This window comes from Diceros bicornis, chromosome 27 (genome assembly GCF_020826845.1).
Source record: "Diceros bicornis minor isolate mBicDic1 chromosome 27, mDicBic1.mat.cur, whole genome shotgun sequence".
NCBI lineage: Eukaryota > Metazoa > Chordata > Mammalia > Perissodactyla > Rhinocerotidae > Diceros > Diceros bicornis.
The window spans coordinates 32388184-32532362 of NC_080766.1; the positions used below are offsets into that span (position 1 = coordinate 32388184).

At 41.2% G+C, this 144179-nt stretch overlaps 2 protein-coding genes across 4 annotated transcripts; one reads left to right on the forward strand and one right to left on the reverse strand.

Moving 5' to 3' along the window:
• Positions 1-265: 265 nt before the first annotated feature.
• On the forward strand, positions 266-8042 carry SOD1 (superoxide dismutase 1). The gene is made up of 5 exons (XM_058523005.1): positions 266-400; positions 3673-3766; positions 5447-5516; positions 6360-6477; positions 7607-8042. The coding sequence occupies exons 1-5, from the start codon at positions 329-331 to the stop codon at positions 7712-7714; spliced, it is 462 nt and encodes a 153-aa protein (XP_058378988.1). The 5' UTR covers positions 266-328; the 3' UTR covers positions 7715-8042.
• A 2251-nt stretch (positions 8043-10293) lies between these two features.
• SCAF4 (SR-related CTD associated factor 4) lies at positions 10294-70382 on the reverse strand. 3 transcript variants are annotated; one of them, XM_058523008.1, is made up of 20 exons: positions 69952-70382; positions 48408-48491; positions 47448-47492; positions 45760-45921; positions 44189-44324; positions 43719-43858; positions 42914-43090; positions 38112-38287; positions 37653-37761; positions 35680-35844; positions 35051-35136; positions 33618-33808; positions 32328-32428; positions 31781-31894; positions 30777-30933; positions 29402-29559; positions 26945-27110; positions 26773-26859; positions 26426-26617; positions 10294-11596 (listed from the first exon to the last, which is right to left on the reverse strand). In XM_058523008.1, exons 1-20 carry the CDS (start codon positions 69979-69981, stop codon positions 10656-10658), a joined length of 3417 nt encoding a protein of 1138 aa, XP_058378991.1. In that variant the 5' UTR covers positions 69982-70382; the 3' UTR covers positions 10294-10655. The 3 variants fall into 3 exon arrangements, with proteins under 3 accessions (XP_058378991.1, XP_058378990.1, XP_058378989.1); XM_058523007.1 differs by having other exon boundaries at positions 26426-26551; positions 69952-70314; XM_058523006.1 differs by lacking the exon at positions 69952-70382 and adding an exon at positions 57484-58024.
• Positions 70383-144179: the final 73797 nt, after the last annotated feature.

Consider the following 144179-nt stretch of genomic DNA (forward strand, 5'->3'; position numbering starts at 1 on the left):
GAAAACGGTTTTTTCCACGGTCGAGCCCTCTGGGCGGCTCACAGCCGCAGGGCGCAGGAAGCCTGCAGCGCCAGGCGCAAGGTTCCCCATGTGGCTCCTCGGCGCCGCCCCCCGCCGTGCCCGGCCACTCGCGTGCCGAGGCCCCCGGGGGGGCGGGGACTGAGTGCGTGGGCGCCGATTGGTTCCGGGCCAGGATGGGCGGGGCGTGGGGCTCGGCCTATAAAGGCGCCGCGGCGCGCTCGCCTCGGTTTGCGTCGGCGTCTTCTGTCGCACCGTCTGTTTCGCTTGTGGTCCTCGGAGCCCGGAGCGGAGCGCGCCCCCGCGAGTCATGTCGCTGAAGGCCGTGTGCGTGCTGAAGGGCGACGGCCCGGTGCACGGCGTCATCTGGTTCAAGCAGGAGGCAAGGGCTGGGCAGAGGCCGGCGGCGAGGCTGCGCCCGCGCACCTGTGGCCGGGAGCGGGCGGCTGGCCGGGCTCCGGCCGCCCTCGCCACGCCCCCGCCGCGCCGGGCCGGCGGGTCCGAGCCGCGCTGGGCCTCTTGCCCGGAGGCCGTGCGGCGTCCCCGGGCCGCCCGCCGCGCGCGGCCGCGGAGTGCTGAGTCACCAGGCGGGCCCGGCGGCGGCGTGCGTGGCGGGGTCTGGGTGGGGGTGCGGGCAGGAAACACCCGGGCGGGTCCTGTGGGTGCCGGGCGGGAGGCGAGAGCGAGCGAGGCCCAGGGCCTCCCTGGCCGCCGCCTCGGCGTCTGTAGGCCAAGGCGGAGAGCTGACGTGTTGGGAGAGGCCGTGGTTCTTCCCTGCGGGGTCGTCTTGTGGGTCCCGAGGATCCTGCGGACTCTGAGTTGCGCAGTCCGGGGCCTGGCCAGTCCTTGAGATCCGGGGGGGGCGGGTGCGGCCGGGCCGCCGGGGTGTTGTCGCATCCGTTATCCTTTTGGGGCTTGCTTTCCGACTTGAGCTCTCTAGTTCAGGGGTCTGCAGACTACGGCCTGCGGGCCTAATCCATCCCGGGGCCGGTGTTTGTGCAGCCCTCGAGCTAAGTGGTTTTTTGTATATTTATGTTTAAAGGGTTGTGAAAAACAAGAATATGCGGCAGAGACCGTATGTGGCCCTTCACAGAAAGATTTGGTGACCTCTGCTCTAGGTCATGTTCAGGCTGTAAGGGCAAAGAAGACGACCCTGGACAAAGCTCCTATTCCTCCTCCAGACCTCAAGAAGCCAGATCTAAACAACTCCCTTGTTGGGGGTTTTCCAGAGCAGTGATTTTTAACCCTGGGGGCGCAGTAGGCTTATTTGGGGAGCTTTTAAGAAATACAGATACCCGGGCCCAACTCTAGATCAGTTATATCAAAATCTGTCGGGGTGCAGTCTGAACATTGCTGTTTTTTAAGTTTCCAAAGTGGTTCCAGTGTGCACCGTGGATTGAGAATTATTGTGGGTAGAGGGTAGTGGGTGCGTTTGGGAGTTGAAAGTTAGGAGACCTGGACTGTTTCCTTTGCATGGAATTGTCACTTCACTCTGTTCTTGGAGTCCTTTAACCCAGTTCTCTGTAAAGTGACTTTGAAATTGCTCTACCAATAGGCCCGTTACTGAGAGGGCCAAAGACAAATTTCTGAACAAATCTTGTAAAATAAAATACGCCGAAATACTCATGATGATATTGCAAAACAGGTGTGTGTAAGGAAGATGCTTATGATCAGACTGTTCCCCCAATCTTAGGTTACCAACCGGTGCAAAATTGTTTATGTTGTACTTGGCTAATTAATCATGAGAGAATATTTAATATATGAATGAGATTTAGTCTTTAAAGAGGTTTACAGAAATGTGAGAGGACAGGAAAAGTAATCTAGATAAGTATCCATCTCTGAAATTTGTATGAGAGAGAACTTAAATTCGAGCTAATTTTGTTTTTTAAGTGGTTTCCAGATTTTCTGGAAAAGCCTCTTTGGCATTTGACTACATTTTGTTGTTTTCATTTGCCAGACTTTGTTTTGTGGGTCCCCTCTCCTCCCCACATAATTCCCGGATACCAGAGAATGGAAGCAACCTCTGAGGGATCCCTTCCCTCTGGCCAGTGAGAAATGGCTCCTGGTGCTTCATTCCGAAGCCAAGCTGTGAGTCCATTCATAACTGAGGTTCCTTTAGTTTTCCCACCTTCCCTGAGTGGCTTGTATGGTTCCTTCTTAAGTTCCAAACTTCATTTTGGTGGTGCTGTTTGTGCCTAATGAAGACCCTTGATAGTTCAGCATTACAGCTCTCCAGATATGCAGATGTATTAAATTGGCAGTAAACTGTTTTTGTTTGGCCTGTTGAGTGTTTAAAATTTTGGATTCATTTCCAGTTTTTTCCCCCCAATTTTTAAAAATCAGAAATTTTCACCTGTAAGTCCAAATTCTTAGCTTCTCTTGAAAAATTGGGAGATGTGTCCATACTGAGCCTTCATTAGCCCAGGGCAACACTGCGGGACCAGTTTACTTTCCTTCTTGCTTCCCTGACCTGTTTTCCTCATTTGAGATAGCCTGGCCCCGGTAGGGCTGTACCCAGGCAGCTTGCTGTTGAACTACTGTATGTGCTCTGTGTATTACCCGTTAAATGGAGGCTTGCCAGAATTTGTCTTGTCTCTTTGTGCTTTGATAACACAGCGTGTTTTGGGGGATATTTCACATTTGAGTTTTTCCAGAATTAAAGGTTGTCCTTAGAAGAATCGTAGTATATCTATTCTCAAAAAGAAAAGCCAAAAAGGCAGCAGTTGCCACGCTACTTCCTTTGAGCAGTAGTATTTATCTAGTGGAAAGTCAAATCTTCCCAGTTAACACCTCTTGTAACTGTTGGCCCTGGCTATTTAAAAACAAAGACACCATCATGTTTATTACTGTGTGGGTGCTGTGTATATTTTGTTTTACTCCTAGGATCTCTTCTCTAGCTGTAATAGTAACTTCCTTGATTTCTGTATGCAGCCATGCAGTATGATTACCCATCACCATTGCCTGGATGGCGGTGCCTCTGTGTTTTTTTCCACCTGCTTTGGTGTTTTTATTATCCTTGCTTTTTGGTCTCAGTAGTGAGAGTGGAAAGGTTATCTAGATTTCAGTGCCTAAAAAGACTTCAGAAAAGAGTACCTCTGGTTAGACTAGACTCAGTCTCCCAGGGGCAGTGAGATAGGATATTTTCTGGCATGAATCAAAAATATCTATGCTGGAAACTGATGGTCACCCCTCTCATGGAGAATGGAGAACAGGGATCCTCAGGTAGCCAGTTGGACATTTCCAGAGTGCCTTTTCTTTCTTTCTGTTTTTTTTAGGGCAAATGTGTATGTTTGCTGTATGGAAGAGTTGTCTGCATGAAGAAAGCACGGTGCTCAAAAGCGTATGATGTGCTAACATTTGGGTTTAAAAGTTTGCTGTGTACGCATATACTCACCGTGTGCAAGTATAACGATCAACAAGTATTTACAAAATAAATAAGAACTTATTTGTATGACATTTGAATAGAGCAGTTAAGCAGCTCGCTGGAGACCCACTGCTAGAAAGTGGTGGGCCGGGCATTTGGACACAGATCATTTTTAACTCCCAAGTCCATGTTCTTTCCCGTTTTCTGTGAGTGGCAGAGATAATTCAGCTGTTTTATTTGTTCAGAAGCACTTGCTCTCTCAAACTTCTTGCACTTTTCTTTGAATAAAGGGAGATGGGCCAGTCGTGGTGTCGGGATCCATTGAAGGGTTGACTAAAGGCGAGCACGGATTCCATGTCCATGAGTTTGGAGATAATACACAAGGTGGGTGTTGGGCTGCTCTAGTGACCCATACTGGTTTAACCTAGTAAGATAAATGGGACTGAGTACAGTTAGCCCTAAACATTAAAAAAAAAAGAAAAGTCAAGTTAGTGACTACTAAAGTCAACCTTAGGGAGATTAGCCACAAAACTGGTTTTTGACTCTAAGTGTGGAAAGGAAGGGGAAGGAGTTGATGTTTTTTATCATGATTATGGCTTGATTATATAAGAGTCTCAGGTGTTTTTTAAGAAAACAAGAGGAAACAAAAAATGCAGCTCCTGGGGCCAGCCAGTGGCGCAGTGGTTAAGTGTGCGTGCTCTGCCTCGGCGGCCCGGGGTTTGCAGGTTCGGATCCCTGGCGTGCGCCGACGCACCGCTTCTCAAGCCGTGCTGTGGCAGCGTCCCGTATAAAGTAGAGGAAGATGGGCAGGGATGTTAGCCCAGGGCCAATCTTCCTCAGCAGAAAAGAGGAGGATTGGCAACAGATGTTAGCTCAGGGCTAATCTTCCTCACCAAAAAAAAAAAAAAAAAAAAAAACTGCTCCTTTCTTATCCTCTGCAGTGATCTCCGGTGTTAGTGAGCTGGGGTTGAGGGTGGCTGCTTCACGCACAAGTCGCGTTTATTTGCATCACCCTGTAGAAATAGCTCCACACCTCCAAACAAGCTCCCTAGTAGGACAGAAGGAAGAGACAAATTGAAGATAGAATGTAAACTCTTGGTGCTTTGGATTGAGTTTCATTTTCTCAGTGTGGGATTAGAAGCAAGTTAACAAAAGTTTACGGGTTAAATTGCAGTTCGTGGTCTTTTGCCATATTTGAGTTATCTGAACTTAATGTTTACACTGTTTATGATGAGAACTTGATTCATTTTGCTGGCACTTTGTTTAATGTTCCATAATTTGGTTCCCATAAATAGTGATCTAATGTCCAGATTTGATCCATTTCAACAACTATAAAATTCCTCCAGTTGTTTCTTCGTTTTATTGCCTGTGCTTTGCGAGGCAGGTGCTCTGTGGCTTTGATATACTGTGCTACTTTGAGTAACCTCCGGGTCTTCTACCTGGGTGGGGTGGATCTGGGGGGACGGGAGCAGCTGTAAACAATGGAAACTTTCCATCAGCCACTGAATGAAGAAAGGACCTCCTGCATTGTGGGGGCTTTGTCCTATGTGAATGGTGTTCCCTGGCACACAGGAGTGCCATTTTTACAGAACACAATCTGAATGCCACCCTCTGGAGTTGTGTGAGGCAACAGCCCTTGGACATAAGGTGCCATTCTATATTCTGCATGCAGCAAGTAAAGGTCACAGACAGGAGAGCTGCTTGGTATAGTGTGTTGCTGGGGAGGTAAGTTTTTTGTAGTTGAGGTATGCTACCTTCTTATGAACTAGGATCATAATCATGGGATTTTAACAGTAGGAGAACCGTTGAAGATCAAGTCTCGGCCATCTTATTTTAGAGGGCAGTGAAGAAAGCAAACCAGAGAAGGTATTAACTTTACCAGCGTCACGCAGGAGTTAGAACTTGTCTCTACTCTCTGCCCATTTTGTTGAAGGTGTTGCATCCTGGTTTTATTAGCCTAGAAGTTACGATGTGGGTCAGTAGTTTCTCCATTTGAGGTTTTTTCAATGACCAGTTTCTTTTAGAATTTTGATTCATAATTTGGCTACTTTTTTTGGTAAATAGGCTGTACCAGTGCAGGTCCTCACTTTAATCCTGAATTAAAAAAACATGGTGGACCAAAGGATGCAGAAAGGTGAGTGACAGAATGCTTAACTCTTATTGAAATAGTGGTGGTGGCTTTTTGGGGTCAGTATGGGTATACTCCTTGCAATTGTGTGCTTAAGATAATTGAGTGGTCTCCCCCCACCTCTGCTGTTGAATTTGTTGCCTCCCATGTAACACCTTGCCCCCAAGTGCTGGAATGGCTTACTCCATGGGCTAAAGAATTGACAAATGGGGACACTTAAAACGATGTGGTTTTGTACATTTATTGAGTATAGAACTAATACAAATGCCAAAGGGAACTAATACAGGAAATGTCATGAATAACAGTACTGTCAACCACTAGCAAAATAAACCATCATGGGGAAACATAGGAAACTTTGTAGATAAAAATTTGATATTGAAAATTTGATGAGACTCCATTTGTATGTGTTTATTTTCTCAGAACCTTTCAGGAAAATGTTAAATTTAAGGACAAGGATTAGTTTATTTTTATAACAGAGGCCTAGGGGCATAGCTTTCTTAGCTGTGCCAAGAGTTAACAGAGTGAGAATCTACCCTTTGGTACTTTCTCTCTGAGATTGAGATGCGCCCTCATCCCACAACTCTTCCCAGAGCATTAGTTTGCAGACTTGAAGCCCTGTTTGAAGAGCTACGTGTCAAGAATGTCTAGTTACTTGTTTTTAAATTTGTATGTTTGCAAAATTTTGTCAGTCTGGAAAAGTGGGTCCTATTTGATATTTACCATATCCACCTCTAAGCCCACCCTTAAAGATCTATCTGACTCCGTCAGTTTTTAATGTAGCTCATGAATGGTCTTGATGTTGTTAAACGGAAATCAGTCCTAATCTCTCTCATGCTTTTTCAATGTTAGGCATGTTGGAGACCTGGGCAATGTGACTGCTGACGAAAATGGTAAGGCCGATGTGAATATTAAAGATTCTGTGATCTCACTCTCAGGAGCACATTCCATCATTGGCCGCACAATGGTGGTAAGTTTTCTTATAATAAGGATATGCATAAAATTCTACCTAACACATAGTCATGTATCTTTTCATGCTTTCATGATTATTAATCCTGGTTTCTAAGGATCCACACAAATTGTACCTTTAGTTCAGATTAGGAAAAACAGTTATTTTATTGGATGATTACAGTGAAGATGTATTAGTGATCTAGGTCAGTTAAGAATGCCGTTCTGCTGAGATGCAGTAATGAAGTAGATTACATTTGATCATAATAGATTTGCATTATGGAAACAGTAGTCTTTAGTTTTAAAATGGCCAGATTTTCTTGCTACAATTGGTTTTCCCCCTTGTAGTTAAACAGAACATTTTGTTGGGTCTAAAATCTGGGGCAGACCTCAACAACATTAATACTCCTTCATGTCTGCACTTTACCACCACTTGTTTAACACGTGTGTTTAACACGTGGGAAGTGGTTGTCCCAAGTTACCCTAGGGAGCTGCATCTGGTTCATGCAAAACAGTGCGTAGCATGGGCTCTCTTTTGGCTACCCCAGAGCACAGTTCACATTCAGTAGCCTTTCAGTTGACCCTTTGTCCTTAGAATTTTCTTCAGTTGGAGTTGTGAAGCAGAAAAATCACTTATCAATGTTTGATGAGCAAAATTTAAAATCCTATTGTTTAAATAGTTTCATAGTTTTAGGATTTACCTCTTCTTTATAGGCCTGTTGTTCCTTAGGCACGATTTTGATAGATTTTTTTTGGTTCACCTTCCCTTTCCTTTTTTTCAAAGCATTTTGTACTAAAAAGAATGACTGTTGTAACTGAGGTTACTAAAATTTCTCATGGAGGATTAAGACCAGCATGTGGTGGCCTCATAACATAGTTGTTTGGGTTTTTAGTATTTCATTTAGAGATAGCAGCACTTACCTAGTGTCAGAACATAACTTATGTGTTTGCATCATCAAGAAAAAGCTTTGAGTAGTAGTTTCTACTTTTTACTACTAGATTAAATATTAGTAGATTTCCCTACTAGTAGGATTATTTAAACATGTTCTTTTCTAATATTAAGTGGTTCTTCAAAGTCTTTTGGGTATTGTGGAGAAGAGGTGGTAATTACTTGATAGCCCTAAGTTATGTGTTTTTAAATTTTTTTAAAGGTCCATGAAAAACAAGATGACTTGGGCAAAGGTGACAATGAAGAAAGCACAAAGACGGGAAACGCTGGAGGTCGTTTGGCTTGTGGTGTGATTGGGATCGCTCAATAAACATTCCCTGCAATGTTGTGGTCTGAGTCCTTGTAACTCATCTGTTATCTTGCTAGTTGTAGAAATTTAACTTGATAAACATTAAACACTGTAACCTTAAAAGTGTAATTGGTGTGACTTTTTTTTTTTTTAATTACTTTAAGTACCTGTAATGAGAACTGATCTATGATCACTTGGAAGATTTGTATAATTTTATGAAACTCATTCAATTAAAATGTGTTTCAATGATTTCTGTATTTTGCCAGACTTAATCCCACATGGGTATTAAACTTAATTGTCTGAACTACTTCAATTCTCACTCAAGCCTACAATAAACAAGTACCCTGTATGGCACTGTATTTTGAGCCTATTAAATTATCTAAACTGAAATTATAAACTAGCTTTGATCCTCATACATAGAACATAAATGGAACAGATTTAGTAGTACGTTCATAGGATTAACTTATTTCATAGAGCGCTTTTGAAAGTGTTTTAAATGAGGTAATCAAAACGTTTAAAATTTTAGCAGCTGGTCTTTTAGCTAAGACTAACCTGAAATTTAGTCTTTGACAAATAGGGTATCCTTTGTTACCTTGAGAGAAATTAAGGTGGTTTCCCTACTTAGCTGTACAGCATTTTGATTCGAAAAGTATGTAAGTTTGTAAAAAGTAGATGTTAACGGTTTGAGAGCCCTTTGATAACTTCTGGTGAAATTGTGAATGGCAAGTTACAGCCTCAGCTAAGAATAAGATTAATTTACCTACCTGCTGCCACTTTTGTAGACCTGTGAACATTTAGTTTATAATAAAAGTAGAGGATGGCACAATCTGCTTTCAGATAAGCCATTTAAAGAAAGAAACTAGCACTGTAAGATGGAACCAAGGAAATGTTTCTGGGTTCTGGCTGTTTAAATATAAGAATTTACACACCCAATTAGTGAATTCAAGTTTGTTTCTCAATGTAAATACTTATGCGCCTGTTAAGAGAATGCTTTAAATGAAATGTTTAACTCAGGTTTGATTGTGGGTTATGGTTGTTTATTAACTAAAAGTTGTAGAATACTCTGATAAATTAGAAATAAGCTACAATTCTGATCATAAATATATGATGTACTTTATCAAATGTAGATTACTTAGGAGAGGAAAAGCTAGTTTGGAAAAAATTTGTAGTGTCTTCGAAGTTTTAAAATTGGTAATAAAGAACAGTATGCTCACAATAAGTGGTTAAAACCACTATCAGGTAGGTAGAGAATCTAAAAACAGTATTTAACAGATTTCACTAATGTACAGTTTGGTACATATGTGGGATAAGACAACTACAGGGACTCGCTTGTGACCTTTAAGGCTTCAAGTGTGATCACTACCACTTTTGGGCTTCTCTTGTGCACACAGGGTGTTCTCAATACTTTCAATTGGAAATACAGGGCTGCAAGTCCTTGGAATCTGAACATATAAATAACCAGATGTGTATTTCCAGAAGCAGTTTCACTAGGACTTTTAATCTTCTCAGTGGCCCAACATAACTAAGGAAAAGTTTCATAATTCAAGTCTGCAGATAAGAAACGGGATTTTCTTATTTCCAAAGGCAGGAACATAAGAACATCATTGCCTTAGAGAAATTCTCCCTGTGCAAGATCTTGCTGCAGCGTACTATTTAAAAACCAAAGTAATACAGCAGCTTCGCCTGGGGATGAGGGCAAAGAAAAAGTTAAGGGCTCAGCACACTGAAACTTGAACAATGTAACTTAGGGAGAACAAAAGCTTCAACAAGGCCGTCAGTACTTGGATTGGGTCAACAAGGCCGTCAGTACTTGGATTGGGTCAGTACTTGGATTGGGTGCCGGCAGGTCTTGGCACTGGGTCAGCAGCTGTGCAGAACTGCTCTCCTGGACAAACTGAGGGACAAGTTTGGTTTGGCTTTGGATGTCTTTATGTCATCATGGATAACCTACAATGATTTTTCCTAGTTAACCCAACAATTTTAGGCAAGAGAGATGATAAAGTACTTTATATGTGGCAAGAAGTTCAGTCTACCTCTGCCCAGCAGGGGAGTTTAAAAAATGGTCAAGAATGGCAACAGGCAAGGAAACAGCAGGTTGCATTTAAGTCCTTAAACATATAAAATAAGACAAAAAGCTTTTAGGTTGCAAATATTAACCTTGACTTCCTTCATCCTTTTGAAAAATTTAATGGGATGGTAAGAAAAACACCCAACCTTCTAAATAAGTAATACCCAGGTAATCAGATAATTTATAGTACAATGTACTGGTAAGGTGGGATCCAAATTTTCCTCCAACAAAATTTCTCTTTACAAATTAATTAGGGCAATATTTACCACAAAGCCAATGGCAAAAAAGAAAACCTTGATTGAACTGCAAAACTAACAAGCTTTTCAATTAACATTAAAACTACTAACCTTTACCTTATGATTGAAATGCTAAAAATCAAAAGTATTACAGATGAAAGTGTTTGAGAATAAGTACATAAAGATGTCTATTTCCATCAAATAAGTCTAATTTAGACTCCAATACAGTATTAACAGGTCAAACTTTGATGGTGAACAATCCTTTTCCAGTGTAGGAAGAATAGCACACATTAAAGTTTGTTACGAAAATAGAGTTTATTAAAAACATCCCTATTGTTTTTGAGGAGCTTTCACCATTACCTTGTCTTAAATTAAAAAAAAAAAAAAAATAGCACTTCTAATTACGATTTGTAAACTTTTTAAAGTCAAAACTTTTAAAAAGTTACAGCAAAAAGGGTAATATTTATTCATATTTTCAGTATTTTTTGTTATTTTGTGGCTATTTTTAAATAGAAGGGAAGCAATCAAATTGCTTACAATTCCCCACCAACTACTGTGGGGCTGTGATATAGCAGGAGCAAATATAATACAGCATCTGTACACCTCAAGCTCTACACTCCAGGAAGTGTCACTGTCACATTTTGACAAATTCCAGTCTCTAACGAGGAGCCTCTGCTGCTGAGCCAGAATCCTTTTCGGGTTCAACGGATGAGGTAGCCTCAGCAGGTAACTCTTCAGAAGGTTTTGCAACTGCAGACTCAGACTCCCCCTTATCAAGTTCTGAAACAGTGTCTACATTTCCCACTTGGCTAATGGGAGGTTCAACGGTTTTGTTACCACCTGCCCTGTCTGTCACCTCAGGCTTTTCCTTTACTCGGTTTTCTTCCTTCTCTCTACGAGACTCTCTATCTCTAGAATCTCTCTCTCTGTCTCGATGCCCACTAGAGCGTCTATTTCTCTCTTCCAAGTCTCTGTGCCTGTCCCGGTCAGGGCTCCTTCTTCCCCACTCTCTCCTTTCACGATTACTATTCTCTCTATCGTCATTACGGTTCCCATACCGTTCCCGGTCATTTTCCACCCTATTTCCGAAAGATCTTCTTCCAAACCTTTCTTGGTCTCTACCTGAATTGAACTGCTGCCTGTTATCATTTCTAAACGGCTGTGGTTGCTGCTGAGTTGGTGGTGGTTGCTGAGCTGGTGGTGGCTGCTGCGGCTGTGGCTGTGGTGGTGGCGGCTGCTGCTGCTGCTGTTGCTGTGGCTGTTGCTGCCTTCCGTCTCTGTCTTCAGGACCCCCTGGGCCTGGCCCTGGGCCCCCAAGCCCTGGCATTCCACCAGGCCTAACAAAGGGACCATGCGGTGGAAAGGGACCTTTCATTCCATGAGGTGGAGGCATTCCAAAGCCCCCTGGTCCTGGTGGTGGGCCTCTATGCATCATGTGTGGTGGCATGGGACGAGGTGGCATCAAAGGAAATCTCTGTAAATGAGGTGGAGGCATTCCTGGCGGGCGCTGGAGTGGAATCAGGCCAGGGCGGGCACCAAGAAGACCAGTGGATGGTGCCTGGAGCCCAATTACAGGACCAGGTGCAACTCCTTGAGTACCTAAAAGGCAATAAAAATACAAATGTAAATAAAACAACAGAGAAGATGGTATTCTATTTTCAACTATTTCCTGTGAAGCTTGAAGCAAAATGAAATTCAATCCAGAATCTTCAAATTTCATATTGTTTGCCTGTCTACCTGTCGGAAACTCATTGTGAGGGCCCAGTAACAACCCAGGGCAAGGAGTCTTAAAGATATTTATATATTATACATATAAAAAGATATATTTTATTAGTACATGTATATTAGTATCTAATATAGGTAAAGGCTGAAATAAGCTGGAAAAGGAAATTGTAACATACCAATTTTTGGGAAAAGTACATCAAAATCTCCTTATATAGTCTTCATTAGTAGCTGTTTTATCACTCAAAAATCTTAAAGAGAAACACATTGGGAAACAATGTGCTCAAGTCCTAAAGAGATAAAGGACTGAACTATTCAAGCCAACTGAAGGTTATTTCAGGTGTACTCTTAGAAAAATTTACACTCCAAGTCTTGATTCCACTTATTACTAGAAAAAAATGGGGTCATTAACCCAGAAAATCCAGTAAAGAGGGAGGTCTCTTTGATTCCATGTCATTAAAATGCCTCATGTAGTTATCATGCAGTAAGCATTACTTAAACACTAATAAAATAAAGATTCATACACAAAAGTACAGTTTATTTTCACCAGTCCCTTTCCAAAGCACAGCATAATGTGTACACTGCTAGGCCAAAATGACTGCTCAATAAGGTGGAATGTTCATTCTTTCACCTTCTATTCATTCTTCTAAAGGTGGCAAGTGCTGTTGAAAGTGACAATGACTTACTGGGTTCATTTCCCATTTACATGAGGGGTTCCTCATGTTTTAGTGTTAAGAGTCATACAAATTCAACAACCCATCATTTACAATGATATGAAAAAGAAGGATTTCTGGTTTGGTTCACCATTTAAGTAACAGAAAGTCATCGTCATATCTCATTTTATTTCTCTGCAAATACAAGCATTACAAGGCAGATACTATAACCAATAGGAGTTACTCTAATAATGGAAAACGTTCCAGATATTGTCAGAATATGCTGTTTACCCATGTACTGCAGAAAGGTCTCTGAGCAAGGGGTTATGACTATCAACTGGCAATGGTAAGAGAAAGGCTTGTGTGACACTGACAGAAAAACAATCTGAGAGCAAACCCAATAATTTAATACTAAGTAGTTTCATCTTTTCCCCCCAATACTGTGTCATTTTATGTTTACAGCTTGAATCACTTCCTCCCACTTACTTCAGCAAACATTTAACAAGTCCTGTTGGCTCCTAGATTTTCTGTATAAACAATTAATACTAATATGATAAATAAGAATTTCTACTTCAGTTTTTACTCCTTACAACATGTGGTCCAATACTATTCTGTCAGATTTAAGCACTAAATAGAGTGAATCTGAAAATGTATGTATACCAGTTTATAACTCTTCTAACATGAAGACTCACCAGCTTTGGTATTTATTTAAACAAAACCTTCTTTCAAATGCTTAAAGAGAAATACATTATGTTGGTGAAATATAATCTTACATAGAAGTGACCCTGGATATGTGCTTCAGAAATGGGGATGATAATAGCTGCCTCTTGTTGAGATTAAATGGGAGAAAATACACAAGAGTGGGCTCCGAGTCTGGCACATAGTTAAGTGCTGAAACTATTATTCCACACATATATTTTGACAAGAGATAATAAATATCCTAACACTAAATATGTGACTTAGCAAAAACACAACGATTTTTCATTTCTGGTCATTAAGATCTTATTAAACCCCTGCTCCCTTAATACCCACCACAGTTTAAAGTCAAGCACTTTGACAGCTGGGAAAAATGTAAATACACTGAGCTTCCATATGTCAGGTCTGAAGTTGACAAATGCTAATTACCACAGTGAAAAGCCAGAAATGATGAAATAAACGAAGGAGGCAAAGACCTCCCGCCTTCAGACTCTTCAGACTCTCCTTAGGAAAATCTCAGACGATGAGCATATACAGAACCACACCTATTCTACCATATCCTAGACTGAAACAAAATTCAGTGGCAAACCGAAACATTCTTCCTACATTTAGTGAACACTTATTGAGTATATACCACACAGCAGGACAACAAAAGTACCTAAGATATCTCTGCTCTTACTTTTTAAAGGAATAGCACAGTCCCAACATTTGTAGACTTTAACTCAAAACAAACAACATAAAATGCATGTGCCCAGGTACAGCCTCTTTTAATACAGATATCATACATGGAAGCACTTAAACAAATCACACTTTACTTTCCCACCAGCTTTCACTGAAGGACTAAAACAACCAATGTTTCCTCTGTTGCAGAGGTCAGTGTGGCACATTGGAGCATTCAAGTACCCATCAATAGGCTCAAGAGGCCATCGGCAAATTTTTAAATCACACTAGGAAAATGGGGAAAGGGTTTAAAGTATCTTATTAAAACAAGAAAACTAAGTTCAGAGGAGTCTTTAGGAGGAAACAGTGACTCCTACAGGGCAAGAGGAAGGTCCTATTCCTGACTTCCCCACGACTGCCTTCCTCAACTACCAATCTGACAGTGGCCAAAGGATGCAAGGCCACCTCCACCTTGTACAGAAGAGAGAAAATGGGCAATGACTCTTTATAAAATATAAACCCGTCTGTAGGAACACATCCCTAAGTCCTTTATCACATGCGTTTGAATGTGCATACAGATTGATTTGGCAGGGTTAACATTTACAGTAATTTACACCTCCTATAAAGCACAATATTTCTTTTTTTTAAATTAAATTTTTTTTGTGAGGAAGATCAGCCCTGAGCTAACATCTGTTGCCAATCCTCCTCTTTTTTGCTGAGGAAGATTGGCCCTGGGCTAACATCCGTGCCCATCTTCCTCTACTTTATATGTGGGATGGCTGCCACAGCATGGCTTGATAAGCAGTGCATGGCTCTGGACCTGGGATCTGGACCTGTGAACCCTGGGCCACCGAAGTGGAGCACACGAACTTAACCACTAGGCTACCAGGCTGGCCACTCACAATATTTCTTATAAAGAAAAAAATATTGCCTAATTCATCTATTCCATACATGTGGATATTTGTATTTGGGATTTGCTTACTATACACTCTAATCCCTTTCCTCCTTTGTAAATAAGTGGACTTCCTTTTAATTCTTTATGGACCAACAAAATTTACAGATTCCCCTGATAGAATATTCCCACAGTCCCAAATGTTGGCCTTCAGGCCACAGAAGTGGTGGAATTATGATTTTTCTTTTTTGCTTTGTAGTTCTTACTTTTTTTGCAGTGAACATGTACTGCTTTTATAATAAAAGTTATATTTAATTAAAAAATATATCAGACAGCATAAGCCCTTGATAGGCATGACAGCTGAATTTCATTTTTATCTTTATAAGGAAAGGTGACATTATGTATATACCAATGGGATATATTGTGTGTTACCTAGGTCTAAAAGGCATTCAAAGCAATTATTCATTTTATCTGGAAATATGGTGTGCAGTACCACTGATAGGTTTCCTAGTTATAATCTTAAAAAAAAATTCATTCACACGTATATCAAACATGTAAGCTTTCCATTATTAACTCATTTAATGTGCTGGGGATATAAAGATAAATAAAAGTCTTTTCCTTCAAACAGGACACAGCCTAGTAGAAACAGACAAACGTCAATTGCTATAGGAGATGGCACAAGCTAGCAGGGTGACAAAGGTGGGACTGATAAGTTGGCGTGTGTGAATCTGCGAGGGAGTCTCGGGAAAGGAAGAACTGGGTCTGAATTGGGTCTCAAAGGAAAGGAAGAACATTCAAGGGAAATATGAGTAAGGAAGGACATTACATTGGTCGAGAGAGCAGCAGCTTTTGAAAAGGCTTAGTGACAAGGTGAAGAAGCAAAGTATGTTGTTATGAGAACTGCAACAGAATATCTTTTGATGAAAACTAAGGTGAGAGAAGATGAGGTTTATTATTAAAGCCGCAAGAAAGAATTTCTGTGAATTATTAAAAAAAAAAACAGATGAGGTTTATGAGACTGAACAGGTGGGGCAATTCAGAGGTCTCATGTGCCATAAGAAGGAACCTGGACTTTGACCTAGAGTGACGCGAAACTACCGAGGAATTTTTAGCAGGGATGATCCTATGTTCATTTTTGAAAGATCCTTCTAGTAAAAAATGTACAGGAAAGCAAGGAAGGGGAGGACACTGGAGAGTAGCTGAGCTCTTATTCCAAGAATCTAGGGGACAGAGGTGAGAGATTGAACTGAGACAGAAGTGCTAGAGATAAGAAACAGATTTAGACATTTAGCGGGCAGGACTGACATTTAAGCGATGGAGGAACGTAGCTCTTTGCTTTGAATGACTGGGTGGATGGAGGCATCAAAGCAATGCAGGAATTCAGGAAGAAAAGCAATTTTTGGAGACAGATGACGAATTTCATGTGGTAATACTCAGAGTTGGAGGGGACGGGGCTACATCTGGTAGAAATGTGAAAAAATTGATTCTATGTATACCTAGAGCTCATAAGAGAAGAGTCATGAGGTTAACTTACCCAGAATGTAGGTGAAACAAAAAAGGGAAGAGTTCAGACCTGAATTCAGAAAGATCACATTAGACAGAAGACTCCAAATTTTCTAATACAGCAAGATTTTAAGGCAGACTATTCAAATTTGAGAAGTATGAGAAATACATTGGAGTTTCACTCAAAATAACCAAGACTTGACTGTAGATATTTCCTACGATGAGCCAAAAAATGGTTATTTCACAATTAAAAAATAAAAGTCAAGATTAAAGGAGAAGTGCCATTACCATCTATACAAAGCTGTTTAAAATTACGTGAAATAAAGGACAGGTGTGTTAAAGGGCTAAGGGGCTGGTGAAGGGGAGGAAAGCGGATACGAGTCCAGTGTGGACCTTGACATCTCAGGAGAACGTAAATAAGGGATACAAAAGGTACAAAAACTAGGAAAGCAGCTTCCTGCCAAGGACCACAGAGTGTGTATAGCCAGGAAGACAGACAAAGTTACTAAGGGTTTGAATTAAATACTGTGGGAGTGATCAACTGCATCAGTTAGTCGGACACTATCACAGAAAATGTAAATTTAGTGGATCTTTCAAGAAGAGCAAGGATTTGCTATCTGAAAAAGGGGAGGGAGAGTAGAAGGAGGAAGGGCAGAGGGAATATCTGAAAAGGCAAGTTAGTAGTAAAGACAATTCTCCCTCTTCGCCAAGTCTTGTCTTCCATTCTACCACAGCCACTGCCTCTAGGAAGTCCTGGACCTTTCATTACAAATAACTATCACTTCCGAATTCTCATTTTCAACTACCCCGCTCTCTGACCCACTCCCCAGAACAATCTTCGATCCCACTAGGGCCATGTCCCCAATGCCTTTCATGTCTTTACTTTCCTCCTTACCTGCCTTGGAGTCCATGGTTCTTCCCTCACCATAATTGCCCTGAAAAACTTCAAGACTGGTTTTAAACAGACTCTACTCAATCTGCACCTGAACATAGCTGGGGGTCGCCCCATCTGCAACATGCTGACTGGTCTCATTTTAAATTTATAACTACAACCAAAAGTGCTTCCTTAATTCTGGCCAGCAATTCTAATTTTCCTAGTCAATTCACATTCTCACGTTCTGAAGATCTTTCTATGTCACATGTTCATGTTTCCCCTTGATCCTCTGTCTACTCTTAGCTGGTTTGTTTTATAACAACTTCAGTGAGATAAAATTCACATAGCCTAGAATTCACCCACATAGTGTACATTTCAATGGTTTTTAGTATATTCAGAGTTGGGCAACCACACAATCAACTTTAGGACATTTTCATCACCTCAAAAAGAAACCCTGTATCCATTAACCATCCCTCCCCATTTCCCTTCCAACCCCCAGGCAACCAAATATTCTGTTTTCTGTCTCTATTGCCTATTCTGGACATTTCATATAAAGGAAATCATACAATATGTGATCTTTTGTCACTGGCTTCTTTCATTTAGCATATCTTCTCAAGGTTCATCCACGTATTCATTTCTTTTTTTTTTTTTTTTGTGAGGAAGATCAGCCCTGAGCTAACATCCATGCTAATTCTCCTCTTTTTGCTGAAGAAGACCGGCTCTGAGCTAACATCTATTGCCAATTCTCCTCCTTTTTTTCCCCAAAGCCCCAGTAGATAGTTGTATGTCATACTTGCACATGCTTCTAGTTGCTGTATGTGGGACGCGGCCTCAGCACGGCTGGAGAAGCGGTGTGTTGGTGCGCGCCCGGGATCCGAACCTGGACTGCCAGTAGCGGAGTGCGCGCACTTAACCACTAAGCCACGGGGCCAGCCCCACGTATTCATTTCTTTTCCTTACCAAGTAATAGTCCATGATATGGATACACATTTTATTTATCCTGGTTGGTCTACCATTAAAAAGTATAAAGACCTTTAGAAGAGTTTTTCATCCACCTACCTACCACCAAATCTACCAATTTACCTGCACCTGTATCCATATCACTCCTTCCGTCTGTGAACATCTGTGTCCCAAAGGCTAAGCCCTTGATTCAAACCCTGAATCCCTGCCCTCTCACCTACATAAGGATATCAGTCCAGCAAATATCTTCTTTCTGGCACCAAAATTTTCCCCACTACTGGGTTTTCCAATAATAAAGATGCTGTAGTTTTGCCCATCTTTTAGAAATAATACCAAAAATAAAAAACTCCCTCACCTTGCATCTCCTTTCAGCTATCACCCCATTTTACTATTCCCCTACACAGCAAATCTTCTCAGAGATGTCCAAAATCATTGTATCCATTTCTTCGTCTCTCAGTCTCTCCTGACCCAATATAATTGGGCTGTTGGACTCATCATTCCGATGTAACCACATTTCTCAAGGTCACCCAGGAGCCTTCATTTTGCTAAATCCAGGTGGCGAGTCTCAGCACTCTTCCTTGACCCATCAATGGCATCTAATAGCTGCTCTCTCCCTCCCTCCTAGGAACTCTCTTTACTTGGCTTCCAGAATACCTCGCTTTACTTTTGCCTCCTTGCCACTGGCCGCACCTTCTCAGTATCCTTTGCTGGATAGTACAGTATAAGATAGTGGTTAAAAGCACACGTGTAAGAGTAAGGCTACCTTGAATTCTAGCTCTGCCACTTGTAGCTGTGACCTTGGGCAGGTCTTTATGCTTTGGTTTCCCCATCTATAAAACAGGGTAACTCTATCTACCTTACAGGGCTGTAAGGCTTAAATGACCAACATATACAAACTCCTTAGAAGAATTCCCAGCATACGGAACTCGTGTGTGTCCTAGTTCTCAGCATCATATTCTCAACTGCTAAATGGCAAAGTATTCCTGGGCTCATCCTCTACTTACACTCCCTCCTCAGGTAATCTCACAGGCTCCAGTGGCTATAGATACTATCTGTAATTGCTGATGACACCAGAATTTACATCTCTAGACTTTATTTACCAGTTGTTTACTTGACATCTGCATCTGAATATCAAAGTTAAAATGCCCAATATTTTAACTTGATATCTGCCCTCTAAACCCACTCATCGAGATTTGCCCATCTCAGGAATGGCAATTACACTCTACCAAAAAACTCAGTCATTTTTAACTCCTTTCTCTCACATATTTAAGTAATAAGTCCATTCCGAAGGCTCTATCTTCAGAATAAATTCAGAACCCAACTACTTATTACCGCCACTGTCCCACCCTAATGCAAGTTGTTACCTCTCATCTCATCTACTCCAGTGGCATCAAACTAGTCTCTTCTTTCCAGTCGTACCAACTCCTACAGTTTTCTATATAATAGCCACAGTAATCCTTTAAAAATTTTAAACTGGATTATAACACTGCTCAAAAGTGTACACCACTTACCACTGCACTGGAAACCTGGCCCTTGACAACCTTCTCTAAACTCATCACGTGCCCTCTCTTCCCGCTGCTCACTCGCCCTGCTCCACCCACACCAGCCCCGCTGCAGTCCTTCAAACAAGCAGGTTCATTTTCAGTTCAGGCCCCCATTTTGTTCTTCCTTCTACCTGCGATGGCTTTCCTCTGCATTTACAGGGCTCTTTCCTCTATTATTTCTCTACACATTACTTCCTTAGTTTCCCCCCCCCGGCCATTCAATTCAAAATAGCACATCTCATGTGACACTCCTTCAGCCCTGTTCTCTGCTTTACTTTCTTCACAGGAGTATCTTCGCATGAAATTGTTAGTTTATCTAAGTCCCTACTAGAATGTAAGCTCCAGGAAAACAGGCCTTGTCTCGTTCATTCAGGTACCTCTAGTACCCAGAAGGGTGCCTGGCACACAGTAGGGACTGAATAAATACATGGTGAATGTATGAATGAATGGTGGTGGCAGAGGTGATGAGCAAACTCATCAAGATACTTCTCAGGGGGCACAGGAGCAGTGGCTACAAGGTCCAGACCTCTGGCCCAGGGCGGTGAGTGTCTTTCCACTGTAAACCTAGGAAGATCTGAGATTTATTCTGAGAAAGGCTGCAATGTTCTTTCACAACCTCCTTTTCTGCCCCTAGTCCCAGTTCCACCTTTTTTGATTTGATCCCAATAGAATGAATGTCCATGTGACATTATGCATGAACCTAAAATAAAATTTTTTCACACAAGAGAGACATATTGACTACTCTTATCTTTCCCACCAAATGCCCTGAGACTCCTAGGCACATATATATATTTTTGATCATCGAAAGTGTTTTTTTTTTTTTTTCACTCCACACCTTCAGAAAATTGAAATAACAGTACAATCCATACATTTATTTCCTTTGCTTAGATTGACCAATTAATAACATTTAGGGAATAATTATTTTGAAAAGACTCCCAAATGATTCTTACAGTAGGCACTGTGTTGGGAGCTGGGGAGAATGGAAGAATATGAAGCTAGTTTTTAAAGAATGAGAGAAAGCACATTTTAGATTGCATTATACATTAAGATTATACAAAAAATCGTGGTTAGAATGTTAGCAAGAGATCTTTAAGAGAAATGTGAGTTTTCAATAATATACAAGTCAGTTGTACTGAGATGTGTATTTATTTTTAGCATGGGGTACATTACGCTCTGATAAAATCTAATACATGAAAATCAGAATTTCAAATGAAGAGAAATCAGAGACTGATTATCTCTTTAAAATGACTCCTTGGTTTTTTGCAAAATAATGTACAATAAGCTTTGGTCAATTTCCCTATACCTATTTATAGTTGCTTTTCAGAATTTCAGTTTGTATACAAATTGCTAATTGTTTTACTATAATTGGCAAAGTTAACAGCTATGATTTAGAGTTGAGTTGCACTATTAGAGTCAAGAAGTTTGGAATATACAGTTAACCTATCACTGAATGAGATTATCTGTAGGGAATTTTATTTTCAATGTTAGCTGGAAAAAATCTTACCTGAAATTCTTCAGAGCAATCTTTGTCTACCAAAACCAATCTAAAGCCCAGAGTTTCTGCACCCAAAAACATGTCTATCAGAGAGATTTGAATTTAAGAGACTCTCTAAGCTAGAGTTCTTTCTGTAGCCTAGGAAGTGCAGGGGGAGATGGAGACAATGTGATAAGCAGCTTTCAAGTTTTTGCACAAGACCTTCCACGTATTTTTTTTGACGTGCTTGAAGTGCTTTGCCTTCTGAGAAAATACAGTGTATTCATGCATAAATTCATAAACAAGGTAAATATTTGTTGTGGATTAATTGCTAGTAATTGTCCACTGAATAATGTTATATAGTAAGTTGAAGGCACTGTGATGAGTATTTGACAACCATTACCACCACATGACACTAGTGTAGTAACGTAAGGCAGTATTTAAAGTTACCAATTCAAATTGGAAGCTTTCAAAGAATACTTTTTTTTTTGTTGGTGAGGAAGATTGGCCCTGAGCTAACATCTGTTGCCCATCCTCCTCTATTTTGTACGTGGGACGCCACCACAGCATGGCTTGATGAGCGGCATGTAGGTCCACTCCAGGATCCGAACCTGAAGACCCCGGGCCGCTGAAGCAGAGCACGTGAACTTAACCACTACACCACTGGGCTGGCCCCCAGAAGAACACTTTCATAGGATATAAAGTCAGCAGTCTTTTTTTGGTACCAAATTAAACACCTGGTAGGTCCCTCTAGCTTATAATTTAATATAACCAAACATTATAGCAAAGTTCACAATAAGAAAGGATATTAAAATGCAAAAATTGTTTAAAAAAATTAGATACCATTAAAAAATGTTCTAGAATTTTCTTCAGGTTTCCTTTGAATGTTATTCACACTAGTAGACTGGCGCTCTAATGTTCTAATTTAAATGTTGTTAAAAATTATTAACTATAAAAAAAATCAAAGTTCTGGGCAGAGAAATCCAAAGCTAAGCGAAATCACCACAAATCACAACAATTTTAAAGTAATTACTGAACTTGATGGTAAAATTATTCATCTACCAGGCAGTTTTAGGGATCCTAACTATTGCATAAAGGCAAACACTCCTATTTAAGTATAATTCACAAACCAATTCTGTCCACATAATTTCTTGAAGTGTCTAAATTTGGGACCATCAACCCACAATGCCTTTTGAGGCCATGCAAGGATGTGTGGAAATCAAGCCTGAAGTACATCATACCACTGCCTAGCAATTCAGCCTGCAGGCCACCAATCTGTGACTTTTGCTTTAAATCTTTGGTAACAATAATTATCAATAAGTAGGAAGCAATCTTACAAATACCCAATTCTTATTTATAAATTTCACCATCATCTACAGCAGTGTGACAAAAATGGGGAGAATCTCTGCATATTAAAAATGAATGAATAAATGTATTTGACAAGAGGCTTTAATTCCACAAAAGGAATGAGTCCAACTTCGTATAATTTTTCCTTGAGAAGGTATTTTGGACGTCCTGATAACACAGTAGAGATATGTAACACAAACAAACTTTTTTTCTGTATTTTTTTTATTGTTTGGAACACCAAAGTAACCCAAATTTCACATTTACAATGAACTTTTTAATAAAAATACGCTGTACATCAGAGACATACATTATACAAAAGTTTTTAAAAAGTAAACACAAACACTTATACAGTAAAGAGAATGAACAGAATTGCTATCATCTTTAATATTCCTTCTCTCCTAAATGATCAACTGTAGACTGTTACCTTTAGCTTTTATGAAACCACCACTGTTCTACTAGCTATTTTGAAGTATGAGGTACTAAGAAGGAGTTTCTTTAAAATCAAGTGATAATGAATTATTATTGTGCATCAAATAATTTTATAATTTCAGATTATAAGTTACTAAAATAATCAGAATCTCTAAAAGATGGAGATTTAGTTCTCTACAAATTTGGTAGTGTGGGCTACCTCAGCCCAACTCCAGAAACAGGTAGTCATCACTCCCAAACTAACAGCCACACTTAAGTCTGATCATTCAGAAAATTCTTTAAACCAAACGATCCTTCAAGCACCCTACTGCCTCCTTCCAGTATAATCACAGGCCTCACTACAGAATTTGGGGAGATCTGTTGAACATTTGTTTGAACCCTGCTACTTTAAGATTGCCACATTATATATTATTGCCACATTTCACAAATTAAGATGCAAGAATTCAGTTGAGTCTCAATGATACATTTATGTTCCACTGTAAGAAAACTATTTGAGTATTATTAAGGGGAAGAATACAGATACCATGTTGTGTTATTTAAATGAAATATCACTATGACTAACACACACGTTTTCTCAGTAGGCCAAGTGATGGAAACTTAATATGTGTGAACCTATGATTTGGTTTAACATATCACAAAAATATCTGAGGCAACTATGTCAAGATACATTTTTTCCTAAAAAGTTTGCTTTCTGTATCTATCAACAAATAAAGTGAATCATAGCTAAAGTAATATAATTTTAGAATTTCAAAATATAAATATTCTTTTCTAGGTATTCTAAATATGGTCTATGACATTCCTTACCTGTAATAAGCACCCATCATTCACTGAGCGCCTACCCTGCAGCAGGCCCCGTGTCAGTTGTTTCATGTACGTTAACACATGGAATCATCACAACATTCTGGTGTGACATTTTTATTCCCCTTTTCACAGATGAAGAAACTGAAGTTTAGTATCACCTTCTAGGCTTAAAGTTTTCTGGTTTGCCTTAACACTTCTTTTTATAATCATAAGAGAAAACATTAGAGCACCAACAGGAAACAAAGTATCTTAGTTCTAGCATTCCATTACTTGGTTAACATCAACAATATCCTAATTACCGACCCTTTAGTGCTGCAATATTGCCTGTGATTACTACGGTCCTTTATCAAAGTGATGGAACTGTGATTAGTCTCTTGTATAAATCCTCCTTTATTTGCATAAATATTAAAAAGTCTCCTTTCTCTAAAAGGTCAAAATTCATTGGATATTCTTTTCAAGATTTCTAATTAAGAGTACATGGAAGTCTTTCTTTCTCATGATTGAAACTAAACTACATTTTAGTTAAAAGTGCTTATTTTAACAAAACAATTTTCACTTTTATGTTATGTCAAATTTTAACCTTTCCAGATTTGGAGCAGCCTTCAATTTCTAAATTTTGTTTTAAAAGTCATATACAAAGATCATAATCAGAGGTCAAGTATAAACAACACTGCATTGAAAACTGTCCATTCATCCACTTACTCATGTAAGAAATGCCCCTCTCTCATGGGCTTCCATTCTAGTGGTGGTGCAGTGGTAGGGGGAGATGACATCCAATCCAAACAGGTATGTCAGGTAATGATAAATACTAAGAAATTCAATTATTTTTCTAGCAGTGCTTAGCTTATTAAGTTTATTTTTCAAGCTCACCAACTTTTCATCTGTGTATTATTTTGTTTCACATGTTGGATGCAGGGTTTAAATGGATACCTTTTAGTAGTGATAAGAAATAAAGGGCAGAGCCTATAAGACCTAAATGTTAAATCAGAGGCAGGATACTTAATTCCTCAAGGTTGTTTGAAATAGTGGTTAATTAAACTCTTGGAGATGATGAAATCTTGTCACCTATTCAATGAATTTACTAAGCCCAGGAAAAAGTACAAGCACACACAATTTTGTAAACAGTCTCAGGTGGCCTAATATCCATGCTAGACTAGGAAATTTCATTTCAAATAGAATTCAAAATCAGGGTTGTGGGTGTAGGAAAGGGTTTGATCAGAAAATTCTACTCAACTCAGTTTCTGTGATTCTTGTGCAATCATCTTATTTCAAATATGGGGGAGGGGGGAGCATAACAAAATTGAGATCCAAAGACTTTAAGGTTTTCTGGCTCCTAGTCCAACGTTCCTTCTACTATACGATTTCCATTAGACCTCTTAAGCGTAGACCTCTTAAGCAACTTGGTCATTAAACAAATCATTTCCCATCATTATGATGACTACTACTGTATTACTTGTGACAAATTTTAATCCCAGTCCTTTTTTACCATTACCCAGCCTGTGTACCAACAGAAATAAAATCAAGTTTATTATCAGCCTAAGCTCAGCCTTGGAGAGGGCAGAAGACAGCATGCCGTTTAAAAACAAATTCATTTTTATTATAAAGGTAGTACATGCACAAAGTAAAAATTTCCAACAGTACTGAAAGGTGTAGGTGAAAAGTACAAGTCCTACATCACAAACCAGTGTCCCACAATCCTATATCTCAGAGGTAATCAATGTGCTCTTTTCCCAAAATATCTAAGATTAGGACAGCAAACACGTGCACAAACATATACCTCTGAAGAATACAATGGGTTCACAGGACTCAAATGTTATAATTCTAAGGTTGAATTAACTACCCATTAGGGGAATCAAGTGTTAATTATACTTGGCAATACCACTTGAAATACAACAATTTATTAATTTAAAAGATGGTCACTATAACAAGTATATGATATATTCATTTATAATTCAAGCAAGCAGGGGAAGGCCTCAAGGATATAAACAATCTAAATCACACTTCCCTTGATCACTGAAGTCAAGTTGTCTGTAAAGAGTACAACAGATAATCTCTAGCAGAAGAAAACTGAGGACTCAGTGGGAAAGCATTATCTCAGGCTGTGTAACTGTCACACAGATAACAAAGCCATTTTACTGCAATGCATCAAAGATAATTTCTTTGCTAGCCCACAGAGAATGCCACCAAAGTCCAGGGGTTTTAGATATTTAATAAAAATTGAATATATAAAAAAAAATCTTTGTTGTCAAAGAAATGCTATCTCTCATAAATCTTGAACACGTGGGGTTATGTCAATCATCGACTTTGTACCAATTCTTTGTTATAGAGAGTAATCACTTTTCTATACCAATTTAAGATGCACAAATTCAAACTCTTATTCAAGACAAACAAACATGATTTCATCTGTGAGGTTGTCTCTTGGGCTACTCCTGGCAAAGACCAAGTACACATATTTGATTTAAGAGGAAGATCTTCCTCAAAGAAAAATATCAGCCTCAGAGAACATTTTACCAAAGTTAGCATTGTTTTTTTGTTTTAGTTTTAAATAATTTTTATTTCTTTTTTATAGTTTGTCATATCTCTTGAAAGTAGGAAACTTGAAAAATACAGGAAAAATTTGCCTCAGGCCTAGGAACCAGCAATAATCCATGAACAGTTTTCATTCTTTGCTATGCACAAAGATTGTTTCAAAACATTGGACTATACTGTGCATCTGTCCATGTCATACTGCCTTTCAGCACTTTTTCACTTAGATACTTATCCTGAGCATTTCTTTCTGTATTAAATACTTTTCTATGTATGTTTAAGCATTGTTTTTACAAAACCTAACTTGGCCAGGAGGAAAAAAACTAATAATAAAAAAATTAACTTACCAAGAAGTGAAACAGGCTGGGTTACAGGAGGGGTGGGCAGATTCGTGGGTGCAGCAGGTGGCACAGCAGAGCCATACATTTTCACACTGTCACCAGACTCGGCATTTCCTCTAGGCCCAGACACCACTGTTGGAATGGGATTTCCAATAGATAAGTCTTTTGTAGTGTCTTCATTTATACCAGCGATAGTAGCTAAGGAATATAATTACATCAACATGTGAAGCTGAATAATTAATTAGCTCCCCGGTCAACATTTTTTTGCCATACTATAGATCCTATTACTGGTCCATTCTCCCTCCTACTCCCAACTCCAAGGACAAGTGAATACAAAGGAAAAACATGCTTACAGTTTGGGATGCTTATTGGTGGAGTGTGAGGAGGAGGAATGGATACTGGTGGAGTTATAGGAGGTGGGGGTCCAGGAGGAAGAAAACCTAGAATAAGAAAAATAATGTCAACTAATGTTGTCATTTATTTCAGGCTCAAAAAAAAAATATCTTCTCAAACAACTTAGTGTACCTGGTGGTAAATGCATTGGGTTGAATCCTGGGCGCAAAAATGGTGGAGGCGGCGGCGGAGGAGGAACACCAGGACCAAAGCCCGGAGGGGGAATTCCCAAAGGAGGCGTGAAAGCAGGTGGCTGGAGAGCACCAACTACAGGAGGACCTGGCTGATGTGGTGGGACCTAGAAAGAAGGAAAGAGCAATGAAGCCACATATCTAGCCACCCTCCCACCCATATAGCAGGTACAGATGAAGAAAATATCTTGTTAAAAAATAGATACTTCTAAATTTGTGCTTATTATGTGAATAAATATACTAGATAACAGATGGTAATCTGTACCTATCTCAAATGATAGAAATCAAATTTTCGCTCTCTACTTTATGACAGCAAATTCACACTGTATTTCACCAGTATCTTCTGGAGTTCTGATAGAACTAATACCTTAAAAAATGTTCCATGGGGGCCGGCCCCGTGGCGTAGCAGTTAAGCACGCACGCTCTGCTGCTAGTGGCCCGGGTTCGGATCCCGGGAGCACCCTGACGCACCACTTGTCAGGCCATGTTGTGGCGGCGTCCCACATAAAGTGGAGGAAGATAGGTACAGATGTTAGCTCAGGGCTGATCTTCCTCACAAAAATGTTCCATGGTCAGGTCAAAAGTTTGAGAAATACAATTCTGATCTACAGTGATTAAGATCACAGGTCTTAAGGTCCAACTGCCTGGCCTCCCTTTTAACTAGCTTTGTACCTTGAGCAAGCTACTTACACTCTCCAGACCTCAGTTTACTCATCAGTAAAATGGAAAAGTGCCAACCTCATATAATTATGGTGATTAAAGAGTTAATATATGTTAAATGCCTGTGCCTGACACTTAATAAACACCCAACAGATGTTAGCTATTATTAAAAAATAAAAAACTCCATGATCAATTTTAACAGATTAGTCAGGTTTCTTTAAGTGAGTGCTAATATTTGGATATGCCCTTCCAGAACCAGCAGTGGAAGGGCATATCCAAAAGGTCAACTAAATAGTTTGCCAACTTGGGAAATCCACTTATAAAATATCACAGCTAAGTATGTATCGAAGCATGTAATTTTCTCTTTACGTTGAGAAAATCAAGAGGCTAGGCAACCCACTTTTGTGATAGCCCAGATATATCTGATTCAGTTTTAATGCGAGAAACTGAGGAAGGAAGGTATTGAAAGGGAAGAAAAACTTATTAGATCACACATAAAACCGTGGGTCAAGTATTTGTAATTTTTACCAAAACGTTTTTCATTAGTTAGCTCTTATGTAACAGGAAACGTGCTGAATACTTAAAATAGATTATCTCACTTAATCATTAAAACAACTGACATAGGAAAAACACCAGAGCAAAGCCAGGAAAGGAAATTTGCACATTTACACATAAGAAATTGAAGCTTAGAGGTTCGGTGACTTGCCCAAAGTCACACTGCTGAGTATAAACAATGGAGTTGGCATTCAAACTCTGTTCTGCCAGAACCCTGATTCTTCTTCTTCTTTTTTTTAAAGGGTGGGTTGGAATTGTATTTCAGTCGATTTTGGTTACATTCAAAGTATGAGTCTTGAAAGGCAAGCAATGGAGAAACAGAAGACTTTTTTTTTTTTTTTTTTGGTGAGGAAGATCAGCCCTGAGCTAACAACCGGGCTAATCCTCCTCTTTTTGCTGAGGAAGACCAGCTCTGAGCTAACATCTATTGCCAATCATCATCCCTTTTTTTTCCCCCAAAGCCCCAGTAGATAGTTGTACGTCATAGCTGCACATCCTTCTAGTTGCTTTATGTGGGACGTGGCCTCAGTGTGGCCGGAGAAGCAGTGCGTCAGTGCGCACCTGGGCCCCGAACCCGGGCCACCAGTAACGGAGCGCGCGCACTTAACTGCTAAGCCACGGGGCCGGCCCCTTGATTCTTCTGAAGTAATATACTGGTTGACCAGACAGCAAAGACTCTATGTAAGAATATACCTTCATGTTAAACGACACTCAATTTACTAAATAGCTCTTAATCATTCATTTAAAAAAACTCATGAGAGCATCACCCAAATTGAAGATTAAGAAACTCGCTTTCCCTTATAACAAGCTGCTTGTTGGGTATAAATCCAAGTTCCCTTAGAACATACAGTCCCTCAAGAATAAACATCCCACAAGAAAACAAGAGTAAGTGGAATATACGACACTAACAGGTTTGCATCTCAAGTCTGAAACATTATAAAGTAAGACACCAAATGATCTACAGATGTTAAGGCAATATGAATTTATTCTGGTTTTATTAACATGTATGAAAAAAATGTGTTAAAGAGTTTATAAACAATAGATCTGACACACCAAAATATGAAAGATATGCACATTTATGTACTAGTCTTTGACTATGAATCTAGACATACCTCTACAATAAGATGTGGAATGGTATCTTTTAGACACTTAAAAATTTAAATAATGCCCCAAATATTCCTACCTGTGGAGGTGGTACTGTTATAGGTGCCGGAACAGGAATAGGAGGGACAGGCACAGGTAACGGTTTAGGTATGGGTGATACGGGTTCTGTGTGGGAGGTTTCTGCCCCTCCATTTTGAGCAACTTCATTTTCAGGCTTCTTGGGAATTCCTTTCCAATCTATGACAGTTAAAGAAATTTAACAAAAGTTTACCATTTTAACTTCAAATCTAGAAATGATTTTTTACATGTTGATTATATTAAAAAATCAGCAGTCTGATTATTAAAGAAATGCCTATGCTAATCTTATAAATATTAATTGTTTAAATTAATGGATAACAACAGCAAACACACAAAAGAATGCTTACTATGCGCCAGGCACAGTTCTAATCATTTTACAAATATCAATTCATTTAACTCTCATAACCATCTATAAGGAGGTCCTATCATTATTTTTCCCATTTTATAAATGAGGAAAACAAAGACAATTTGTCCAATGTCACATACCTAGTAAGTGGCAGAGATGGGACTAAACCCAGACATACCTGGCTCTAGACTCCATGATCTTAACCACAACAGTGTATTGCCTGGATTCAAGATCCTGGGAGGGAGGAGCAGGATTTTTACCCCGCACCAGAGCCTCCCAGAATGCGTGGCACATAGTAGATCCTTCATACCTGTTTGCCTGAACAGAAACCTAGATCTATCCTTAAGTGAAGGCGTCATGCACTGTGGAGGGAGAAGGTGGGTATGGGAACAGTTCAGCATTGTTTCACCTCCTTTTGGCTCTCAAACCATCATTGCTGCTTGAAGCTTCCTTTAAACGTTTTCTCTATTTTGCCACGCCAGCCTGTACTCCTCCTTGTCCTGCTCTCTATCAATCTCCAGACATGCTCATACATGCTGCCATTTTTCCCACTGCAATCCCACTGTCCACCTGGCATTTTTAATATCCAGGCCCACAAAGAACTGCTCCTCCTTGTCTTAAATGTTTATTTCCAATTGCTTCTCTGGACATTTAAACATTTTCAAAGAAATTATTATGAAGTACTAGATTAACACACAATACCAACGATGCTCAGTTTAAGACTCATTTGATCTCTCAGGTTTTCACAGCGAAAAATTCTACTTAAGAACTACTTAATACTGTAGATAATAATTAGCCTCACAATTAGTAATTATTTCATTTATGTCTGCATCTCTCCCACTAAATATAAGCTGCATATGGGCCAAGACCACATTTGTCTTAATTCACCATTGCTTCCCCAGTTTATAATGGAGATATTGGCACACAGTGGGTACTTGAAAAATCACTTCCTCATGCAAAGAATAGACATTTGTCATATGTACTACCAAGAAAATAGATGAATTTTAAAAGAAATTAAATACTGCTTTACCTGGATTAAGTGTATCACTGTCCAACATTCCTCCTTCACAAAAACTCTCCAGTTCTTCAGGCTTGACTTTGTCCCATGGAACATAAGTAACACCAAGTTCTACATCCCAATACTGCTTATAATCTGCCTTTATTCCTTTGTTTAAGGCCCAGGCAATCTATTTCACCATTAGTTAAAATATGAAAAGGAAGGAAGGGAGAAGAACGCCGTAAATTTTGAGAGTTAACTGTTGCACACCATTCTAATCACTCAGACTTGGGCAGCAAGGGAGTAATCTGGCCCAGCTATCCCTGGATCTCACTCAAAGCTTTATTTGGCACTAGGCAACTGGTTACCCTTTTATCCCACTTTGTCCTAGGATGGAAATTTGACCGGCATCACCTCCTTACCCACTCCTCCAACCATCCATGCCCCTCAACCCAGCCACCATAAAACTCAGAGAAAAGGAAAAAGTTTAGCAGGGAAAGGCTGAAGTTCCCCATACAACCCAGAATAAAAAAGTGGGAGCTACTTTCGAAAGTCTTGGGTACCTCAGAATTATTCAACATTAGACAAAATCCTTTTGCAGTGCAATCCAAGGGTAGAACAGAGTGTTATGACACTGAGGAAACACTGACTCTGGCCCCTTACGGGAAGAATGACCATGTACCGATACCTTTTCCTCTCTTTTTGCTGAATATTTTTCATAGTTAAGATGAGATGGCAAACTTTAAAAATGAAATGCAGAAAATCCACAATTTTTGAATGACAAATATTTTACTAAATAACATATTTAAAGGAATAATTAATTAAATACCTTGATGGACCTATCCTACTTTTTTCTATAAACAAAATTCTACCAAGCACCTAACATTTAAAATTTTATGTTAACTTTTAAGGAGACAATCTCTTTAAAAAAAGATGCATATGAAAAGCCCCAGCGTCCAAAATTACAGTTTGTAAAAAGCCATGTAATATTATGTATTAAATTTTTAAAAAATGAATTATAACGTATAAAACCATACCTTTATGGATTTCTGGTTCACTTTATAGTTTCCTCGGCTCAGTTTCTGCAGAGCACGATAAGCATCTTGCCGATGAACCATAACAATATAGGCACAACCTCTGGGAGGAATCATCTGTTCCGAAACATTTTAATATTATAAAATATGATAACAACAAAATCAGAGATAATACTGAGGAACCAGTTTTAACAATACCAACCACAACTCCCCTGCCCCAAGCTAGTGTTCTATAATCTGAGACTAAATTAACTTCTTGTAAATTGGCAATTCAAGTTTGGTCTCATCTGCCAATTATTAATGAACCTACAGTTCCCCAAGCTTTGTTATATAAAGACTTTTCTAGTAAAAGGTTTTAAGTGAAACAAGGTTATCCAAGAAATGTGGTTAAATGGCAGAGAATGTTAAACATGGACTCAGAAAACCTAAACTCTAGCCACATCTTCTACAAATCTGGGCAAATTTTAACTTAGGTCTTGAGTCCTTAATTTTATAACATGACATTAATCACATCTGTCCACTGTCATTAAATAATTTAATAAACACTCACGTTAATTGATTCGATTGGACCAAACTCTTCTAAGAGACTGGCAACATCCTGCTGAGTAGTCCTTTTGTCCAGCTGTCCCACCCAGAGTGTAGTACTACAAACTTAAAATAAAATTATAATCATAAAAATATACACGTTTGATAATGAGCAGCACTGTACCTTAAATGAAAACAATCACAGAAAATATGCATGAGTTATATTATGATACCACAAGTTTTAGTAGTAAATCCCATATACATGTAAATATATTTTAAAAATTCTATAAAAATGTGGTAGTACTTCTAGAAATGGAACCAGGATAGTGAACAGCACACATACGAGTTGGAAAACACTGGGTTTTTTGTAGATAGATCCAAAGACCCTACGGAAAGTGGGGCCAGAGAGGCAGTAACTTGCCCAACGTCACCCTTGACAATTAAACAGCAGAGCTAAGACTTGATCCCAACTCTCTTGATCACCAACCAATTCAGTGCTTTTGTTCACTATACGTAGCTGTGCCTTTCCAACTATCAAGGGTAAATGGTTTTTCTCTTATGTTGTGTCCTATGAAATAAGCCTTATAGAGCCAGAAGTTCTACATATGCCCTAGTCATATCATAAATTAAAATTTCAGTAACAGCTAGACTTCTATCAAGAATGTGTCTAGCACACCTTATTAAATATATTCTAGACATATGATGAGATTCAGGAGATAATGCAAGCTAATAAGTTGTTTTTTTTTTTTTTTTGGATATGCTTTATTATTATTTTTTTTAAATTTTATCTATTTATTTTTTCCCCCAAAGCCCCAGTAGATAGTTGTATGTCATAGTTGCACATCCTTCTAGTTGCTGTATGTGGGACACGGCCTCAGCATGGGCGGAGAAGCAGTGCGTCGGTGCGCCCGGGATCCGAACTCGCGCTGCCAGCAGCCGAGCGCGTGCACTTAACCGCTAAACCACGGGGCCGGCCCCTAATAAGTTCTATACATTATAAATTTTTATAAAAGTAAGACGGTATTAGTTATATGGGAAGAAAAATAAAACCTTTCCATTGTGTATAGGAGAGATAGTTAATGACTTTATATTTCATACATTAGATCCAAGACACACTATTATTCATCATTATTAGTTTGGTTCATTCCTTATTGCTGGGTTATAGCTGGCTTAACAAAAGCAAATCCAAGGGCATACACCAAAGCACAACAAAAAAGACATGATAAATTGGTACTTTGCTAACAGTTATAAAACATTTTAAACCCAAGACATGAAAAAAATAACGCAGGAAGTGTAAATGTAAAGGTTAATTTACCACTCGCAGTTTCTGGTTTGATCTGAGGAAGGCCTTTTTGTCGGCGTTCTCTTTCTTTTTCTCGATCTCGTCTTTCCTGGGATCGAGATCTAGGAGAATGTCGACGTCTATCTCTGGACCGGGATCGAGAACGTCGATGACGAGACCTTCGAGATCTAGAACCAGATCGAGATCGTCTCCTTTTTGGTGACCTAATATTTTCATGAGGAGGGAGAACGGATAGCACATGGAGGAAAAAATAGAAAATGTAAGCATGTGTTAATTTGAAAATGAAAAAAGTACAACTAGCTAATTTAATGTTTGGATATGTAAGAATCTGATAGCAGGGAATTCATTTCAAAGATTTTTAATATGTTCAAAGTTAGAAAGTATGCATATGTTTTAAGCAAGATAAGTAAGGCTGGTAACATATACAAGTATCTCTCATCTTTGATACCTCTGGTACTATGCTAAATTACATCCTTGTAGTGTAAGAAGCTAATTATCATCACGGAGATATACTGCTACTGACGTTATCTATGTTCTGTAATTTATTTATTTATAATTTATTAATTATAACATTATTTGTCTATGTTCTGTAATTTCTGTAATTTAATAAATTTAATGGTAATTAGTCTTTGGGTGGTGAACATGATATAGTCTACACAGAAACTTAAATATAATGATGTACACCTGAAATTTTTATGTTATAAACCAATGTTACCTCAATTAAAAAAAAAGAGTTTAAGGGGATAGGTGAGAGGTAAGTAGGTGTGACTGGAAAAGGCAATAGGAGCAGCCCTTGTGGGGATGGAAATGCTCTGTCTGCTGACTATCGATGTTAATCTCCTGATACTGTACTATAGTTTTGCAAGATGTTACCAATGGGAGAAACTAGGTAAAGTGTAATTGGGACCTCTCTGCCTTTTTCTTAAAATTGCATGTGAATCTACAATTATCTCAAAAGTTTAATTTTAAAAAAGACCCTATTAATCAATTTTAACTAGAGAAAACACCTACTATGTTGAACCAATCGTTGCCTTAAGGAAATCTGTTAAATAGTAACAAAATATATGTATAAAGTGAAAAACATTGCTTTAAGAAATAAAAAACATTCATTACATATCAAAAAAAAGTATAACCTGATTATAGTATTACTTATTATCTTTCCACTTTTGTTGCTGATAAACTTGTAGAGGAAGTTTGAATATATAATTCATATAATTGCATGTGTATCTGTATGTAGGCATTAGAGCAACTCAAAAGGAAAATGTGGTTAAGATGACTGACCTCAGATTTTTTTAATTAATACTTCTGCCCCCACTCCACACACAGAAACATACAAATATATGAATTGTTATTTTATTAACACCACATATCTGAAAACAATCCAACTTGATTTTAATCTGTCTCCTAAGACATATAGAATTGGAAAAACATTTTCTGTAAATTACCTGGATGCTGACCTAGATCTTGACTTTCTGTTATCAGACATATGCCGCTTAACCTCTTGAATACAAGGTTGTTCTACTTCCATTTCCTTAAAAACAAACAAACAAAACTCATCATTAAATGAGAGAAGTGGAAATTATTATAAATAGAGGCAAAAGGACAAAATCTAAAAAACGCTGAATTACACATCTCTTGTCCTGAAACAGGTCTCTTCTGGTTACTTGAGACCAAATTACTAATTTAATAATGACTGTCCATCAGCAGGAAAAACATTTTTTTATATCATTTACAAGATTAGAAGAAATACTTTTCTACTTCTGGAAATTACTTCATATAAGTTACATACCATTTCAATAAACCGTTTTAATAAACCATCACCTAAAGCAGTGAACTAGGCACTGGTTAAACATTTTATACTCTATCTCAATCCTCACAGAACCCTATGGAACTTGGTGGTTTTATTAGGTCCACTTTCCAGATGAAAAACTTACAGCACAGAGAGGGTTAGTATGTGCCCAATGTAATAGTCTTTCTTCATATTAAAAAATGACGGCAAGCAAATAGGCAGGAATCTGCATGTAAGTCAAGGTAGCCAAAAAGATAACCTAACAACCTAAGAATGAAGTTTTACCTGATGTGCCTTCTGGGTAAGTGGTTCATTTTGTGCCTGAAAAGAAGCTTGGAAAGCCTGCTGCACAGGTGGAGTTGGAGGAATCACAGACTGGGCCATGGGAGGAAAAGGAGGTGTAGGAAGTAGGCCAAATCCTGGCATCTGTCCATTAGGAGGAAGTGGAACCTTTCGTATTAAAAAAAAAAAAAAAAAAGTGTATGAGTAGATTTTAAGTAATAGCTACCAAAAATAATTAGGAAAACTCTTATTACTTTATATAACACTAAATCACCTACAATAAATTTTGATCAAGGAAAAACACGACATGCACAATAATTAATAATTTCCATAGGTACAATCTTTATCCAAAGAATTTTTATATATCCAAGTATCTAGGTTAAAAATCCAGCTCACATTAAAATTATGAATACACAGGTTTGGTTTTATTTATTTAGTAAGACATAACTTTATATGAGGAAGCAATGTGACAGACTGAGCTTCAAGTCAGAGGTACTCTATTGCAAGTTGTCTCCCTTTAACTTTAAAGGCAATTAAGCCTTTTGGGAAGAAGAGTGGCTAGAAGCAAGCATTCTCTTTTTTTTTTTTTTTTTTAAAGCCTTTGGTTCACTTTCAGGAAACTTTTTTATTTTCATTTATTTATTTTTTTGTGAGGAAGATCAGCCCTGAGCTACAGAGGAGGAGGAACCTCCTCCTCTTCAAAAGGAAGGATTTTGTTCCTCCTCAAAAGAGGAGGAACAATCCTCCTCTTTTTGCTGAGGAAGACTGGCCCTGGGCTAACAACGGTGCCCATCTTCCTCCACTTTATATGGGATGCCGCCACAGCATGGCCTGACAAGCAGTGTGTCAGTGCGCACTCGGGATACGAACCCGGGCTGCCAGCAGCAGAGCGTGCGCACTTCACTGCTACGCCACGAGGCCGGCCCCGCAAGCATTCACTTCTAGGTTCACTTTTTAAATATTGACTCCAAGAGGAGTTTTAACTAACATGCCTACTGTTAGGGTTTCAAATATCATAATAATAATGAGAGTAAACCACAACCTAACCTATTTCTGCATGTGCAATTCCAATGCCAATACAATTAGAAGTATAATTATCATGTCATTATGTCACAAAGAAGTATTCTTTCTTAATTATTTAATAAACTTTCAGTAACTGTTAAACATTTGGAAATAAGTTCAGAGATTATCTTCATATTTTAAACAGGCTTACAAAATATTTTTCAAACTTCATTCATCAACCAGTCATTAAAATCACAAAATCAATTTCACATTACCAAATATACAGAATGGACTGAATATGATACAGATAAGAAAATGAACATACTCTAAAGAGATTTCTTAGAAGCCTTTCTAACCTTGGCTATAAAGTAGTAAATCACTACATAATTAAAAAAAAAAAATACAGATCCTCTAGATTGATTGTGGTACTGGAGGGCCAGGATTCATATTTTTTAAATGGCCCCCCTCCTCCTGCCCCTGTAACAGAGATGCATAGTCAAGTTTAGGAAACTATGAATTAGAGGTTTACTAAAATAAATTCAATGAACAAATTTCTACTAACTTCCTACAATTTTCCAGTGTGCTATGCTTGCTCCTTTTACTGCAGGTTGCAAACTATATTTCTGACGGTTGAGAGCTGAAAGCCGTCTAAAGCATTTTATCACACAACATTTACAAAAAAGCTCCTCACAAGAGAAAGAGCTGTGTAACTAAACAAGCCAGTTCCCTGAAATAGAACCATAATCTCTCCCTAAATGATTTTAACAAAAACACCTATTATTAAATTATAAGCATGTAATATTTTAGCATCTGTGTTTTAATTAAAGCAAAAGCAACTCAAATCAGTTATGTGCTCAACAGCTTTTATCGTAGCTGTAGTACTACTTAGCCAATCACACAGCTAAATAACAGTGGTCTGTGAAGTGCAACCCATATGCTCTAATGAATATCAGCTGCAAGAAAAATGCCTGTACCTGATGGTGCACTGGATCCTGCTGTATTGCCATCATTCGAGGCTGAAACTGATCCATATTTTGATGTTGAGCATATGCTGGCTGCTGCATGCCATCTCCAGGAAACCCACTAAAAATGATGAGCAATCTTTTTACCCATTCAAAAACACATAAGAATCTTAGCCACATTTACACTACAGAAACATAAAGAACGTTTTCAGGAGTCATTAATAAGCAACATTTTACTGAATCATATATTTGCCTATATTAATTTATACACTCAGCATTATTCCCAACATAAAAACCATTTTTTATTGTAAGTCTGATCAGATGCCCTCGTTTCAGAGAAAACCCAAAATAGTACAATTTTAAAAAACAATGACTCCACATAGAAAATGATTTCGTTACTGAATGTTACTTACATCATGCCTTATAACGATTACCAACTCTACATCCACTGAGGAATCAAAAAAAACTTACAAGGGTGCCTGTGGAGGAGAAGCAGCGGGTGTGGCAGCAGCGGGTGCAGCAGCAGCAGGTGCAGGAGGGGCGACAGCAGCGGGTGCCGTGGTGGCAGTGGCAGCAGCAGCATCGTCTTTCTTTGATTCTTCCACAGCTTCTGGCTCATCATCATAATCAAATCTATCAAGTAGCTTCTGGAATAGGTATGTCAATATTCCACTTTAAAATTAAGATTGTGATTTACTGAACAAAAAACTTTATGAAAACAGATGTTTACCATCATCTAGAATCCCACCATGTCACGTACAATCTCATTTTCCCACATGCCGCTTAGGATCTTGGTTCACAGACAAACAATTTTTACACAAATGCCATTTGGAAAAGACATAATTTTTTATTCTGCTTTTCTTCCCCAATCATAACTGCAGGATTTTCTTTGTATTTTCTATATGGTTATTTTATAGTTAATTTAGCAATATAAATATTTTACTAAAGTATTCATTTTCCTAGACTAAAATCTTTCGGAACTTTGTACACATGAAAATGGGTATACATTTTTAGTCAGCTGCAAAATGTACAAAAAGAAAGACTGTCTTATCCAATCACCATAAATGTCTACAGAAAAATGTCCATATGCTGCTTGCTCAAGAATATATTATTATGAAAAAGAAAAAAGAGAATGGGATAGACAGGATCATAAAGAAGTCTCACTATCTGCGCACTAGCTTCTTTCATAAAACTTGAGAGCACACCTCAGATTACCAGAAACTTTCACTAAAAAAAAAAAAGAAAAGAATCAGAACACCTTACAAGATCACGTCTAGAAGAGCCACTTAAAAATACGATTACATTTATTCAGAAAGAAAGGAAGGAAAGTAACACAATGAATACCTACTACTGTGTTTTGGTAGATTACGTATGACACTTCATCATAAGAAGCATGTAATGTAGATATAGTTTCTTCTTTTTACAGACAAGGAAACTAAGACTCAGGTGATTAAGAAACATAACCAAGATTGTATGGTCAGTGAATGGTAGAATCAGGATGTGGACGCTGACCAGTCTTTTTGATTTCAAGCCCTCAGTCGCTGGCATCTAACAAGCAGTCTTTTCTCTCAAGCTGTGCCCATTCCGCTCATGGACTTCCAACCTCAAATTCCTAAACTTGTGTTGTTCTATGACAGTTCTACCCAGAAATTCTGGCGCTACTTTACTGGACAACAGATTTCTAAATTAGGAAGGGAAGTCCCTCTTCTTGGACAACACTTGTGTTTCTTTGTAATTCTAGGCCATGTGATTAAAGGTTGTTGTTATAACTGAGCGATCTAATTCGGCCTAGGCACCCTGCTGTTTTACACACATTAACTTATTAACCCTCATGGTAACAATAAAATACAGGTACTGCCATCACTATTTTACAATGGTGTACACTGAATATTTAAGCAACTCAACATCAACATAGAGTCAGTGATAGGAGCTAAAATGAAAAGCTGGGTCTAAATTGTCTACAAAAACAAAACATATGATTTTTGCAATTTATCACATATATAGTTAGTTATACACCATATAATAATATTTCGGTCAACAGCAGACCTCATATACGACAGTGGTCCCACTCACTGACTCACCCAGAGCAACTTCCAGTCCTGCAAGCTCTAGTCATAGTAAGTGCCCTATACAGGTGTACCACTTTTTAATCTTTTATATTGTATTTTTACTGTACCTTTTCTATGTTTATATATATTTAGACACACAAATACTGTTGTGTTACAATTGCCTACAGTATTCAATACAGTAACATGCTGTATAGGTTTGTAGCATACAAGTATTAGGCTATATCATCTAGGTTTGTGTAAGTACACTCTATGATGTTTGCCCAATGAGAAAACTACCTAATGGCATACTTCTCAGAATGTATCCCCGTCACTAAGAGACCCATGACTATAGATATGTTCTTCAAAGTTTTAAGATTTATACTGATTGCTTTGGAAAAAGATTTGAAGCAATTAAAAAGTTAAACTGAGATCTATCCAAAATGGCATTTTTATTGCTTTTTAGGAAACTGAAGATCTACGAAGCAGGTGAAATAAATGAATTCTTCCCAGTCGAGCTGTTTTACTAGCTTAAAATAAATCTTTTCAGTCAAAGGAGAAGCACAGAATTCCTTTTTCTAAATTTGATGTAACTTACAAACATTGACCAACCCATTTAATCTAAAACACTAGAGGAATTACAATTCAAATTAACAACTAAACAAGGATGCCACTATCATTGCTATTATTCAACATATTTCTGCAGTCCTAGCCACCAGTACAATAAGAAAAGAAACAGGCATAGATGTTGAAAAGGAAAAGTCAAGTTTAGCAGCTACCTAGAAAACCTGAGAACCAACTAGAAAACAAAGCATTTATACCATGATCATTTACAAGATAAAATAAAAATCAATAGTTTTCCTCTATGGCATCATTAACCAAATGAAAAGTGTTATGAAACATTAAATATGAAAAATGAGTAAATACCTAAGAATAAATGAAAGAAGAAATGTACAACACATATGAAAAGAGATTTTAATAAATGGAGATTCTGTATAAGAAGCTATCAGTACTTGTTAAATTAACCTATAAATCCATAAATTCTAAAATTTATGCTAAAGTTCATCTGGAAAAGTATGCTGTGATGGTTAACTGTATGTGTCAATTTGGCTAGGTTATGGTGCCCAATTGTTTGGTCAAATATTAATCTAGATGTTGCTGTAAAAGTTTTTTTTTTTTTTTTTTTTGGTGAGGCAGATTGGCCCTGAGCTAACACCTGTGACCATCTTCCTCTATTTTGTATGTGGGACGCCGCCACAGCATGGCTCAATGAGCGGTGTGTAGGTCCGCGCCTGGGATCTGAACCTGTGAACCCCAGGCCGCTGGCGGAGCCACGTGAACTTAATCACTACGCCATCAGGCCGGCTCCCTGAAAGTATTTTTAAAACATGATTAATATCTAAATTAGTACATTTTAAATAAAGAAATACCCTCCATAACGTGGGTGGGCCTCAACCAATCTGTTGAAGACCTTAAGAGCAAGGACTTAGGTTTTCTGCAGAAGGAATTCTCCTCAAGACAGCAACACAGAAACCCTACCCTGCAAATATCAAATTTGCTAGCCTCCACAATTACGTGAGCCAACTCCTTAAAAGCCAAATCAATCTCTCCCTCTCCCCTTTCTCTGTGTGTGTGTGTATGCACGTGTAGACAGACAGATAGATAGAAAGATAAATAAATAAAATTGGTCCTGTTTCTCTGGAGAACTCTAATACATATGCCCAAGAATAGCCAAACAAAGTTTAAAAAAGAATAAGGGGAGAGGGAACACCTGGAAACAAAATATAGTATATAAATTGCAAGTATTTAAATTGTCATGATGCAGAAATAACTATTAGTGGGACAGAACAGCGTCCAGACATAGACATAGAAACAAATGGGGATTTAGTGTATGACAAAAATAGTGAGGGAGAATTGGCTATTTCCAAAAATATAAAGATTTAACTATCTTGAACGATTATTCTAAAATAGGTTCCAGATGAATGGAGGAGACAAACATAAAAAACAAAAATGTAAAACTACTAAAAGAAAATGAATTTTTAGTACAGGTGGGGAAAGTTTTCCAAATCACAACACAAAAGAGAAGACGAATAAACAAAACCACAATATGTAAAGAATTTATGTTCACAAGTGCATGGAAAACGATCTGAAAGAACACACTCAAACCTGTTCAAAGCAGAGTAAACTGTTTCCCTTTTTACTTTAGAACTGTCTGTATTATTTGCGTTTCTTCCCCATAAGCATGTACCCCTTGTGTACTCAAAAATTTTACCCAACCTTCTTTATAATCAGTAGTCAAAGATATAATGACAAGCAGTATTTACCGTACAGATTCTTAATTTGGACTACCAGCAATAAAGTTATTGTATCTTATAATTAGAATGCTGGAAAGTAGAAATTTTAGAGATGATTAAACTAAAAGATATCATTTAGTTCTAGGATTTTCAAACTTTTATGTTTTTTGCAATGAAACCTGTAAAATGACATGAAATTTTACATAACCATAAACTTAATAAATAGACAAGACACAAGACAGACAAGAGTAGAGTTGCTTGGGTTAACATTTCAACAGGAAGCTCTGAGCTGTGTATATTCAGCACATCTATATCCTTAGTGGCAGACCCTTAAACATGCCTAAGGCCCAACAGAGCAGTTGGAAGACAGTGAACCAACCCAATCCTTTGTATTATAGACATGGTAATTAAGGTTTTTAACAGGAAAAAAACGGAAAGGAACTTAAATATCTATCGATAGGGGAACGGCTAAACTGTAATAAACAGAATACTCCTAATAAGCACTCAGTAAAAATGCAGATCTCAATTTATTAACCTTAACAGAAACAAGAGGATTAAGATCAAAACGAGCAAGTTAAAACTAGTGTATATATATTATGACCAAATAAAGAAAAGCATATATCCACAGTAAATTAATTCTGAAAAGATATACAGCAAAATGTTACAGTAGTGATCTTCAAGTATGACGGCTAATGGTCAATGTTCTTCTGTTTACTTTTCCTTTATGCTTCCCTTCTACTGAAAATTGTTGCAACAAGTATATATTACACTTATAACCAGGAAAAATAACGTTTTGATGTTGAGGGGGACAATCCCTCAAACCACAAAACAACAAAAGAAACAATCCACAGAGAAGCTAGAGAAGGGTAACTTCCACATTCCAAGCTGAGTGACATCAACAGCTGGGTGGATTATGTGAGAGGCTTGAGCATACCTTGTCAAATGCAGTTTTCTGCTCAGGTGGGGGGAAAGCAGCCTTTTGTTCAGGTGGTTGTGTAGGAGCTGTCTTTAACTGAGCTGTGATAGCCTGAACCTGTGCCATCACAGCATTGTCAATGGCGGGAGACTGTGGTTTTGGAGGCTGTTGAAAAGTCTGAAGGATCTGCTGAAGCTTAAAGAATGGGAAAACTGATAAACCACATAATAAAGTATAATCATAGCATCAAAAGTTAACTTACTAAAAAAAAAAAAGTCTTAAAGGTGACTCAAAATAGCATAGACACAGGGCAAACTGGAAAAAAGAATTCATCTTTTAGTAATGGTTAAATTTGTTGTGAACGAATATATCAGGGATACAATGTGCATCACTTAAGGTCAAAAATGTATGCTGATGACCCCAAGGGTAGAAAATGATGGTCCAAGAGAAGAGAAAATACACTGAATTGTGTACAAGGTAAATATATGTTTTCTAGAAAAATGTAAAAATCATTTCCAAACAATTTTGAAATCAATCAGAAATGCTAGAATTGTGAGCAACGATACCAGCCACTTAGCAGTTCTGAAGTTCTCGCCACAAAGAAGTACTGTTATGTCACAGTGTGTTGTTCCTTGTTTTTCATCTTTACCAATTCTCCCCTAATTATCCATATGCCATTACCTTCCCAGTGAAGGCTTTTCTAGTGGAAAAGCAGAACTATTTCCTCCCTTGACTGTGCTCATTAATTAGGTGTGGAAAATAAGAACTGACAATAGCACCTAACTGCAAACAATTTAATCTTTGATAGGATAGGGTGGTTTACCTGTTGACCTTGGGTCGTCTGAAACAGCTGGGCCACAGCAGCAAAAGCATCAGAGCTGGGCAACTGTGGTACAGTTGGTACGGAGTTTGTAGTGGCTTGTGGGGGTTCAGAAGAAACCTTAACTGAAGGTGGCGGTGAACCTAAAAAAGAAAAGGTCATTAAGGCCTAAGAAAACTTTAACCTACAAATTTTCCTTTTTAAACTCCATTGAGCTTCTTTACCGAAATAACATTCAAGTAACATTCCATTTAACATATAGTAAAAATACAGATTGTGTAAACAGTCTATAACAGGTACTGTTAAGAGCACACTTTTATTAGAAATAAGAATTATGGAAAGAAAACCATACCTTCCAAGATGTAAACTCAAGTTTCCTTATGGAAATCTTCCACCAATATAAACAAACTTCAAACTTTTCAGGTACAAAAAGTTATACCATTTTCTAAGCTCACAGATACACTTGACCATACCTTCATTATTAGTAACATTTTCTGCCACGGGGGCCACATTACTAGTTCCTGCTGCCATGTCCAAAAGAGGCTGAATAATTTCAATTTTGAATACTCCATTTTTTTGCCAAAGGTTCAGCACGCGAACTATTTTACTCTGTTATGTGTGAGAAAACATGAATATACGATCAATATCAGCATAAACAGTTTAATATACCTCTTACAAAAAAAGAGAAAAAAAAGAAACCTAGGGTAATATTTCCATACTAAGTCTGCTTTTTAAATAGAAAAGAATCTACCATCAGAATTACAACCTGGTAAGCTACTCTAATCAGTCTTTCTTTAGTAGTGTAATCTAGAGTAAGAAAAAGAGAAGAAAAAAAAAAAGGAAACAGAAAAGGAATATAACCTAGAGAATCAAAAGAAATATAATAATAAAAAAATGTATCTGAAGTTTTCATTACATTTTATTTATGGTTACAAAGAAATCCCATCTCTGACAAAAACCAGTTATCTTAGAGAAGTAAATGAAGTGAAGAATTTCTGCAGGATGATTCTAATAGTTAAAATATTTAAGAAACTGGCCTGTAACTGATCGGGAGGTTGTTTTGTGGACCAGTAAATATGAAGGAGGAGATCCAGAGAAGATGTCATTCACAGGTATAACTCTTATCTCCTACTCAAGGAATGACACTCTTTTCTTTTGTATATTTTTCCCACAAAAGCACTCCTCCAAGAATATAAATACAGAATCTACAACACTCAAATTTACATGCTGTTTATTGTAAATGTCTCCATTCTTCATTATTCTGAGTAGGTTTACCATTGTATTTCTCCCACCTATTGGAGTCCAGTTATGATGTCCGTAATGTTTTTTCTACCTTTTTATAGTACATAGTAAAACCTATATGAGGAATTCAGTACTGTAGTCTGATTGCTAATGAATACCACTTATGCTCTAGCATCTCTATATGCTAAGGAAAGCCATCAATTATGGTCCCTTCCTTCTGGAATACGCAATAATTTGAGATGAGCATTGCCTTTCTCTACTGCAGAATTTCTTTACCATTCACTTATAAGTAATCTTTCCAACAATGGCTTCTTTAACGCAAGATGGTGTTCTTTTTATATTTCAGCAGTACAACATTTCTGAACGACTTCACAAGAAAATAAATGAGATGACCACTACGAAAAAACCTGGCTTTTGGGCCGGCCCTGTGGCTTAGCGGTTAAGTGTGTGCGCTCTGCTGCTGGCGGCCCGGGTTCGGATCCCGGGCGCGCACCGACACACCGCTTCTCCGGCCACGCTGAGGCCGCATCCCACATGCAGCGACTGGAGGGATGTGCAACTATGACATACAACAATCTGCTGGGGCTTTGGGGGGCAAAAAATAAATAAATAAAATCTTTAAAAAAAAAACAAACAAAAAAAAAAACCTGGCTTTTGTTTCAACTTCACAGAGATCACTACATGATTATCTTTCTAGTAATACAGTACGCTTCAAACATCTAATAAACATTTAAATAGATATAAATAAATATAAAAATAAAAACAAGAATATAAGTTTTAATTTAAAAATTATTAACTATACCTTATCTTCAGATGGACAAAGATATAAATATTGGAATGTGGCAGTTATGTTTTTAGAGAATCTTGGCCCAAAAACATCTTTATCAGTTCCAAACTGATGACGAGACTGTCGCACAATTGAGTCGATTACGTATAACCCTGGAACCTTGTATTCTGGTTTACACTACAAAGATAAAGATGTAAAGTCAATACAAGAAAAGCAAAATCACCATTTGACACCTATTAATCTCACTTTTATGAAATTCTGTTTATCCAATGATTGTTTCTATTTAGAAACTACTTGAATGTTTAGCTCTCTTATTGGCTAGCTTGTCAAATTTCCCACAGGTCTATACAGAACAATATAGCATTCTCTTGATACTTCAGACTCCCAATATTTCACTTCTCCCTGATCTCTCTATCTCCCCACACACAATTTCCTAGAATCAACATTACTTTATCAATCCCTAAGCTACTTCCATGCAAATCCACTTATTATGATAGTCTCTACTCCAATTCATCTTGCTCAAAAAAATAATGTTTTCCTTTTATTATCAAAAAGATAATTTTAACATAACAATTTTAATTCTATTAAAGCATAGTACCAGAGAAACAAAAACTAAAAGGAGAGGTCATTTTTGGCCTATCAAATTGACAAGATAAAAAGAATAGAGAAATAGGCACCTACATACATTTCTGGTGGCACAACTTTTATGGAAGATGATTTAGCAATAAAGGCAAAGCCTTATTTGATACAACAATTCTACATCTAGAAATTTATCCTAAGGAAAACAATTAAGATGCATCTAATTTTTTCCATAAGGCCAGCCACTGAAGTGAAATGTCCAACAGGGAACTGGCTGAGTAAATCATGGAAACAATCAGGTGACAGAATACTTGTAGATATCTACGATAAATTCAGTGAGAATAGCAGGTTATCAATCAGTCTGCCTTCATTTTTCCTTTTATAAATGTACATGAACATAATAAAAAATGAATAGATCCAAATATAAATTTTCATAATAATCTGGGGTGGTGGCAAATAGATAATATTAATTTTTTTCCATTGTACTTATCTGTACTTTAATTTGCTACTATAAAAACCTCTACTGACCATTTTTTTTTCTTGGCTGTTGGAGCTCTAACTCCTGTCTCTCAGCCAGTATTAAAAGGCCATGGATCAGAGACGTTTCCACATGCACTGGTATGTACCATATGGCACAGCTCCAAGTTGGCGGAGAAGACAAAAATGTCTAAGTCTCCATCCTTGGTCCTCTACTGAGACAGACATGCGCTATTCACACAGTTATAAAACAACATACAACTATAAAACTGAAAAATGGTTTAATTATGATGGGAGCAGGGAAAAGTTCAAAAAATTTTACAAAGTGACTTCACTTGCAATACTTCAAGCTGAGCCAGATGTCAGCAGAGTAGATAGAGCAGAGGGGGCACATCTCGCTCAGGGAACAGCCCCACTCAGAAACTCTTGTTGAGTGCTACCTCACAGTAGGTGCTCAGTCCACACTACTGCTATCAATTTGTTTTTGTTTTGTTAAAAATAAGAAAATTCTAGTAATTAAAAAGAACTTCCAGTGACAATTTTTTTGTAGAGTGGCTTTAGAAGCAAGTATCCAAATTACAATTTACAAAGTAAATTACAAATACTGATCATAACTAAAATGAGCTAACAATGAAATGGACAGTTACCTTTTTGATGAACTTTTCTACTATTTGAACGACATGCTTATAAAGCTGAAAAGAATTAAAAGAAAATTATTGTCCAGTTTACATAGTTCTACGTTTCCTGTAACGTAATTAGAAAATACTTAAAACCTCGAAATTTGCGCAATTTGAATAATTCTCAAGATAAAGTGAATGAATCATGAGAAATAATCCATAGTCAACAACTGAAAAAAAATCTTAACAAATCAGAAAGGAATTAACTAAAATAGAAAGCCAGAAAAATCCCCCCAAACAAAGTCCTTTTCTTAGATTTTTAATCAATAAACCTTCATAAAGCAGGCAACTTTATGAGAGGGATAAGAACAATGGCTTTGGAACTAAATAACGCAGTTTTTAAAGTGAGTCACTTAGATGTGATCTTGGGTAAGACATTTAACTTCACAGACCCTGAGTTTTTTTTTTTTTAATAAAAATTAAGCCAATACTCTGCTTGCTTTAAGACAAGAATTAAATGAATAAAGAAAAAAAAACCCCTGCCATTCTACTTTCTACTTCAGTGAGTTCAACTCTTACAGCACCACACACACATACACACACAAAAGGTAACTATGTGAGGTGATGGATGTGTTAATTAGCTTGATTGTGGTAATCATTTCACCAATGTATAGTGTATCAAATCATCATGTTCTATTACATTACTAAATATATATATACAATTTTTATTTGTCAATTATACCTCAACAAAGCTCGAAAAAAATATAAAGGGCAAAGAGTAACAACAACAAAAAAGAAAAAAAAAGGTTTTGAAACAATACTTATAATGCAAATGCACTATATTGTATTAACATGTACCTTCAACAAAAGCTGGTTAGTGCTCTGATTCAGGCCTGAATTAATTCACAAGATGAATTCTCATGTTTAACAATAACATTTTGAAAATCTCAAAAACATTTTTCAAATTAAATGTATTTATTTTACTCTTACCTTAATAGCTTTAATAGCAGCTTTTGTGATGAGGATCATCTTGGCTCGAGAGATGGGAGGTTTCATATCCATAAGTGAAAAGAGCTTAAAAAAAAAAAAAAGAAAAAAATTTTAAAATAAAGGTAAAATAAGAGGTCAATTTCCCACTTCTACAAAGATATTTGCAACGTATTAACTAAAAGGATAACAAACATTTGGAACTAAGTTTAACAATCTGTCTAGTAAAGAAAAACCAAGAACCTTCCTGCATACCTGCTTTACCACTTAGAAAATACATTGGGAAAAGATCATATTAAAAAGTAGCAAAAAAAGGTAAAAACATTAAGAAATTTACAAAACCTGCAACAGAAAAAAATCACAAAACTTCACTGAAGAACTCAAAAATGATTTGAATGGAAACAAACACACCATGTTCCTGGACTGAAAGTGGCAATAGGGGCAGGCCCTGTGGTGTAACGGTTAAGTGCCCGCGCTCCGCTGCTGGCGGCCCGGGGTTCGGATCCCAGGCGTGCACCAACGCACCCCTCGTCAAGCCATGCTGTGCCGGCATGCCATATAAAGTGGAGGAAGATGGGCACGGATGTTAGCCCAGGGCCGATCTTCCTCAGCAAAAAGAGGAGGATCGGCATGGATGTTAGCTCAGGGCTGATCTTCCTCAAAAAAAAAGAAAGTGGCAATAGTATGACTCAATATTTAATGTAATTTCAATCCAAACTTCACTGACATTTTGAAGAACTTCAAATAATTCTAAGGTTCATTTGGAGAAACACATGTATTAAATCAGGCAAGAAATTTAAAATGTCATTATAAAGTCAGAATTCACAATTTCTTGATTTAGTCAGGAATAAAAATGACACCATATTTAACAAACCTCAGGACAGTAAGTCTAACAATCAGGTGCTCCCACGAGACTTAACCACACATGTATATTCCTTCCTCCAAAAGTCTAAATCCGACCCAGACATAATGAGAGCCCACACAGGGATATCCAGATAAAATCCTAACATTAAGAAGCCTCTAGGGGCCAGCCCGTGGCTTAGCGGTGCTCGCGCTCTGCTACTGGCGGCCCGGGTTCGGATCCCAGGCGCGCACTGCTGCACTGCTTCTCCAGCCATGCTGAGGCCGAGTCCCACGTGCAGCAACTAGAAGGATGTGCAACTATGACATACAACTATTTACTGGGGCTTTGGGGGGAAAAAAAGGAGGTGCATTGGCAAGAGGTGTTAGCTCAGAGCCGGTCTTCCTCAGCAAAAAGAGGAGGATTAGCATGGATGTTAGCTCAGGGCTGATCTTCCTCACACACACACACAAAAAAGAAGCCTCTATTTAGCTTCTGAAATTCTTGTTTTTGTTTTGTTTAATCATAGGCACATACTCACCTGGGACTTCTAAAAAGATATTTTGAAATAATTTTCAGGGCTTTCTGAGCATTATCAACCTTATATGAATCATTTTTCAATTTCTTTCCAATTAATGTTGATATTTCAAACATGGAATCACTAAGACACAGACCTTTACCAGACCACAACTAAGAGGCTAGCCTAAAGAACAAAAGTCTCTCTTTCCAGTGTAAACAGCACTACCTGGCAACATATCCTTGAAATTCAGAGAGAATTCTCACAGCTTTTCAAAACTACAGACACAACGGGACTAGAGATAACAGTAATTTTAGAAAAGGTATGGAATGTCAGATATAATCAAGAGAAGAACCAGATAGTCTGTTTAAGCAGAAAAAGGTAGAATTTTCCCATAAATAATATTAACACAGGAATTTATTTAAAAAAAAGATTAAATAAATAAGGTCATGATTCTTTATTATTTTATTTACCAATGTAATAAAAATTCTCCTTGAGAATAAATGAAAAACAATTAGAGAAGAGATAGTAATCTTTGAAATTATATAAACCAAGGAGAACCTAAAAAACAATTTAAAATATTTCAAGTTAAATACAAATCCTAAAAATATCAACACTGCATGAAATATATAGCATACATTTAGAAAGGGTATATTCTGACCATTTACAAGTTACAAAATTTATTAAGACAGTTATTTATTACTGTTGTTCTGTTTCCTTCTCTGTACCTTAAAGCAGAGACAGGGGATGCAAAAAAGTTTTATACAAGGATCTTAAGAAAGAGCAACAGTGAGAACTACTTCTTCGGTTATTTAAAGCTTAGAGAATCACATTTTAATGAAGCCTAAGCCAGAGCTAATAATCATTTAATGTCCTAAACAGCACTTCTTGATTATTTCACCAGTAAGTAACCTGCCGTATTAAAAAAAAAACAGCCAACTGAGCACACAAAACAGACCAGTGCACTTTCTGATGAAATACTCCACAGTCGATATTTAAATTACCATAATTTATTTAAAAAGTTAAAATACAGACGATACCATATTGCAGTACAACCATAATTTAGGCAAAAGACCAGCAAGAGACCTTCAAGTGCTATCACATAAGAGACTATGGAAGGGTGTTATATTACATTTCACAAAGAAAAGACAACTTGGGAAGAGAGGAGGGAACCAATATGTGAGCACTTACTATGTATAAGGAAGAAATAAGTTTGGTGGTGCATTATTTTATTTCATCTTACTAACAATTAACCTAGATTCTGTTACTCCTCTTTTGATATGATACTCAAAAAGGTTACATCTGTCTGGATGCCCAGGGAATGGGTCTGAACTAAAATCGGTTGATTCTAAAGCTCACAATCCCTAATACTATACTCATATCCTTAGACAATGCTACTTACTAAATACATGCAGAGACCATTAACTATGATGGGGAGTACAGAAAAAATATCAACCAGGCATCTGTGCCTGTCCATATATTGCACTGATGCATGGATAACGACGAAACATTGAATTTAATTTGAGATGCCTACTGAATATCCAGGCAGAGACTGGAATACAGATCTTGAACAAAGAAGAGAGGTCCAGGCTAGAAATTGAAAGGTCACAGAATCAAAGCCACAAGGATGAGTAAAAAGGAATTTGTAGTTAGAAGGGAGCCAAGAACATAGGGTATACCAAAAACTTCACAGTAGCATAGAGAACGGCGTTGCACAAATGAACACCAGGACAAATACCAGAAATTAAAGGCATTTGGCTCAGTCAAATGCTGTAACAGTTAATTAGGACGCGAACCAAATCTTGTTCATTCAGTCTGACAACTCGGTGGCTAAAGTAACATCACTTTTTGAAAGTCATTCCAAGTCCAACTGGCTAAGGAGTAAGTGGCAGGTGAGGAAACAGAAATGCAGTTGTGGACCATTTCTCATTCATTCAACAAGTATCTGACAGCTTAGTTAAGTGACAAGCTCAGTGTTTGGTACGTAAAGAGGAGACAGAGTCATGTTTCAATGCTTTACAGATGACCACCCTTAAAATATCTCCTACTTGTTAGCATTATAAGACTTCCATCACATTTCAGTTTCTTTTTAGACGCCCTCTTCTTTTGTTTTCCAATGTACTGTCTTAAATCTTAAAGCTGTAAATCTGTATTTGATAGAATTTATGAAGAAAACTGCTACAGGTAGAAATACAAGTTTCAAAACCGGAGGTTTAAAAAATTATCTTTTAAAAGCTCAACAGGGGCCAGCCCCGTGGCGTAGCGATTAAGTGCGCGTGCTCTGTTGCTGGCGACCTGGGTTTGGATCCTGGGCGCGCACCGACGCACCACTTGTCAGGCCATGCTGTGGCAGTGACACATAAAGTGGAGGGAGATGGGCATGGATGTTAGCTCAGGGCCAGTCTTCCTCAGCAAAAAGAGGAGGATTGGCACGGATGTTAGCTCAGGGCTGATCTTCCTCACACACACAAAAAATAAATAAATAAAATAAAATAAAATAAATGCTCAACAAATGTTACTAATATTTTATTGGTATATTCAAAGCACAAATTCATCAGTCTATCTTCTGCAAGGCAAAAAGGTCCTCTGATATTTAGATCAACACCTTCACTGGATAGATACAGAGACCCAGAAATTATACTAAAACTGATATACTTTACTGTAACTGTGTACACTGATACTACCTATTTGGATAGAAATACTAACAGCCTTTCTGGTGAGGTAGATATTATAATTCTGTTTTACAGATGAGAACACTGAAGCACAGAAGTTCAGGAATCTGCTCAAAGTCATAACGCTTATTAAGTGGTAAATTCAATCTGTGGTTTACCATTTCCCAAAGCTCAATTTCTTTCCAATAAGTACCTAACAATAAGGAAATTATTTACTTAATACCATAATACATTAACACAGAGGAACAGTGCACAGATATTCAAGATGATAAAGACTATATAGCCAAGTAAAAAATATATATACATGTAGACCCAAAGGAGAAGGTGATACAAAAATATAATTGTTATGAGGGGTCAGACCCAGAGATTTTTTAATAACAACAAAAAAGTGGCACAGCGGTGAAGTGATATGTCCAGCCAAGCAACTAGAGGTAATATACTAAGTCCTTATCTGGATCTAGAGAAAAGTGCAATTTAAATAAAAAAGAAGTTAACTGTCACGGCCACCAATGTAGGCTGAGGAATCCTTCAGAAGTATACAACCTCGTGGTAATCTAAGATTTAGACCACAGTCACCAAAGTTTTGAAAACAGTAAATTTCTGTTTGAGTAACAATCGGAACAGAGGCTCAATAATCAACTGCCTGGGAAATCCTGACTCCACCACTCTAAGAAGTTGTTTCTTCATCTGTAAAATAAAGATAATAATAGTCCCTACTTATTCAGGGAAGTTTAAGAATTAATACAAACAATACATACAAAAGTACCGAATGCAGCATCTAGTAGAGTAAGTATGTGATAGTACGCTAATTACTACTACATATAATTTTGTTGGAAAAAAAGGAGGATCCTGGAGATAATCCAGAGCAGTGTTTTTCAAAGTGTGGGTTGAGATACTTTAGTAGATTATAAAAATGAGCTTAATGGGTGTAACAGAACTTTTCTAGCAGAAGAGAGTAAAAAATAAAACAAACTGCACTGTACACAGCAAGTCTAAGTACTGTTTGGTGAAACATCTCAGTTTTGTGTGTGAGGATGCATGCACAAACACTTGAGTCTCAATGTAAAACTGTCATTCTTACTGGGGGGGGGGTCCTGGTCAAAAAATATGAAAGGCAATGACTCAGAGAAAAATTCTTTTGTTTTAGAAAAGAGGAAAATAAAGCCCAAATTTACTGCTGGTCACCTTTCAATAATGTGTAGATTTCTTAAACCATTAACACATTTCTTAAGAACAAACTGTGGGGAAAAAAATCACCATCGCCAAGTCAGAAAAAAACTCATATTTTTCAATCAAGTTCAGAATACACATAGTAGTATACACAGAGTAGAAAGAGGCATTCAAAACAATTCAGGCTCTAGTTATTGCTGACCAACATCCAATCTCAGCCAACAAACCTCAAGAAAAAAACCAGGGGCCGGCCCGGTGGCGCAAGCAGTTAAGTGCGCGCACTCCGTTGCAGCGGCCCAGGGTTCGCCAGTCCAGATCCCGGGCATGCACCGATGCACTGCTTGTCGTGCCATGCTGTGGCGGCATCCCGTATAAAGTAGAGGAAGATGGGCACGGATGTTAGCCCAGGGCCAATCTTCCTCAGCAAAAAAAAAAGGAGGATTGGCATCAGATATTAGCTCAGGGCTGATCTTCCCCACAGAAAACCAAAAGCCTGAAAACTATAAAATTTAATTCCGACAAGCTCTAGTAGTGAAAAAACCCAGACATTGTGATCTTCCAGAAAGAGTCAGAAAGACCTCGTTTTGAATCTGGGTCTAGCCATGTAGATGAATCTGGGCAAATTACTTAAAAGTCTGTAAGCCACAGTGCCTCATGCGTAAGGATATACTGTTATCTACTTGATAGGTGTCAATGAGAACGAAAGTACTTTTTGTATATGGAATAACGAATATATGACCTGCAACAGGGCAAGTGCTCAACAAGCATCATTAGGTGCAGCACTCTCCCTACTATTACAGCCCATGTTCACAATTAATGTAATCTGTCAATGAAAACAAATGTGTCAAAGCAGCCAGAGAAAACCACGCAAGTCTCTTCTATAGAATAAAAGCAGGAGTAGGCCCCAAAAGGTATAAGACCCCTTTAGAAGGCATAAGCATAGTAGGAAAAAATACTTGCTAGCAACAGACATGAGTATGACTTTTTGCTGTCACTAGCTGAACAAAGTCTAAATATGAACACGATCCTGCTGTATGAAATACAGAAGCCTGATATACGACGTATTCTAAAAATTATGAAGAATCACTCATCGTGATCCCTGATGTCAATAAAGATAAGTTTCAAGAGAAGATAAGTAATGAGACTATTTGGCCTGTGACACCTGTACAATTCATAGTGTTTGGGGCTTAGTCAAAGTAATATGATACTATGCTATTTACTCATGGTATAAACTTTTACAAGTTTAGTTAACCTTTCTAAACTTCAAGGATCTTTTAAATCTGAAAAGGGGGATTAATAGCACTCACTTCACCTTATAAGGTTGTTAGGATTAAATGAGATAATACATATAAAGATGTCTTAGCTCAGTACCTGACATAGAAGTGGCCCAATAAATAGAAAAGCTATACAATTCCCTGAGAATCTTTACACACACACCTAAGTTTAATTTTTTGTTATGGCTTACCTTAACATCTTTTTTGTATTACATCTACTATTCAAATGCTACATTTACAGAAATCTTCTCTATAACGAAAATACAGTAGTAGCAAAGATTTTTAAAGCTATATAACACCTTAGTACCTAATCCAGTACTCATACTAAAATCAGAACCACTTTTACAATATCTGGCAGATTCCATCTAGTGACACAGGTTTAATAAGTCATAACTAACTAATCAGCTCCACTAGTTACAGCAGTCTTCTCTGTAATGACCCCAAATCTCCCTTCTGATACCTTTCTTCCCCTTTTCCAGTTGTGCTCCTGGAGCACAGAACAATAGTGATCTCTCTCATATGGTAAAATATGTAAAGGTAACTCAGCATGTCTTTCTCTCTCTTATCTTCTTCCACTACTAGTCAAATGATATGATTTCTAGATCTGACTATGCTAATTCCTCTTAAGTACGATATGGCAAAATGGACAGGGTTCAGAATGCATTCCTGTGTTAATGGAATCTACTGGATTGTCTTTTGCATTAGTTTCCTATTTCTGCAGTAACACATTACCACAAACTTTGTAGCTTAAAACCACACATATTTGTTATAGTTTTGGAGATCAGAATCTCACTAGTCTAAAATCAAGGTGTTGGCAGGGCTGCATTCCTTCTAGAGGCTCTAAGGCAGAATCTGTTTCTTGCCTTTTCCAGCTTCTACATGGTGCCTACCTTCCTTTGGCTCATGGCCTCTTCCTCCATCTTCAAAGCCAGCAGGATAGCATCTTCTCTTCTCCCTGACTTGTGCTTTGTTATCACATCACTTTCTCTGACTCTCCTGCCTCTCTCGTTTAAGGACCCTTGTATTACATTGGGCTTATCCAGATAATGCAGGATAATCAACCTACCTCAACATCCTTAACTGAAGCCCATCTGCAAAGTCTCTTTTGCCATGTAAGGTAACATATTGACAGGTCCTAGGATTCAGAATGTGGATATCTGGGGCAAGGTGCATTACTTATTACTTTTAAAAAAACAGTGCTTAATTCACAGCTATAATCAACTGAAACTCTCAGACTGTTTTCACTAGAATCTCTATCAAAACTAGACCTTCCTGTTGACTTTATGGTGATTTCTGACAGTCCTTTTAACCTAATTAGGTAGTCTGGAAATCATTTTCTGCTCTTTGATGTAGCAGCTATTCCAATCAGCTTGTAAATTTTATGAACCTGCTTTATACGTCTTCCTCCAACTCAATGGTTTTTTTTTTTCTTTTTTGGTGATGCAGAGCAGCCCTGAGCTAACAGCCGTTGCCATCTTTCTGCTTTTTGCTGAGGAAGATTAGCCCTGAGCCAACAACTGTGCCCATCTTCTTCCATTTTGCATGTGGGATGCCACTACGGCATGGCCTGATGAGCGGTGCGCAGGTCTGTGCCCGGGATCCGAACCCACAAATCCCGGGACGCTGAAGTGGAGCTCGAGAACCCAACCACTACACCACCAGGCTGGCCCCTCAACGGTTTTTTAAAGATTAAAAAGAACAGGACCTACCTGTAGGATGACTTTATCTGATATTCCTTTGACACTGTTAGTCAACTAAAATTTATTTAACAATACTCTCATCCTGCCTATATTTTTCTAATTTATTCATAATGAAATCATGACAAATATCTGAAAAATTTGGGTTTATTGCCCTTACCAGACAAAACGCACTTTACAAAAAGATAGAAGCTTAATTTGGTCTGTTATAAATTGTCAGTGAATCTGTTCTGGCTCCTAGTGACCAAAAATTTCTAGAAATTCATAAAACTAACAGAACTGGCAGAGATAAAAGCTACTGGCATCAAGCATACAGTTTCTGGAATATGCCTTTTCCTATTTTTTGAAATTGAGCTGTCAAAGCAATGAAAACACTTAGACTACATACTAGTCTAAGTAATTTTTTAATCTTAAATCCCTCAAACAATATTTCCTTTCAGAATCTCTTTCAAGATTTTTTTTTTATAATTTTATTTATTTATTTTTTCCCCCCCCAAAGCCCCAGTAGATAGTTGTATGTCATAGCTGCACATCCTTCTAGTTGGTGTATGTGGGACGCGGCCTCAGCATAGCCAGAGAAGCGGTGCGTCGGTGCGCGCCCACAATCCGAACCCGGGCCGCCAGCAGTGGAGCGAGCGTGCTTAACCGCTAAGCCACGGGGCCGGCCCTCAGAATCTCTTTAAATGGGATACTTACCCTTACCTTTTCCCCCCAAACTTTTAAAAATTTGCTTTCCTTAAATTTATTTTATAACATATTACACTGATTATATCCAGTATTCCTTCCTTTGCTATTACAACCTCGAACATGACAAATTTTGCCTTAAGCTCCTATTATTAATATTTAATTACAAAGTTTAATTTAAAGAAAAAATGAATGCTTCCAAAAAGAAATACACACACACTCACAGTGACAGGCTGGTACTCAAATCTCCCTTCTGATAGACGCAGACATCAAAGCGTTTAAGTCTACATTTTTCCTCCTCTTTCATTCATTTGCCTCAATATATCAGACACACTGGCTTCAACCAAATCAAGAGTTAAATCCAATATAACTTGTACGTTTATTAGTAACATATAGACACTTTATTAAAGTACACATTAAACTTCTTAACAAAAGATAACTAGGGAAAAAAATCTTTTAAAATCATCTTTTCTGCAAAGATGCTTTGTCCATCTAAGTACAGCCTGGAGACAACTCCATAAAATACTTATTGGTGGAATAACTGGGTAAAGGATAGTTTACACTCCCTTCTCAACCTGGCATTTCATTTTATGTCTTTATATATACTTTACCAAAGGTTTGTTCAACCTAATACTTTCTTAATACTGGGCAATTTAATGTGATGGAGGACAGGGAGAGGGACCGGGCGAGGGCTGAGCAAAAGCCAACCACATGTTAAACAAGTATTCTACCTGAAAGCAGAATACTGTGTATGAGTTCATCAATAACATGTACAAACAGTAAGAGATACAGTGAAATTGAAAAATGTACAGAGGAGAGTTACTCAATTAACAAAGGAAACTCCAATAGCTAATTAATAAACATAGAAAAAAATGTTCAACCTTACCAAAAATCAAAGAAGTACAAATTAAAACAATGAGATACAATTCTTCTATTATCTAACTGGCATGAGTGTAGATCAGCATAAAACAAAGAGGGCACTCTGCTGATGGGACCTAATGGGCAAATTTTAATTTCAAAGGGAAATTTACAGTTATATACCAAGAACTAAAACATGTCCATATCTTTTAAACCAACAATTCTACGTCTAGAAATATATCTAAAACAATAATCAGATGTTCTCAAATTTTCCATGATGACTATTTTAAAATTAGAAAATGATTTCATGTTATTAAAAAGATCTAGCAACCATATAAAAATTTCCAAACACAACGGGGGTGTGGGGGTGGGGTGGGGTGGGGACACTGAAATACTCTAAAATGTTAATGGTATTTGGTGGGATATTTTCTAATTTAAATTTACCTAATTTGCATTAATTTTAAAATGAAAAAAATTAAAATGCATGGATTTAAAAATGAAAAACTTTAGTGTCTGAGACACAAAAACGCATTTCTCCATTTTTTGGATTATAAATATAATCAAATATACAGAATCATCATTATCAGATACAACTTGTCCATGGAGTAAATCTTGTCTTTGAAGTTAACAGTTATGTTTAAATCAATAGCTTGTAAATCTTTAATAAAAGTTTCCAAAATTACTAAAACAAATTTTTAAGAATTTAAAATTTTGCTCCTTTAAATCTTTATAATAACTGAAGCCCCTGTAGATATAAAACCCAAATCTGAGAAGTCACTGTCTTAAATATATTTTTGTTGACATCTGTGCATTAAAGAAAGCATCTCTTTCCTCAAAGAATTAAAAATAGAGATGCCCTATGATCCAGCCATCCCACTACTGGGAATCTATCCAACGCACCTGAAATCAACAATCCAAAGAGGCTTATGCACCCCTATGTTCATTGCAGCATTATTCACCATAGCCAAGAAGTGGAAGCAACCTAAGTGTCCCTCGACTGACGATTGGATTAAGAAAATGTGGTATATATATACAATGGAATACTACTCAGCCATAAAAAAAGACAAAATCGTCCCATTTGCAACAACGTGGATGGGCCTGGAGCGTATTATGTTAAGTGAAATAAGCCAGAAAGAGAAAGACAAACACTGTATGATCTCACTCATATGTGGAATATAAACCAACACATGGACAGAGAAAACCGGACTGTGGTTACCAGGACAGTGGGGGTGGGGGGTGGGCACAAGGGGTGAAGGGAGTCATATATGTGGTGATGGACAAACAAAAATGTACAACCCAAAATTTCACAATGTTAGAAACCATTAAAACATCAATAAAAAAAAAAAAAAGAAAGCATCTCTTTAATTACCGATGTGTATAGTTTACTTCTATGTAAATTCTATTTATTTTCCACAGAGTCAAATCCTTTGAAATCCAAATGTTTAACCAATTTTCCACTTGCTTAGATGAAAGTATGGAGACAAGACAGGTCTGGCATTAATACGAAATATTCCTAACATGGAGCAAATTTACAAGGCTTTTTAAAACAAAGAGTTGGGAAAAAGAAATTGTACGGTCTCCCTGCTCCTTGAACAGGGTCTTTGGTTTGACTTCAACACTATAAAATAGTTCCATTTATTTCTCCATAAAATTCACTTTTCAGATTTCTAAAGATTCTAAACCAGATCCTTTTACAAGCAATAAACAAAGCTGCACACAATAGTCTCAAGTTCAAAGAGTTAAAAAAATTTTCATACTTACTTCTTCCTACATTTCTTTACCTTACTACATTCTTCCACAAACTCGCTGACTTTACTCCTAGCTCCAGAATTTAGAGAAATATTTTACAAAATACACACACGTAGGTGAAAATATACAATTAATATTAAATATGAAACCACTTTTAGGTTAACTACTTATATTTCTATGTCCATTAACAAAATTAATAGAATACAGTAACACGGCAAACAGTAGTTTTCAACTTCATCTGCATTATTTCCCACTTTTTAATTATATCACCAAGCCCTAATTCTGTTACCATTTGCTGCTGGCAGAACTAATTGTCTAAGTAGTTAATTTATGACGACTTACTCTGTAAAGTATGTTCAAATTTACTCTTCATTTAAGACTAACTCCCCTATAATTTCCACGGGCCTACTCTTCACTTTAGAACCAAAGCTACCTTTTAACCCATCCAGTTCCAGCTTACCACAATAGGTCATTTTCTATTCCTTTCCTCCATTTTGGTTCACTGAACTGCAATCAATCCTCAACTCTTTCCTTTTCACTTGCTCAAGAAATAGGCCAAGAGGTGACTTTAGGAAATGCCAAATGTTTGAGCCATGCTATTGCTCTACTTTACTAGCACTGATGCCAGGTTTCAAAAACACTTTTTCGGTGCCTCACTAGTTAACTTTGTGTCCTCCCAAAGTAGGCTATAAAACATTTTTGTGAATTAAATATTTCCTCCTAGACTTCAATAGAAGAAATAAAAACTGGTTCTAGGATATAAAATCATCTGATTAGAAGAAAAAAAGTAAAAATTATCTCATACATCCCGCATTTTATTTATACCCAGTTATTTCCACAAAGTTGTAATGACTGGATCTATGCACATGCATTGTACTAAAATATGAAAACGTTAGCATTTACAAAATTCCTAATCAATTTAAAATTTTAATTGTGAATATCAATTAGTAAATGAAATATAAACACCTAAAAACATATCTTAAGTTTTAAACACTGATTATACCTATTGCATTACCTTGGAGGACTTAAAAACTCATCCAACTCCGTCATTCTTAAACTCTGACAAATTCTTCCAAATCGTATACATTACAGTACACTTGCTACCATGCTTCAAATGTACAAAAGTTGTTTAGTGAGCCCTCTCCCTTCATAAACAATCCAGTAGACAAAGATCAGCTGCTTAAAAAACTTCAGAACAGCCATGTGGGGCTGCGGACTGGGCTCAGACGGGCTGTTATTGTACTCAGTCAAATCTCGAACTGCTATTTCTACACTGTGTGACCTTGGACAATTCACACCAGCTCTCCAGTTTGCTTACCTTTAAAATGGAAAGAACTCCAAGACATATACATAAAACACCTAACCCATTAGCTGGCATCTGGTTGATATTTAATGAGCAAATGCAGGATTGCTTTCCTGTCCTTTCCTTGAACTGTCCCCGCTGGATTACTTCTTAAAATAGCACGTAAAAACTAAAGATATCCTTTGAACAAACTTAAGATTCAGGATCAACAAAATAATTTACAGAGCCACTCAAGTAGCTACTAGATACTGTTTTCAACCTGACAGAAAATCAGATCAAACAACAAAACAATGAAAATGGTGTTAAAATCTAACGTTTTTGTGTTTTTCCTTAAACAGCTTTGAGAGTTAATTCATATGCCATAAAACTCACCTCTTTAAGATGTACAATTTAGTGGTTTTTACTATAGTCAGAGTTGTGCAAGCATCGATACTAATTTTATAATATTTTCATCACCCCCCAAATAAATTCCATACCCATTAGCAGTCACCTTCCACCTCCCCTCCCCCAATAATCTACTTTATATGTCTATGGATTTGCCTGTTTAAACACTTCATATTTTTTTTTAGAAAACCTAACTATAAAATATGCTCTTACATTTACTAAGCAATGGTAAAGACCTTTATAAAGACATAAACACATGTTCAACTGAACTCCAAACTTGGCTGTCCTTTCTAAAGTGATTTATCATTCAGCATATAATTAAGGTAAACTAGGTGATACACGGCCATTCAAGTTTAAAGAATATTTAATCTGTTTCCTAACGGCTTTAAAAGGCATATTATGGTAAATTTCCATATTATAGGTTTCCTTTAAGCAAGGTATTATAATTCTACTTCAGCTAAAACTCAGTTCTGACAAAGTCAAAAGGAGGAAATAAAGTGCAATACTCATGATAAACCACATAAAGCTATATTGGGGATAGTGCAGAGGGAGATTTACAGACTACAGGGTTGGACAAGTATTGCTCTCTAAGGTAACAGCATACCTCGAGTGGTGCAATGGAAGAAGTCCACCCAGGGGCAGTCAATAAGTGGGTGAATTGTCTCTAAAAACTCTACATACAAATAATAAAACTGATCAAAAACTGTTTTATTACCACCAAGCACTGGCAAATCTAAATAATATCAGGGATAAAACATTCCTTCCTCTAAAATATTTTGTTGACTGAGACTCAAGTCTTAAACTATTGCTGTGGTTACTGTGGAGTTTTAACAACAGGTGTCAAATCTGTACATTTTTATTACATATCCTTTAATAAGCAATCTATTCTAAGTGCAAGTTCATTAGGAAACCCTTCAGTTATGTGTTTGCTACACCTGTTCATTTGGAGTCACTGCGAAGAGGTTCAGGATAGCCTGCACACCCCTCGGGCTCAGGTTGTGTCTCCAATCCTGGAGTTCCTATATATGTATATACATATATACATATATGTATATTCCCTTGTTTAAATAGTACATTCAAAATATGATAGCTGTGTCCAATTCTTCTTTCCTGAAATATCTCTTTTTCTGGTATAAATATTTATAAACAGCCAGAATCAGCCATGAACAAAGGTATAGTGAAACACAAAGCTTGATGATCCACTAACAAAAATTATGGAGAATGCCAATGTTACACAACAAAACGTAAGGAAGTGGACATTTACCATAATTTCAGAAACGTTTACCAAATATAATAGAAACCTATATTGAATTTTTGGTTGAAAACATTTTAGTGAAATTTTTTTTGACTGAGGAGACATTTGAAAGTCACTAGAATCAATGCTGAAAAAAAACACGGTCAGTCTTGTTATTTCCAGAATTGACTGTGAAATGGGCTTTTTCTAAATTTCTGCCAAAAGTAACCATATGTTTAAGAGTTTCCAACTATCTGTATATCTGCTTCATGTACAATTTTTTGTAATTAAAATTAATAAAAAGTGTTTTTCAATCAATTATGGATAAAGATAAGATTGATAAATCCAGCTCTAACTGTGTACTGAACACAAATATGTGAAGATCAACTCTGACAGTCATTGACAAATATGCAAAAGGCTTGAAAACAAACTGGACATTATTCATTATTGTGACAGACCAGTAGGTAGATAAGTTTTTCAACTTTTCCCCCCAAAAATGTATTGATGCAATTTAAAAATATTAATCAACTACTTTTTTCTGTTGTAATAGTTATTTGTAACTGGCATGAAGTTCAAGTCTCTTTCCTGGCCGATTTCATGATTATTTCTGAAAATAATGTTGTTGTAGAAGAGGAACGTGTTAGGGGAAAAAAAAAAAGAGAAAACATTCTGCTCTGGCTATCAAATATGCTAGGTATGCCACTGCTCTACGGTCTCTTCCAACTGGGACTACTGACCCATTTGGATTTATACCAAAAATCACCAATCATCCAAACACAAATTATCACTTTTAAGAGGTACTTGGATAGCCCTCCACTTTTCACTGAGCCCTGCCATCTCCCGCACCTCCCCACCCCCACTTTGGCTTTAATTCTTAACTTCACTCCAGAGTTACATTGCATTTCTTGCTGAATTCACTACTAACCTGTACAATGCTTCATCGGAGTATCAAGGGTTCTATATATTTATCTACACTTTCACAAGCACCAATAAAGAACTCTAACTACAAAGCAATGAAATGTAGTCAATAAACCACACAAATATTGAACAGGATGAAGGTGACCAGGGCATAATAAATTATAATATTGTTTGTGAAATCTTCTAGTTCTCAAAAAAAAATCATAACAGTACACTGTTAATTACACTTAATATTAACACAGAAATGTAGACATGTCTCTTCTAGGACTAAGCTCTCAACAGATCTTGGTAAGGCCTAATCCTAGTGCAAATTTAACTATTACCAATTCTACCTTTTCTGTGGTTCCACAGGAACAGAATATTAATCAACCAATGTTACCAAAAATTTGAACTGCTAATAGGTAACTTGCTTATTCTATACACCTGATAACATTGAGTAGCTTGTTTTTTAGCACCTTATTAAAGTTGTATGCTGTTGCTCTGAAGCATGCCAAAAAAAAAGGATTTGGCATATTATCTCAACAAATGTTATGAATAATACTAAAGGCTCACCATTTATGCAACAACTTTTTTCTTACCATGTTATATCCAGATACATTTAAAATGAGATTAGCATGTGTGCAGATATCTATAAAGAAGTTACCTGGAATGCTGAAGTAAATTATATTCACTTGGGCTCCAAGGCAGAGGACAACCACCTGCAATTTGTATCTGGTAAAAAACAACAAAAAACCCCCAACAAAACACACACACAAAAACCAACTACCATTTTGTCAACTTTTTATTAGGTACATTTATCTCTTGAATTCTGTTTCACAAGATTTATAAGCCAACTTTTCCATTACTCCAATTTTTCTCTGAATCAGTTCCTTATCATGTGCCCATGTAATTTTTGCTGAAACAAAATACTAAACAAAATGATAGACCTCTCAGAGAAGGAATGATCAAAAACAACCAAAGATTAACATTACAGGTTAAAAAAACACAAGGTATCCTCATCAAACGATCTAAATTCTATAAGACCACCATGCCTGGTAATCAATAGGTAAAATATACAATAGTCCGTAACGAACAATTCCCAGCGGGGAATAAGAAGGGGTGGTGCTCTCCCCACTGAGATGTGGAACCCAACTCTTCCTTCAGGATAACATGGTGGTTCAAGACTGACAGCCCAAGCAGATACGTGCACAACATCAATTTTACACAGTAAGTATTCATAAACCTTAATTTCTGTCTGATTTTAAAAACTAATATGAAAGTACTCATATTTTCTTCCTGTACTTCAAAGTAGCATTATATGCACACCACCTCAGCACCTCAGTGCTAGAGTTCTCAAAAAGTAATCTGAGGATCCCTGGGGGGGTCTCCGAGTGCCTTTCAGTGGTCTGTGAGGTAAAAATTGTTTTCATATTAAGACTAAGACATTTCTTGTCCTTTTCATTTTCTCACAAGCGTACAACAGAGCTTTCCAGAGGCTACCTGATGTGTAATTGCAACAGACTGAATGAAGAAGTAGGTATGAGAATCGAGGTTTTATTAAACCAAAGTTTAAATGAGATCTGCAAAAAATGTAAAATAATGTCACTCACATCACAAATTTTTTTTTGTTTTGGAAACATTTTTCATTAAAAATGTTATTTACATTAACATGTAATGGGTTTATTATTTTTAATAAGTGCATTTTTCAGTTTAAAATTTCTAATATGGTAAATATCAATAGATATAACCCATAGATACAAAAGTTCTCTATGGTCCTTAACTTTTAAGTGTTTAAAGGAGTCAAAATCCAAAACGTTTGAAAACAGCTGTCCCAGAGAAACTCTTACACAAGGAGTCATGTTTGAGAAAGTTCACTGCAGTGTTTCTCAAAAAAAAATGAGAAACTTAAATGTTCATCAACCGGGGAACCAGAGAAATAAAATATGGTTTATTCAAGTTAGAAAAAACTTAATATATGGTATTAACAATGTCTGAGCAAAAAAACACATTGCAGAATATGTACAACATACCACTCATGCATATCAAAACACAGACTGTTATATATTGTTTATGGATCATAGAGATTGATACTAAATTCATTATTTGATTGCCTCTAGCGAGGGAGGAATGGGACTGGGGATGGGAGAAAAGGAAGACTTGAACTTTATAATATTTTATTTTTAAATTAAAAACGCTTAAAATGGTAACAACTGTCGATTCTTGTTATATTCTCTGCACTTTTTTTGTACTTTAAACATCTTAAAATCTCAGATGCTGCAAAAAAAGTGGGAAGAGAGATTCTTTTGGATTTAGAGAAGATTGATTAAAGGCTAAAACCTCAATCAATGAATTTAAAAAAATCCAATCTATAATCTTCATTCATTCAACAAACTTATGAAATATCAAACTCTCCACATTAAAGAGTGTATAAACATAGAAGAACACAATTAAGTACGGGCCGTAGCTGATCACTGATTTTTTTCACTCATCTTTTCATCTTGCAGAATACTTAACACAGTGTTTTGCTATAAAAGTCCTCTGTTAAATGGGTGTCTTTAATAACCTCATTTTTATCTTCCTTCCTTTCTGTATTAGAGATACCGACCTCTTTAACCTGTGCTTCTGATCTGTCCCCTTCCTCTTACCCACAACTTTGCTCTAAGCTAACCAACCCCTCCTGTTGCTTTAAACCATGCTTTTCTATACCCCCATCCCCCAACATGCTCAAGCTTCTACTCCCATCTAATAGAGATCAGGGCTTGAACAACACTTACTAAGGCTAAGACCTTATATATACTACATAAATGCAAGGCTTAGCACCAGTGCCTAGTACCTTGTTAATTGTTCTCCATTCTCTTCACTTGAAGCAACTTTTCCCTTGAATCCCTCGCAACTAAACCTCTAAAACCAACTTTGCTACCTTTTATTTTACTTATCTCCCCCATCACCATTCAACCTGTAACTTCAGATCCAGTCACCCTCAAAAATTTTAGTGGCCTTTTTCTTATGTCTTAACCAGACCACTCCCCTGGGATTATACAGACTATCTTCAGGCAACAATTAAGATGGGGAGATCTGCATTCAAATCCCAGCTCTGCCATTAGCTAGCAGTATGTATGCCCTTGGGTGAATTATTATTTAACTTCTTTGAAAATCAGTTTCCTCATTTATAAATGGATGTCTATGCAAGGGTGTGGGAATATTAAATTAGATATGTATATAAAGTACCTGACATGACAAAGATGCTTATTAAATATTAATTCTTTTTCTCTCCCCCTCTCAATTTTCTCCAGGGCACACCTGATAGTGACTCCCAGATGTCTCCTTCTCTCTCTTGGTTGCTTCAAAGTTGGAGTCCTACATGACCAACTGCTTGTCAAAAACTTCCACACGACTATTTCACTCAAACTCAAATTCAACCTGTTCAAAACCAAATATATTTTCCCCTCCACTAAATAAGCTTTTGATGACTGCTTGACTTGTGTTAATGGCATCACCATTCTCCCTGCTTGTAGAATGTGGGGGGCAAAAGGTGCTTATAAAGCCTATCAGATGCCAAGGTCCATGGATTCTTCTGGCCCACATCCCTCTCCTTCTCTCTATTCCCTCTATATGGACATGCCAAGTTCAGATTCTACATGCTTCTCCTACCTCAGTCCCCAACCCATCCATCTTCCCCAAATCGCTGCCTTCTACAATACATACTACAAATCAAGCAGGGTTTTGATTATATCACCCCACTACTTAAAACTTTGTTTATCCACAGCCTAAAAATGGAATTCAAACACATTAGACAGACATGAAACTTGTCAGGCCCCAAACTACTTAACCATCCTTACTTTTCAGTAGCCCCCGGAGTCAAACTACTTGTTCACTTATTTCTCAGTACTGTTGTCCTTTAAACAGTTTCCTATACCTTCTGAAATCCTGAAACCTGATACCTTCTTCTCTTCCCAAGTCTTCACTCATCTCCCATGGCCAATCCACAGTACTTTAATAAGGGCCCCAAAGGAAGCTGTTTTGTCACATAATAAAGTTATTTGCCTAAGTCTTGTATCCTCTATTATTTAGGCTCCTAGGGGATAGAGATCCCTGGGAGTGCCACGGTATTCAGGACACAGTTTTGCAGCTAAGCAGGCACTCAAAAGTTAAAGATAAGATTTGGAAGAGCTGAGGTTACAGGGAACTAACAACGTTTCATGAATGGGGAGAAATAACTGAGAAGCACTACAAATCAAGCAGGCACAAGAAGATGGATTTTAAAGTTAGACTAATTTCTCTGGAAGAAAGTTTCTTCAGAAGAAAGTTTAGCAGAAGACAGTTGCAACTGGTAACATCCACCTAACATAATGCAATTTGCAGTTCATAAAGTAAGAGTAGGAATGGAAATGAAAATTACTTAAGGAAGAAAATGAATAACGAAAATTCTCATTTTGTACATTTAAAAAGGTTAAAATACCATTTCCCCCTTTTTCAAGGAGTATCATTCCTAATTCTGATTTTTCAAAGTAAAAACTACTGATCACACTTTTCCAGAATTAACATAAGATACTTTGCTTAATAATGTGTTTAATGTCAACTTCCATAATGCCTAAACCAGTATTAAATATAAGAATACACTAAAAATCCTCCTCTTCATTCATTAAAAATCGCCATTAAAAACATTCAACAAGTTTTTATCTCGGGAAAGAAATGTACTTATAATCTTTAAAAAATTGTTGTACCATTTGTATAAACTCTCATTCATTCAACAAGTATTGGCCAAGAACCTGCTGTGGCGGGGTGGGGGGGGGGGGGGGGGGTGGGAGGAGAGAGAGAAGAGAAACTCTGCCCTCGTGGAGCCAACATTCCACTATACTCTGCCTTCAGGAAACAGTCATCTTCCAACTGGAAACCTTTGTGGAGCACTACCACAAATTCTCTAGCCATCAAAAATTAAGAAGTATTTCGTTATTTTGAAAATCATCACTACCGAACTTCGCAAGGCACTGTCCAACACCAAAAGCAACCACTGAAGTTCGAACATTTTGCGTACCCATCATTTGGAAGACAAATCTTTTCTAGGATAATCTGTAATGCAATAAACGGTCCTAACTGTAGTGTTACCGGAAGGTTTCCATATTATGGCACCGCAAATCGAAAGGAAAGTTACCGCACCCCAATCCTGTTACAAGTGAAACTTTAAAATTTCATTATGAGATGCAGCAAGTTTTTACGCCATATCAAGACATCTAACACATCTACGTCTGATTTTTTTTTCAGTGTTGGGTTGATCTTGAGTATTTGGAAAAGGAACATAATCCAACTCAACACGTGACAATAGTTTCCATTCTGCAACTACATTTTCAGTCATCAATGGTCAAGTTCCCTTCCCCCAAATCAATTCTGATAGATAGGACGTGTGGACTCTGCGCTGCAAAAACAGCACCTGGAATCCAACTGAGAGAGCTTTAAGGCGGCAGGCAGCTTTGTTCCTGGTTTTGGGAGGTTTTCACATGTAAATGTTCCCGTGGAAGGGAGCCGAGGATTAACTCCCGCGGAAGGGGCGCGAGGGTGGGAGACTGAAGGCCACAGCCGGCTTTCTAGCGGACTCAGGCAGAGCAAACACTCTTCTCTCCCATTCTACTTTTTAGGTGTCACGTCGGGGCCACAGAGCCGGTCTGTGAAGGGGCTACCCCCCTGCGTTCACGAACGCCAGTGCCCAAGTGTGTGAACCCCGGGGGATGTGACCTCTCCAACTCCTCCCCTCCCCGGGATCAGAGTCCAGCCGCCGCCGCGCCGCGGCCTGAGCAACAGGAGAGCCGAGGCCGCCGCTCCGCCAGCCCCGCGACCGGCAGATGCTCCCGCTCCCCCACCCCCAACCCCGCCCGCCCGCCCGCTCGCGCTCCTTTCTTAGCCCCTTGCGGGCTCCCGGCCCCGCGAAGCCGAGACCGGGGCTGCGAGCGGAGCGCCGGGGCGCCGGGACCTGGAAGGGGGCGAAGTTGGAGGCGCCGGCGCCGCCGCGGGCTGGGGAGGCCGGCAGGGGGCGAGAGGGGCAGCCCGAGGTCGGCGCCCGGGGGTGGGCGGTGGGGGAGGGGTGCGGGGTCGGCGCCGGGGGCCGCCGCCACCTCCCGGGGCCCCAGGCCGCTCCGCGCAGGCCCCGCCGCCCCGGAACCGGGGCAGGAAGCGTCCCCACCCCGACCAAAGCTTTAAACCTCCGGCGGCGGGAGAAACGGCGGCCCGGCTACCGCGGCAGGCCCGGCGCCCGCTGCCCCGAGCACCCCTCACCTCCTGGTTGAAGGCGTTGACGGCGTCCATGTTCGCGCTGCGGCGGCGGCTGCCCCGGGCCCGCCGGTCACATAGACCTCGCGCCGCGGCGGAGCGGGGCCGGGAACCGGCCGGGCCTGAGGGGCGGGGGGGCGACGCGCGGCGGAGCCCGAGGCCGGGCAGGAAGAGGCTGCGGCCGAGGCGGCGGGCCGGACGGCCCAGGCAGAGGCAGAGGCGGAGGGGTGGCGGGCCCCCTCTCAGTCCCGCGCGGAGGATGAGGAAAAAGAGGCGGCGGCGGCGCTGGGCTCCAACATGTCCGTTTGGCGGTGGCGGCTGCGCTCTGCGTCTCGCTGACACGGCCCCCCGCGCCCTCACGCACTGGCCCGACCGGCGAGCGGGCGGGCCTCTCTCTCCCTCTCGCCAGCGGGATGGCGGCAGCGGCCCGAGTCCACGCCGCGCGGAGCACCCTGGGACGGCTCAGGCCTCCCAGCGCTTCCTGTGCCCGGCTCCCGTCCCGCCCCGCACGCGCTGGCCCCGCCCCCGCCCCGCCCCGCGCGCCGCGCGCCCGGCCGCTGGCGCGTGACGCCGGAACGCCGGGCGCTTTCCCGCCAGCGGCGGCCGCGGGCCTGGGGCCTGCCGCCGAGGCTGGGTGCCGGAGAGCGAGGGATCCAGGGTCCGGAGGCCGGCACGCAGAGGGCCCGCGCACACGCGCGCCCCTGCCCGACGCGGCGCTCCCCGGGTGCGTTTTTGTGTGCCGTTCTGCCTAGGCAGGCCCCGCACCCGGCCGGGGCGGGCGGGCACGGGGCCGCTTGCTCTCCGCTGCCTGGAACAAAAGGCGCAGGATTTAACCTCAGCCCGCTGGGCGTGCGTTTGCAGGCTCCCGTGCAGCCTCTGCCGATGCAGCCCTGTGCCTGCTCTAATTGTGCGGCTTAACTCGGCGCGAGCTGAAGCACCAGGAAAGACGTGCCGGCGCTGGATATCCACGCAGGCCTAGGGGAACCCCTGTGCAGCCTTGCGCGCGGGAGGAGTGGACTCGCTATCCTTGACATCCATTCCCCAAACCACGTTGTTTCTTTGTGGTGAAAACACTTTGCTCTGATTCACTTTCTTTGAGTACCTACTGTTTGCCGGGCGCTGTGCTGGGTTCTGGGGATATTGAAATAAAAGATGATTTTTCTGCCTGCAGACAACTCAGTTTAGTGGGGGAGGACAGGCAAATGAGCAGATAATGACTAAAGCATGATAAGTGTTAGGACAGAGGTCCTGGGGAGCAAAGAAGAAAGCTACTCATCCGTCTAGAAGTCCAGGAAGGCTTCTCAGAGGAAGTGGCACCCGAGCTACATCTGGAAGGAGCAGCAGCAGCAGTTGGAGAAGACACTCCCGCCTGACTGAGCTAGATGACTACTGTGGCATCATCTCCCCCCAAGGAGGACAAGCTGGAACTGAGGGAGTGAGGTGGACTGACAGGGAGTGACTGAGAACAGCTTCTCAAGAGTCTCTGTGCCCTCGCAAAGAGTTTGGATTTTGTCCCCAAGGCAGAGTTTGGATTTTGTCCCCAAGGCGGTGGGGAGCCGTCGAAAGAGTCTAAGAGGAGAGTGGTGTCATGCAGTGTGCTCTTTTTTTTTTTTTTAAAGATTTTATTTATTTATTTTTTCCCCCCAAAGCCCCAGTAGATAGTTGCGTGTCATAGCTGCACATCCTCCCAGTTGCTGCATGTGGGACGCGGCCTCAGCATGGCCAGAGAAGCAGCGCGTCGGTGCGAGCCCGGGATCCGAACCCGGGTCGCCGGCAGTGGAGCGCGCTCACTTAACCACTAAGCCATGGGGCCGGCCCAAGTGTGCTCTTTTGGAAGAAAGGTATAGAGTAGCAAGAGTAGGGTCAGGGAAAGAATGGCCCTAGTCCCAGGGGATGCTGAGGTCTGAAGGTAATGGAGTGGAGAAGGAGAGATAAGGTCAGGTGTTTAAGAAATGGAACAGGCTGGGACAGAACAGCTGAAGTTAAGCAAGAGGGAGGTGTCAAACCGGGTGCTCAAGGTTCTGGTTTGAACAGAGTGGGTTTATAAGTGAATTCAGTCAATATATGGGGAGGGAGGAATGGGTTTGAGTGCAGGCAGAATAATGGTTAACATTTGTAGGTCGTTTTCCACGTGCCAAGGTCTATCTGACATGCTATTCTGTGTCATTTCATGTAATCTTAGGCTTCTGTATGAGGTGGCTATTAGTAATGCCCCTGTTTTATAGTTGAGGAAGTGAGGCCCAGTTCTGTTAACTGACATGCCCAAGGCCAGATGATTTCCTTCTGGGGCCTGTGGAGATTGAGCTGCCCCTGGGGCAAATAAGTGAAGATGTCTAGTAGGCAGTTGGGTAAACACGAGTGGAGTCAGGAGAGATGGCTGAGAGGAGGTAGAGATCTGGGAGTCATTAGTGCACAGCTAGTGCTGGGAGGAGCTGAAACAGACAAGGGAAACAATGGGAAGGCAGGTGTGTAAGGGAAAGAAGTTGGGGTGAGAAGAGGCGGAGATGGGAGAAGCGGTCAGCCCTGTCCAGTGCTGAAGGTGGAAGTCAGCAAGATAAGGAGTGGAAAGTACCCGATACCAATGAGGACTCAGCAGGAATGTTGGCAGGGGTGGTGAGGGTGGAAGCCAAACTGGTGTGCACCCAAAAGGGAAGGCGACAGGAGATATTTTACAGAACTTGCCTCTGAAGGAAAGTTGTGAGGACACCACGAAAAAGCTGCATGATGAGGGAGAGTGTGCTTGTTTCTTTTAAGATAAGAGAAGCATACTCTTAATTATTTGTTGAAGGAACAAACAAAATAGATGCCAAATGTTCTTATCAAGCCCACACATCATCTACTTCATATCACAACGTTTTTATCTCTCAGCTGAACAACATGTTTTTTAAAACCATTTTGCTTCTGTAAGAGTTGTCATCCATAGGAGCACCAACACTGCATTAGAAAATGCAGTTTTGAGTAAATCTATCTTCCTACTCCTTAGCTTTTCTGGATATCTGTTGTCTATCAAGTACTATCCAGGATCCCCACACTGTTTTCAGCCTACTGCAAGAGCTGTCAAGTTTTGTCATTCGTGGATTCGTCTGGGAATTGACACAGCTTGGCCTTTGCTCTCATGTAAAATCCCTCATTGTTCCTCCACATAGGCAGGCCCACTCAGCATCTGGTTGGTGTTCAGATACCACCTTCTTTCATTCACTTAGCACCTGTGGAAAACCTAGTTTGGGAGCCAGGCACTGTCCTGAAAAGCTTCCCCACTCTCCTCCCAGCCAGACTCAACATCTCCCACCGTATGCTTCCATGACCGTGCTGTGTAGCACTTGTTACCTTGTATTACTGTTATCTGAAAAAAAAGTCTGCATTACTCCCACATGATGTACTGCTCACCCTGCCTCTCTCTTTTTGTGAACAGTGGCAGAACTTAAAAATGGGCCCACAAAGCCTAATGGCATACCCCTCCCCCAATTCATACAAGCCATCTTTCCTCCAGTGAGTCAGGGAAGTGGATTTGGCTAAGGAAGCCTGGAACTTGACCTAGGGTGGGAAAGAGGCTTGGGAGAAGGTGGTGAGTTCAACTTTAGACGTGCTGTGTTTGGGGCTCAATGAATTATAGCTATTGGGCTCCCTAATGGCTGTTGAATTGAGGGAGTGATGACCCAGAGGAGAACGTTTTGTGTGTACCATCCTACTGAGATTTGAATGCACAGAGAACAAGAGTTGGCTTCTAAGATCCTTGTGTTTGAGATGGATAACTAGATTTAGGATGTTTTTTCTGGATAGGGTTTTTGGTTTTGTGTTGATAGTGTTTGAGAGGTCTTTAAACAAGTTGTTTGGGGAATATATGTTGTCAGCTAGACTTTGGCTGCCTTGGCAGCCTTTTCTACCATTTTTCTGTTCTGAAGACAGCAGCATCTCTCTCTGCTCTGGGACAGGTGGGAGGCATTTGCACAGCTACCGCTGGACTTCCGTCTCTATCTCTAGACAGACAAGTCAAATCTTCCAATACGAAATTTTTGGCAAACAACAAAAACTCATGAGGGCTGTCCTTTGTGAGCAGGCCTTGAAGCAGTAGGAACGCAGCCTATTAAAAAGATGGCGGAGGATTATAAATAGATACGACTGATGAAAATCAGCAAGACATTTTATCCACTTGCAAACTTGCCTGCTCTCAAAGAACATAGATTTAAACCAATTCATTTGTTCATAATGTGGGTGTGAAAATAGACAGTTCTGAAAAGCCATTCCAAATAAACTCGTGTTTTTAAAAAGAGTAGATGAAATCAATATTCAGAGGAAAGAAAAGATGGCGTTCGGGAAGTAATATTCTGGTTAATTCTGTGCCCCAAGACAAAATAGTTTCTTTCTAATGCTTTATCCTGTATACTTTCTGGAGCAAGTATAAACTCATTATTTTGTGCAAGAGTCCTCCTTTCTCCTTGGTCTGTATTCCTGCTATCGCCAGCCTCCTCCATTCCATGAAATTTCACTTGACGTCTCTGTGATCTGTCTCCCTCCTCACGTAGGGAATCTGAAATCTCTCCTGGTTTACAACTGCATTTCCAACTGTCCACTGGAAAATTCCACATGGATGTCCCTCTCCGTCCCCAAGGGATCTACCAGATTCCTTTTCATATCAACCTCTATCTTCATGCCTTTTATGCTATTGGTGCCAAAATAGTGGAACAGACTACAAGGAAAACAGGAACTGGGAGAACGAAGGACTCGGTGGCATTCGGGGTGATGGGATTTTAGGGAATTTTCATTTTCTTAATTTTTCAACATTTTCTAGACTCCCTACAGAAGGCATGTACTACTTTTGTAGTCACAAAGAGTAAGCTCCTTAAAAAAAGAAATTATACTGGGGCCGCCCCGTGGCTTAGTGGTTAAGTGTGCCCGCTCTGCTACTGGCTGCCCGGGTTCGGAACCCTGGGCGCTCACTGACGCACCGCTTCTCTGGCCGTGCTGAGGCCGCGTCCCATGTACAGCAACTAGAAGGATGTGCAACTATGACATACAACTATCTACTGGGGCTTTGGGGAAAAAAAATGGAGGAGGGTTGGCAATAGATGTTAGCTCAGAGCCGGTCTTCCTCAGCAAAAAGAGAAGGATTAGCATGGATGTTAGCTCAGGGTTGATCTTCCTCACACACACACACAAAAAAAAGATTAAAAAAAAAAAGAAATTATACAGATAAGTGTGTAGCAAACTTAGAATGTTTTTGATTGATAATCTTAGCTATTAGCTATGATAGCGAGCGTATGAGTAATGTATTAGTTGGAGTTCTCCAGAGAAACAGAACAATTAGAATATATTTTTATATGTATATAAAATATACATATTTTTTATATGTATATATGGAGATTTATATATATCTCTCCATATAATATATAATATGTATATATTTATTTATTATGAGGAATGGGCTCATGTGATCATGGAGTCTGAGAAGCCCCACAATCTGCCCTCTGCAAGCTGGAGAATCAGGAAAGCTAGTGGTGTCATTCAGTCCCACCAGAGGCCTGAGAACCAGGGAAGCTGATGGTGTAAATCCCAGGCCAGAGCAGGAGAAGATGTGAGGAGATATCTCAGCTCACAGAGCAAGGCAGGAAAAAACGGACTCATTCCTCCTTTTTCCACCTTTTGTTCTATTCAGGCCCTCAGTGGATTGGATGATACCCACCCCAACTGGAGATGACAATTTACTGAGCCCATTGACTCAAATGCTAATCTCATCCAGAAACACTCTCACAGACACACCCAGAAATAATGTTTAATCTGGGCATTCTGTGACCCAGTCAAGTTGACACCTAAAATTAACCATCACAAGTAACTAATAAAGGAAAACAGTTCCTCTTGGCCATTTCCTATCCTACTTAATAAGAGGGCTCTCAAATTCTTTTCCCAAAATTGAAAGTATTAAAATCAAGCCTAGACTGAAGAGAAATGTCACCTTCCAGGACTGAACCACCCCAATCTAGCATTATTTTATTCACAAAATAAATATGACATCTACCATGCACAGGCTAGGTGTTTAGGATACCATGGTAAGCCAGGTAAGTTCGTTCCTCCAGAGTCCAACACCTCACCCTGATGTGGGGCGTTTTTTCAATTGCATATTGGCCATTTGTACATGATCATGTCTTGTGAGGAATGACAGTTTTATTTTTTTCTAGCCACTATGTATGTCTTTTATTTCTTTTTCCTGTTTGTACCAACTAGTCCTCCAGTACAATGTTGAATAAAAGTAGTGAGAGTAGACACCCTTATCTTGTGTCTGATCTCAGGGGCTAACATTCTTTCACCATTACCTATGTTGTTAGCTATAGATTTTTCAGAGACGCCCCATAATGGGTTGAGGAAGTTCTCTTCTATCAGTTTCTTGAGAGTTTTTTTATTCTTTTAAATCCTGGATGGTCTTGAATTTTGTCAGGTGCTGTTTCCATGTCTTTTAAGATGTTCTTATGGCTTTTCTATTTTATTCTGTTAATATGATGAATTATATTGATTGGTTTTTGAATGTTAAACTAAACTGGCATTCCTGAATAAATCCCTTTGGTCATGGTGTTACCCCACAAAATTGGGGTTCTCTTGCCTGATGGACATAAAGAGCCAATTATTACAGCATCACCTTTTGAGAAAAGAAATAAGCTTTATTGTGAGATCAGTCTGTAAGGAGACAGGAGGCAACACTCTCAAATCTTGTCTCCCTGATCCAGGGCTTGGGGCAAAATTTATGGAATAAAGAGCAGAGTGGTTTGAAGTGTGGAGATAGATGATTGGAGGTAAGGAGAAGTGAGGTAATGATGATATGGGCAAGCATAGTCAAGCTTCATGGCTCTTCATAAGACACATGTTCACAAATGGTGGTGTTAGTGTGATCTGAGGGTGGTTTTCAGGCCCTTGATGTCAAAAGGGTCACACATTTGCGCAGGCCCACTTGATGGGTTGGTGGTCTCAACCAGCCTGAACCAGACAAGGGGTTGTTTCTCAGTTCCTGAAAAACCACTCTTAATTACTCTGTTGATAAGATGGGGTCAGTTGAACTGATCCTAGAAAACCTGTGGTTACAATGGGGTGTAACCCTTACAATTAACCTTTTTATGTATTGCTGGACTCAATTTGCAAAGGTTCTGTCAAGAACATTTCCTTGTATGTTTACGAGTGATAATGGTCTGCAGTTTCCTTTTCTTGTAATGGTTTTGGTGTCTCAGTAGTCTGTCCTCATCAAATGAGTTGAGAAGTGTTTTCTTCCTTCTCGATTTTCTGAAGGAGTTTGTGAAGCATGGATATTAGTTCTTCCTTAAGATTTTGTTAGAATTCACCAGTGAAGCCATCTGGGACTAAAGTCTTCTTTATGGGAGGTTTTATATTAATAACTCAACTTTTAAAATTGATATAGGGCTGTTCGGGTATTCTATTTCTTGAGTCAGTTTTGATCATTTTTATTCTTTGAGAAATTTGTCTATTTAAAGGTTGACGATTTATTGGCATGAAGTTTTGCATAATATTCTCTTATTATCCTTTTAATGTCTGTGGCGGTATTTCCTCTTTCATTCCTGATGGTGGTAATTTGTATGTTCTTTTTAGAATTTTCTTGTACAGTGTAGTTAGAGATTCATCTATTTTGTTGACCTTTTCAAAGAAACAGCTTTAGTTTCATTGATTAGCTCTATTGTTTGTGTGCTTTCTGGTTCATTGATTTTCACTCTTATCTTTATTATTTCCTTTCTTCTGCTGGCTTTGTATTTAATTTGCTCTTCCTTTTCTAGTTTCTTAAAGTGGAAGCTTAGATTATTGATTTGAGACATTTTTTTCTTTTGTAATATAAGTATTTAAAACTTTAAATTTTCCTCTCAAAATTTTGATATGTGTTGTTTTCGTTTTCATTTAGTTCAAAATGTTTTGTAATTTCCCTGGTGATTCCTTCTTTTGTCTGTGAGTTATTTAGAAATATATTGGTTAAATTCAAAATATTTGGGAATTTCTCAAATATCTTTCTGTTATTGATTTATAATTTAATTCCACTGTGGTCAGAGATCATACATTGTATAATTTCAATCCTTTTAAATTTATTGAGACTTGTAATATGGCTCAGCATATGGTCTAGGTCAATGATTGTTCCATGTGCACTTGAAAATAATGTTTATTCTGCTGCTGTTAGGTGGAATGTTCTGTTAACGTCAATTAGGTCAGGTTGGTTGATAGTGTTGTTTAAGTCTTCTCTATCTGGTTCATTTTCTGGCTACTTATTCTGTCGATTACTCAGAGAGGAAATTTGACATCTGCTGTGATTGTGGGTTTCTTTATTTCTCTTTTCAATTCCATCAATAGTTCTTCATGTATTTTGAAGCTTTGTTATTAGGTGTATAAAAATTTAGGATTATTTCTCCTTGATCAGTTGACTCCATTATCATTAGGAGAATTTCCTCTTTATCTCTGGTAATATTCCTTGTCCTGAAATCTATTTTGTTTTATATATATATATTTTTTTATTTTATTTTATTTTTTTGTGAGGAAGATCAGCCCTGAGCTAACATCATGCCAATCCTCCTCTTTTTGCTGAGGAAGACTGGTCCTGGGCTAACATCTGTGCCCATCTTCCTCCACTGTATATGGGACGCTGCCACAGCGTGGCCTGACAAGCGGTGCATCGGTGCATGCCCGGGATCCGAACCCAGGCTGCCAGCAGTGGAGCGTGTGCACTTAACCACTACACCACGGGCCCGGCCCTATTTTGTCTTATATTGATATAGCCACTCCAGCTCTCTAATAATTAGTATTTGCATAGTATATTTTTTCTATTCTTTCACTTTTAACCTATTTGTATCCTCTCCAATCTTGTGTTTATTGTTGTTCTAAGTTTTACTTCTACATTTTTTTATAAGCCCTCAATACGTGAGTATTGTTTTTGCTTTAGATAGTCATTTTTCTTTTAAAGACACTTAAAAAAACAAGGTAAAAAATCATTGCCAAGGCCGATGTCAGGGGCCTTACCACCTATGTTTTCTTCTAGGAGTTTTATGGTTTCAGGTCTTATGTTCAAGTCTTTAATCTGTTCTGAGTTGATTTTTGTGTATGGTGTAAATAGGGTTTCAGTTTTATTCTATTGCACATGGCTTCCCAGTTTTCCCAGCATCATTTATTGAAGAGACTGTCCTTTTCCCATTGTATGTTCTTGGCTCCTTTGTCATAAATTAATTGACCATACATGGATGAGTTTATTTCTGGACTCTTTATTGTGTTCCCTTGATCTATGTGTCTGTTTTTATGCCAATACCATACTGTTTTGATTACTATAGCTTTGTAATATAGTTTGAAATCAGGGAATGTGGTACCTCCAGCTTTGTTTTTCTTTATCCAGGTTGCTTTAGCTATTTGGGGTCTTTTGTCGTTCTGTACAAACTTTAGGATTGTTTTTCTATTTCTGAGAAAAATGCCATTGGAATTTTGATGGGGATTGTATTGAATCTGTAGATTGCTTTGAGTAGCACGGACATTTAACAATATTAATTCTTCCAATCCATGAACATGGAATCTCTTCCATTTATTTGTGTCTTCTTCAATTTCTTTACTGATGTCTTAGGGTTTTCATTATGCAGTAATCCCCCCGTATCCATACTTTCACTTTCTGTGGTTTCAGTTACCTGCAGTCAACTGTGGTCCAGAAATATTAAATAGAAAATTCCAGAAATAAACAAGTCATAAATTTTAAATTACACGCCATTCGGAGTAGTGTGATGAAATCTCATGCCATCTTGCTTCATCCCACCAGGAACATGAATAATCCCTTTGTCCAGCCTATCCAGGTTGTATATGCTACCCAACCCTTAATCACTTAGTGGCAATCTCGGTTATTAGATCAACTGTCACAGTATCACAGTGCTTGTGTTCAAGTAACCCTTATTTTCCTTGATACTGGCCCTAAAGCACACGAGTAGTGATGCTGGCAATTCGGATATGCCAAAGAGAAGCCGTAAAGTGCTTCCTTTTAAGTGAAAAGTTCTGGACTTAATAAGGAAAGAAAAAAGTCATATGCTGAGGTTGCTAAAATCTACGGTAACTTTTATTATAGTATATTGTTATAATTGTTCTATTTCATTGTTAGTTATTGTTGTTAATCTCTTACTTTGCCTAATTTATAAATTAAACTTTATCATAGGTATGTATGTATATAAAAAAACAGTATATATAGGGTTCGGTACTATCTGTGATTTCAGGCATCCACTGGGGGTGTTGGAATGTATCCCCCATGGATAAGGGGGACTACTGTATACCTAGTTGTTGGCACATGCTACGTCACAGTGGGGAAAAGGGACCCTAAGGAGGGTGAAGGCAGGAGGGAGGCAAGCAAAAATGAAGCAAAAGTGCCCTAAAAATACATAGATCACATGTATGCAATTACAAAAATTTCTTTACATATGTGAATACATAAATCAACTAGAAGATTAAAAAAAGGATCCCAACCACATCCAAAACAAAGTCTTTTTTTGGGCAACATAGCAGGAGCATGGCTGAGCACCTGCATCCAAACAAAAAATAAATAAGTGAATGATTGAGTGAATGAATGAATAAATGCCTGTAAAGCAGCCACAATAAATGTTGCATTTAACACATAAGAACAAGTCTGTAAGCAGGCCAAAATAGATGTCCCAGTGTCCACATGTTAAGATCGCGCGTGCCGCCCTCCGGACAGCCACTCGCACTCGCTCCCAGTACAATTTATCTAACAGTTCTAACACTTCGAGTCTTTGGTTTTTAAGTGCAAGCACATTAAAAGGAGCAAAATCAGGAAGGAGGCTGACAGAGATAGGCAAACTGACAGCAATAAGAAGTGGCTGCTGCAGGCTGCCAGGGAGGGAGGAGACAGAAAAGTCTGTGGAAAGCAGACGTGAGAATTCACAAAGGCAAAGCCATCAGGGCCATTCAGTTTAAAGGAGACTAATTCTAGGCACCTCCATACCCCCGGTGGCATTGGTTTTACAGCAAGTCACAACAACGCTGCTATAATGATATCAGACCCCAGTCAACAAGGAAATTGGGGGTATGCACCACACTCGTTGTATGAAGAAGCAAGGTAACGTGATAGGATGCAGGATGATGGCTACATCTTTGTTGAGAAAGGAACTACGCCCAGTTCATCCTCCTGACTTTCAACGCACAGCTTCCAGCTCTCTACTGGACGCCCCAGCTGGAGGCCGCAGCCACCTTGAGCTCGACACATTTGAAACTCTTCCTGTCTGATTTTCAATTAAGGGGCCAATTTGTTATCAGTTACAAAAGTGATTGTGAGGCAAATTCCTGTATGAATATATTCCAGGGAAATGTCTGAGAAAGCATTTCACAACTCTTAAACGCCCTTCCCCACTTTGAGATAATGAAAGTACTCAGAGTACAAAGAGAGAGGAATTGGTATAAAAAGATTTGTAATGAGAAAGTGGTCTCCTGTCTGGGCGTCCACCCCTGCCCTGTTTGGGAAGTGAAATGAGGGTTGGAGGAACACTACCTCTAACCCCGGGGTCAGCAACCTTTGGCCTGCAGGCCTGATCTGGTCATGACTTGTTTTCATGAATAAAGTTTTCTTGAGACACAGCCATGCTGATTCCTTTAGGTATTGTCTGTGGCTGCTTTCAAGCTACAATGCCGAGTTTAGTAGTTAGGACAGAGACCTAGAGCCCACAAAGCCCAAAATATACTCTCTGGCTCAGGGTCACTGGGAGAGTTTTGAAATGTGTTCTCTGCAGGTGGGAGACAGAGGACTGGTGTCTAAATCATGCCTAAGGCTGCTAAGGCAGCCCACAGGCTGAGGTCTGACTCCTCCTAAGACATCCAGTGGGTGAGCGAAGGGCTGAAGACCTTCTTTGGTGGCGGAACTAGTGCTGTGACATTGGGATCCAGGGGAAGTGGGGAAAGTGACAGAGTGTTTCCCAAGGACTACTCGGGATAGAGTGGAGATAGACAGCAGTGATGTGGTTCCTTTCGGGTCTTATTAGATAGGCCACCTGGAGACCTCAGCAGAAAGAGGCCAGAGTTGACCGGGGATTGCATGCCGAGGGATTAAAGAGGGAATTGCAAGAGACCACAGAGAATAGGTGCATCCTTTGTGGTCAAAGGAAATGGAGGAGGAAATGATCCAGAAAAGAACCTCTGCATAGCCCACTAAAGCATCCAAGAGAGAGAGCCAGCTGTAACCATTTGCCAGCCCCGAGACTCAGCATGAAGCCACCAGCCGAGTTTGAGCTGGTCTAGAACCCTGGTGGGACTGCACCTACAACTGGCAAGATGGGGAGATGTGAGCAGGGGGAGAGGAGGGGCAGAGGGCCACCACTCTTCCCCACTGCAAGCTCTCAGCCAAAAAGTCAGGGAAGGGGAAGTTTTAATACTGCCAAGTTTGGTGTTCTGACATTCTACCTAATAAATCAAAACCATGACTGAATGTGACTCATTCATTACCTAGAAATGAGTAGGAAAGCTATGGGACCTGCTGAAGTTTTGTCCAGCTCATGAGAAGACTAGTTCCACTGAAGAGAGCTTAAAGGCATGAGGGGAAACACAAAACTAAGGTTTTGTTTGTGGTATGATTCATGTTTGTTCAACATACCTGATACAATAACTAATATTTATAGAGCACTCACATGCACCAGATACCGTGCCAAGCACTTTTCATGCGTTGGCATATTTAATCCTCCCATCAAGTCCATACTGTTAAGCCAGCTTTACAGATGGGAAACTGAGGCAAAGGAAAGATAAACTATGGTCCACAGCCTCACAGCTAGTAAGTGGCAGAGATGAGATTCAAACTCAGGCATCCCGGAGCCAGCCTGAGCTCTCAGTCACTATGTCATGCTGCCTCATAGCACAGCAACCCAAGAGCTGGTTCTCTAAAGCTTTGTTATTTGCTGAGGGGTCTTGACTTTCCCTAGAACCATAGGGCCGTTTATTTTGGTTCTTCTCTCAGGGCCTTCCATAGACTCTATCACATCCCAGTTGGCCAGAGACACTTCAGGCCTCATTGGATCAGCTGGATCACAGCACTAAGTGACAGAGTTACTTGGACGAGCTCTGGACCTTCTCGTTCTCAAAGCTGAGAGTCACTTGAGTGACCCATGGAGTTAGATGGCACACCCAAATGTATTATACAGGTTTAAAATAAGGGCCACAAACACTGATAGGGCATGTGAGGAACAGCAACCTACTCTTCATTTTGGAGAGAGAGCCCTATATGCCCTGGATCATTGGACACCTTCCCCCAACTCTGCCCCAAATCTGCTGTCCTTTGTGAGACTTATCTTCCACCCTTTGATGTGAATTGTCTCACCCAGGCATCCTGGGTATCTGCTACTTCAGCAACCTGGATTCTATCAGCTCGATGTCCTGTGAGATGATTGAGGTTCCTGCAGACCAAACTTAGCACAGCACCAGAGAGGTAACATAATACTGAGGTGAGACAATGAAGGTATATTATTGCCCTTGCCAGGTAACACAAACCAACAAACAGAAACCTGCTTCTGATGTTCTTTGTGTATTGGGATAGGGAAAACACACCTTTGGCAAATCCGTAGATGCATACCAGGTGCCAGAGTCTCTGGATATTTGCTCCTGTCAAATGAAGCCAGCTGGAAGAGCAAATGTAACTGATTAAGTTTATGATCATCCATTGTTGTTCCCCAAGACCCATTTGGTTTTCTTCACTGGCCACACTAGAGACTTAAATGAGAATGTGATGGTAATTGTCACCTCTGGATCTTTCAGGCCTTTTAATCACTGAAATTCTCCTAGGGATGTGGTATCAGTTGTGATGTGCTATTTTATATATGGAGAGTTCCGTGAGTTTACACTTGGCATTCCTATCATAATGGCCCTAACTTCATGGAGTAGAGAGCCAATGTGGAGATTTGCTGTTTGTTGTGTGTATCTGTTCCATTTATACCTTTGTGAGCTGAGGAAATAAACACAGATTTGGGGACTCTTTGAGCCTACTGAAGATAAATTTAGGTCAAAACTCAATTTATTGCCTTACTCCCCGTAAATCTACTCTCTGTTGGACAACAGTGGCATTCTGGTTCCACGGGAATTAGCATTAGCAATGGACCCAGTTTCCAATAATCTTCTGAAGATCTAGGTATTTCCCTTTCTCTAGTATACATTTTTCCTGATTAGTGATGATAACTGTTTTGGAGGAAGATGAGGATGAGGATTACAATATATGTTTGTGATCTTATTGTAGCGTTCTTCATCAAGAGTTCCAGGCCTTTCCTTCATTCAAGAGGCTCTGGGTCTGTGAACTAATTCAGGTCTAGGATTTGAGAATCTAGAATTGAGAATCTATCACAGTGGCTCGGACCATACCTCTGTTTATCAGACATGGGTGGGTTCCTTCTGCCTTTGGTCCTAGAAAATCCGTGCTCAATTAGCCACGGTGAAAGATCCCTGCGAGGCAGACTGTTTTCATTCTATACTGGCCCTGCTTTCTTGGGTCACTTACTCCTGATTCATTCTCTGGGAGTGGCTTGGGTGTGGGCGAGGTGTCCAGTTGACCAAGTCTAAGTCACTTGCCCACACCCTAGCTGCAAAAGGGCCCAGGGAGTCACAAATTTGTTTTTCAGTTTCAATCGTGGGAAATAGAGTCTGCTTCCACCAGGATTTATAATCTGGGGAAATAAATCCAGATTTTTATCCCAAACATAAGAAGGAGGCTCAGAGGCTGCTCAGCCAAAAATAATGACAAATGCTTTCCTTGATCCATTTCACCCCTCTATTGTTTAACAGCTACGAAGTTTAGAAGGTTAATCCCAACTCCAAAGGTAGCCCATGCTTTATCCAAGCCAAATTTAATAATGTAATTCTCCTTGCTAGTGACTTGTTCAGAAATGCAGACCTAAGCCAGTTAGCAAAGGGCATTCCTCTGACCTCAAAGGCTGGTTCAAGAATAGGTGTCTGACACATTTTGGTCCAATAAGATGCAAGATGACGTGTTCTGGGGGATTCTGGGGAAAAGTTTCCCGTGTTCCAGAGAGCTAGAGAAAGAAAGACAATAGTGTCTTCTATATGGGATGCCTGCCACCATCTTGATACCAGCCTGAGGATGAAGCTGCCATAGGATGGTGAGCAGAATCAAGAAAGTCCCAGAGAAACTGAACTGGGTCTGCTGGATTAAAGCAATCCTGAAGCCTGCTCTACTCCTAGACTTGTTAAAGCCCCTTTGAATTGGGTTTTCTGTTACTGATGATTGAAAATACCCTAATTGATTCAATATAGAATCTTCTGTGTTTATAGCTCTCAATGGCATCCTCCAGAACTGGTATTTTATAATAATCACTACTGTCCTGCAAGAAGTGAATGGCTGGAATCTGGACTCAGATGGCAATACAACAAATGTGAGCATTGACATGAAAGGAAATAAATATTGATTGAATTAGAGAATGATTGAAATGTATAGCTTTTACAACAAAAAAGATACGCTTTAGTTACCCCCCAAATTTAAGCATATTGACGATTCAATTCCAAGCAATTATATAAATGAGGCACAATTAAGAATTTAGAAAATATTTATGCAAGTAAAATAATAAACTTGCTTATGCCTTACCATACCCTTTCCCTCCCATTGAGCTTCCTTATTATTATGAGGCCTTGGAAAGAGTTTGGGGAACTGTTTTGTAACATGACCTTAGACAGGTGAATTCGCTTTTCTGTTTCTTAGATTTCTATTCTGCAAACCAATTGTTGTTAGTATCAAATTAATTCACATATGTGAAAAAATCATTATAGAGCCCAGGGCAGTGAAGTGGCAGGTTTTATGTTTGTCTGAATTCTGGAGGGCTGAGATGGTTCCATTGGTCATTTATGAATTTTAGTTCTAGTATAAATACTTCATTTCCTATTTTGGTTGCTGATTTTCATATTTGGAAAAAATAACAAATATATTGCTGTGTATCTTTATATCCTAGTGCTCCATAATTGGTATTCTACATCTATAGTTGTTAGATAACTGAGTATTGATAACAATAACTAACATTTTGTGAGAGCGAACAGAAGTAACAAAGCAAGCTTTAAAATGCATGATCACGTTTGAGAGATACAAGAACTGCGCATTTGAGAGGGAGGGCAGGGTTATGACAACAACTTTCCGAGGAGAAAATCAGTATGTAGAGAGGTAGGCATATCAGCTACGTGGTCTAGCTAGTTAGTGGTGGAAGGAGAATTTTAATCCTGTCTTCTGATAATATTTTATGAGAGTCTCGTCTAATTTGACATTCTTATCTTCCCATGATTACTAGCTTTGTGACCTTGGGCAAGTGACTTAGCCTTTTCAGGCCTTAGTTTCTTTATTTGTAAGATGAGAATAATAACAGTAGTTTACGACAGGGTTTATGATTGTTTTGGAAATTAAATGAGCTACTATTTACAAAGGGTTTGGACTAGAGCCTGGAATTTAGTAAGCACTATGTAAGCGTTTGTTAAGTAATAAATATGTTCTTTTTCTTCCCCTGTTACTACCACTATCAACATGGTTAATTCTTTCAAGTACTTCTCCTTAAATATTAGTGTCATTTTGACCTAGTTTGTCTTTGCCTCCTATGCATGAAAAAATGTTTTATGTAAAAGTGTGTTGTTGATTTTGTACAGTGTTTTAGATCAGGGATTGGCAAACTTTGGGCCAAATCTGGCCCACCACCCGTTTTTATAAATAAAGTTTTATTGGAACTCAGCCATGCCCATTCATTTGCATATCACCTATGGCTGCTTTCCTACTGCAATGGCAGAGTTGTGTAGTTACAGCAGAGACTGTATGGCCCACAATGCCTAAAATATTTATCTGACCCTATTTTAGATATATATTTTTTAGAGACATACTTGGAGCTTTAAGGTCTTCAAAAGAGAGGAAATCTCACACTTTTTAAATTCAAAAAAGATAAATATTTCCATCTTGTTCTTGTTGGATTATAAATGTAAATGATTCCTGCAAAACTGTCCACCCACCTTTCCTATATCACAGATAAGGGGTAATTATTATTATTATTATTAATCTGTTGTTATTACAATCAGGTACAGATTGTCATTGCCTAGCCCATGCCTGCCAAGAAGCTTGTGGATTGGGCTCTTCTGTATTTGAGGAGGCTCATTTCTCTCCTCAAACATGTCTTATGATCAGAGGTTCTCCCTTGAGATCAAAGGAGTGATTCATCTCCTCCCGAGATCAGATCAAAGCCCGGATGTGGGCCTGTCTTGTGCTGTCCCCCCTGCCATCTCACAGATACTTCCAGGAGCAGAGCAGTTCCCAAGTTTGATCCTGGGCTATACCAATCAGCTGTCCTCTCTTTCATGATTGTATGTCACCCCCTTAATCTTGGATATTCGTCTTCTAAATCTGTGCTTAGAAGAGATTCAAGGAGAGGAATTGGGATGGATCAGGTCAAATCCGTTATGATTTCTCCCCTGGGAAAATAGTTCAGGGCACATGACACGTGTCTCCTGCACAAACAGACCCAGTTTAGGTGCTTGGCGTGTGGCTATATCGTTGTGCATTTTTAATGTTCTAATGTTTTATGTTTTAGAATGATCTATTAGACTGTGGCTGTCTGAGAGTTATCTCACATGTAGTTCTTTCCATGGAATTGCTTTTCACAGATCATTTTCGGCAATTTGTCTTTAAAGCTTCTTAAAATTATCCTTGTATTCTCCTGGAATACCTGTCACTCTAAGAATCTGTCTCCCCTAGACATAATTCCTATCATTCTATAATGCAATGACATCACTTCCTAAATCTTTGACGTATGTTGCTATTCAGATTGACAGATTTTGTACTTATTATCTATGACATTTTCATTGACTTCTTTTGCAAAGTGACATTATTGCCATCTCAGCCTGGGTAAGATTTAATACCTGATCTTTCCTCCATTCATTTATCAGAATCATTCACAATGCCCTCTTTTTTCCATCTCCCCCTACACAAAGTATAAATCCAAAGATTTTTCTTTTTAACCTATTTCCTTGGATATTTTTCTCTAATCACTACTTTGGTAAAGAAATATTACCTAAAGGAAGTAGCTCTCCCAATCCCTGTCTGCATTCTGATTTATTGAGATAGTTTATGGGCTTTTTATACAAAACTCTTAAGGAAGTGTCCAAATATATTGCTAATGATTAAGGACCATTGTTTTATTATTTCCTTGTAAATATTATTTATTATGTCCCTATTAGAAATGTCATAAATTGTTTCTAAGGTGCTTCTATCTAAAGTTTAATATTTATGGAAATTTAAAACTTTAAAGCCTATTTATATAGACTATATTTTTAATATCTTTGAAAGCATTGATCTTCAATTTTCATGACACATTGTTAAACTTGAAATATGACTTTATTTCTTAATCCAAAGGCAGTGGAGACACCGATCTGAATAGGGCACAGTCCCTGCCCTCATGGAGTTTGCAATTTCAGGGGAGAATCTGACAGGTTAAAAAAAAAATTGCAACGTGGGAAGTGATAAGGGAGCTACTGTTCTGGGTGAGTTCTGTGGGTTTCACTGGAGCATGCGTGACGGTGTCGTCAGGGAGGGCTTCCTGGAAGAGGTGAACTAGGTCTTAGAGGAAGCATAGGATGTCGCTTGGTTGGGAAAGGTATTCTAGAATGAATAGATTGTGCAAAGTAAAGTAATCCTATTTGGGTAATCTTCAGTGGGTCCATGTGATCGTGGAGTTGTGATTATCTAACTCTACACTCATAAATGTATGTGCTTTGGGAAAAGCTAGACTAAATCAAAGTTGTTAACAGGTTTTCTCGGGGAAATGCAGTAAAGTCTAGAGGCAGGTTCAGGGGATGGAAAAGAGATCAAGGACCTCTGATGTGAGAAATGAGGATAGTTACAAGTAAAAGAACATTGGAGCAATGAATTATAATTTTGTAGGTAATTCTTTAAAATAACACTTCTTTATAGTCCCTATCTAGGTCCTAACTGGGCAATCATAATGTCTTGGATTTTCTTGTATGGTTCTATTGAGGAAGACTATTAGTGCACAGGTCTACAGACTGAAGAAACAAGCCAAGGAGAACACTGCTTCCTTTCTTTCTGTGGGTAAAGTCTAATTATAGGAAGCAGCAAAACAGATACTTAATAAAAACGGATGTTTCTAAGCAGATTGTGTGTGTGTGCGTGTGCGTGTTAGAACCTTCCTCCCGGTCTCATGCAATATCAAAAAAATTGAGCCAATTGATGCTTTTTTCTTTTAGTGGTACACACATGGCAGATTGTGTTTCTGCTCTCTTCTGCTCTCACCTCCAGAACCAGAACCAGAGTGCAGTGATTATAAGCAGACTCTGGAGCCAGACTGCCTGGGTTCAAATCCTGGCACTACCACTTACCAAGTCTATACACTAGGGTGTGTTACCCAGCTTTGCCATCTGAAAAATGGAGGTGATATTATGAGTGCCAACCTCATGAGAGTTTTTATGAAGATTGAATGGGTTGATATAGGTGCTTAGAAGAGTACCTGGCCCATGGCAGGCATAACTGGAGTGTTGGCCAGCCTCATCTATCAGCAGCACCTAGGGATATACGCTATAGTACCAAGAACGTTTGTCTTTGGTGCTCTCCGTTTTCCTTCTGTCTTATTCACTGTGCAATGTCCTGCCCATCCTCACCTCAGTTAGCTCCTAGGGCTCCGACTTAACTTGCTCGGAGGAACAGTGGCCTGGCTAGTGTCAGTCACTGGTAGCAATGAGGTGTGTTGTGTTTTAAGTGAGGCTACCTGACATGGAGGAAGAACTCGATTAAGAATAAGAAAACCTGGGGTCTATTTCCCCATCACTGCTCACCAGCTATGTGTCTTTAGGGAAATCTAAAAATACTATGGCCCTTGGGTTCCTCATCCTCAAAGTTGGGATGATGATTCTCGTCCTCATCCCACCTGGCCACTGTGAGCATCATAAGAGATACTGCTTATGGAACTCTTTTGTAAACTGTAAAGTGCAAACAGATATATAGGATTATTTCCACTAACCCAAAGAAACGACTTGTTGATAAATAGTGTTAGCTTTTCCCGGTTTTAATATATTATCTAGTACCTATAGTGCAATGTTGAAGAGGAATCTTGTCTTACCTCTGACTTTTACAGGAGGGATTTATGGTATTTGACCCATAAAATGGTGCTTGCTTAGGTCACTAACACACTTTATCAGGCTTAAGACCTTTCTTTTCCTGGTTTGCCGTCGTGAATAGGGGTTGAATTTTAGCAAATGACTCTAAAATACCTGTTAACACGATCAGATGGTTTTTCTGCTTTCATCTCTTTAAAAGATTCTTTTCTTTTTTTTTTTTTGCTGAGGAAGATTCACCCTAAGCTTACATCTGTGCCAATCTTCCTCTATTTTGTATGTGGGTTGCTGCCACAGCATGGCTGCTGATGAGTGGTGTAGGTCCACGCCTGGGACGCAAACCTGGGCCCCTGAAGTGGAGCGTGCCGAACTTAACCACTAGGCCATGAGCCTGGACCCTCTTTAATAGATTCTTAATATTGAAACGTCTTTACATTCCTAGAATGATCTTTTTGTATTATTCCTTTAATACACTGCTAGATATGGAATTTCGCATCTTTGTTTTTAAGTGATATATGTGAATATATATCATATATATGCTATATATCCATCTATATGTATAGATAGATTGATAGAGATAGAGATATCTGATATATGTCAGATATCAGTGTTACACTGAACCTACAAAATGAGTTAGGTAGGCTTCCTATATTTTCCTAGGCTCTGAGACAGTTTATGTAGACTATGTCTTCTCTAAAGTTCTGGTAGAATGTACCTGAAAAACCCTCTGGACTTGAAGCCTATTTTAGGGGTAGATCTTTGAATATCTCTTCAATTTCTTTTATGGTTAAGATTCTATTCAAGTTTCCTACTTTCCCTTGAATGAATCTTTATAATGAATGTTTTCCTAGGAAATTAGCCACTTCATCTAGTGATTTTCAAAATGCTTGCCATAAAGGTAAACATACTTACTGCTTTTGACTTAGGATTTTTTCTTTCTTCTTTCTTTTGACGGGTATGCCAAAAGTTTGTCTTTCCATTAGTTCTTTCAAAGAACCAGTTTAATTCATCAATTCTGTTGTCTTTTTGTTTTCTATGTTTATTACTTTCTACTTTTATCTTCCTAAATTCCTTCCTTCGACTTTCTTCAGATTTTTTTTTTTTGGTCTCTTCCCACTTCCCCCCAGTCCCCAGGGTCTTGAGTTGAAAGCTTGGTTGATTCATTTGTTTTCAACCTTTCTTGTTTTCTACCATATGTATTTAAGGCTATGTTTTTCCTCTGAATGCTGTCTTTGCATAGCCCGTGGGCTCTGAGATGTATGCAGTGCTCTCATTGGAATTCTCAATAGCTTGTGATTTCTGGTTTTATTTCCTTCAAACCTATGAAGTATTGAGCAGAGTACTGTAAAATATCCAAGGGGATAGATTTTGGTTGGTTATCTTTTTGTTATTATTTTCTAATTTTATTCCACTATAGTTCATGAGTATGTCCTGCCAGACTTTTGCTTTTGGGGATTTGTTGTGATCTCCTTTGTGACCTAATACATTTAGAGAATGTCTCATGAGAGTTTGAAAAGAATGTGTAATCTCTGTTGGGTAAAAAGTTATTTCTCTCCATATGTCTATTAGATTATAATTGTTAATTTTATTAGTCAGGACTTCTCAAGCCTTATTTGTTTTTGTAATGTTTGATCAGCCAATTTCTGAGACGTGTTTAAAGTCACCTATTATGAGAACTTGTCAGTGTTTTCTCACATTTCTATTGGGGTTTGCTTTATATATTTTGAGGCTAAGGTTTTAGGTACATAAAGGTTTATGACATATTGGGGAGGTGGTAATTTTGTAATTATGATATATTCCTTTTAGTGCTTTTCATTTTGAATTTTATTTTGTGTGAAATGAATATTGTTAGTATGTACCCGGCGTGGCTTTTTCTATCTCTTTCCATGTCTGCATATTCGACTTTCCTGTGTTCTTTTCATTAAGTGTTGTGATTACTGACATGTTCGTCCTTCTTTCGGGCTGCAGCAGAGGTAGCCAGTTGACAACCAAAAATTCATGCTCCCCTCTCCCTAGTGTGGAAAGTGACTGCCAGTCAAGGACAACATCCAGGTACAATCATATGAGTGGTTCTCAGCAACGGAATGTGAGCACCAGTGATGGGAATCACTAAGGACTTAATTATCTTCTCTGCTTAGATTGGATGCTCGTTTAATTGGAGATGATTCTGCAGATAAGTGGAGGAAGCAGAGGGGACGAAGGAGCTTCTGTTTGTTTATTAATTCTGAGCCCTCAAAGAGCCAGGGACCAGAGGTGTCTAATTATTGCTATGGTCTGAACGGTTGTGTTCTCCTAATAGTCATATTTTTTTTTTTTTTTTTTGTGAGGAGATCAGTCCTGAGCTAACATCCGCCAATCCTCCTCTTTTTTTGCTGAGGAAGACGGCCCTGGGCTAACATCTGTGCCTATCTTCCTCCACTTTATATGGGACGCCGCCACAGCATGGCTTACCAAGCAGTGCGTCGGTGCGCGCCCGGGATCCGAACCAGCGAACCCCGAGCCGCCGCAGCGGAGCGCGCGCACTTAACCGCTTGCGCCACCGGGCCGGCCCCCTAATAGTCATATTTTGAAATCCTAACCCTCAAGGTGATGGTATTAGGAGGTAGGGCCTTTGGGAAGTGATTAGGTCATGGAATTAGCACCCTTATAAAAGAGGCCCCGGAGACATCCCTCACCCCTTCTGCCACTTGAGCATACAGTGCGAAGATGGCCGTCCATGTACCAGAAAGTGAGTTCTCACCAGATACCAAATCTGCGGCCACCTTGATCTTGGATCTCCCACCCTCTACAAGTATGAGAAATAAATTTCTGTTGTTTATAAGCCACTCAATCTATGGTATTTTGTTATAGCAGCCCAAACAGACTAAGACAGTTGTGTTGGTGATGCAAATGACTTGCTTGATATTCATCTTCTCTATAACTGTAAGTTCCCTGAGGCCCAGAGCTGTCCCTGCCTAGTTCTCATGGTCTTTCTAAAGCTTAGCTTATGGTAGACACTTCATTAATATTTACAGAATGAATGAATGAAGTGCTGGCCGTCGTCTTCTTCACATTTACTTTCCGGTGACCCCATCGACTGATTCTTCTGGTAAGTGAATCTCTGCTTAAACCAGGTCAACATCTCTCTCGGTAAGAAATCAGGCCCATGAAGGAGGGAGTGAGACCACAGGAAAAGAAGTCTCCCCTCTGCGTCTGTGAGTCACGTGTTGTGCAATGCATAGTTGGAAAGGCTGCAAAATGAGATTAATGAAAAGAAGATGTCTATAAATAACACAGAGCTACACTGTGTCCAGGCATTGAGCTGGGTGCTTTTCCTACATTCCCTCCTTTAGTCCTCATAATAGCTCCCACATCAGAGTTATTCTCCCTACTTTACAGATGAGTCAACTGAGGTTCTGTGTGGTAAGTAAGGAGCAAAGGCAGAATTCAAATCCACGTCTTCCTCACTTCAAGCTTGTTTCCTTCCACTATTCTCTATAAAAAGACTTCAGCAGCCTGAGGGTCAAGGTTGAGCTGCTTGATTTTGAGACGTCATTTAATTTCTCCGAGCCTCAGTCTCCTCATTTGTTGAACGGGGATAATCATGAAGCCGATTTTCAGCTCCTCTCAGGATTATTGTGAAGTCCAAATGAGAGGATGATTATGATGACAGTGTTTTGCAAACGGATGAATCCTGCAAACGTTGGTGATTTTACGGTATATCGGAGAAGCTCGCATCAGACTTTGAAATTCCTGAGTTTGGGTATATGACTTTTCACAGGCTCCCTCTCAATTATTCAGAGTAGAAAGCAAGCTCTCAGTCACATGAGAGACTATTCTCTTCTACTTTCTTCTATTTTAGTACTCAACTTTCTCTTCAGCCTTGTTTGTAGGTGGGCAAACTTAAGTGAGTTTCTGTTCCTCAAATCAGTTTCTTAATTTGCGTTGGGGGAAGTGTTGCATAAGCTCATTTGATTGTTGTCCAGTCTTTCAGAAATCTTTGCTGAGAGACAACCCGGGGTTGTTGAAAGAGGCCTTGGTTGGTTGCCGCAAGCCCGGGATGGAGCTGAGCCATGACCCTTAAGTGGCTGTGTGACCTTGGTGAGCCATTTCACCTCTCTGCTTTTCAAGCTCCCCATCTGCAAAGTGATGGGTGGGGGTCTTTCTCTAAGGGCCCCCTCTCTGGTGCTCGTAAATGACTGCTCCTCAGCAACATGGCCCGCAGTGGAATCTATATTTAGTTGTGTTTGGATAATTTTCCCTTCTCTTTTTGGTTAGAGCTTCCTACCTCCAATTACTTGTTTATTACAGTGATCACCGTTTTTTGCTCTACTGATGCGGGTGAGATGCAAATGTGCCTCTTGGGCCTTTGCTGTGTCTCCTAGGCCTGAGACTGACAGACAGGAGACAGAAGAGGTGTAGAAGTACATCTTGAGGCTGGCAGGTTTTGGGGGCAGGAAGTGTGAGTCAACACATGAGAAAAATGGGGCAAACAGCTGGAAAAGGGGGGAAGAAGATTTGAATCTAGGAAGAGGACTGAGAAATGGTTAGTTTCAGAGATCTCTGGCTCTGGGACTCAAAAGAGGGCCCGGCTGACCTGAGTGTGGCCAGGCTAGCACTACGTTTTAAAAGAAAAACAAGATCGTGTCATTCCCCTGCTTAACAGTCGTCAGTGGATTACCACCTCACTTAAAAACAAAACTATCTGAAAGTCCTTACCTTGGCTGACAAAGGCTCCCTGGTCTAAGCTTTGTTGTTTCTTCTTCTCATTTTCTACTACTCTTTTCCTTGCTCCCTCTGGGCCAGCAACACTGGTTTCTTAGTGTTCCTTAACAGGATCCTGCCTCAGGGCCTTTGCGCTTGCTGTTCCCTTTGCCTGGAACACCCTCTCTATTTATCCAAGCAACCATGTCACCTTCTCAGATGCCTTCCCTGACCACCCAAACTGAAGAAGCCAGATTTACTCCAGGCTTTCCTTGCCCCCTTGTTCAAATTTATTTTTCCTTGAAGCACTTACCAAGGCTTGACCTTTTATCATAAATGGGGCTGTTTGATGTTCATCTCCTCCACTGGTATGTGAGTGCTTCAAGGACTAGGGGCATTGTGAAGTTTTCCATAGTGTCCCCAGCACATAGTTTAGTGCCTACATTTGTAGAATGAATGAATGAGTGAATGAATGAAGAGGTGGATGGGTGAGGACATGCTGGGCTTACAGGAACTGTAAGCTTTGGGACTTGCTTCTGGTTGCTCAGACTCCTCCTCTGTCATCTTGGTCCTTGGCTTCTTATTTCCATGCATGTCCATGTTCTATTCTCTTCTGGTTTTCTGCTTACCCACAGTCTCAGGGGGAAATTTCCCTGCTCCATCCTGGTTCCATGGCCCCTCCCTGGTCAGGCGGAGGCCTTGAGGGGAAGTAGAGCAGTGCAAGAGCACGTGGAGGCTCAGGACTCTGTGGGAGAACCCCCAGTCACCAGCCGGTACTGCAGGGGCCTCGCTGGCCTGGTTCTGCCCGTCAGAGGCTGAGGATTAACTGATGGGCTCTTCAACAGTCCATCTCCCAGGACTGAGTCAGGGCCTGGCACGTGGTGGGACAGGACCTAGGCCCAACGGCAAGATCACAGTCCTCACTTATTACTACAAAGCTTGTGAAGCTGCAATATGTTGTTGCCTTCAAAACAAGACAGTCTAAACAACCAAAAGTTTCAAAATAACTCAGATTTGTTTCACCTATTTCTTGAATATCAGGAAACCCGTGATCACCCAACAGTAGTTCTGAAAAATCTCCCTTTTCTCTCTCCCATCCTGCAAATGTACACCTCAGGTGCTGTTCTCAAGATCCCTCACCCAAAGCATTCCCCCGCCCCTGCTCCCTCCCCTGCACACCTCTTGTTTTCCTTCTCCCCTCCCCACATCCTCCCAATTCTCTATCTCAAAAGACTCTCCTTGGAGGGAGGAGGAAGGAAAGAGATGGAACTTTTCCTTGGTGATTACAGGCCTGGGGTAAAGTCAAAGTCCTTGTTTCCTCACCCGTTAAATAGGAATAATAGCGACATCCACCTCCTAGGAGTGTGGGCGGATCAACCCAGCTAAGGGACGGGGAGCAGTGTCATCTATCAGAGCAGAGAAAGAGTTGGTTTTCTGTACATTTTCTTTCCTCTCTGCTGAGGTTGCCCCCAGATCAAGCAGGAGCAGAAACAGACTCTTGGATGCCACTGACCTAGATGAAAGAAAGATCTGGATGGTTACTCCCAGGGTCAGACTCTGCTTCCCAAGAGGAGATACAACTGGTGGCTGGGAAGGAGAAAGGAGCAGGAGGCCTCAGTGGCAGAAGGTCTTGGGGGATGCGAAGGGAAACTGTGGAGGGAGCAGAGTCCCCAGACCAGAGGTAGGTGTGAGGGATCCACCTGTGGACTCCCACCAAGTGAGAAGAGAGGTGGGTGGGGCATGAAGGGAAAACTTGCCCCTGACCAAGGTCAAGCTGAACTGAGGGAATTTCCCTCTGAGCTGGGATGATTGGACACAACCACGGTGACTGTTACATGTGATGCAAGGGCTATAATTTGTTCTTGGCCTGATAATCCATGTTTGTTGTTTTTCTTTTCTGCTGGTCAACTTCAGCTTTATGGTTACACGTGCTCCCAGGAAGGGATGTGGCGTTGGCCTACAAGACCCTTCTGTGACTTTCCTGAGAGGTCACCCCCCGGCCTGACATCACAGGTCATCTGTGGCCTTGAGGAGGGAGATGGGAGCAGCAAGGCTTTTAGCTTGATGGAAAAATCTTTGTTAGCCTATGCAGAAGAGAAGCGGGAGTTTTGTTAAGCATCCCATCTGGGCACAGGATGCAGGGAACCAGCGGGATATAGGGAACAGGTTCACCTCCCTTCACGGGGCAGGAGGAGGGCAGGAAGGGGCTCCTGTGGATTGGAAGCCCCAGCCCTGTCCACCAAATGAAAGTGGTTGGCTTCTTCTTCCTGTTTCCTTCTCCTACCATTTTCTCTCGCCATCAGGATGGACAAGAGCTAACCATAACATATTTGCTTTATTCTTTTTTTCTTCAATATAAGAAATAAAACATTGCAGATAGAGTAGAAGTCCCACTGGTCCTTCCCCAGTCCCTACATCCTCTCCTTCTAAGATAATCTCTGCTATAAATTTGCCAAGTATGCTTCTGGCCCATTAAAAATATATATTATATACCTTTAAATCTATTTTCCATGAGCAAAATGTAACATTTTATGTGTTTATAAAGTACATATACTACACTGAATGTTCACTTAGGAACTTACTTTTTTCAATCAATATTATGTTTTTGGGATCTAACCCATAATACACACACACACACACACACACACACACACGCACACACAAGCACAGAGATCTAGTTAATGTCTTTTTATTGCTGTATAGAATTCTATCCTATGGATATGTCATATTTTATTTATCTACCTGTATACTGATTTTTTAAAAATAATTTTATTTATTTATTTATTTCCCCCTCAAAGCCCTCGTAGATAGTTGTATGTCATAGCTGCACATCCTTCTAGTTGCTGTATGTGGGACGTGGCCTCAGCATGGCCGGACAAGCGGTGCGTCGGTGTGCGCCCGGGATCCTAACCCGGGCCACCAGCAGCGGAGCGCGCGCACTTAACCGCTAAACCACGGGGCCAGCCCTACACTGATGTTTTGATGTCTAGACTGTTCCTGGGTGTTTTTGGATACACAAACACTCTTCACTGAACATCCTGGTCCAGCTCTCCTCGTGCATGTGGGTGAGAAGGTCCTGCAATCACATCTCTTGGCTCTCATTTTTTGTCTGCAGTTGATCACAAATTAGAAGCTCACTACTGCTCCAAAAGCACACAAATTAGGCTGTGTCAGGACACCTACATGTATCAGCTGTCTGTATTTGAATCCCCAGTGATTTATAAGGGTTGCTCTCTAACAGATTTCTTTTCATAACTAGAGGGGGACCTTGCAGCGATTCCTTCTGCTGGGGATCAACACATCTTTCAATGCATCTTTCAATGCATCTTTCCTGCCACACGGCAGGAGGCAGCCAGAGGTATAAGTTTTGGTCTCGTCAGTCCTTGGTCAAGCAAGATACGATGGCTGATGAAGATGAGGCCGTGGCCTTCATGCTGGGGACTGTCAGGGCCTGCAGAGGAAGGTGTGACCTCTCAAGAAACCCATCTGCTTTTCTGAGGACTGTCCTGTTTAGTTGTGCAGGAGGTGAAGGAAACTAATGCTTTTGGAAAAGTCCTGTTTATATAAAAGTAACCGGTTTAAAATTTAGTGAGATTCAAGCTGTAGCTGGGAAGCATCATTTGGGCCAATCATGTTCAATCCTGCTTCCACCCTGATGTGTGCATAACCCGTTCTTTCTTAAGAGCACCACTGAACACTGATGTCTGGTTTTATAGGTGCCCAGGTTTTATAGGCACCAAGGGCCCTTTGCCATTAATTAGTTGTTATGCTATATAACAATTTTATGCGGCAGATAAAGATGCCCAATTTAGAGATGAGGAGGAGGAGGTTTGAAGATGTCAAGTACCTTGCCTGGGGCCAGATTCTTTTAAGAGAGCCAGGGAAATATATTACAAAACCCAGTTTTTAATTATTTACTTTTCTGTAAACCATGCAGATGGTTAGGTCCATTGTAAGGGTTGTGAACTTATTGGTGGATATCATCTCAAACACAGAAAAGAAACTATAGGGATGGTGCCCCCAAAGAGCCTGCTCCTTGCTAGGTCCACAGGTCTTTGCGGGGATGTGTCTGTTGATGTCCTCTGCTCTCTTATCTATCTTATCTGGCTGGGGGCTTCTCTCCCACCCACCCCTGCCACTGCCAAACAAGTGTTCCTCCACACAGCTTTTGTCTGATTAGTCCTTTGCTCAAAAGTTACCATGGTAAGTGATGTGAAGAAAGGCAACTTGTACATACAACTGGGGGGCCAGTGAGTCCATTTGATCATTTTAGAAAATTTGGGAGTACCTAGAAAAGCTGGAGGTATACTGCGTTCCGGAAGGTCTTGCATAGGTGCGACAGAGACATGCCCTTGATTGTCCTTGTCAGCATTTTTGTTAGAGTAAGAAAATGGGAATCAACCCAAATGTTCGCTAACCAGAGAGTGGCTGGAAAAGTATGGGATACGTTCATTCAATGGAATACGGCGCTAAGGAGCAGCGACGATGAATGAACTAGAGCCAATGCATCACCATGGGTGAATCTCTGGAACACAAAGTTGAACGAAAAAAGAAAGTCACAGAAAAATAAGTACAGTGTGATTGCATTTATGTACTATTCAAGAATCAGCAGACTAAACAATATATATAAGGGAACATACAAATGTAGCTAAACTACCAAGATAAATGAGGGAATGATATGTTCTCAGATCAGGCTGGTGGTTCCCTGTGATGGGGAGGGAAAGAGAGAGACGGGGTTGGGTCTGTGAGGGTTCCTGCTGCAGTGGTGATGTTCAGTTTCTTAAGATGGGTAATGGGTCCATAAGGAGTTGTTTTATTCTTCTTCTTTAGATCTTGCATCTACTACACACACACACACACACACACACACACCCCTACATAAATACACATATATTCTTTATTTTGCATGAAATATTTAATAATAGAAAAATACAAAAATAAAAAACCTCTATGAGACTCTGTCTTTTCCCATAGCACCTGCATTTCTGTCTAACTTACAGGTCCTTCACAGTCTGGTCCCCCCAGCCTTGTAATATCAGCCTATAATAATATTACCTTGTGCCAGGAACTGTCCCAAGTGCTTTATGTTGTATTACCATATTTAATCCTAACAACAACTCTATAAGACAGATACTATTATCATTCACATTTTATGTGTGAGGCAATAGGCCCAGAGAGGCGAAGTAACCTGCTCAAGTTCCTGTGGCTAGTCAATGGCAGAGGTAGTGCTTGAACCTGTATGGTCTCATGTAAGAGTCTAACTGTTGATTTTTCCCCTAGCTCACCCTGCTCTCTGGTTGTGCCTATCTTCTCACTATTTTATGCACATTCTCACCTTTCTTGCCCATGCCTTCACGTGTATGGTCCTCTGATTAGAATGGTCTTTCTCAAGTATGTGCTATAGAACACAGGGACCTTGAGATCCTCAGTTAAAGAAAAGAAGGTGCCCATGTTAAATAAATGGAGGAGACATTGAAGAGTAAAACTCACTCAATAGTTACAACGGTTATCAGCTATTAGGCAATCTAAGATGTCTGGAATAAAGAAGTCCTGGAATAAAGAAACCTGATTAACTTTGCTCAGCCCAGCAATTCCCAAACTTATTTACCACAGAACATTTTTCCCCCTGTAACAATACTTGCTATTCTGTTGAACCAGTGTTCCAAGGAACCCACTTTGAGAAATGCTGACAAGCATTTGTCTAATCATCCCTCCTCTTTCCCAGTCCTCATTTATACCCTTCTCCTCTGAAACTCTACAATCCTTCTAATTTGTGTTAAGCAACCTAGCTCTGAAGTATATACTAATATATATACATATAAATCCAGGTTGGTTTAAAGATTTCTCTTGTGGGCTAGCCTTTTATTCCTCAGTGGAGTGTTAGATTCCTTGTGGGCAGGGACTAAATCTTGGACTCCTTCTCTGCCTCTCTCAGCCACCAGCTGTGACTACAGTGCTGGGCACTTGGTAAGTTCTCAAAACACAGAGAAAGGAGGCAATGATTTGAGTGATCTAGGAGAGAATATCACATGCTTTACTGCAGGAAATTGGGCATTCAAAGCCTTGTGTTCAGGGGTCTCTGGATACCTCCAGTCTTGGAGAAGCTACAGAGAACACAGCAGAAGCCCGTTGATCAGACTGGGACCCAGGGGCAGACTGTGGCAATGTTCCTCAATGATGGGACTACTGGGTGACACATGGTTCAATTCTACATTGTGTAGGACTTTCCTGAATATTGCAGGATATTTAGCATCCCTAGTTTCCACCCCCTAAATGTCAGTAACCACCCTAAGTCATTTTACCAATCAAGAATGCTCGAGTGCATTCTCAAATATCTCCCCACGGGGTGGTAATGCTCTCAGCTGATCCTTAAATATCACCAGTCTAAGGTTAGAATGGGTCCTAAGACTAGGAGCAGCTCTAAGCCTGGGGATACACGCCAGTGCCCTAGGAGTAAAAAGATGGAGTGTATAGAGGTAGGCCTGAGAAGTACAAAATATTTGTTCTTAATAAAAATGGAACTTACTTATTTTCCAAGGCTTCTGCATCATAGTTTATGCAGTGGTTCCTCCATTCTCCCAGACATCTTTCCTCTTTTTTCCTTCCTCCCTCTCAATTTTATTCTGTTTTCTCTTTCCCTTTACCACGACCCTAGCTGAGACCCTTGTGATTTCTTTCATGGAAGGTTGTAAGGGCCACCTAAATGGCTATCCTTTATCCTGCCCCTTCCTTACTCTGAATGCCCTACACGCACCTTTTGAAGCCTCCTTTAAAACTCGGACCTGATCATGTATGTCACTGTCCAGTTAAGGAGCCTTCTGGGGTCCCCACTGCCAGCCCAGTGAGGGCCAAATTTGGCTGGTGCTGAAGACCCGCAGGCAACTCTTCTGGGGTACTCCTCCAGCTTTATGTCCCAGCTCGAGAGCCTAGAATTCTCTTGGTTGCAGGGTATTCCTTCCGTCCCTCTTCACCAACTGTTTCTGCAACCTCTATGTCCTCAAGGACCAATTCATACCCTTCACTTGAGGCATCCACATCCTTTAAGGACCAGTTACTATGCCATTCTATCCATGATCTGGTAAAGCACAATGGCAAATATGACAGCTTCTCGAAAACTTTTTGAAATAATCAATTACCGATTTCATGTGGCATTCCTATGCAGCAGACATTATAAAGATTTAGATGTTCTTCATCTTCTTTTAGCCATGAAATTGTCACTTTTATTCGAGGACCATATCTGGATTTGGGTAGTTAGTGATGGAAAAAAGTAAATCTCAAACATAAAAGGAATTTGTTTCTCTCAGTCAACATGGCTTTCTCGAAAAATAAAATATTGGGTTTTCTAATATGGGAGTATTCTTAATTATGACAAGTTAAACCGTTCATCATGTGGAATTTCTATCCCAAGAGCATTTTACAAAACTTAAGGGAATACTGATTCAGTGCTTTATACTGTTCAGCTGAAAAATCTCAGTTAGTGCATAAGCCCAGTCTGAACAGCAGAGGGCTCTTATGTACATAATAAAAAAATTTAACTGCTTTTAAAGAGCATAAACACAAGAGTGCAAACCATATGTCATCATCTATGTGCCTCTGTCAGGATAAGTTTCGACAGGTATCATTACTATGCTCATGGCCATCATCGTCCAGGCCTTTCTATTTCCCAGTGTTGTTAAAAGGAGCAAAATGTGACACAAACAGCCTGTGGGGAAGTGTTGTAGCAACTCTAAGGCGAGATACACATGCAAAGTATTATTATTAATCAGTATAACTGTGGAAGTAATAACTACCTCACAAGATTGCTGAGAGGTTAATGAGGCAAGGCACACAGAAGGTGCTCCGTGAGCTGTAAGATGCTGTGCAAATGTGTGCTTGTTGGTTATATGCATGGAACACTCAGCTGTTTCTCCAGGCCTGCCCTTTCTCTAGAATTTCGGGCCTGCATCTCCCAAGTCCTCCTAGGAATTCCTCCAGTGTTGAATAGGTGCTTTGAAATTAGTGGGGCTGAAACAGAACTCTTGATTCACTACCTACCCTACTTCCCAAAGGGAAATAACCCTTTACTCCATCCTTGGTCTGTCCCATTTCCATAAATGGCACCAGTATCCACTGAGCTGCTCAGGCCAAAAATCAACCCTTGATTCTGCTTTTTCCTGTTCCACTAACCCAAGGTAGGTCCTGCCCACTCTCCTTCTGAGACATGTCCCGACACTGCCCACCTCTGTCTGTCCTCTCTGCTTCTAGCCTCGCGCAAGCCACCCTGATTGCTGGCTTGGACTTCTGCCAAGAGCCTCCTTCACAGGCCCCCTGTTACTTCTCTTGCCCCTTTCAACCCATTCCTCAAACACTGCTATGGTTGTTTAAAAACAAATCACATCATGCCACTCCCTTGCTGAAACCACCATCAACCACCCTAAACTCTCCACCATTGCACTTAAAACAAAAGCCAAGATCCTTTCCTTGGTTTAGAAAGTCGCACCTGGTCACACTCATCCTGCATTTGTAGACTCCTCTCCCACTCTCCTCCTTTCTGTATTCGGCTCCAGCCTCCTCTTTCCGTGCTGTAGACGCTGCACTTGTGGGCTCCTCATCTTCTCACCGTCGGCTCCTTTGATGCATCCGAGTCTCGGCTTAAACGTCATCTACTCAGTGAGGCCCTGCCTGATCTCCCAACCTAAAGTCATGAGCATCACTCTTTTCCACTCACCCTACCTGAACTCTCTATGAAATACCACTAGCTGATATTACTTACAAAACACATCATGTCCTTAATAAAGCATTTACAATCAAATCTCATCTAATGACATAGTTCCGTTAACCGTATCATTGAGGTGGTGTACTATACTTTTTTGGGATTACAGAATATAGGAGAAGCGTTTTTTTGTTTTGTTTTGTTTTTAAAGCAAAAGCATGTATTTTGTAATGGAGATGTCATCCACTACCCCTTAGTGTCATCACTCCACTCAGAGAGGCAATGGTTTCAGAATCTGGGAAAAAGTCCAAGCAAAATATGACTACAAATGAGTTATCCTTGGAAACTAAAAGAGACTGGCAGGGACATCACTAAAGTGGAATCAGACTTCTTACTTTAGAGCTATCCCTGGCATATTTCATGTGTTCATCCCTTTAGTTATTTCTCAGCAAACATTTATTGAGCATCTAGCTATGCCAAACGCTGAGGAAGTCGTGATAAATCAAATCAGCCCCCCGGCCACTTTCCCTGCATGGGCTTCTCTCTCCTCCCAACCCAGCCTCCTGTTCCTTTTGTTAAAACATAGTATGTGAATACATAACACTTTCTAAGCCTATTCCTAAATATGCGTTTTGGTTATTTGCAAGGCTGCTACAATTAGTAGCCAGCAGATAACAATCGTAATAATTTCCAGTGAGAACTTTAACCATTACATGGTCTTAGGAAGTGCTTATACCAGCTTTTTTAAGGAAGGAATCCACGGTAGGCCTAGGAAAATTAACCAAGGCCATACATGCCAATGGTAATCTCTTGGAAGATTCACAAGACAAATAAACCGTGTGCTTGGAACCCTCCCACTTTCAGGCATCATAATCCTGACTCAAATGTGTCTGCCTTCTGGCTGCCTGAGACAACCCCTCCAACTACAGCAACTCCCTACCCCCAAAGCTATTCTTCTTCATGGGTTTCTCCTCCAGTGCCACCCTTCCCTTCCCACCTTCAATGAAAACTCCCCAGTATTTGGAGTAATATTTGATTACGGTACTTTACACACATGTGTGAATGACCAATAACCTTCACTTACCCAATTATATTTTTCCTTTGAGACAGAACCTTAATGAAACTCTTATTAGGAAAATTTATTTAATCAATATTTTAGAGCAGGGTGTTAGAAGCCTCTCTGTATCTTTCTGCTTACTAGCTGTGTTATCTCGGGAAAGTCACATAACGTCTCTGTGTTTCAGTTTCCTTACATGTAAATGGGATCATAAAAGTACCTGCCCCACAGGTTGTGGTGGGAATTAAATTAATTAATGCATGTAAAACATTTGCAATAGAGCCAGGCATAGAGAGATTCTACATATGTAATAGCTATTACTGCTGTCACCACCACCACTACCATCATCCCTGTCACCACCATCACCACCACCACCACCACCATCATCATCATCATCACCACCATCATCACTCTCATCACCATCACCATCATTATCACCATCACCGCCATCATCTCCATCACCTCCACCACCATCATCATCATCACCATCATCACTCTCATCACCATCACCATCATTATCACCATCATCGCCATCACCGCCATCACCGCCATCATCATCATCATCATCATCAGCAGCAGCAGCAGCAACAGCAGCAGCAGCCAGAGCATTTTTCCTCCATCATCATCAGGTCTCAGAGCAATTTGACTCTTATCTCCTTACTCTTCCCTTTCCCCTCCGTAAATTCAATCTCAGATAAGTTTGTTGCTTATTAACATCACCAGAGGGCAGACTATGAAAGGAAAATGTGGTCACAATTGACAAATGTAAGAGTTTTACTCGATTCTTGAATTTTGGTGCCGGCTGTGTGTAAATTCCTCCAGACTGCTCCCCAAACCAGGCTTTATATATCTGCTCAGCAGTTCTATTTTTTTCTATTTCTCTGTCACAGTGAGTTTTTCTTGTTCAGTGAAATACATATGGTTTTGAATATTTGAACCCAGTGTTTTCCTCTTTGCTCTATGTTCTGAAATGTTTTGCAAAATGTGGGAAAATGGAGCTTGATATAAGTCAATTGTGTTTTATCCTGCCGAAAGGCTATTTTGATTTTGGGCTTCAGTCATAGGCGAAAGATGTCCAGAGCAGGGGGTTTATGTTTCTGGGGTCTGCAGACATGTGGCACATGGGCCTCCTTTTCCTCCTCTGTTGCCCACGGAAGGTGTCGTCGATAGATTGGGGCTTTTTTCCTTGCTGAGTCCAAAGGAAGTTTTAGACACCTTCTCATCACAGTGCTTCAGTCAACTTCTAGCAGTCAATGGCACAGATAAAACCAATTGGCAGCCCTGAGATGTTCTACTTCACACTTCTCCCATCGCTCCCCATTCGAAGTATAGTGTTTGGATCAGGGCCTCCTATTTTAAGAAGCATATATGTACAATGATGCTTAATCGAGCAGTTCTATTTTCAGAGGGAAATTTGTGGGGCATTTTTTTGTGTGTGCATGTATGTTGTGTATTTTATTTTTTTCTATGTTATCAGCTTCTCCATTTTTTTTGGTGGTAAAATATATATAATGTAAAATTTACTATTTTAACTGTTTTTAAGTGTACAGTTCAGTGGTATTAAGTGCATTCACATTGTTGTGCAGCCATCACCACCATCCATCTCCAGAGCTTTTTCATCATCTTAAACTGAAGCTCTGTACCCATTTAACGTTAACTCCTGGCTCTGCCAGCTCCTGGTAATCACCATTCTACTTTCTGTTTCTATGAATTTGACTACTTTAGATTCCTTATATAAATGGAATCATACAATATTTGTCATTTTGTGAGCGGCTTACTTCCCTTAGCATAATTTCTTCAAGGTTTATCCATGTTGCAGCATGTATCAGAATTTCCTTCCTTTTTAAGGCTGAATAATTTCCATTGTATGGATAGACCACATTTGGTTTATCTATTCATCTGTTGGTGAATACTTGGGTTGCTTCCACCTTTTGGCTAGTGTGAATGATGCTGCTATGAATGCAGGTGTATAACTATCCTTTTGAGACTCTACTTTCAACTCTTTTGGGTATATACTCAGAAGTAGAATTGCTGGATCATATGGTAATTCTATCTTTAATTTTTTGAGGAACTGCTAGACTGTTTTCCACAGCAACTGCACCGTTTTATGTTCCCACCAGCGATATACAAGTGTTCTAATTTCTCCACATCCTTCAGGGACATTTTTTGTTGTCACAATGATTAAAGGACACTCCTGGCACATAGTAGGTGGGAGCCTGGATTGCTAGTCATCCTGCAGTGTGTGGGGTTTTCCCTCACAGTGAAGAATTGTCCCCCAGCCTGCATTATTTTCAAACATCTTGTCGGTTATTCATGTAGGTGAAAAATTTGTTGATTGTGATCTAATCCTAGACTTGAACTCCACTTTATAGTAACACAAATTATTTTTACACACTTTTAATATGCACTGAATCCCAGTTGAGTAATGGTTATATAAATTGAAACAGCATTGTACTCTGCTTTGTGGAAATGTTACCAAGAGTTGCTCACCATTTCTGAAAATCCCATCACCAATGGCTACACTGCCCATGGGATTTGAGTTGCCAATGCAACGCACCCATTTTAGTCTGCAGTTGTGACTATCCTATTCCTGGAGTTTACATGTAAGGAAAGCGTCTGACTACCTACTAACATCTTCTATTACAGTCAGGGACGAACATTTACATAGATGTGGGTTGGCCATGCTATCTAGGGATTTCATTTCAGGACAGTAAAATAGGTGATTCAAATATTTGGCCTATAAAGAGAGTCCACGACTATAGACAAAGGATTGCTTTTCTTATCTCTGTTGAAGAGGAAGTTGGAGGCTGCAATGATCTGAGTGTTTGTGTCCCCCCCAAATTCATATGTTGACACCTAACCTCCAATGGGGTGGTATTAGAAGGTGGAGTCTTTGGGAGGTGATTAGGCCGTGAGGGTGGAGCCCTCATGAATGGGATTAGTGCCCTTATAAAAGGGACCCCAGAGAGCACTCTTGCCCTTTTGGCCATGTGAGGTTACAGTGAACAAGACCACCTAGGAAGCAGGCTCTCACCAAACACTGACTCTCCTGGCACTTTGATCTTGGACTTCCCAGGCTCCAGAAGTGTGAGAAATAAATTTATCACATAGCAGTCTGTGGTATTTTGTTATAGCAGCCTGAATGGACTAAGGCAGAGGCATTATGTGATGGCCTTCATGTAAAAAGTTGAGGTAGGGTAGGCCGTGGATGTGTGAGTGTGTGTTTAGTTTTTTGTTTTGTTTTTCTAATAGTGGTAACTGATTTAGGCTGAGCCACTTCTGCTCTTTCCAAGTCCATACATTGCCAAAAGCACAGATTTTTGAGAATGACATGACCAGGGAGAGGCATCACTCTGGCTTGGGTACAGGTAAGGCTCTCTGATGTACGTGGAACTGAAGGCACCCACGGGCCCTGGTTTCTACCATTCTTTGACCAACCAAGAATTTCAGGTCTTCACATCACTTTTAATTTTATGACATCTAAAAATAGATTTAGAGATGGCATCTCATGAGTACCTCTACCTCATTGGCAATATTGATTAATTCATCAAATATTGATTGGCCTCTACTTTGTGCTGGGCCTTGTTTGAGGTGTGGGGGATGCGGTGGAGAACAAAATACCCTAAAAAAGCTATTGAAAGTCTGGAAACTGCATCCTTTTTGATACAGTGATCTCCTAGGTATTTATCCTAAGGAAATTACTAGGAAAATGTGCAAAGATGGAGAAACAGTGTGCGTTATGTATCAGATGAGAGTAAAACCAGGAAAAAGTCTAGCTGTTACACAACAGAGGACTGATTAAGTGAGTTATCACACATTTATTTAACAAAGAACTAGACAGCCGCTAAAATTAAATTTATATTTATTAAAATGAAAGAATAAAACAGACATCTATTTAGTGAAAAAGCTGATTATAGACTGTATGAAGATAATTCAATTTAAAACATTTATATATTTATATGCATACATTTTTGTTTGGAAAAGTTCTGAAAGGATATGAAAATGTAAATTTCATTAAATTTGTGTTTACAAAAATATTTTAGAACAATCATGTATTAAGTATGTAATTTCAAAATGAATATACTTTCCACAAACACCTAAAATAACAAAATTAGTTCATATACTTGCTGTGTTAGTTTGCTAGGGCTGCCATAAAAATGTACCACAGACTGGGTGGCTTAAACAACAGAAATTTATTTTCTCACAGCCCTGGAGGCTAGGAGTCCCAGATCAAGGTATTAGCAAAGTTTGTTTCTTCTGAATCTTTTCTCCTTGGCTTGTAGATGACTGTCTTCTCCCTATGTCCTCACATGGTCTTCCCTCTGTGTGTGTGTGTCCTAATCTCCTCTCCCTATACAGACACCAGTCATATGGGATTAGGCCCACCCTAATAACCTGATTTTAACTTAATTACCTCTCTAAAGACCTTATCTCAAAGTACAGTCACATTCTGAGGTCCTGTGGGTTAGGACTTCAACATATAAATTTTGGGGGGACACAATTCAGCCCATAACACTTGCCGTCTAAATAGAATAAGGAAGTCGAGTAGTTTTCACATGAAACACTTTCTGCTTTAAAAACACAATTACAGAATGAAGATACGATGATGCTAATAATTATTTTATAGCATGCTAAAAGTTATCTTATAAATTTAGACCTAGATTCCCAAAATGTCACTGGCTATATGAAGAAGATCCAAATGCATGCCTGCAAAGCCATTTCTCTTCCTCAAGGGGTTCAGGATTTTCAGTATTTGAATCGAGTCATGCTTTCTTCATTTGAGGCCAGCAGTCAGTCAACCACATTTACTGGACACCCAAGGGTGTGGCACATTTTACTAGGTGTAGGGGTGAGTTCAAAACAAATAGAAGCTCGACTCATGCTCTGAAGGAGCTTTTAATGTCTGGGGGACACAGAACATTCCCACGGAACACAAACACACTAATAATGAGGAAAAATTTCATGTAGGGTTTAACGACCAGCAGTCCATCTCATTTTGTGGAGAGTGACATATTTTGTAACTAGATGACCACAGAATAACAGGATAAGCCAGGACTAGCCATAGCCTCTTGACTCCCTGCCCAGCACTTTTCCCATCTGATCAGCCCACCACTGACCCCAGTGAGCTCCACCAACTGTGGTGAAAAGTTGTGCACTAAATGCCGAGGGGAGTTGAAGCAAAGAAAACAAAATCAGATCTTGGAATCAGGAAGAGCATTTCAAATGCATCTTGGAGGAGGGAAGAGACGTGGATTGGGAGGAAAGGAACAGGGAGTGCTTTAAGGCTGGTCATCCTCATGGTCTAAGAGTTCACTGTGTCAAGTGGTACAGACAGGAAGGAGTGTGACTACACGAGTGTGTGAAAATGTGTGAGAGAGTGTGTAAGTGTATGAGAGTGAGTGTATGTGTCAGCACATTGGCCCTAGAGGTCACTGTATTTGTTTTCTGTTGCATCTGTGACAAAATTACCACACATGTAGTGGCTTAAAACAGCACAAATTTATCTTACATTTCTCTGGAGGTCAGAGGTCTAAAGTGGGTCTCACAGGGCTAAAACCAAGGTGTTGGCAGGGCTGGTTCCTTCTGTAGACTCTAGGGGAGAATCTATTCCTTGCCTTTTCCAGCTTCCAGAGGCTGCCCACATTCCTTGGCTTGTGGCCCCTTCCTCCTTCTCCAAAGCCAGCAATGGCAGGCAGAGTCTTCTCACAGGGAACACTGTGAACTACTCTTCTGCTCCCCTCTCCCACTTCTAGGGATCCTTGTGATTACAGTGGGTCCACCTGGATAATCCAGTAATAATTTATCTTAAAGTCGGCAGATTAGCCATCTTAATTCTATCCGCAACATCAATTCCTCCTGCCATGTAACCTAACACATTCACAGGTTCCTGGGTTTAGGAGGGGGACATTATTATGCCTACCACAGTCACCACCATTATCACTAGAAGAGCTTTCACAAAGCAGAAATGTCTCTTTCCCCTTTCTCCAAATGTTGATATGTCTTGGAGGGGCAGTAGGCAGCAGGCTGGAGAAGCAGGTACCCCAGATGATTCTGAGTCAGCCCCACCCCCACTGAGATCCACTGGACGAGATGTTATCCTGAAAGGGTATTTGTTTTTTCCCAAAGAGCAATGATGGAAAGGACTTTTGTGACGACCTGTCCAGCTCCTTCGTTTTTATTCACGATAAAATGGAGAGCCAGACTGGCGTAGTGACATCTCTGAGCTGTCCCAGCTGGTGGGGGCAGAGCTCGACCTCTAACAAGACCCTCAGAACTGCACCCGCTTCCCTTCCTACCATTATGCTCATCAATTTTCCAACATGATTGCCCTGCTTTCTTTAACCAAAAGAGATGTGGTTTTTGACCTTCACAAGGTGTTTAATTCTCTTGACTAACAAAATATATTTGTCTGTGTATGCATGCGTCTTAAAAGCAATTACAATAATTGGATAAGATGCTTACATGGTTTTGCTGCATTTGCTGCCTGTGGCACATAAAGAGACGAGGAGGTGAAAGTCTACATCAATGTGCCTGGCGTTCAATCCGGAGTGCCGCGGTATCAAGAAGATGCAGATAAATTGGTAGAGGTTCAGAAGAGATCGGCTAAAATGATGAAAAGAGGGAAGATTGGAGCTGCTAAGCAGGGGACGCTTCACTAAGCAGTCAGTCGGCTGGAAGACAGCAGGCTCCAGGACATCTATGAATATTTTCAAGCGATGACAAAGAGGGGACATAATTACTTTAGCATTTTGGTAGGTCTGAGCAAATACGCTGTGTGTAGATACAAAGAAAGAAAACAACTTTGTGACAACACTAAGGGCATGGAATCCTTTTACCTTAACTTGTGGTTGATCTCAGCTTGTAGACATTCTTTTTTTCATTTTGGCTGATTGCTAGGGTGACCAGTTGTCCTGGTTTTCCCGGGACTGAGGATTTTCCTGGGACTCAGGATTGTCAATGCTAAAACAAGAACAGTCCCGGGGAAACCGGGAGAGTTTGTGTCCCTACTGACTGCACTGATTGTCTCACTGCATGTGAGGGTCATGATCTAGGCCTAACCTGTCTGTCCACCTGGGGGCACTGGAATTCCAGAAGGTTACCAGAAATCCTGTTTGCATGAGGATTCCAAATCTCCTTGGAGAAATAGTAAAGAGATCCCTGGGTCTCTTGGTTGAGCCTCGCATACCTAGATGAGCAAATTTCGCTCAAATCAGGGAGGCAAATCCTGCCCACCTTGGCTGCATTCAAGAGGCATCTGGGTGTTTCCGGAAGGAGGGAACATGGCTTGAGGATGCCTGAGTTGTCCTGAGGTTCCTGTTCAGGTGTAGTGACCAATATGTTTGATGTAGTACTAGATGGTGTCCCTCAATGACCTCTAGTCTCATCAGAAAGCGTGAGGCTAACTTTGGGGCCCTGGAAATTTACCACCACTGAGGGATGACACGTCGGTGTTGAGATCCCTGCAGTAGCAGTGGAGGGCGTGTTTGGATGCTGACACTGGTAGCAGGAGGATGTCTAATTACTTTTCAGTAGCAAAAACTGCAGCCATGAAGCCAGGCCCTCAGATAATGGAAAAAAAGAATGAAAGCAAGGAGAACAAAAACATCAAATGAGAAAGAATGTAAGGCTCCTTTTAAAAGGAAAGATATTTAGGGAAAACTTAGAAACACAGCAATAAGACTTTGTGAGCCTTCCTCCAAACCAAATATGATCTCTATTTTTTTTTTTTTTGTGAGGAAGATCAGCCCTGAGCTAACATCCATGCCAATCTTCCTCTTTTTGCTGAGGAAGACTGGCCCTGAGCTAACATCTATTGCCAATTCTCCTCCTTTTTTTCCCCTTTTTCTCCCCAAAGCCCCAGTAGATAGTTGTATGTCATAGTTGCACATCCTTCTAGTTGCTGTATGTGGGACGTGGCCTCAGCATGGCTGGACAAGCCGGGCCTTGGTGTGTGCCCGGGATCCGAACCTCGGCTGCCAGTAGCGGAGCGCGCGCACCTAACCACTAAGCCACGGAGCCAGCCCCAGGATCTCTATTTTCACCCATTGTCAGAGTCTAAAAGTTCTGTTTTTCCAGAACAGAGAGACTGGGGCCCTGGTGCCCTGGACTGGATGAGTCCTGGACAGATTAGGCAAAGGTCCATATCAGAGGCAAGAATCAGGCTGGAAATAGGTTGCTGAAATGTGGAAACAGGAAGAAGGGAGAGAAATTTAGTTCAAGGCAGCCTAATCATAGATATCAGAGCAGAGGTGTGGGTCAGGTTAGGGAATGAGTATTTAATTCTCAATCTTGTACATGCAGAATCAATATTCTTAGTTGTATGCAAGATAAAATGACTGGCTGATTTAAGCAGAAAAGGAATTTGCTTCAAGTGTAACAGGTATCACATGGAAGCTTCTGGAGGGCTGAAGAACTAGGCTTAGAGCTAGAAAGCAAGGAAAAGAAATTCCTAAGAGTACACCACAGAGAGGACGTGATGCCACAGCCTGCCCCGGATGCCTCGGCCTCCATTGCTGACCCAAGAACTCGATGCCTCTGATCACCACCCCTCTGCTGTTTCTGCTGCTACTGCTGTCTCCACCTCAATCTTCCTGCCACTGCAACACACGCATGCAGAATTCTCTGCCATTCAGGCTTCACAGCAGCGCTTATTCCTCATTTGAGGATGTGTCTGATCCAAGGAATCTGGGTCCAAATAGTCTGGGGAAGAAAATGTCTGCCATTTTCAGCATTTCTCGGGAGTGGTAGCCTTTGCATCCCTTGGAGGTGCATAGCGTGGGGGAATGAGAGGCTGGGCAATCAGAAAGAATGACAGTTGTCCTTTAGAGTGTACCCCTTTGGCGGCCCAATAGCAACATATACTCTTATTCCTATACTTATACTTCCCATGTAACATAAGACAACCATTATTAACGCCATTGAAAATATGCTCTCCCCTCCTAAATGGGGTGACTCAAAGCCTCATTGGTTCTGGGTCCAGCTTGGAGTTCAGGATCTCTGGGCCGTGACCATTTCTCATCTCTTCCATAATGATTCCATCTTGATATGTCATAACCTGGGGGAAATTTGTAAAGGTAACCACCACCACCTTATACAAAATAGTGGGAGAAAAAAATTAGTTAAAATACCAACACATATATTTTAATGAGGAAGAAAATTATGGTCAAGAGGATAAAGTTGGTAGATATACCTTCCCTTCTCCATCACCATGTTTCTTTTGAACTCAACCAGCACCTCACCTGGTCAGCGTTCTGCACCTGATAAGATGATACAAACCTTCATTCCCAAGAGTTCTGAGATCTTGGTGGTTATGCCTGAAAAGCTTTTCTATAGTCCCCAGTTAATTTTTGCCATTGGACACAGCAATATTAGGGGACAGCCCAGCGTTCTATGGGTTACCTTCAGTTTATAGCGGCAGCCCTATTTCCCCCTTGATAGTCAGGAGCAATTAAACCCAACCAACATTGCACCTTTTTTTTTGTTCTATTTGCAAAGCTATTTCCGGATGAAAACGTATAATGTAGGATCAGTGAATTACACAGGCAACAGCTTAGCAACTTCTTTTCTGTAATGTGTGTTCTGTAGACAGAAGCAATATGTATAGTGGATGGGGATGCTGACTAAAGAATGGCAGGTGCAGAGAGCAAGTCCAAATTCATAATAAATAAGTGTCTATATCCATGAGGACATATGCTGATGCCTAATGATAGAAGGGATTGAGTACAGTCAATCTGCCCTCAGGTAGCAGGCTGGTCCTTCCAGAGAAGACAATATTAGGGGATAAATGATGGTTCATGCTACTTGGAAGTTGGGCCTCAGTGCTGGAGGTAGCCAGATTAGCCTTGGTGAAAGGAAGTCTATGTCTCTGAGTTCATCAATAGGTTTCATTCCCACCTCCATGGCCACTTCGCTCATGAGCCCATTGAACAATGACTGGGGTGGCTGCGGAGGAGGTTGACTGATGGTTACAGGGGTGGGCATCTTGTCCAGTGGTTTATTCAGCACCTTTCCCACAGTGGAGTGAGGATCTTTTGGTGAGTATGCACTTAGGGCACTTTCCTAGTAACCCATTCACATATCTTTTCAAACCTTGTTACTAATTCTCCAATCTTGTTCCTTTCACGTTCGTGACGAACCATTCAAACATTAACCACAGCCCCCAGTCTAAGAATCTTACAACACTCTACCTTAAGCCAATAGTATAAAGACATGTATTTCCTGAGGTCAAGGATATCATCTGCTTTATTTGCCAACGGCTTCACATTGATAAATGAATGTTGCTTTTTAAATCTTAAACTCATATTGTAATCATTTTTCATTATAAATAAAAATTCTTTATGCAATCAGTTTTAATGGCTGGGTGGAGTTTCATCCAATGAATGTAATATTACATTTCTAGCGAGCTGGAGTCTGAGAGAGAGCTGTTGGACGCTGTGGTGGCCAATGTCACTCCTTGACTCTTCTGCAGCCTTTCCAAATCTATCTGAAAGTTCAGTATTCTCTGTCTGCCTCTTGCCACAAATCTTGATTGCCCAGAAGCCAATGTGGTCTGAAGAAGCAAAGGTTAATTACGTGCAATGGACCAGGGCCCTGAAAACGACTTCTTCAGTGGTAGCAGCAGAAATTGAATGGACCGTTTTTTTTGTTTTGTTTGCTTATTTGTTTTTGACACTCGCTAGGCAGATCCTGGTAAAGAACCAGAGCACAGATACAAATACCACAACCACAGTGCGTTGAGTTCTAAATGCTTCACGTGTCATCTCACCAGGTTTCACAGTAACCCTATGAAGTGTTATTGCCAAGGTAGAGAGAAGGTGAAGAACTTGTCCAAGGTTTCACATTGCTGATGTAACGCCAGGATCAGTGAAGGCAGTCTGCCTCTCTGACGTCATTCCAGACGTGGTCTCGAATGATTTTATTCACATGCAGTTTTGGCAAAGAAGGACATGAATAAAGAACATCAAGAAGAGGGTGGATATTTTGCTCGTAAAATGACGGTGGGATGTGTACCCCCTGCTGGGAACCACAGAAGTCCCTAGCCATTTAGAACAAATTGAAAGATTTTAAATGATTTCTTTGGGAGTAAAGCTTCTTGGTAAGCCAGAAATGGGAGAAATTCTGCCTGACTCCTTCTTCTGACTCTCTCTTAGTCCTCAGCTGACCTAGGCTCCTTTTCTTACCAGGAGAGAGGAAAGTCTCATAGCAAACCTTCACGTAATGGACTCCCTAGCTTAATGGACGCTCATCATCCCCTTCTAAACACACACTAACGATGCCCATGGCAAGTTGAAAACTCATAGCTACTCAACCACTCTCTCACCCACTCGCTGATCCATCTGCTGTGCTTACCGAGTCAGTTGTGTTAGCTCTCAAATACTTTTATGTCAGTTGTACTGTTACTGTATTAACTAATTAAATTAAGTATTGTGTGAACCATTTTTTTAAACAAATTGAACACCAGCAACATGTCAGGCTCTGTTCTTCAAGCTCAGAATACATCAGTGAACAAAGAAACAAAGATCTCTTTTGTCACGTAACTCACATTCTGTGCAAAAAGATATCATCTACCTCCTGGTGTCTATGTGAACTAAGTTAAATGTTTCTGTGAGGCTCAACAAATGTGAGTTGCTCAAAAATTTTGCTTAATTTGGTGTGGTTGAGACAACTGTAAAAAGATTTGAAAAAATATTGCAAGGATCTGGAAGGATTCCACACTCAGAACACTTCACAATTATCTTTAACATCTTGTTCTATTTTAAAGAAGTCAAAACTAAAAATATATGGATGTGGTTTATACAAGAAAAACGATGAAGCTATCCAATCAGCAAACCCATACCCAAGAAAGGATTTTGGTGTTCATCAAAAGACAGGTGAAGGAATGGACATTTACATGTTTTAAGTTAAAACGAAGTGTTTAAGATAAGCACATACCTTTTTCTTTTTTTAAATGGATTTTCACTGTAAGTGCCTTTTTTGATTGGCCACCTCGAGTAGGAAGCGTTTCTACTCTATTTTTTAAGGAGCAGTGGAATCAGATCACCAGGAGAGCTGTAGTCCTGAATCAGAAGTTCGAGGATGAGCCCTCAGGAATCTGTATTTGAACAAACCCTCCAGGGACTGACTGAGAACAGTTGGCCGCTGAGGGCTCTTTTACTAATCAGGGCAGAACCCCTAGGTCCTTCTTGGTCTGGACCATCAACGGGGAGGATCAGGGCTCAAGACACCATTTGGTGGGAAGGCTCCATCCTGCCTTTAGAGGGTGAAATTTTTTAGGGGTCTTCTTTTGAATTGTGTCATAGCTGAGACCTGGTATTAAAAGAAATGAAGTCAACGTGCAATTCTTGGTACCCAAATTAGGTATACCAAGGAGGGGTTTTTAATCTTGGGACAAACTCAGCGTGTGAGTCAGTAGGTTATATTATATTACTAGACAGCACACAGTATAATTGATAGCAAAATCACATGCTACCGATCCTGTAGGGTGATGAGAGACTCTGGGTGACCAATCGTCCTGGTTTGCCCAGGATTAAGGGGTTTCCTCAGATGTGGGACTTTCAATGCTAAAACTGAGCCAGTCCCAGGCAAACCGGGACAGTTGGTCACTATAGAGGAGGATCGATTTGCGAGCAAGCACAGCTAGGGAAGGCTTTGCAGAGGAGGGAGACCACTGAGTGGGCATTAGAGTCTAGAAGAATGTACAGCAGCCAAGAGCCAGGAGGGGAGAGGGAGAATTCTAATTTGAATGCATGAGCGGCTTCGGAAATCCCTAGCACTATCAGTTTAAATCCAGGTATTTTAAACCCAGTGTGTTGTTAGTGATTACTTGGCATGTTGCTACAAGAAGTGTGACAGAGCTAAGTGGTTCCGCAAGCTCGAGTGGTAACAATTCTGATGCGCACCCACCTCTGCGTGCAGGCTAATTAGCTCGTGTTTGCAGAAGCCTTGGAGTGTGTGCAGCACACCCTGAAACCCAGATATTATAAGCCAGTTAGCACCACCTTAAAAATTCACATTTCTGCAGTTCATCAGCCCTTATTTCTTCTCGGTTCCTTTGAAATAGCTGGATTCCTGTAGATTTCAGCATGAGCCTCTCACTGGAACAGAAGAGGCCATGCCTGACATGTGCGTAAATGGGATGACAAACAGCTCAAGGCCCAGGCTACATCATTGATCAGCTGCTGGGCCAATTTCTGAAGTCTATTGTTGTCTTCCCATTAGAGGTCAGGCATTCCTCCTCTTTGCCTCTTCTCTGGCTGGCCTGTTCATAGATACCCTTTATACATATTTCATAAATCTTTGATATAGCATATATGTAATAAATAGACCATATGATATTATATCAATAGATATTGTACATCTTTTAATGAGAGATATGCTAATGTGATGGTTTAGCTGAAAACACTGAACAACAGTCCATTCTCTACCCTGAGCTCAGGCCGATTCCTAATGCCTCTGGGGTGGAGTAGATGAGGGATGGTTTTAGCACAGACACCTTCTTCCCTCTCCAGAACTGCTGCTGAAGGGGTAGGGGATGTGTGACTTGGGGCCCCACTTCTTTTTTTTCTTTTATTTAACTTTTTTTTTTTTTTGGTGAGGAAGATTGGCCCTGAGCTAACATCCATGCCAATCTTCCTCTATTTTGTATGTGGGACGCTGCCACAGCATGGCTTGATGAGAGATGTGTAGGTCTGCACCCAGGATCTGAATGTGTGAACCCTGCGCTGCTGAAGCGGAGTGAACGACCTTAACCACTACACCACCGGGCTGTTCTGGGGCCCCACTTCTGAGCCTGCTTCCTATTCACAGACAGCTTAAATCTTAGCCAGGCAAAATAGCTCTGGTGATGGTTGAACTCTCAAAATTGTGTATGTAATGTATACGTGTGTGTGTTGTGTGTATATACGTATGCGAGTGTGTATGTTGTCTGTATGTGGGTAAGTTGCATGTGTATGTGTGTATATATATGTGCATGAGATTGTATGTTATGTGTACATGTGTGGGTGTAGATGTGTATGTTTTGTATATGTATGCATGTATGTGTCTGTGTGTATGTGTAGGGGGAATGGGCATATGCATGTGTAAGCTGTATGTGTGAGTATGTATGTATGTGTGTGTGTATGTTCGTGTGGGTATCTCATGTGGGTATGTTGTGTGTGTGTATGTATGTGTGCTTGTGTGCACACAGCCTTATTGAGGGATCCCTGAAAGTTGGTTATGCTCTGGTCCTCAGCTGGTGAATAAGCTTCCAGCCCCTGAATGTGGGTGCAGAGACATTTCCGTGCTCCTGGTTCTGGTGAGAGGGTGAGGGATAGGACTGGAGGAGAGGGGAAGGGGAGGTTAGTAGAAGCAGAGCCCAGACTGGGTGGGAGGCCTGTTTCCATGCCTGAACTTGCCGGTCCTCGGCCCTCTGCTAGTTAGAGTGCTAGCGGAGGGGATTACACTAACAATAACCAGCCTCAGACATCCTGCCAATCTGTGGATCCACTGGAAGCCATTCACCTGGCCATCGTTGCTAAGCAGTAGAATACATATCCTGCCTTTGTGACACCACCCTTGGCTAGGATTTCATGATGGAAACTAGACTATTGGTGGCGAACATGATACAGTCTATACAGAAGCCGAAATGTAAGGATGTATACTTGAAATTTACACAATGTTATAAACCAATGTGACCTCAATAAAACAAAATTAAAAAAGAAGCATGGATGTTGGCAAGTCAGCCCTGGGTTGGGTCACCCTCATGAGAGCAGTCCCACTCAATTCCAGAGCTTCCTTGGATAATTCTGTGCTTCGGCCAGCCCACCACATAGGTTGGATGGAGTGAGGAGTCAGCAAAGCTGATTTTCTTCAGACCCTTCTGAGAGCCCAGAAGTCAAGGCTACTCTTGCGGGATTGCTCTTAACGAGCCTGGAAAAATCGGTATGGTGGTAGAATACACACCAGCCATTTACTACTTGACAGTAGAGGAAGGGACGGAATCTTACTAAACATAGCAAAGATTTAAAAGTCCGGAGAGACGGGCTGGGAAGTCGAGAAGCCAGGAACATGGGCGCCCACTCACTGTCCTGAGCCCCAGAATCTGAACACCAGAGACTCCTTGGGATTACGGATTCCTGGGGTTTCTCTCCTGACAAGCTTCGACAAATACAGCAAGTTCTTTCGCTGATGGGTGTTTTTTTCCCCAGCAGCGGCGCCCACACAGGTTATTGCGCAACTGGCCAGTCACCCAACATGGCCTGAAGAAAAGGAAGCGATGTGTACGTACAGGTTAGGAGCTATTTAAAGATGACATCATTCTTCTCCCATATTAGGTCCTTTAAAGCCACAGCGGATACCTGAATGGCCAGTGACCCGTGTCTGCACGATCACACATAGACATTTGAAGCCACTTCTTCAGATAGGATAGTGCCATCTCCTGACAGCTCTTCACACAAGTTGACTCTGGCCACTGGTTTTATTTTGCTGTAGAGATGGTGGACTCTCTTGATCTGCGGTGAGACACCTTAGTGTTGATAACCAGCTGACAGTTCTTCCTCTCTTCTCTCTGCCCTTCATTCTCTTCCTTCGCTAGCATTGACAAACAACTTAGGAATGACTCTTTTTAAAAAAAATCACATTTTATTTTTATTGTAGTCACCAAAGTCCACTTCATATTTTTCCAACACTCATTTTAACAGTAGGAATTTCACAATTTTTGTCTTCCTTATAAGCCTTACTGCTGGTATAGTTCAGAGTGGCCCAATAGAACTTTTGCAATGATGGAAATATTCTATAGCTGCACCATCCAACACAGCAGCCACTTCCTGTGGCTCTTGAGCACTTAATGTCATTAGCGTGCCTGAGGAACCACATTTCAAATTTTAGTTCGTTTTAATTAATTTAATTTTAAGTAGTCACATGTGGCTAGTGGTTACAGTGCCATTATAGAATCTGCGTGTATCTGCAAGGCTCTCCTCCAATACACCCTCCAAATCCCAATTCAATTGGTTTTTTGCCCTTAGGAGATCCAGGCACACTTCCTCATCCCTTTCTAGGCTCCTTGACACCAGAGGAAGTAAGCGAACACTCAGCTCCCGGCCCTGCAATTTCTGCAGCTCTGAGACTCCTTCACGTGGGAAGGGGGGTGTTGGGAAAGGCTTACTGGAATGTCAGTAATACGGGTGAGAAAATTTCAGTTCTTCGCCAAGCATTTTCTTTGTTGGCACAACAGGTTTACCTGCTTACATGTAGGGGCGAGCACCAGTTAATCCTGAAATAAAATGCCTGAGTCCCAGGTGGGTGATGTTTCTATTTCAGTTTAATGTATGTTTAAAGTAATGTAAACTATTAGAGTTATGTTTGCTTGAAGGCACTATACTATAAACGTTTTAGGAGAAAGCCTGTGGAAATGACAATTACAATTACATAATCAGAGAGGAATTTGGAGAGTCCTGGGTTGGCACGGAGGAAAGCAGCTCAGGCTGGGTTTCAGCTCCCAACTGAGGCACCGTCTCTCCAGGACAAAATAATCTGATTGCAATTGAGTGATATTGGCAAAGACCTGGGATGAGGGAGATGATTGGGAAGTGTTGATTTACACAAAGAGGCTCCTGGGAGAACAAAGGAACAGGCATTTCCAGGGTGGAAAAAATCAAACTCATACTTTTTAGCAAAAGTCAAAGGCAATTATTAAGCCCCGAAAGGAGGAAGTGGCTAGAAAGAGGATATAGGGCAGACACTGCTGTACACCTGGAAAAGGTCTACAGACCCAAGAGAGCTCATCAGTGTCAGGAGAACAAGATAGATGGGGCCTAGCTGAGACTGGGTGTCAGACAGAGACCACGTAAAGGAACAACTCCCCGGTCTGGGGAAGAGTCCGTGGTTAAAAGAGTAGGAGGTAGCCCCTTCATTTAGTCAGCCATCCAGCTGTTTTAGTCAGCCTGGGCTGCCATAACAAAATACCATAGACTGGGTGGCTTAAACAACAGAAATTTATTTTCTTACCGTTCTGAAGGCTGGGTGCTGGCTGATTTGGTTGCTGGTGAGAGATCTCTTCCTGGCTTGTAGGTGGCTGCCTTCTTGCTGTGTCATCACATGGTGGGGGGTAGAGGGAAGGAGGAAGGAAGGAAGGAAGGAAGGAAGAAAGGAAGGAAGGAAAGAAGGAAAGAGGGAGGGAGAGGGAGAGAGAGAGAGGGAAAGAGAGAGAGAGAGAGATCCTGAGAGTGCTCTCTGGTGTCTTCTCTTATAACCGCACTAATCCTATCAGACTAGAGCCCCACCCTCATGGCCTCATCTAACCCTAATTACCTCCCATGGCCTCATCTTCAAAGACCATCACACTGGTAGTTGGGGTTCCAACATATGAATTTGGAAGGGGAGACAAACATTCAGTCCATAACACCAGGCATCCAACAAATATTTATTGAGCACCTACTATGTGCTACAGTTGTATTGATGAGTAAAACACTGTCTCTGCCTCAAGGAACTCAGTGCAAACCATCACAACCCAAAGAGGTAAGGGCTGTAATAGAGAAAGTTCTGGGAGTGCACAGAGGATGGGGGACAAAGTCGGCCTGGGGGTGTACGGAAGACTTTGTGGAAGGTGACATTTGACCGAGACTTGAAGGATGAGGGAGGCAAGGAGGGGGTGATTCCCAGACAGAGGTGACAGTATGTGCCAAGTTGGGGAGGTGGTCAAGGCACAGTGCGGTCCAAAGTCTGTGTTGATGCTGATGTTGGGTTATGGATTGGGGATGGTGGCACGGGCCGGGATAGGTAAGCAGGAGATGACATCGCAGAGGCATATTTGGCTTGGAGGAAGGACTAGATGTGCCATGCTAAGGACTTTGAACCTGATCCCAAAGGAAATAGGGAGTCTGAGAGCTGCGGAAGAGTTTTAAACAGGAGAATGTGCAGATCTATGTGTAGGAAGCTAATGGGCATTGTATTAGTTTGCAAGGGCTGCCATAACAAAGTAGCACGGAATGAGTGGCTGAAACAACAGAAATTAATTTTCTCCCAGTCCTGGAGGCCAGAAGTCTGGGATCAAGGTTTGCTTTCTGCTGAGGCCTCTCTCCTTTGCTTGGAGATGGCTGTCTTTTCCCTGTATCTTCACGTGGTCTTCCCTCTGTGTGTGTGTGTGGGTCTGTGTTCAAATTTCCTCTTCTTATAAGGACGCCAGTCATATTGGATTAGGCCCATTCCAGTGACCTCATTTTAACTTACGACCTCTTTAAAAGACCCTAACTCCAAATACAGTTACATTCTGAGGTACTGGAGGTTAGGGCTTCGACATAGGAATTTGTGAGGGGACAACACAATTCAGCCCATAACAGGCATCTATGCTGAAGGTAGACTGGTTAAGAAAGACTGGTACATGGTGAACCACTTATAAACCTCTTTTGTACAAGTCTCCTCGTTGAGTGATGGTGAAGACCTGACTGGGGTCTGTGTTCGGGAGAGAGAGGAGGTGATAGGTTAGGAAGGCATTTGCGAGGTAGATTCAAGAGCAACAATGGAGGGAAGCGGAGGATCATAACTCTGGGCCATTTCTAGAGTGGACCTTTTGAGAGGAGCTGATGGCTGAAACAGGCTGTAACAGAGACCCCGACTGCAAAGTGATGAGGTCCAGTTCTCAGTGTAGCACCCAGGATCTGTTGCTTAGGTAGAAGTTTGACAGTTTTCGCTATAATTTCTTATCCCAGAACTTTTCATCCTACTAATAACTTCCCCTTCTCTATGTGCCTGAGTCCTTGTGCATATACCATCATCAGGTCTAAGCAAAGGGACCAATATGTTTCCTAATATCCCAAAGAAGTGATTGGTCACAGATCTGATTTTCCGGAACAAGGTTATCTAGAAAAATCATTGGAGGGACCCAGATGCCGTGAGAGTGATCCTTTGTTCTCTATTAAATCTCGTTATTCTGATTTTGTGCATTCTCAGCATTGTAAGGCCAGTCCGTACGACATTATCTATGTTATACACTTGTTTTTGACCCAATGCCAGAGGCAACTGGACCAGGGAGATCTCTGATTTCATTGAAAGATAGCTTCCAAGCTTGAGTAACTTTTAAAACAAAACTTCTAAAGCCTCTCCTCTGAGTCATCACCCCAGAACTGAAGTCTACCGCCTTTTCCTCGTCCATGCTCCTTCATGCTGCTGCGTCATCGCCACTGCTATTTTCTTCTAGAACACCTACCAGCACCTTCAGCATGGCACTGCCAAGCACGAGGGAAGAGGAGAGGGCGGTGAAGATGAGTATGGCAGAGTTCCTGCTTCCAGGAGCAAAGAATCTCACACGGGGATAAGACAAGCACAGGATGTTAAAATGGGATTCTTGTCTCAGTTTTGGCTGAGGCCCTAAGTCAATAAGTATCAGGAACAATGACATTCCAAAGTGAGGTGTGTGGTTTCCCACGCAGGACTTCAAAGAAGGTCGTTGGAAACCAACTTTCAGGCCCCCAGCTGACCACCGAGCTGTAGCCTATACAAAACACAGGAGAGGCCGAGAGAGAGGTTGGAAAGAGGATTTATTTGAAGAGACATAGGCAGTGTGCAATAAGTTCTATGCTTCCCTGGAGTGGGGGTGGGGTGCTACCTTCTTTCCTCAGTCTGTGAGGTTGGCTTCAAAGACACCTTTTGGAGAGCTTGTTAGGTGTCCCCAGGAACTTAGGTACCTAGAGAGCAGAGTCTGATTTGAGCATGCGGATTCTCATGGGCAAGAGGCTGGCCGAGGCCACAGAGGTGAAGGCTGTGTGCCTGCACTTCTACTGACCACAGGCCAAAGATGCATGTTCACTGTAGACCAGAGGTGAGCCACGTGAGAGAAAGCCCTGCGGGATTATCGTAGAGAGTTCTAGAGCAGAAGGAAGCTGGAGGTATCGCTAGGTGACCAGGGACAAAGGGAGGGCTCTTAAGTGACCAACTAGACGGGACGCTCCCGCCTGAGTCAAGGGGATGACAGCGGGAAATGTCCCCAGTTTTGGGGAGCAGGAGGGAGGCGCAGAGAAAGAGTTGGCTTCACACATGAGCCGTGGCTGATGGCTGTTTACCTCTGCCCCCCGCCCGATAGTGACCATGGAGAGGTCAGAAGGTGCAGCCAGGAAGAGGAAGGAAAGAGAGAAGAAACCAACCTCAGCTTCCGGGGGCCGGAAGGAGGCCTAAAGTGACCTCGGGTGGGGCTGTAACTTGAAAATGGAGGTTTGACTATTATATGGGCTGGATGTTGTGAATGAATTATCTAAAAGTGAGCAGGAAGCCACGGGGCCTACCTGAGATTTCATCTGGGAGCAGGGAAAGAGCCAGCCCCACACATTGGGTTGAACAAGCCCTTTCAAGGGGAAGCAAACATCGTTTCTGCTAGTACTCTGTGAATCCTTCTCATTTGAGTACTAGCTTTATGCATGCATAACGATGATCAGGCAGAACAACGTGCATGTCCTTCATTCTCTCCACACATACCCACTGGACACCTGCCGCGTGCCAGGCTCTGAGCTGGCTCTGGGGAACAGAACCAGGGAACGCCCTGACCCTCCACAGAGCTGACAGTCTAGTGGGGAGCACTCGATCCCACGAGACAAACTGAGACGCAGCATGTTTGAGAATTTGATGAGGGAAGAGTCGCATGGAAGTGGTGTGGAAAAGAGGAAAGCCTTCGTGGGAGAGAGGTGACTGCGGCTTGGTCCTGCAGAAGCCATCAGCCCTGGGTGGGCAACAATGGCCAGGGAGGCTCTCCAGACAGAATGACCAGTGTTCTGGCATACGCAGGGAGAGGAGTGGTCCAGTTCTTTGAGAGCACAGAGTGTGCAAAAGGCTAAATGAGTGTGATTCCACTTATATGAAATAGAATAGAACAGGCAAGTCTATAGAGACAGAAAGCAGATTAGTGGTTGCCTAGGGTTGAGGAGGGTGCTAATGAGCACAGAGTTTCCTGTTGGGGTGATAAAATTGTCTAAAATTAGACTGAGATGATAGTTACTTTAAACATACTAAATACACTAAAATCATTGAGTTGTACACTTGAAATGGGTGAATTGCATGGTATTTGAATTATGTCTGAAAAAAGCTGTTAAAAAAAGGAGAATCTAGTCATTGCACAATAGATATAGAAAGATACAATCTATAGAAAATTCAGAATCTGGCAACACTAAACTACATGTCATTTAGGAATAGGTGGCAAAACTGCTAAGCAATCAAGGAAATGATTCTGCAAATGTCAGAGGAGTGTTCGCTCTTGGAGGCAGGAGGGGAATGCATCAGTGGGGGGAGCACAGAAGTCAGTGGCCATCTAACAAGCTCGACCTGAGTCTTACTGTGAGTGGTGGTTTCACAGGTGTTGTCTTTATAAAAATAATTTGTACATCTCTTATGAACACTCTTTCGAATGTATGACATGTTTCAAAGTAAATAAAGTAAAAAAGGGAGGAGGAAACCAAATGAAAGACGGGACCGAAAGGTGCTTGTGGACACTGTTCAGGGTCCAGAGTGCCAGGTGAGACATTTGTAGTTAATGAAGGCGACAACAGGGAGCCAGTGAAGGTGTCTGAGCAGGCAGCCGGGGGGTGGGAAAAGTAGTTTAGGAAGGGGTCCAGGGTCTCTAAGCACGACGGATGGGAGAAGGGAGTGGCCTGAGGTGGGAGAAGCCCTAGAGGCCTGAGAACAGGGTCTGAGCATGCGCAGTGGGGCAGTGGAGGGACGGTGCCCTGGGGAGAGTTGAGGACCACCACGCAGAAACCAGGCTGGAAGTGAGAGTCGAGGATGAAAGATGCCTGGGAGGATGAACGACAGTGGGCAGAGATAGGGAGTCAGAGAGCAGGGGCTGGAAGGGAGAGAAGATGAACAGTTTAGCTTTGGACATGCAGGGAGTAGAGGAAACTATTACAAAATGAGGGATCTCAGGAGAGTGCAACTATAACTCTTGGCAAATTATAGGTTTCTTGGTAATTATGGGGTCTTCTCAAGTGCTTTTTGGGCCTGTTTCCTTGAGGAATCTGCCCCTTCCTTGCAGTCCCATCCCTCTTTGTATTCCAGGCTGATCTGCAGTCTTCACCCCCACAACTTCCTCAGATGGCAGAGCAAGATGAGTCCTGTGGGTTTCTCGGAGGTTTAGCCTGGGGACTTGGGGGTGCGTATTAGAGAGGATGCTTTCTTGCTTCCAAGCTCTGAAAATTGTCCCTGAATAAATTCTTCTTGGGTCCCTCAACTTTCTGTCGCCCCGGGAAATTTAACTGGCATAGCTCATGAGAGGAGCAGAAGTGAACATCCTCAGGAGGAAGAGACTCCTAAGGCTAGGACATGAAGGGTGCATGGGTTCATCCAGTGCCAGGTGGAAGGAGCAGGTGTGCAGGTGCTGAGGTGAGAGACAGCATGAGTAGAGATGACAGGGAGGGTCCCAAGAGGTAGGCAAAGGCCAGATTGTTCAAGTAGTTTAGACTTGATCCTTTACCCTAAGGGTAACTGAAGCTATTGAAGGTTTTGAAGTAGGGGAGTGATATGATTGGTTTTTACCTGTGTCTAATGAGCATTTACTGTGTGCCAGGATCCTTCAGTATTTTCATATACCTTGTCTTATTGAATCTCTTCAGTGGTTCTGTGGGGGTAGGTATCATCCATCTATCCATCGATCCATCCATCCATCGATCCATCCATCCATCTATCCATTCAACCATTCATCCATCCATCCAACCATCCATTTACCCTTCATCCATCCATCCATCCATCCATCCATCCATCCATCCAACCATCCATCCATCCATCCATCCATCCATCCATCCATCCAACCATCCATCCATCCATCCATCCATCCATCCATCCATCCATCCATCCATCCAACAATTTTTTTGAAATTGAAGACAGCATTGTGCTAGTCTCTGTATTCACATTCTTTAGACAGAGGAGGAAACTAAAGGATCCTCACTCCTAGAAGGTCAAATCAATTCCTAAAAGGCCATAATTAGGAAGAGGCTTGGCCAGGATTCAAATCCAGGAAAGCAAACTCCAGGGCCTGAGCTTTTCCATCGGGCCAGAGGTATTGCTCATCTCTCCTTTGGGGTGGGACTGCAGGTCCTGGGTGGGTCCTGAAGGCAAGGTCAGCTTGGGTCTTGAAGTAAGTAATATTGATCTTGAGTAAGAGGAGTGGAATGGTGAGGCCACTATAGGTGAGGTGAATAGGATAAGAGGCACATGTGCAGATGAGCTTGGCAGACCTGGTTACCTGTCATGTCTCTGCTTTCTTTCTTGAACTCTGATTTTTTGGGGGGCAAAGTGTGGGGGAGCTGCAATGTATCCAGCTCCCATGGATGAATTGTGATTGGTTTTAAGCCAATCATGGCTAAGCTCATACCTTTGGCTAGGTACTCACTTTTACTGCCCCCATTGCAGCTAGTGGGGCGTCATGTGACCAAGCTTTGGTCAATGAGACAAAGGGGAAGTCTATTGAGCGCTTATGAAAAATATTTCTGATTCCCCTGTTGAAGGCAGAAACATCAGCCCTCTCTATCTGGCTGTCTCACTGCATCCTGACTTTGAATGCGGCCATGATTCCTGGAGGTGTGGCAGTCATCTTGTGACCATGAAACAAAGGACACAAAGACAAAAGGCCAACAAATAGATGGTGGCAGAGTGGAAAGAGCTGGGTTCTTAAGGAGCTTGAGCAGCTAAACTAATGGCAGCAAGGGCTTCCATCTAGATTTCTTAATATGCGAAAAAAATAAACCCCTAGGAGTTTACATTTTTTTGTTACCTCTAGCCAACCATGTGCTAACTGCTATAATAAGCACAGAGAATAAGAGGCAGGAAGGAGAGGAGAACTTATTTGGAGTGTAGCGTGATGTGTAGGACACCAGTGGGAATGTTGCTTTGTTTTCTAATTATTTTATGTGTTATAAATCTTGAAGACAGAGTCATCTTTTCCCTTGTGTTTCCTTCTCTTCCCACGTGTACTCTCCTAATGGCCCCCCTTTCCTATAGCCCACATTAAGCCCACATGCTCCATGACTATTGGTTTGGAATGAAGAAATTTCCGCTTTGTTGATTCTCATCATAGCTTTGTCAAGCTATCAAAAATTTCCCAGGGCAGTGGGCAGAGACCTAAAGTCTTTCATGGCGCTCATGGATCTCTGCTTATCATTTTGTTTAGTGCCCAGAGGAGAGGCTGGTAATTTAGAAACTTGCATGGTCCTTTGAGAAGAAGAAAGATCTCAAGCAGGAAATGTCATAACAGAATTTTGAGGGGGGAAGAGTGCAGTTGTGAAAATGAAATGACAAAGACAATGGAAGAAAGGAAGGGGAGAGTCCTTTGTATCACTGTGGCATTTCAATGCACTCACAGATTAGCCTCAGTAAAGCCTCCATGGGCCCCTACTCCCACCCAACACACACTTTCTGCTTAAATACCAGCAGCGGACTGATGTCTCTTCTATCAATGAAGATGTATTCCTGAGGTATCTCATTACAACAGCTTTCTATGGCAGACACTGTTAGTTACTTGCATACTGTTACCCCAACTCCGTATTCCACGTGGACAGAATCCCATTTTAATTACCCTCCAAAGTGTGGCCAGATTAGTATGGCCTTGCAGTTGTCCCACACCCAGAGTAGAGAATCTTTTTTTAAAAAATTATTTTATTGAGATCATATTGGCTTATAACATTGTGTAATTTCAGGCGTACATTATTATATATCAGTTTCTGTATAGACTGCATTGTGTTCACCACTAATAGTCTAGTTTTTGTCTGTTACTATACATATGTGCCCCTTTACCCCTTTTGCCCACCCCACCCCCTTCCCCTCTGGTAACAACCAATCTGTTCTCTTTATCCACGTGTTTGTTTATCTTCCACATATGAGTGAAATCATGCAGTGTTTGTCTTTCTCTGTCTGGCTTATTTTGCTTAGCATAATACCCTCAAGGTCCATTCATTTTGTCTCAAATGGGATGATTTTGTCTTTTTTTTATGGCTGAGTAGTATTCCATTGTATATATATACCACATCTTCTTTATCCATTCATCAGTTGAGGGACACTTGGTTTGCTTCCACATCTTGGCTATAGTGAATAATGCTGCAATGAACATAGGGGTGCATAAGCCTCTTTGAATTGTTGATTTCATGTTCTTTGGATAAATACCTAGTAGTGGGATAGCTGGATCATATTGTGTTCCTATTTTTAATTTTTGGAGAAATCAGAGTAGAGAATCTTGATTTTTCCTTCCCAGGGATTGTTTTATGAATGGGCCAATGACATGAGAGGGGAAATCTGGTAGCCATCTTATGGAAAATTTCCTTTGCTTTTAAAAGAGGTGGGCATGCTCCTTTTTCAGCTTCTGGTGTGCATGTATGAGGAGGTGATGCCAGGAACGATGGCAGCCTTTTTGAGACCATTAGAGGAGCCCACCAAAAGGATAAGCAAGTACACTGAGGATGGTAAAAAAGAAAAACAAAGATAGTCTTGACTTTGTTTAGCCTCCATATTCCCAACTCTGGAAATATTCTCTGTCTCAACTTATTAACTTATTATTGTTACCCAGACAGATCAAAAAAAAAAAAAAAAAAAGAGATGTCTGCTTTTAAGACTGAGGTAGGAAATATACAAGATCAACCTGGAGCATCTTATGGTGCCAGAAAATAAGAAAATGCTTAAAAAAAAGCTACCCTAAGCCCCCTAGAATGATGGGGATGTGTCACAGGGACACAGGAGTCATCTGAAAAAGTTCCCAATGGCCAAAGCGGGAACAATTTGAGTAAAAAAATAAAGTATATTGGATTATAACCCAATGTATCAAATAAATATCCGTGAGTCTATACTAATATAAATAAGTGATTGAATAAACAAATAAATGAAGAAGAATAGAAAAATCTCCTGTGCAGAAAAATTCCAAATAGTTTATGTAAATACTCGGTCCTTAGGAGTTGGAGCATAATTCTTCACTCTTTAAGTTTGGAACGTGCATAGTGACTTCCTTCCAGAGAGTAAGCTATAAAAAGGGAAGAGCAAAGGGTAACTTTACAGTGGAGGATCCTGACAGACACTGTCTCAGCTGGTGATCAAGGTCAACATCAATAGTGCTGTCGTGTTGATAGTATGTACCCCTGAGAGAATGTGATGGCAATGGTACTTTATGTCTCTGCTCTTCCTTCCTCAAACCCACAACCCGTCTAATCATGAGACAAACCCAAGCTGAGGCATGTCCTAAAAAATTCTTGATCAGTGCTCCTTAAAACTATCAAAGTCATCAAAAACGAGGAAATTTCTGAGCTACTGTCACAGCCGAAAGGAAATTAAGGAGAAATGATGACTAAATGTAACGTGGTATCCTGGAACAGAAAAAGGATATGAGGGGCTGGCCCCATGACTTGGCGGTTAAGTGCGCGCGCCCCACTGCTGGTGGCCTGGCTTCGCATCCCAGGCGCGCACTGATGCACCACTTCTCCGGCCATGCTGAGGCCGCATCCCACGTACAGCAACTAGAAGGATGTGCATCTATGACATACGGCTATCCACTGGGGCTTTGGGGAAAAAATAAATAAATAAAAATAAAAAAAAAAAAAGAAAAAGGATATGAGGTAAAAACAAAGAATCTGAATAAAGTATGGACTTTAGTTAATAATAATGTGTCAACATTGGTTCATTAATTGTGACAAATTTACCAAACTAATGTAAGATGTTAATAACAGGAGAAAGTGGGTGTGGGGTATATAGGAGTTCTCTGTACTATTTTCACAGATTTTCTGTAAATCTAAAACTATTTAAAAATTAAAAGTCTATTTAAATAAAAGAGAGATATTGATGTTAAGGACAAGAGAGGACTGTATTGTATATTTGAAAGTTGTTAAGAGAGTAGATCTTAAAAGTTCTTACCACGAGAAAAAAAAATTGTAACTACAAGTGGTGATGGATGTTAATTAGACATATTGTGAGATCATTATGTTGTACACCTGAAACTAGTATGTTATATGTCAATTACAGGCATACCTCATTTTATTGTGCTTTGCGTTATTGCACTTTGCAGACATTGAGTGTTTTACAAATTGAAGGTTTTTGGCAACCATGTGTTGAGCAAGTCTATGGCGCTATTCTACCAACAGCATTTGCTCACTTCGTGTCTCTGTGTCACATTTTGGTAATTCTCACAATATTTCAAACATATTCATTATTATTGTATTTGTTATGGTGATCTGTGATCAGTGACCTTTGACGTTACTATTATAATTGTTTTGGGGCACCACAAACTGCCCCCATACAAGATGACAAACTTAATCGATAAATGTTGTGTGTGTTCTGACTGCTCCACCAACCCGTCATTCTGAAACTCTCTCCCTCTCCTTGGGCCTCCCTATTCCCTGAGACACAAGAATATTGAAATTAGGCCAATTAATAACCTTACAATGGCCTCTAAGTGTTCAAGTGAAAGGAAGAGTCTCACATCTCTCAATTTAAATCAAAAGCCAGAAAAGATTAAGCTTAGTGAGGAAGGCATGTCGAAAGCTGAGATAGGCTGAAAGCGAGGCCTTTTGTGCCAAACAGTTAGTCAAAATATGAATGCAAAGGAAAAGCTCTTGAAGGAATTAAAAGTGTGATTCCAGTGAACACATGAATGATAAGAAACCGAAACAGCTTCACGCTGATATGGAGAAAGTTTTAGCGGTCTGGATAGAAGATCAAACCAGCCACAACATTCCCTTAAGCCAAAGCCAGGCCCTAACTCTCTTCAATTCTGTGAAGGCCGGGAGAGGTGAGGAAGCTGGAGGAGAAAAGTTGGAAGCTAGCAGAGGTTGCTTCATGAGGTTTAAGGAGAGAAGCCATCTCCATAACATAAAAGCACAAAGTGAAGCAGCAAGTGCTGATGAAGAAGCTACAGCAAGTTGTCCAGAAGATCCAGCTAAGATAATTAACGAGGGTGGCGACACTAAACAGCAGATTCTCAGTGTAGACAAGACAGACTTCTATTGGAAGGAGGTGCCATCTAGGACTTTCATAGCTAGAGAGGAGGAGTCAATGCCTGGCTTCAAGGTTTCAGAGGACAGGCTGACTCTCCTGTTAGAGGCTAATGCAGCTGGTGGCTTTAAGTTGAAGCCAACTCTCATTTATGATTCCAAAAATCCTAGGACCCTTAAGAATTATGCTAAATCTGCCCTGACTGTGGTCTATAAAAGGAACAACTAAAACTGGATGACAGCACATCTGTTTGCAACATGGCTTACTGAATATTTTAAACCCACCGTTGAGAGCTACTGCTCAGAAAAAATGATTCCTTTTATTACTGCTCATTGACAATGCACCTGGTCACCCGAGAGCTCTGATGGAGATGTACAACAAGATGAATGTCGTTTTCATGCCTGCTAACACGACACCCATTCTGCAGCCCATGGATCAAGGAGTCAGTTTGGCTTTCAAATCTTATTATTTAAGAAATACGTTTCATAAGACTATAGCTGCCATAGATAGTGATTCCTCTGATGGATCTGAGCAAAGTCATTTGAAAACCTTTTGGAAAGGATTCTCCATTCTAGATATCATTAAGAACATTCCTGGTTCATGGGAAGATGTGAAAATACCAACCGTAACAGGAGGTTGGAAGAAGTTGAGTCCAACTCTCACGGATGACCTTGAGGGGTTCCAAACTTCAGTAGAGGAAGTAGCTGCAGATGTGGTGGAAATAGCAAGAGAACTAGAATTAGAAGTGGAGCCTGACGATGTGACTGAATTGCTGCAATCTCTTGATCAAACTTTAACAGATGAGGGGTTGCTTCTTATGGATGAGCAAAGAAAGTGGTTTCTTGAGATGGAATCTACTCCTGGTGAAGACGCTGTGACGATTGTTGAAATGATGACAAAGGAGTTAGAATACGACATAAACTTAGTTGATAAAGCAGCAGTAGAGTTTGAGAAGATTGACTCCAATTTTGAAAGAAGCTCTACAGTGGGTAAAATGCTATCAGAAAGCACCGCATGCTACAGAGAAATCCTTCATGAAAGGAAGAGTCAATTGACGCGGAAAACTTCATTTTTGTTTTATTTTTAAAAATCGCCACCCCAGCCTTCAGCAACCACCACTCTGACCAGTCAACAGCCATCAACATTAAGGCAAGATTCTCCACAAGAAAAATGATTACAACTCACTGAAGGGTCAGATGGTGGTTAGCATTTTTTACCAATAAAGTATTCTTTAATTCAGGTACGTACATTGTTTTTTTAGACACAATGCTAATGCACTCTTAATAGACTACAGTATAGTGTAAACATAACTTACATATGCACTGAGAAACCAAAAAATTCATGTGAGTTGCCGTTACTATATTCCCGTTATTGCAGTGGTCTGGAACTGGCCTGCAATCTCTCTCATGTATGCCTGTACGTGGATTAACCAACAGAGACGGTCAGAGTGAAACAAAAAAACAACACCCCACTCTATGTTGTCTATCACAATCCTACTTTAAAGACATAATTAGATGAAGAGCAAAGAGGTGGAGAAAGATATACCATGCTAACCCTAATCGAAAGAAAGCAAGAGTACATATATTGAAATCAAACAAAGCCGACTTCAGAACAAGGAGAAGCATCGGTGGTTTCCAGTAGCTCCAGAGGAGAGAGGGAGGGATGACTGGTGGGCACAGGGCATTTTAGGGCTGGGACACTGTTCTGTACGATACTGCAGTGGTGGGGACAGGACATGTGCATTTGTCAAAGCTCACAGACCTCCGCAACACAGGGAGTGTTGGGCTGGGCTTTGGTTGATGACAGTGGATCAGTGTTGGTTCACCCACTGTAACAAGTGCCCCACACTAACGCAGGATGTTAGGAGGAGGGGACACTTCATGCGGGAGACAAAGGCGTATATGTGAACTCTCTGCGCTCTCTGCTCAATTTTTCTTTAAACCCAAAACTGCTCTTAAAAACCAGCCTAAATAAAAAGCAACAAGAAACAACTCTCGCTGCGGGCATTTGGCCACCTCCTCCCCTGACCACCAGGCCTGCTCAGAGCCTCTGTTCTCTCCGCCCCTGGAGCCCCTGTGGCCTGAGCCCTGGCACCCTCGGGACCCCCGACTGGCCTCGGCTGATGGTTCTCTTGTTTCCCTCTCAGCTAAAGGGACGGGGGACAAGCTGCTCGTGAGGGAGTCCTGGGGATGGACAAGGAGGCTCTGAGCCCAGGTCTGCCAGAGAGCTACTCGGAGAGCGGGGTGAGGGTTAATGAAATCAAGGTGGCCAATTGAGCCAGAGCAAGGACCTGCCCCCTCCCCAGAGGCCCACTTCTGGAGATGACTCAGTGGACTGGAGACCCTCCCTGGGGCCACCTTGGGAGGCATGGGCTGAAGATGGAGGGCCACATGGGGGAAGGAGCCCAGATCATTGTGTCACCACTGGAGCAGCATCACTCCCTTCCAGGAACACTTGGATTGAACAGGGACAATCTGGCTCCACAGAAAATCCATTAAATTGTAAGATTCTACCAGTTCCAATAGATTTCTTTAAAATAGTAGGATTAGAATCCTGGTCTCGTAGTTACTACTTTTTTTTTTTTCCGCTGAGGAAGATTAGCCTGAGCTAACATCTGTGCCAGTCTTCCTCTAATTTATATGCAGGTCGCCGCCACAGTGTGGCTGACGAGTGGTGTAGGGCTGTGTTCAGGATCCGAACTGGTGAACCCTGGCTGTTTAAGCAGAACGCATCAAACTTAACCACTACCGTTGGGGCCAGCCCCTCTTAGTTAATACTTTGGAGGATCCCTTTCAGTCCTGGAGCCCTCTCTGCCCACAGTGACCAAACACAAAGGAGAGAGGGAGTCTCAGAGGAGCCAGAGCCCTAGGATCTTTGTGGGGAGCACCAGGTACCCCTGCATAGGAGGAAACTGTAAATCAGGAGAGGGGACCTCTCCTGGGGATGGGGCCCCACCATTGCCCTGACTTGCTCTTGTACACAGAAAGGGACGTGGCCTGGCCCTGCTGTGACCCCCTAGGTCTGCTGAAGGGCCAGGTGGGCCTAGAGTGGCTGAGCTCCAGGCTGCGATCAGCCCTTTCCACCTCCCCCAGTGTCTGGAGAAGTGACATCACTTTCTACTTCAGAGCAAAGTTAGGGAGAACTGTTTTCTAGAACCTGCTGGCCTGCCCCTCCCCCAGCTCAACTGACCAGCCCTGGTTGCCGGGCATCTGTGTACCTTAGACACAGGTCATTCCACAGGGTTCTGAGAGGTCAGTTGTGACCCACAGGACACTGGCACTCGGAGGCAGAGCAGTGGAGCCCTCCACAGCCATGGAGGGCCTGCTGCCTGCTGCGGGATCCGCCGTCCAGCTGGTCCTGGAGCACCTGTGGGATGCTCTGCTGGTGATTTCCGAAAGCTTGAGACACGTCTCAGCTCTCCCTGCGTTTGTCTGGGAGATCCTGATATACTCTGTGGTGCTGGTTCTGCTAGTAAAGAGACAACACGCTTTAAGAAGTGTGAATGTGCGAGGCGAAAGGTGTTCTGCCCACGACGAAGTCTCTGGAAAAGGTTGTGAGAATACTGGACCAGTGACAGAAGCTGATGACACCGTCAGGCCGCCTGGGGTGGAGGCCAGTCCTCCCATGTTACAAATCTTGTGCTTGTCGACAATAAATACAGACCCGAGCAGGTCGGCGCTTCAGGCCGCTGTCCACCTTCCGGAAGAGGTACGGAAGAGCCAGCCTCCTACACCTTCCCATGGGACTGATGAAAAACCCATCTCAAAAGCTTCAGCGAAGGATGGAGGACAACTTCAGAAGAAAATAACGAATGATTTGAATGAAAACAATCATTTTCCAGAAAGCGTAGAACGGCTTAAACAAGAAATTGTGAGATGGAAGCAGCGAGTCCAGGAAAAGGAGGAGGAGAAAGAAAGGCTGGAAAAGTTCAACCCACGAAGGAAGCAGGTCCTGAAAGTTCGACTCAGACAATTAAAAGCCATGGCTGAACGGCTGCTGCAGACCATCCTCTCGCCTGAGCTCCCGGGAGATGGTGTGGACGGTGGGCAGCCGCGCGGCCAGCTGGAGAGGGACGCAGAACCCGGCCATCAGTCCAGCCCTCCGTCAGCAGTTGACCTGAATGCTGTCACTGAGGATGCTGACTTCAGTGTGTCCCCTCAGAGTCCTGAAGAGGAACGTCAGGAAATAGCCAGACAACTCTGGGCAGAAGAGCAAGTGAATGAAGAGCTTGTAGAACGAATAAGGAGTCTTGAAACCGAGGAGGCATCTTTGCTGCAGGAAAATGCAAGGCTTGAAAGTGAGATTCAGCAGCTGAAGCTGCAGCTTCAAATCCTGCCCGAATCCCATGAAGATGATTTAAGGCAACTTCAGGAAACATTGCTTGACGAGGAAAGGCGCTGCTTGGAAATCGAGAAGAAACTTCCCATCGTGTATGGAAACATGAGCTCCACCTGCGAGACTCGCCACCTCTACAAGAAGATGGCTGAAGACACGCGCAGAGAAGTGGAGAGAACCGCTTCCTACACTCGCAGGAAGATGCTCTTCCACGCGGCAAGGGCTCAAGAAAGCTGGAAGGCAGCTGAGTTGACCGAGAGGAAGCTCGAGGAGCTGAGAAGAGACAATGAGCGCAGCAGGCAAATGCTGGCCGAGGTCGCGTCCACGGCCCAGCCTCTCCCAAGAGGCCCTTTTGCTCCAGCAGCTCCTCCCGCAGCCCCCAGAGGCCCAGACATGGGAGGGGCTCCCCGGGGTCACCAGGCCCCCCAGCAGGGAGGAGGGTCCCGCCCTGAGTGCTCAGGCCTCTGGGGTCACCTGCAGGTTTGACTCAGGTCAGGGCAGCTGGGTCCTGGACCCCCAGAACCACGCAGAACACCTGAGGGGTTTCTCTCTCAAGCAACTGATCTCTTTTTAGTTGAGCTTCTGTTCTTTAATTGATGCTATGATTGCTCTATGCAAGTAGACAGAGCATGATAATTTTAAGATGGTATTTTAAATAAAGATTCATTTACTATAACTCTTATGAATCCATTATTTTCCCATCATTGCCCCAACTTGACTTAGGTAATATTAGTGTTGTGTTGTGACTGAGATAACAGATGTGCTGTTACTTTGACCGTCATTGAAGTTTGACATAGGTGTGGACAGTAAAACGATACAGACCATTTTTTATGCCATGAGCTGTTATTAGAAGCCTTACAAGTTATTTAATATTTACCTGATTTAATTTTGAGTGGTTTTTTAAAAACAATTGGAAAAAACTCGAAACACAACACCCCATTCAAACTTCATAATATTTTTATTAAATTAGCTCTGAATTCATAGAATGTTTTAGGGGCGTTGAAATTTTGTAACCATTTTTTTCTCATTTTGTAATTTTTAAAACTTTTTCATTTTGTTTAGGATATTGTTTCTTCTTTAGATGGTTCTAAATTTTATAGTTAAATTAAAAGATTTCCCTTGATGGCAAACACACACATACAGAACAGACACACACAAAAGCACAGTGCAGACACAAGGCACACTTAGTTAGTATGTCAGGAACAGAGGATAATGTAAAACAAGGAGAGAACCACAAAATTTTTTAAAAAATTTAAAGACAGAAAGAAATACCATGCTCACACAGTTTGTGTACACACAAAAGATCCCCGACACATAGAGGCACAGGAGGAGAGTTACCTGACGTGTCAGACAGGATTCCAACAAGAAACACTTGTGGAGTCATCAAACGTCCAAATGGTGCAGATGAGGAGAGTGAGAGGAAGGCTCAGTGTCCCCAGCTCTGCCAGGACTAGGGAAGGACCAAGGATGGGGGCTCCCAGGTTCTAACAGTAGGGGGAGCTGTTCCCAGCCCTGGGCTGAGGGAGGAGGGGGAAGTGGTGTCATCTGAGCCCAGTGGAGGGGGTTCTTGTGGGAATGAAGAAAACTGCCCCCACCGTCTGTCCACCTCTCCTCCCATTTCCTGCAGGAGCAAGGGGCAGCCCCCAAGAGGCCTGGGTAGTACAGGCAGGAGAGTCAGCCCTGAGCACAGAGCAGGCATGAAAAGGGCCCAGAAGGAATGTGGAGAAGGACCAGCAGACTTCAGTCTGTTTGATCCAAAGTGTGTGAGTTTCCTCGTCTTCATTCACATCCATTTATTCAGTGAATATCTGTGGAGCTTCTGCTGTGTCTTCAGCAGTATTCTAGGTGATTTGGATGCAGCAATGGAAAAAAACACCTAATGAGGCCCGTGAACTCCAGAGCTTACATTTCAGTGAGGGGCCAGTTCAGATAATAAAAGAAAAAAAAAGATAGTAATATGTGCTCTGCAGACAGTTCTCCTAGGGTGATGGGGGATTGGGGTGACAGGGTAACACCCAGGTGTCATTTATTCCAAGATTAAAGGTAAGAGGAGTTAGCCTGGGAGGTCAGGGGCAGAATGTTCCAGGCAAAGTGAACAGGAAGTATAAAGGCCTGAGACCGGGGCTCTGGGGCAGGGGAAGCGGAGCCAAGAAGACAGGGAGTGGGGGTGGTGGGGGCAGGGCCCACGGAAAGGCATCTCTCTGGCCCAGTGTGGTGACGCTGGGGGAGGGTGCAGGCCTGGAAGGGAGGGGTGGCGCCTGGGGATGTGGTGTGATGTGTAATCTACACACATGTCTGTGGCTGTGGAGAGAGTGGAACGTGAGGTGGAGGGGGGGGCGGGATTTGGTGAGGAGTCTCACGGAGGTCTGCGTGGAGCACTCTGGGCTGGCACTGGGGTTGTCGTCACAGAGATGGAGGAGGAGGACAGATGGGGCTCTGTCGGGTGGTTGGGGGGGTCAGAGAAGAGGAATGAAGATTGACTCTGACCTTTTCTAATAACCTATGTATAGTCTGCACCACTTTAAGTAAACCTTATTAAAATCTCTGCAGGAGAACCCAAAAAAACATCAGCAAGGCGTAGATGTGTTACGTCCAGTGAAAGCCTGCTTTGCTAAGGAGTAGAGTGTGGAGTAGGCTTGTCCGTGGGGACGTCCATGTGGTTTTCCCACGCCTGAAGACCCTCGTGACTGGGTGGTCTCATCTCTCAGGTGCTCAGAGACTCCAAGGGCAGGTCCAGGAGGGGCCCAAGGGCAGCGTGAGGATTCCCAAGTGCGGTGCATTCACTCCCTGAGTTGAGCCGATACAATGCTACTCCCGGAGACACCAAGATGAATAACAGGTTGACTCCAGCAGAGTGCACAGCCAGGGGAAGAGAAAGACCCGTGGACCAGAAGCGCTCATCAATGTGGCGTGTGCACTCATTGCTGGCACTACACTCGCTCTCTAACTGTCCCTGTAGCAGGCTAGGGGAAGGGATGGGAGGTCAGGGAGGGCTCTCTGGAAGAGGTGGTCCCTGAGCTGAATACTGAAGGGGAGGTAGGAGTTATCTGCAGTGCTTTCACACTTAAGGGGCTCATGAATCACTTGGAGATCTTGTTACAAAGCAGATCCTGCTTCCTCAGGTCCTGGGTGGCCTGAGACCCTGCACCGCCCCCAGGTGACGTCCACACTGGGACCAGAAGTGGAATAGCATCTATAGATGATGATGGGGAAGGAGTGTGGGAAAGATAAAGGGAGCAGGGGCATTTCTCTCCAGGGTTCACCCAGGCAGAGACATGAAGGCACAAACACCCTGGCTGAGCTGATGCAGAACTTGTGCAGGGACCTGCTCCTAATTATCCTCTCAAACGCTCCTGTCGATCACGGATGGATCTTGTCCTCAGGACAAGGCCCGTTTCAGAGGAGCTCGATGAACCACAGATTTGTGGTCGCCCTTGGGGAGGCCAGCCAGGGAGGACCCACTTTACCTCCAGAGTCCCCTTGTCATTCAATAGTCTCACATCCCCTTCCTTTCTCTGTGCAGACACCTGGGAACCCTTCTGAGCCGTCCTTGTCCTCACCCTCTACACCCAATCCATCACCCCGTCCATCCACAGATTATTCCTTCAAACTCCCTCTGTTCTCTCTGTCTCAGCCACCACCCTCCAGTGCCAGCCACCACTCTCTCTTCCTTGGGTCACTGTCACTCTAGTGACTGTGCTGGTCTCTCCAGCTGAGCCCACTTCACCAGGCTTCCTCCCATCGACCTCCTCCCACAGCCAGAGGGGACTCTTCACCCCATGACCTGAGCACGGCCAGAATGAAGCTGGACCTTGAGAACAGTGCCATGAAGGTGCAGCCCACCCCTGCCCTCGGTCTCCTGTCTCCTGACTCTGGGTCAGGAAGGCAAGGGTGAGCGCCCATCCCCGTGTGCCCTGGACAGCCCTGCTGTTGCTTGGTTTGTGCCTGCACATTACTGATGGCTCCCCTCTCTCTCTCTTAAAATGGCTCCAGGTATGACAGTAATTTAAGTGGTCACAAAATGAATCGCTTGCTTGAGTTCAGTTTCTCCAAAAACAATTGCAATTTTTTTTTCCTGTGAGGAAGATTAGCCCTGAGCTAACATCTGCCACCAATCCTCCTCTTTCTTCTGAGGAAGATTGGCCTTGGGCCAGCATTTGTGCCCATCTTCCTCTACTTCATGTGTGGGGTGCCTGCCACAGCATGGCTTGCTAAGCAGTGTGTATGTCCGCGCCTGGGGTCCGAACCTGAGAACCCTGGGCCACCAAAGTGGAGCACACGATCTCAACCACTACGCCAGCAGGCCAGCCTGCAATTACAATATTTTAAAAAAACATAAGCTTGTGAGAAATATGGACAACAGGATTTCAATCTAAATCTAAATGCAGACATGAACAGTCAAAGAAACACCACCGTTTTGCCATGTGAACCAATGTGGGGACACACATTTTTGGTTAAGATGATTCTACATTCAGAATCTACATTCTATACATTCAGAATACACTCTGAATTCCTAGTATAAGCCAGCTCAGTTGTGAGAAAGTCCCAATAAAAACCTAACAACGTGTGGAATAAAGATAATAGCAAGTGTGGTTGGATTAAACTTAAGGCCCCTCCAGTTTACTGTGGAACCTGAAGACACTGTACTTGAAAATCTTCCCACAAGAGCCCATTCTGTTACTGAGCAGGGGCCTGCTGCCTGACACACACAGACGCCAATACTATAGCGCCAGCTTTTGAGAAAGGAAAAGGCTTTATTGTGAGGTGGACCAGCAAGGAGACAGGAGGCAAGGCTCTCAAATCTTTCTCCCCAATCCAAGGTTTGGGGTGAAATTTAAGGAGTTAGGGGCAGAAGCTGATTGTCTAGTCTTGAATCAGTCCATAATCAAGCTTCTGGAAGGCAGATTTTCCTTATTGAAGGACTTCTTGCTTTGTAAAGGGCTCAGGTGGCAGCGCATCTGAAGATTCTTGGTTTTGGGGACATCGTGTGGCTATGAGTTCCCGCCTGGCACATGCGCAGTGCTGTCTCTGTTTTTGAGCTAGGTTTGCTTAATCAACATGTTTTAAAGAAGCCAAACTAAACTGGTCAATATTTTGTGTGCTGTTTCAATTCTAATGCCAAGTTCATGTGATGCAGTGTTCACGTGAATTGTAGACAAAGGATTCACCTCTTTGACTGTTTCTGTTGTTCACCAGACTGTTTCTGGTGAAGGAAGACACTGAGTCCCAACATATGATGTAAAGACATGAAGTTGCTGAGCCCGGAATAGGCTCCTAGGAAGACAGTGCAGTAGTCAATGCCCCTTCTGGGCCCCGCCCTCCAGGCTCTGATTCACTTGCTCTTGGGTGGGGCCTGGACACCTGTACTGTTTCCTCTCATGATTCTGGTGCATAGCAAAGATGAGGAACAACTTCAATGGGGTGGAAACTCTAGCTCTGTGTTTAAGGGATGTGCGTCCTTCTCTTATTCAGCACTCTGGTCCCTCACTACTCACAGCTCATGACCCCTTCCATTATGATTTTTTTTAATTAATAAATTTTATTTTTTAGAGCACTTTTGGGTACACAGCAAAATTGATTGGAAAGTACAGAGAGTCCCCATAAATCCCCTGTCCCTACACACTCAAAACCTCCCTATCAACATCCCCCACCAGAGCGGTGCACTGGTTACAACTGATGAACCTATACTGACACATTACCATCACCTGGAGTCCATAGTTTACACTAGGATTCACTGTTGGTGTTGTACAGTCTCTGGGTTTTGACACATATATGACACGTATCCACCATTATCGTGTAATACAGAGTATTTTCTGTGTCCTAGAAACCCTCTGTGCTCCTCCTGTTCATCCCGCCCTGCCTAACCCCTAGCAACCACTGATCTATTCACTGTCTCCACAGTTTTGCTATTTCCAAAATGTCAAATAGTTGGAATCATACGGTATGGAGCCTTTTCAGATTGACTTTTCTCACTTGGTAATATGCGCTTACTTTTCCTCCATGTCTTTTCATGACTTCATAGCTCATTTTTTTTTTTAGTGCTGAATAATATTCCATTGGGTCCCCCTGGAGTTTTAACCCTCAGACTTGTCCCCATCCAGCCTCCAGCTATTCGTCAATCACAGCTCAGGTTTTCCTTCCCCGGCACTGGTTCCCCGGGGGTGTCTGCTCCGGGAAGTCGTGGTGTCTGCCCCTGCATGTCTGTCTCTCCACTTTTGGGGGCAGCAGTTTGCCCTGTGGCCTCACTTCTCTGATGGATCTAAGAGAGTCGTTCATTTTCAGTTCGTTCAGCTTTTTACTTGTTGTTAGGACAGAGTGATGGTTTCCAAGCTCCTTATATGCAGTTTATGGTATTTCCTTTCCACTGTGTCCTTCTCCACGCTGTTCCTGATCTGTGGGGCACTGACCCCAAACAGGTCCCCATCTCTCCTGCTTCCTTTGGGTTCTGGCCCTGGGGGAGCCCAGAAGGAGACTGGAGGGAAGTGGAGGGTGAGGCCAGGGCACTTGCTCTCTTGGCTCCTCTTTGACGAGGTGACCTGGAGCTGGCTCTGTCTGTGGGCTGAGGGCCAGTCTCCTCTTAAGGGGCTGAGTCTACATGACTCTCTTCCTCGGGGCTCCACAGACAACCCTTCCCCTGTTCCTTCAGGCCTACGGGTGCTAACGGCTCCACTGCAAGTAGCCCCAGTTTACTGCCTGTATTGGATTAATGTGGCTGCTACGACAGATTACCACTGACTTGGTGGCTTAAAACACTACACATTTATTACCTTACACGTCCCGAGCTCAGAAGTCCAAAATCAGTCTCACTGGGCTAAAGTCAAGCTGTTGGCTGGGCTGTCTCCTTCTGGAGGCTCCCACTGCCTTTCCAGCTCTAGGGGCTGCCCGCATCCCTTGGCTATGGCCCCTTCCTCCGTCCTCACAGCCAGCAGCGTGTCATCTTCACATCTCTGTCTGGCTCTCTGACCTCTGCTTCTGTCATCACCTCCTTTCTGACTCTGACACCCCTGCCTCCCTCTCATAAGAGCACCGTGATCACGTTTAGAGCCCATCGGGGTAATCCAGGAAAATCTCCCCATCTCAAGGTCCTTAACAGAAGCACATCTGCAAGGTCCCTTTAGCCACATAAGGTAATGTATGCACCGGTTCTGGGGACTGGGGAGTGGACGCCGTTCCGGGGGCCGTTACTCAGCCGGGCACACTAATGCTTTAGGCGCTGCGGCTCTCTTACACCCACGCCTCTGGGAACAGGGTCTCTGTGTGTAAACTTGCCTCAGAGTAACCTATTCTGTCCCCTGATTCTGCACCCTCCAAGGCACTTATTTCAAAGAATGTATGGAGGGGCCGGTACCGTGACGTAATGGTTACATTCGGCATGCTCCGCTTCGGTGACCTGGGTTCACAGGTTTGGATCAGAGGCACAGACCTACGCCACTCGTCAGCCATGCTGTGGCAGCGACGCACATA

Bases quoted from the DNA above. Each gene is read 5' to 3' on its own strand.
- SCAF4 (XM_058523008.1), bottom strand. From the start codon at position 69,981: ATGGACGCCGTCAACGCCTTCAACCAGGAG. The intron at 33,809-35,050 runs GTAATTTACAGA...TGAAAATATTAG, and splicing joins AGATCTAGGTCAGCATCCAG to GTCACCAAAAAGGAGACGAT. The intron at 31,895-32,327 runs GTGAGTGTTTAT...GTTTCGGAACAG, and splicing joins GTCCAATCGAATCAATTAAC to ATGATTCCTCCCAGAGGTTG.
- SOD1 (XM_058523005.1), top strand. From the start codon at position 329: ATGTCGCTGAAGGCCGTGTGCGTGCTGAAGGGCGACGGCCCGGTGCAC. The intron at 401-3,672 runs GCAAGGGCTGGG...CTTTGAATAAAG, and splicing joins TCATCTGGTTCAAGCAGGAG to GGAGATGGGCCAGTCGTGGT. The intron at 5,517-6,359 runs GTGAGTGACAGA...TTTCAATGTTAG, and splicing joins GGACCAAAGGATGCAGAAAG to GCATGTTGGAGACCTGGGCA.